The 144,179-nt window shown below is 40.6% G+C and overlaps 2 protein-coding genes across 2 annotated transcripts; one reads left to right on the top strand and one right to left on the bottom strand.

Annotated features, from left to right (window-relative positions):
• Positions 1 to 69,458: 69,458 nt before the first annotated feature.
• On the bottom strand, positions 69,459 to 94,224 carry LOC149146824 (uncharacterized). The gene is made up of 3 exons (XM_089441635.1): positions 93,020 to 94,224; positions 90,772 to 92,390; positions 69,459 to 69,958 (listed from the first exon to the last, which is right to left on the bottom strand). Exons 1-3 carry the CDS (start codon positions 94,222 to 94,224, stop codon positions 69,459 to 69,461), a joined length of 3,324 nt encoding a protein of 1,107 aa, XP_089297761.1.
• A 1,825-nt stretch (positions 94,225 to 96,049) lies between these two features.
• On the top strand, positions 96,050 to 129,138 carry LOC149146823 (putative ribosome biogenesis protein RLP24). The gene is made up of 4 exons (XM_089441634.1): positions 96,050 to 96,179; positions 127,688 to 127,770; positions 128,096 to 128,232; positions 128,651 to 129,138. Exons 1-4 carry the CDS (start codon positions 96,050 to 96,052, stop codon positions 128,835 to 128,837), a joined length of 537 nt encoding a protein of 178 aa, XP_089297760.1. The 3' UTR covers positions 128,838 to 129,138.
• The last annotated feature ends 15,041 nt before the right edge of the window (positions 129,139 to 144,179 follow it).

Genomic DNA, 144,179 nt, shown 5'->3' with positions numbered 1-144,179 from the left:
GTAGATCTTCAAAGGGAATGAGATGACCAACAAGTAAACACTGATATTAGGCTAGTAAAATGATTAGGAAGGTTGATTTGGGTTTTTTGGGGGTTTTGGTGGCAAATTGAGGAGCTGCAATTTAGGGTGCGGGGATTTGACACAGTTTCTGCAGGGGGATCTTTGGGGCAAGGTAGGAGCTTGTATTAATGTCTTTAGCTGAAATGGATGATCAGGAGGAAAGATAAGAAGGCTAAAGAGAGCAAACAATGGATTTGAATTCTCTTTAGACAGCAGAAAACATAAAAATTAAACAAATTTGAAAGCAGAGCATGGCAAGCATGGATTCTAACTTTATCACTTCATTTGTTTAACATGTAGCAGTATAGAAAGGAAATGAATCACATAACAAAGCTTACAATAACATGAAGAGACACACCATCAACACAATGAGTCCACAAGAATCCCAAAGATGACTGCAAAACCCTGGTCCTCCTTAGCCAAAATTGCAGAGATATAAGTCAAATAGCACAATGATATGCTTCTCCCTCAAGAGTCCAACCATGAAAATGAGTAAAAGAGTGCATAATATAGATGATCTAACCTCTTTCCCCACCTCTAGGGGTCGAGCTCCCCTTCCTAGGAGCTGTTTGAACAACCTCTAAACTAAGCACTACAAAATAGGCAGTCAAAACTACTTGCCTCTAAAAACTTGGAAACCAGTTCATATAGTCAATTTTACTCTTTTACATGAGGAAAACTTCTAGAAGAGTAAAACAATAGTAAAAATATCCAAAAAGTGTCACAAGTACAGTCAAAAGGACCACCATCGACCTCAGCAAGTCAAACTGGAGCTGAACTGCAAATTCTGGGCTGAACTGGTCAAATCTGGCAAAAATTTCCCAAGGGGTCGCGCACATCCATCTGAAAGGGTCGCGCACTTTGGAGCCCTGTTTGGAGGCCTTTCCGGTGTCAGAATGAGGTGCAGGATAGCTCGTTGGAAAGGTCTCTGAGTCTACTTTCCAACCCAACTAGAATTTTTGGATTTGGAGGTTATTTGTCTAGTCAAAAGTCAATTCTCCCAAGACTACTTCTGCAGCTCAAAAAAGGGGCAGAAAGTCAAAATTTGGCTGTATTTTGACCTTTTGGAGACCCAAAACTCCATGAAAACTCAAGATAATCCATAGGAATGTGTAAATTTGCAAGACAAATCCAGCAATGCTGAGTTTTCGCAAAACGGAGCTACGAGGACAAAGGGTCTCACCGAGGGTGAGACCCCTTGAGAAGCCAAAACCTGTAAATTTCCCAAAAATGTCAAAAATGAGCCAAAACTTCCAAAAATTTTTGTGCTTGGTGCTGTGATGAGGCTAATGGGTGCCATGATCTTTGAGTGAAGCCTCAGCCAAGATACGGAGTGGATTTGTCTTCTTTCTCCGTTTTTGTGCCTTGGCCAAACTCCTTGGATTCGGCGATTGTAATTTTGGCATTTCTATAAAACCATGACACATGTGCAAAAAGTGAAGGAGGTTTTTCTTCTTTGGCATGTTATGGACAAAAACCTCTCTCATTTTTCCAAAATTCATCTTTGATTGCTCTAAAACAGCTTTTGAGTGCGACTTGTCCCGATGTGTGAAACAAGGAATTTTGTCGAAATGGAGCGAAATGAAGGGGATAGGGGACTTCTAAATTCTTGGGGAAATTTTGGGGAGTAGGGAGGGATGTTAGGAAGCAGGGGAAAGTGGAATCTCAGAGATTGATTGAGGGGAAGGGGTCCAAAAGGGCAAAACACAGGCAAAACCTAGAAAATTGCCAGGTTGTAGCTAGAAACTAGGGTTTTTGCAAAAATGAGGATTTTGGGGGATCTGAGTGTTGGGAAGTACTTGATAAGGTACATTAAGGATAGGGGAAGGTGTATGAACATCAGGAAATGAGTTTTGTCGATGATTTGGCCGCCCAAGAGAAATTGCCATCAAAACCCTAGGAGAGGGAAATGACCTTGCCTAAGCACAACTGAAGCATGAACAAGATGTAAAATGACCCATTAGATACTGACATGATGATGACAACCCTCTGAATGATGATACACTCAGCTGAATGATGACATAGACTGACATTTGGGCAAACCCTAGGCCTAATGCCTAGTGACCAAATTTTTCTTGAAGACTCACTGAAATGACAAAATTTGACCTTGACACTTCAAAATCACTTTGTAAGAGCACATTTGATCACTGTAGGAAGGCTGGAAAGACTGACACTAACATTGGCTCCAATGGGGATGGTAGCTCCTTGGAGGTTCCAAGAACCTTAGACCTCTGGGAGAGCAGACCAGTGCCTTACAATCATTGGGCAATGGAGTCATTATTTACACATGTGACCCAAAACTTTGACACATTTATTGAATGAAAACTTGACTGAAAACTGACTGAAACTTAACTGAAGCTTGACTCAAACCGACTCGATGGCAAACTGAAATAACTTGAAAAAACTCACTCAACAGACCAAACACAAATGACTCATGACTGACTTAACTAAAACAAGAACTTACAAAGCTTATTGAAGGGCAGTAGTCCATCAAGATTTGGAATCATGATGACAACTACCTGCATACTAATGAAATATGTACAATCATGTATAATGATCTTTCCAATGTAACCAATCCAGCAGATGGCTACATACCAAATTTCTGCTCTCGCTTATCTCGAGCAGGCGAAACGATGAACCTGTAGGCAACTCAAAATAACCACTGAAACCAAAGCGTATGATAATGAACCAGGCAACATTTATCTTTTCTAATGTTTGCAGAAGAATGCCAAAGGGATCTTGATATTCCTGAAGCACTACCTTGTTTGGAGATCCAGCTGCAAAAATATAAGTACTCGCTTCATTCTGATCTGAAAGAACAGTGGATTGTTGATTGATAGGAAGGCACAGAGAGGTGTAAACTTCTGCCATATGAGTGTTGACTGTAAATTCCTTGACCGTATTGTCTCTCTCAACTTCATGCTCTAGGTCATTCTTAAAGAAAAAACAATCCTCCAGATCATCAAACATGACAGCCTCATCATCTTTATGAAAGAAAATATTATCTGTTTGCTGATCTATAAAACTAATTACAACACTGTCATCATTTTCAAAAGAGGAAGAAGTTTCACCAACACTTTCCTGACTATGTGTGCACTGCAAATCTGTTGTAGCTTGGGCTATAACATGACCTTTCAAGAGTTGATCTATCTCCTCTTCAGACAAAGGAGATAAGATTTTTTGTTTCCCTTTGCTCAAGCAAGTCTTGTCTTCTTGAAATAACATTTCAAAACATGAAAAATCTGAATGACAGTCCTGATCTTCTAAAACTTGGAAACATTGTTGATCATCTTCATATGACATGGCAATCAAACTATCCAAATTATGATTGAAAGAAGATTTTTCACTTACTTGAACAAAGATCTCATCTTGCTGTTCATGAACATCTGAATCCAAAACGCTGTCTATGATCTCAACAGTAGAGCTCTCTTTTTCAGGATTCGGCACAAGGTATTCTTGGTCACCATAATCTAAATGTTGTTCTGAAGTAGCTGTCCTAACATTATCACATTCTGCAATCTGGTTTTCTTCTGTGGGCAGATCTGAAACAACATTTTCTCTTTCCTCATTTTCAACCATATTGAAATCTTCAGCCTGCTGATCTTGGCAAGTATCCTCTAAGCTTTCGGTGTGCTGCTGAAACGGCTTTTCATACAGGGCTTCCATGATCTCTTCATCCATGAAATTATCATCTTCATAAAACTTCTCAAGGCTTTCAATAAAACTACATGCATGCTGGCAACAGTCTTGAACTAAATTTAATGATGGATAAGAGTCCTTATACTTTTCAAAGAACACGGTATGAAAATCCCTTAAACAATAAATACAAGCAGGCGGCAAACTTTCATACCATGATTGGGCCCTACCTTCCAAAGTGGCCAAGAATATTTTCATCAAGCAATCTTCAGGAAAATCCACCTTCAACTTGCGAATATGCATATGAAATCTAACTAGATGAAGAGCAGCATCCTTCTTACCATCATCATTAAATGTAGGCAAATTCCTTGACCAATCTACCTTCGGAATTTTATTTGGAAAACCGGGGATGTGATCTCGGCTCAAGGGAGCATATCTTCTTGCAATCTGATCCATCTTGAAAATCTCACAGCTACTGATCTCTCTGCAGCGAAGTCACCATGAAGCACTGATTGCTGGATTCTTCAGTGAAAGGAGTCGCCAGTGAATGATTTCAACCTTTCAAGTGTCTGATCGTTGTTCACCATCAACAATCAGATCTGAACTTGATACATGTACTGGGATAAATTGCAGATTGCCATGTTACATTCACTAGCTCACGGAGGTCGACTGAAGGAGCGTTTATCTACTAACGCTGATGTAAAACAAGAGCGTTTTCGAAGGCTTCCTGGCGTACCTTCAGACTCCGTCTAAGCTTATAATTAAACATACCAATAAGAAAACAATCAATTTGTTCTCCCCAGTATGGTCGCCAGTATGTTAGCGCTTGAAATTTCACCCTAGGCTGAAAAAGGCAAATCTCAAGGCAACATCAAACCATTCAGCCTCGTAGCTAGCCCTACGAGTCAGGAGAAGGCTCTCTCCGGTCAATCTCGGTAGATCTTCAAAGGGAATGAGATGACCAACAAGTAAACACTGATATTAGGCTAGTAAACTGATTAGGAAGGTTGATTTGGATTTTTTGGGGGTTTTGGTGGCAAATTGAGGAGCTGCAATTTAGGGTGCGGGGATTTGACACAGTTTCTGCAGGGGGATCTTTGGGGCAAGGTAGGAGCTTGTATTAATGTCTTTAGCTGAAATGGATGACCAAGAGGAAAGATAAGAAGACTAAAGAGAGCAAACAATGGATTTGAATTCTCTTTAGACAGCAAAAAACATAAAAATTAAACAAATTTGAAAGCAGAGCATGGCAAGCATGGATTCTAACTTTATCACTTCATTTGTTTAACATGCAGCAGTATAGAAAGGAAATGAATCACATAACAAAGCTTACAATAACATGAATAGACACACCATCAACACAATGAGTCCACAAGAATCCCAAAGATGACTGCAAAACCCTGGTCCTCCTTAGCCAAAATTGTAGAGATATAAGTCAAATAGTACAATGATATGCTTCTCCCTCAAGAGTCCAACCATGAAAATGAGTAAAAGAGTGCATAATATAGATGATATAACCTCTTTCCCCACCTCTAGGGGTCGAGCTCCCCTTCCTAGGAGCTGTTTGAACAACCTCTAAACTAAGCACTACAAAATAGGCAGTCAAAACTACTTGCCTCTAAAAACTTGGAAACCAGTTCATACAGTCAATTTTACCCTTTTACATGAGGAAAACTTCTAGAAGAGTAAAACAATAGTAAAAATATCCAAAAAGTGCCACAAGTATAGTCAAAAGGACCACCATCGACCTCAGCAAGTCAAACTAGAGCTGAACTGCAAATTCTGGGCTGAACTGGTCAAATCTGGCAAAAATTTCCCAAGGGGTCGCGCACATCCAGCTGAAAGGGTCGTGCACTTTGGAGCCCTGTTTGGAGGCCTTTCCGGTGTCCGAATGAGGTGCAGGATAGCTCTTTGGAAAGGTCTCTAAGTCTACTTTCCAACCCAACCGGAATTTTTGGATTTGGAGGTCATTTTCCTAGTCAAAAGTCAATTCTCCCAAGACTACTTCTGCAGCTCAAAAAAGGGGCAGAAAGTCAAAATTTGGCTGTATTTTGACCTTTTGGAGACCCAAAACTCCATGAAAACTCAAGATAATCCATAGGCATGTGTAAATTTGCAAGAAAAATCCAGAAATGCTGAGTTTTCGCAAAACGGAGCTACGAGGACAAAGGGTCTCATCGGGGGTGAGACCCCTTGAGAAGCCAAAACCTGTAAATTTCCCAAAAATGCCAAAAATGAGCCAAAACTTCCAAAAAATTTTGTGCTTGGTGCTGTGATGAGGCTAATGGGTGCCATGATCTTTGAGTGAAGCCTCAGCCAAGATACGGAGTGGATTTGTCTTCTTTCTCCGTTTTTGTGCCTTGGCCAAACTCCTTGGATTCGGCAATTGTAATTTTGGCATTTCTCTAAAACCATGACACCTGTGCAAAAAGTGAAGGAGGTGTTTCTTCTTTGGCATGTTATGGACAAAAACCTCTCTCAGTTTTCCAAAATTCATCTTTGATTGCTCTGAAACAGCTTTTGAGTGCGACTTGTCCCGATGTGTGAAACAAGGAATTTTGTCGAAATGGAGCGAAATGAAGGGGATAGGAGACTTCTAAATTCTTGGAGAAATTTTGGGGAGTAGGGAGGGATGTTAGGAAGCAGGGGAAAGTGGAATCTTAGAGATTGATTGAGGGGAAGGGGTCCAAAAGGGCAAAACACAGGCCAAACCTAGAAAATTGCCAGGTTGTAGCTAGAAACTAGGGTTTGTGCAAAAATGAGGATTTTGGGGGATCTGAGTGTTGGGAAGTACTTGATAAGGTACATTAAGGATAGGGGAAGGTGTATGAACATCAGGAAATGAGTTTTTTCGATGATTTGGCTGCCCAAGAGAAATTGCCATCAAAACCCTAGGAGAGGGAAATGACCTTGCCTAAGCACAACTGAAGCATGAACAAGATGTAAAATGACCCATTAGATACTGACATGATGATGACAACCCTCTGAATGATGATACACTCAGCTGAATGATGACATAGACTGACATTTGGGCAAACCCTAGGCCTAATGCCTAGTGACCAAATTTTGCTTGAAGACTCACTGAAATGACAAAATTTGACCTTGACACTTCAAAATCACTTTGTAAGAGCACATTTGATCACTGTAGGAAGGCTGGAAAGACTGACACTAACAGGTGGGCCATGATGAATGAAACTATTTGAGTTATGAATTGTTGATGGATCGAACACCTACCTACAATATGTAGACTAAGGCACGAGGTCAAGATCCAGCCTCAGGAATAGAACGCAGTGGATTCCAGGGACAAGGACGAGGACGAGGAGGAATGGGACCTGGACAAGGGCATGGAAAGTTAATCTACTACAACTGTGGAGGACCTAGGCACTACGCTCACGATTGTACCAACCCAACCAGAATATCTTGTCTGTACTATGAGCAGTTTGATCATGAGATGGTAGATTGTCCTACGCTGATCACTCAAATGCATGAAAAATGGGTACTACGGCCTACTCTGACTCAGAACATCCAAATGATGAGGGCTAAACCTCGCGAAGAAGACCCCAGCGTAAACATGGTACTCAAAAGCAGTGCGACTACAGGGGGAGATAAGAGGAAGTAGCCCGAAGAAGATTTGTGGGTTCGCAAGGCTCCTACAAAGGAACCTAATTTTGGTTTGGAACGCGCAAAGGAAACATTTAGGGAAGCTAAGAAGAGCTTCATGGAGACCTCTACTTCTGGTAGTAAGGATCAATCAGAGCACGAAATGGATCCATCCATGCTTAATACCTTTTTAGAGACATGCATGAAGCTTCTATGTGATAATAAGGTAGTTCAGGGACTACAAGAGCTAATAACTAGGTGCCCAGGGTCGGGTGAACCACGCTGGTCTGAAAACTAGGAAAACATGCTTTGCACACCGGGCGGGAAATGTGATTGATGGTGCAGATTGGCAAATTTGAGACGGATCAAGTCATGATGGACTTGGGTTCGGATTTGAATGTGCTACCTAAATAGACATGGAAATGCATGGGCAGGCCCGTGCTACAATAGTCTCCTATTCAATTACGGATGGTGAACCAACAAAAGATCTTACCCATGGGAAGTTTGCAAGGGGTAATAGTGGACATCGAAGGTGTAAGCATGTAGACGGACTTTGAGGTAATAGAAATTGTTGACAATAATAACCCTTACCCCGCATTGTTAGGAATAAACTGGGCCACGAACATGAATGGAGTCATCAACCTAATGAGACGAAAGATGATATTTGAGAAAAAGTCTCTCTATGTAATAGTTTCGCTGGATCCAGCCGAAGGAGCATGCTTTACTGAACCTGTGTGCAATGAGGACAGTGACGATGAACTAGACTGCATTTACTAGAAAATGGCACAAGACCAGGATCGGGTGAATCCAACATTGGATGGGAGAATCTCATGGGAGTGCAATAGTTCCTACACTTTGGATTTAGATGAAGAAATAGAGTGATGGTAGAATCGATTGCACGAAGTAACAACGTTGCATTGTAATATGATGGTTAGATCACTGCAACGCGTGACGACTAAAGCAAGGAAACTGCCAATAGATGATGGTGCAACAAATGTGGAGGAATCCGTAGACCACTGTGAAATTTCAATACCAGAACAGAAGCGGCACGGTGTGCAAAAAAGGGCGCTGCGCGCGACAATCACACAAGGGTGGGGTGGAACTGGCGCGAATGTAGAAGGCGGGTGCATGTACGGTTTGGAGGTCCCTAGCATCAAACGTGATCTAGGCAGCAAGGACGAAGCAGTTTGAGCATCCACCTACGGCGAGGGATGCAAACGTATGCCGTGCAACCACCTCCCCAACTAAGAATCAAAAATCAGAACCTAACGCGGTAGCAGGGATGGCAACGCATTCCGTCAACAGTTCGCGATGGAGCATTCAGAAAAAACATGGGGGATCCTGAACAGAGTTTGCCAGATAAAACAAACCAATTGGAATCTGCATGTACCAAGGGTTTGATGGGCCTATAGGACCATAAGAAAAAAGAGGTGTGTGAAGATGACCCTATCAGTGATCAGACAAGATGAAACCAGGAAGACAAAGAGAACTCCCCAGACCACAACCCCCGCAGTTCGGATAGGACGCGAGGACCTGGGTAAAGGAATGTGGCAGTTACAGTAAGCCATTTAGCGAGGGAGCTTGAAACTTTGTAGACTCGATGAAGAATAGGCATGGTTAAGGAGGAAAAGCATGATATTGGACAAAGAAATCAGCAAATTGGAAATCAAAGTTGCACAAGTGGGCCTCGTAAAACTAAGCATGAGGAGACTAGGCCTAGCTAGCCCTACTACTGCACTGAAATGAGCTGCGACCTTGCTATCATGGCTTCGACCACACCTTACTAAACAAGAGAGAGTACCATAAAAAGAAGAACGTGATGCGCTACTGGATACAAAGGTATTCGAAGGATGCCCGCAACCCGGGCTAGCAGGAAAATTGAAATCTCACACCAGGAGTGTGACCACTTGACTATCTATAGGAAGCCTAATCTCAGCACTCCAATCAATTGGAAGAGGGTGCGGGACTATAAAGGAGTCTGTATAGGAGTTGCGCGGCCCAGACGTGGCGTGCAAGATACATATAAAGCACAGATCGCGTCTGTGTATAAGGGACTGCGTTGCCACGTGGAAGGGATGGAAAGTGGTCATTGGAGACACTGTTCACGACAAGATGTCCAATTTAAGGCACTGAGGAGAGGAAAGCGGGCAATTAAGACATAGGGTCAGGACTAGGATATGCTACCAAAATCGCATTAATGAGCCAAGAAAGGGGGAAATGGTCGAATTTGAACTCAAAAAGGCCTATAAATCATAGGTGGCCTGTCACCAAACAACCCTTGGAATGTTTAATTTGTGGTGTTGTCAAACAAGCGGGAACCTGATGAACTTGGAGGCTGTAAAAGCAACTCTGTGGTTTGAAGCATTGCCAAAGGATACACAGGAGTCCCTGATCAGAATAATGACAACAACCAGGGGAGTCGCCGAGAAGTCTACACCACTGATAGGTGATACGCCAGAAATCCCTAAATCACCCTGGATGCCAAGGCCCAAAAAGGACCCATAGGCAACAGGACCAGTCTGTATGTCTCCATGAAATCCCTGATTCGTCAAACTATCAATGGAAGAGAAGGGCAAAATGGTTAATATTGAGAGTGATGATGAGGAAGAGGACCCCCCAACCTTTATCAAAGAGTTGGAACCAGAGGAAGATATAGAAGAAGACATCCAGCCAGTACGCACCACAACAAAGCTACCCAAATATGTCCCTTCGTGGAAGGGGAGGGTAAAAGTCCCTAAAGATTTGGATGTTGTGACGAGCACACTCAACACCCCGTTCCTCCCCGAAGGAGTTCGATTTGAAGTTACGGCTGTGGGTTGCGTGCCCACCATAAAGTTGGAATACTGGGACCTCGTGGATAGTGAGAAGTTCTCACATTTATAAACTCGCCAGCTAATGGAACAAAGCACGGAAGGGAGGTTACCACACTGCAACCACGGGCATGGCTGCACAGGGTGGAGGAGGCTGGGCTACTCCACCTCCTATCAATTCCCCATTCCCATCGGCCCCCAATCACGATATTTGTTATCAGACAACTACTTTTCTTGGTGCATGATGGGTACTTGTGGTTGGAAGAGCCCATTCCCATCATGGAAGAGCTCATTCATAGGATTTCTCGGCTTCCCTACTCAGGAAGGGACCCCACGGAAATTTCCAACACAAGTGGGGACTTGACACTTGCAAAGACTATGAAAAAGAAATATAAGTTGGAAAAGCAGAGGGGGTAAGTTATTACTAGTATTTAGGACAAATGAGTCTGCATAGCTACCCAGTTGTTGGCAGGAAAGGTGATGAGAAAATGCAGAAGCAATGAGGTACCAGCAACGGTCATTGTGTTGTCTAAGCAAAGCGCAGAAGGGGTACAGTTGTTATATACCTAGGGGGGATAATATGGGGTACCAAGGGAGGTACCCAAGGTAATAATGTAATAATGGGATGGGCCATAGTAATAAATAAGGTGGTTAATCCATGTCATGTAAGGGACCACAAGTAGTTAATAATAATGTAATGGGCCCATGGTATTCATTGATGGTATGAGGGAACCATGGTAATGACCCATGGTATTGTATGTATGAGGCCTATATAGAGGCTAGAGACTCCACATGGAGAGATATGAAGAGAAGTATTATTGTATGAACAAGCATATGGCTTGTGGAGTGCTCTCCTTCCTTAAGGAGTGAATGTATGGTGTTGCCCTACCATAAGGGTTTTGATAATAAAGAGAATCATTTCTATCTATTTTGATCTTGTTCTTTCTTGGGTTTATTTATGTTATCATATATCTTTTGGATCAGATTTACAACAATTGGTATCAGAGCACTTTCTTGGGCAAACCGTGGAGATTTTTTTTTTTCATTTTTGCAGGGTTTCTGGGGCGGCAAATTTTCAGATCAGATCTGTACGTTTTGGTACCAGATATATAGAATCTAATTGCAGATCTATATTTTTTGGGAAAAAACACCCGATTTCAAAAAAAAAATCGGTCGAATCGGAGTCCGGATGAAGGAAATATCACTGATTTAAAAATCAGTGGGGGTGTAGACAATTTTCAGGGCAGCGAGTTTGCGGCGCAGATCTAGAAGTCCTGGTGCAATATCTGCAAGATATAATTGTAGATCTGGAATATTTGTGAAAAAACACATGATTTCAAAAAAAAAATCAGTCGAATCGGAGTCCGGATGAGGGAGATATCGCTGATTTAAAATCAGCTCTTTTTGCAGAAATTTTGGGTGACGGCAGGAGAGTAGCAATGCAGATCTGAAATTCCAGTGTCTAAATCAGGATTTCTATCACATGGGCAGATGCAGAATGGTTGTTCCATTTCCAAAAACAGGTTATAATAGGGATTCTGAGCAATATTGACTGAATTGTGGCCATTTCAAATTTTCGCCAAAATTTTGTGATGGCGGCCCTAGATCAGAATTTGAGGGACTTGTATATATTTGATGGCTCTCATCCAGTTAAATGGCTAGCACAAATGGAGAAATATTTCAAATCGGAATACATCTATGATTATAAGAGACAGTTGAGCAGGGGAAAAATGTATTTGGACCTTGAAAGATGTAAATGGTGGCAAGAGCATCAACGTTCCAATGGAAGGTTTTTGACTTGGGATGCCTTCAAAAAAGCTCTTATAGAGCGCTTTGACCATAAATCTAATCTTGTGGATAAGCTCACACAGACAGACACACAGCCTAGCAAAGGTTTTATTTTTACAGGAAAGAAGGAAACCAAGGAACCAAAAGGGTTATTTTTGGCTGGTATCTCTGTATTGCAGGTTCATGGATTCATTCAAAAGGAGAAGATCGTTGTGTCTATAAATCCTAGTTGTAAACATAATTTTATCAGTGTTAATTTGGAATAAAAATTGCAAGTCCCAGCAAAACAAATTGAACATACACAGGTTGATGATAAGGATGTTCAAATCTATAAAGATTTGAAGCTTTCTATGGATAAGTATGTGTTTCATGGTGATTTTTATGCTTCAGAGATGGATAATATGGATGTTGTTTTAGGATATCCTTGGATGGAATCAGTGGGTACTATCAATATTAATGTGTAGAAGAAATTCCTGAAGCTCTGGTATAAAAAGAAGAAACTTACATTACAGGATATTTCCATCAATAAGCAAGTAGAGCACATGGAGGCTGAAGCAAAAGATGTTCCAGGGACTGACATATCAGATGATGAGCAGTTGATGGTCGACAATCAAACACAAACAGAGGCTGAAGAAGAAAAGGTTACAGGTGATGATACATCAAAGGAGGGATCAGTGGTTGAAGTCATTGAAAAAGAAGACACCACAACAGGCACCACAACAGGGTGAAGTAAAGAAACAGCCATCGTGGGTTAAAACTTCAACATATCATCACCCACATCACCCAGCGAGACAACCATCAATATGGAAACCAAGTCGTCACATGATGGATCGCGAGGAGAGAAGATCCACCCACTGCACATCAACACAGAAGAGTTGCCACGGTCAACTTCCATCTCAAGCGAGCGAGGCACCAGTGAGATCGAGGGATCACCTTTCTCTTGGATGGCTAGATGCACGTGCATGGTACCAGTGGACTACTCTTTTGAGTAGATCTTATTATTTGTGTTCTTCCCATGTTTCGGGGACGAAACATGCTTAGGGGGGTGGAATGTTATATACCTAGGGGGGATAATATGGGGTATCAAGGGAGGTACCCAAGGTAATAATGTAATAATGGGATGGGCCATAGTAATAAATAAGGTGGTTAACCCATGTCATGTAAGGGACCACAAGTAGTTAATAATAATGTAATGGGCCCATGGTATTAGTTGATGGTATGAGGGAACCATGGTAATGACCCATGGTATTGTATGTATGAGGCCTATATAGAGGCTAGAGACTCCACATGGAGAGATATGAAGAGAAGTATTATTGTATGAACAAGCATATGGCTTGTGGAGTGCTCTCCTTCCTTAAGGAGTGAATGTATGGTGTTGCCCTACCATAAGGGTTTTGATAATAAAGAGAATCATTTCTATCTATTTTGATCTTGTTCTTTCTTGGGTTTATTTCTGTTATCATATATCTTTTGGATCAGATCTACAACAACAGTTCAACTGGGCACAGTTCCTTTGCGATGAGTTTCTGATGAATTGCAGAGAGGCCCAAGAACAGAGTAAGAGCTTCCACTACGTGTGGTTTCTCTTACCCATCCTGTTAGTTACCGGCGAATTACCTGAGGATAGTCAGTTTCCTCCCTTTGACCAGGACTGACCAGAGGCAAAAAATACACGTCGCTATTGGCAATGAAGGATGCTACGTGAATCAGGGAAACCAAGATCTTTTGGGTGCTAATGGAAGCAAGCATATGACTATGGATCAACAAACAGCCACGTCTATCTGCCTCAGTATACGATAGTCTGAAGAACTTTGCAGACTTTAAAGTGGATATGCACAATGTGTATATCAAGGCTCGGAGGGATTTGGCATAGAAGTGGACCACACTCCCCTTCATCACCATAGATGATGCTATTTTCACAGTGGTCGATACATGGCCACTGAAATGGTGCATAGCAAGCATGGTAGTACGCGATGAAACAGAGATCCAGAAACAAAAGGCTACTTCCAAGCGACTAGCCCAACAGAAACAGAACGAAAAACTAGCTACGGAAGTACGGGTGTCTCGGGAGGCAGCGAAGGCTACCACGAAGAATACTGCAGTAGTTGGGGCCACTACGACACAGGAAGAAAGACACCCAGACATAAAAATAGAACAAGGGACAGATGTGACAATGGAAGGCACGGACCTAAGCAGCACCTCGACATAACTGAAACGCCTGCGCATGGTAGAATGCATTGGGCCATGGAAGAAGACCAAGGCTTCCAAGTTGTAGGGGGAGCCTATTACACTGACTGAGGGTGACCTATATGACATTGGCGAAACAGTTCATGAAGCCATTAGGGAAGTGCTCCAAGAAGCAATTACAAAGCAACAGAATGTGTTAGGGGTGCTCAGGATGCAAATCTAGGATCTTAAGGTGTAGGCCCCATAGAAGGGAATGGTCGCGGCCCATAGGACCATGGGTACATCAGCAACCGAGCAGTTGCTACGACCAAAAATGGCTAATCTCGTCGTGCTGCCAGAGGGGGCATTAACAGCGGACAACGCGGAGGATAAAGTCGTGGTAGGCCGGCTCAAGGGCCTTGAACTAAACTTGGCTGCCCTTCCACACGAGATATTATACCAGCTACAGGATGGAGAAACGACAGAACTACGCGCTAGGGAAGGACACGCAGTACAGATGCTCCGCGAATAGTGAATCAATATTGAGAAATTGAGCCTCCAACATGGCAAAGCGGTAGCTCAAACTCAGCAGTTGGAGTAGATCATCGAGGAAGCATGTTGTCATGTCCCTGAACGTGAGATTTCAGCAAACTTACCAACGGGTATACGAATCCACAAATTGGCCAGGGGATTCCGTGAGGTGAAGGAGGAAGCAACAAGGGTCTAGTTGGACCTCAACTTGCAGATCACAGAGCTAAAACTGAAAGCACAGCCCTCTACACCACCAGAGGTTAGAGAGCAGTGGCAATGTGCCATTCAATCAGGGCTGGAAGCAATAAGGTGCGCCATGCAGGAGTGCACCAGCTTGTTATATCAGTTACTCATCACGATCACTTCACTACAGGAAGACCCAACATTACATCAATTAGAGACAGAAGCATAAGAGTTGTAGCAGGCCTATGATAATGTCCGGGGGACCGCACAGATGGTTGCCCTTACTAACCGATTAGCCAAGATGAGGGAGGCCCAGGCTCTCAAGGCACAATTCGACACCGCTCGTCAAAAGGAAGAAGTGCTTAAAGAACGCATCCAACCTTGGCTTGATGAAGCAGTCACTGCTAAGATCAAGGGAAAGCTAGCACACATGCAGGCAGTATACGCACTTAGATAAGCAAGTGCACTTGATGATGAAGCATCGGAAACATGTGCATAATGGGTACAACAGACGGTGGAAGAATGTATTGTGAATGTAAGCAAAGCACAAAAATTATTGGATGACCTCCGCGCGAAGATCAACGCACCAGCCGAGTGACTCGGGGCGACTCACGATGATTATGTTGGGGGCCTGTTGGGTAGCGGATCTCTCGCGTAACAGTTTTGGGGCTTAAATCCCACGAATTTGGGTATTGGTATTGTAAAGGTTCCACGAAGTGAATGGAGTGCGAATTGTGATGAGTTATTGAAGGTATTTCCGCCCGAAAATAATGTAAGATAATAGAAAGTGAGTCAACCTGCCCATGGTCCATGGAACATGGGAATGTATAAATAGAGCAACTCTCTAGGTTGAGAAATCAGTTTTTTGGTAATTTTTTATCAGATCTGAAGTGTAATGGGTTGTTCGCTCTGAGTCTATAAGTCTGAGTCAGGGTTGGTAGTAGTAAGATTAGGCTCTGCAATTGTGTGTACAGAGGCCTGGTAGAGTCCGCAACTGTGTGCGTGAACCCCTACAAATGAGTGCGCAGGGCAGAATTGGATTGTACTGGAACAGAAGATTAATATAAGATAAGTGTTTTTGAATTATTGTGCATCTAGTCACAGATTTGTATGTTTGTTCTTATGTTATGGTTTTATTCATATATTTAAGATTTATGGTTGCGCATGCTGGTTATAACTATTAAATGCTTGATTAAGACCACAAGAATTAGATCTGATCTATAATAACCACAATAATAATAAGGAATCTAGGAAGTGCCTCGTTGCGGAGCTACGCGAAGGCGAGATAGCTATGCAGAGTACCGCTAGTGCGCAGATCAGTTTGCAACCCCTCCAGACCTCATCAATACATTCCTATGGTGTGGAAACCTGGTTCCAACACCCTCCCATACTACCTCGGGTGAGACTTTAGTCCACGCTCCGCGGATTGTTGCCAAAAGGGCTGGTAGTGCAGGATTTGTTTGGCTAAAACACTTTTGAACCTGGGTCAGGCCCCAATAAGCCAACATATATGTTGGTGATGATAGATCTCTTAGTGTTTTAGGTGTTAGTCCTTACAATCTCCTAGGTTGAAAAGGAAACCGACAAGGGTAACCTCAAACCACTTCATCTCAGTAGCTAGCCCTACTGATCATGAGAGGGATCTCTCTAAGTCTCTTATCAGTGATATGAATTTAAAGAAAATGGATTTTATACTAGATATGAGTATTTGTTTGTTTGTTTGTGAAATTTTGGTTTTTAAGGATTTGTTGAACTTAGGGTTTGGAGCCACAAGTAGGTCTAGGCTATGAGAATGTAGGAGCAAACATAAGAAGGAGCTAGATGTCAGAAGCCACGGTGTAATTTGAGAATTTTTTAGTGTAGTATAGAGGATATAGTGTGGAAGAAACTAATGAGCATAAATAAACATGAATTCATTAGCTTAGGAAGACAAAACACATAACTATGAAACCAGATAACAGAGCTTGAAAAACAAGAATTCTCAATATTTTATTACAAGGAATTCATAGAAAGAAGAGATATAATGTGTATATCTCTATTTATACCATGAGAAAAAAAGAATGAAGTACAAGCACCATGAACTCACTGGGCTAGATTTCTTTGAAAATAGCTGCAACATGTATCTGTATTAGCTTAAAGATGATTACAATGCAAGACTCCTTCACGAAAATTTCAACCTTTTTCTCTTGGGGAGAAATAATACATATAGACTCTCCTAGACCACTTTCCCACCTTCAGGAGTTGAATTCCTTGGTGGAGGAACTGACTCCAAGATTCTCTCAACCAACAAGTGAGAGTGAGAAGGTGAAACTCAAACAATTCATGAAGAGTTTGTTTAGGAGTTTGCTTCTTTTATGAGGCCTAATAAAGATAAAAAAAAAAACCTATGATGCACATTTATTCATGCCTACATCACCTAGCCTCATAACTAGTGCCATTACATAGAGAATCTTGACTTTGACCAAGTCAGACTAGAAACTAGAAATAGTGCAGAATTGCAGCACCAACGTTGAGCTGATTTTTAGGTGCCTTCCAAGGGTCAAAATGAAAAAATTAGAGAATGGTCAACTAGCCCTCCAAGTCTAGTTTCCATAACAGTTTGAAATTTTTAATTTGAATCATAGGAAGGCCTTCACATATTCATTCTCCCAAGGCCATTCCAAAAGTGCATCGCCTATCAAAAAATGGTCCAGAATGCTAGTTTTTTGCCACTTTTTTGGATTTTTCTCCAAAACTAAGCCAACTCTGAAAAATATGGGCAAATGGGTTTTTAGAGGATGGAAATACCTTTCCAAAAATGTAGAACTTTCTTCAAATTGGATGCTTGAGGAAAAAGCACAGAGCCAAGGCGCTGCACTTCTGGAGCAGCTAAATTTTTGAACTTAGACCAAAAATTCTCAAAAAACTCAAAATGCTCAAAATTTGAGGGAAGGTGTAAAAATAGGTTTGTTATAGCTTCATGGATGCTTCAGAAAGAATCTCCAAGTTTCCCCCGTCCTTTTGTTCTTTTTTGCCCTCCTTGAGCTTGTTTTCAAGTTGTTTTACCTTGACATTGGCGATCACGTTTTGAGCTTGGTAGTGGTGCACCATGTGTTTGAGCAACTGATTGTCTTTGTTTACCTTCTCAAGGAGCTTCTCCAAATGTTCATTCACTCTATTGAGCCAATATTCCTTATCTTGATGAACCTCTAGGGCGATCCTATCCTCTAGGTCTAGGTCTTTGTTCAATAGAATGTGTTCTTGATCCTCTTGCAAAGATTTCTTGAGGCCTCTTGTTCTTGTTCTTGTTCTTTTCCTTTTTCCTCTTACCTATGATGCTTCAGGCTCACTTGATTTCATGATCTCCTTTGCCGACTTGCTACATTAACTTGTCTTTTTCCTTTTCTAGGATCAACTCCTTTGCTTTGAGTTGATTGTTTTCTTGTTCAAGGAATGATATAACATACTTTTCCCTTTCCAAATTAATCACCAGCTTCTTGATTTGGTATTCCTTGCCCCTGATAGTCTGTCTCATGTTTGTGGTTTGATCCTCAGTCTCTGAATCAATTATTTCAAAATCATGTTCAACTGTGTCTTTATCCTTTGCTGTTGATTCCTGCTTTGTCAATGAAGAAGACTTGGCCTCTTTCTCTCCATGAGAAGAAAACACAAGCCTCTTCCATTTCTTATACACTTTAGTTACTTCAGGTTTGAATAGATGAGTCTTCTCCATTATTTTGGTAGATGACCCCACCTCTGTTTGTTGTTTTGGTGCACTTGGAGACTAAGATGTTGCATTTTCCTCATGCCATTTCAAGGTTGCTTCCAAAAAGGCTTCCCAAGCCATACCTCTTTGCCAACTGGTGAAGGATAATGGTTTTGATGAGAATGTGATGGAACAATCTTGGGGAGTGCTCTTTGTCCTTTAATTGTATCTTTTCAGACATTTTGGAAATGCTCCTGAATAGATAATTACACATGTTGAGTGGCTTTTGCAATGTGAAATGCACCAGGAGAATCTAGGTTCATTCCCTTAAACCAGTATTTGTTGTTGTCTGGTAAACCAGATTCTATTGAGATGGAGGCCACTAAGAAACTAAACTCAATACTAGCAATGATAGTAGTCTCTCCTTTGAGATGTGTTGCTACCCAATCTGTTAGTTGCTCATGAAATCCTGTCTCGCTCACCCTTTTGCGAAATTCCAAGCAGTGGACATCCTCAAAGCATTATTTGATGAAAGTATAGGAGTTGATTGTGTTGCAGTATGATGGTTCAATTCTGAGGATCCTCCCTCATTTGTGTTGTCTCTTTCCTTCTAGCGAAGATTCTACCTCCATGATGACACAAAGTCCTAGCAGCAAGAAGCAAAAATAAGATGTGAGGTGTGAATGGAAATGAAGTGATATGTAGGTGATTTTGAAAAAATGATGGAAGGGGCCTTGGAAAAGGTTAAATGAATTTGAGATCTGATTAAACTAAGTGGAGAAATAGTGAAAAATGCTTTCCTTGTAGGTGGAAACAAGAGGGTTTATGATGAAATTTGCCAAAAAAACCTCTAGGAATGAGCTAGGGTTTTTCTTTTTGAGTGTTTAAACTTTTATTTGAGGTTGGTGAAATGGTAAAAATGGCTCATTAAACTTGTCTTCAGGTGTAGTATGTCATTTCACATGTTTTTTAAATTAAAAATAATGATGGCCATTTTTACCCTAACATTTCCCATGCAAAATTTGCTATAAACCCTAACTTGAAGAATATTTGATATGAGATGAAATTGGGAAAGCAAAAGAAAGAGGGTGATGGTATACTTATTTGTTCCTTAGCTTAGAAGTTATTAAAACAAAGCTTGAGAGAGTTTTGGTGAGTTTCGGGGCACTCTGTCTTGCATGCAGCATGGTGTTCCTACGCACAATGCCAAAGCGCAGCGCAGTTCATAGAAGCACAACACCATTTTCCAAACCCCGTTTGGAGGCCTTAAACTAATCCAAATTGAGAGGTTGATATCTCTTTGGAAATATCATGAAGTATGATATACGATGGACACCTCAAGAATTTAATTTAGACACTCCATGAGGGAGAAAAAGTGATTTTCTCAATGTCACTCAAAAAACTCAGGGTTTCTCTAACAATACCTTCTGTACATTTATACTGTTTGGTTTATCGCGCGCACTTATATGATTGCCGCATATACTGTTAATTATCACTAGTCTTACACGTATAAGTTAAGTAATTGGGTAATAACAGGTTAAATAGTAAGGAAATTGGGTATAATACGGATCGTGCCCCGAGTAGGGATGCACAGAGGCAACATCACAAGTTGTGAAGGACTAATAGATGCATGTAGGGTCAAACCACGAACCGCCAAAAGCTCATCAGACATCCCCAGGGTGTGGAAACCTGGTTCTAGCACCCTCCCCTACTACTTTGGGTGAGACCTTAGTGTGCACTCCACGGACTATTGTCGAAAGGGCCAAGTAGTACCGGGATTTGTTTGGCTAAATCACGTTTGAACCTGGGTCAGGCCCATACAAGCCAACAAATGGTTCCATTGCTAGGACTGAGATTTGCATAAGGGATGTCTGATGTTGTGCCACTGGAATTCAACCAAGAAAGAAATTGAAGGGTGGTTGGATAAGAAGATTCAAAAGTTTGTGGCACAAGAAAACAGAAATCCGCAAGTATCTTAGGAACAATGGTTGGAGCTCTACTTCTCTATGGAAATCCACAAAATTTTCAATACATCCTTTCCTTTTGAGCTATATTAGTGGATCGCAAAGCTAGCAGACAGTTAGGGAAGGTGTAGGCTCTACAAACCAATTGTGTGGACTCTAGAATTAGTGCGCAAACTAGAAGCATTAGGAGATAAGATCGCGCGAGCGGTGTACCATTGGCTCAACCGAATCATAGGAGGATTTATCACTGAGTTCATGGTAGATATGACCATCAGCTATAGTGAGGTGGAGCGACATTTCCTCAAGTTACCACGAGGTAAGTAAATTAAATCTTTGAACACTTAGATTATGATGTTATTGTGTGAAAAGCGGGTTATGCAAATAAACTAATGTTTGGGACTACGTGAAGTGGGAAGATCTACAAAAGCAGAAGTAGTGAAGAATTAGAAACCAGTCCCTTAATTTCCCCCTCATGAGAAAGCGAGGAAGAGCTCGTGAAAGTTTCCCCGAGGGGCGCGATTAGTTTGATAAGGTAGCGAATTCCGCGCTTACCATCTCCACCTACACCGCCACCCGTCTCACCCTCTTCATCTCCATCTCCACCCACCCCACCTCTACCACCACCTCAGTTTAGTATGGTGAGTGTGCTCAAACTACTGGTATTCAGAGGAGTAGGAAATAAAGACCCAGACCAGTTTTGTTTCATGGTAAGAGTGGTATGGGAAGCACAAGGCGTCGTGGATGATAATATCAAGAAGGCTACGCTAGTAAGCGCATTGCAGGATCACACATTAACATGGTACATCAAGCATTCTAATGACCATCCAAATGTAGGGATCATAGAAATCCAGACCGCATTGAACAGGCAATTTAGCAGGCCAAAGTCGGAAACACAATCAATCATCGAGTTTAAGGAGATTGCGATGCTTCCGAGCGACCAAATACTGAAGGGTATGATTCACAAATCCAACATGACATTGATGGATGGAAAACCCCATGCATGTTTGGTAGCATCACTAACACCACACTTAAGGACAACATTGTCACAACAAAAAGTTTCCACCTAGGCCAAAGCTTTGGAGATGGTTGTTGGGCAGCGGATCCCCCCATAGTGGGTTTTTAGGGCTTGTAGCTTGAGTTTTGGTTAATGTAATGTAAATACCCCAAAAAATTAGGGCACGGAGCGCAAAAGTCTAGGGTTTTCCGCCCTAAAATAATGTAATTTAGTATAGAATGTGTCGGCCTACTCATGGTTCGTGGACCATAGGAATGTATAAATAGAGCAAGGCTCTAAGTGTAAAAGGTAGTTCTTATCTTTGAGAATTGATATGGGTTTTTGAATTCTAAATTAGCTTTGAGTCTGTAAGTCTGAGTCTTGGGTTGTAGTAGTAGGAAGAGGCTCTGTAGCTGAGTGCACAGAGGCCTGGTAGAGTCTGCAGCTATGTGCGCGGACCCCTGTAGCTGAGTGCGCAAGGAGGCGTTGGGATTTTAATGGAACAAAGGATTAATAAAATATAAGATGATTTTGAAATATTGTGCATATACTCATAGATCTCTGTGTTTATGCTTCTATTATATCTTTGCATCTCTTTACAATTTATGATTGCGCGAATTTGTTGAATGATTGATGAGAATATTGGGTCCACATAATTTAGTTAAGATCTATAATAATAACACCTTAAGGTTAAAGGATCTAGACAATGCCTCTTTGCGCTCAATGTAGAGCTGCGTGGAGCAGTTGCATAAGTTGCGAAGGACAGATGATTGCGCAAAGCAGTGCAAGCATGCAGGATCGGTTTGAGAACTTCCCAACCTTCATTAAGACATCCCTAGGGTGTGGAAACCTAGTTCCAGACTCCTCCCATAGTACCTTGGGTGAGACCTCAGTCCGCGCATTCCGGACTGTTGCCGAAAGGGCCGATAATTTTGGGATTTGTTCCGCTAAATCACTTCTGAACCTGGGTCAGGCCCCAACAAGACAACAAATGGTTCCGTTGTCAGGACCGGGATCTTCCTAAGGGATGTCTGATGTCGGAACACTGTGCTATGGGGTAAAATGCATAGGATGAAAACTACCCTCAAAGGTCTTCCCAGGAACTTTAACAGACTGTAAGATTATCTGCAAAAGCTACTTGTTACACACATGTTCATCTATCAAACATAAATCGATAGGGTATGGAAAGAGGATCACCTTTGGTTCCTTCTAGATTCGCTTGGGGATTTCCATGCGGCAAGAAGAACTCCTTCTAAGCTGGCTCCAAGACAATTCCTGCACAAAGGACAAGAAAAACCAATCACAACATACACTTCTGAAAATAAATGTAAGAATCCATAACAAACATGTATAAATGTATAACTTAACTACTCAACTTGACAAGCATCAGAATGAACAAATAAATGCACAATATCACTGACACTTTGGAGTAGGGAACACAACTGCAATTCTATATTTAGAATGGAAGAGTGATTACAACAATCCATTGTATCAGCCTTCCTTACCCCTTCTTCCTCTCTCCCTCTCTCCTTCTTTCAGCTAGCTCCTTGAAGAATATGATAGTTCACAACAGCTATATGGGCTATCCTTCCAAATGCTCTGATCCCCTTTTCAATGGCCCTCTCTTTGCTTATATAGCAATCAAATTAGGGCTGCCAAGCTCCATCTAGAGTTCATTAGGGAAAAAACCATGAACCTGCCTTGTTTACAAGCTTTTTCCCATTTTCCTTCATTCTCAGAATAGAATTTCTCCAAATATTTTGATTTTTGGAGTTTCCTTGCTTTTCTTGCACAAATTTAGGGATTTAATATCTAGATATTTATGGGGAGATTCGTTGGCATAAGCTTTTGAACATCACTTAAATTCACTAACACTCCCCCTGGTCTAACAACAAGAGTTAGTAGGGTGACTAACGCTCCTTTATGCTTGTTAACAAGCTTTATAAAGCGGGTTGTCAGTGTATAGAGAGCCTTAGTGTGGATTCTGGTCCTGTAATTATGGTCATTGCTTCAGTCATCTTGTCTTTCACCTCTGAGTTGATTAGGAGGTCAATTTGTCCTATAACAGATGCCCCCTAAAGTATGAGATCAGAGGCAGAGACGATGGCTGAAATACTTTATGAAAAAACACTGTAATTTGCTATCAAAATCTTTGTAGAGAGAGAGAGAAGTTTCGAGTGGCAAGGAAAACCTGATACAACAAAGATACATATATACAAACTACTAAAATCATGTCCTGAGTCGGGCATTCCCATGCTTAGTAGCTATGTCAGAGTAACTTTCTCCTCAAAGATATAACAATGATGGCCGCCAATATGGCACGAGGTGGATCCAGTGTCATAATAGATCATCCTAAAATAGTTGTCTCAAAAGAACAATATCGCAGCTTGGGAGAGGAAACAAGGCTGAATGACGCAAGCCTCTACCCAAGATCTTGATTTCTCTTCACCAAACAGCATAGATCAGTACATGTGATAATATGTGTTGACGTCGAACATGCATGAAATCATCTAATTACCAGCCAATAATGGAGACTGTTAACAGATGCAAGGAAGGCCACTAATAATGGTGATGGTCTCCAAGATGCACAATGCAAACTAACGAGTGTGAAAGATTTTTTGTCATCGACAACTTGTAGAATCACTTAACCAGGAGCCAATAATGAAAACCCGTGATCAAACACAAGGTAACCTGCCACTAATGTCTGCAAGCACCAAGGCACTGAATGTGTTTTTGGGTTATCTTCCTAGATAGAGTGTCGAAGTCGATAGGAAGAAACCTGTCGAAAGGTAGGCAATGACGTGTCCTACATCAGTCGACATGAAACCAGACAAGGATGATTTTGATTTTTAAAGAATCTTTTGAGCTTTTAGGTCTGAACAATGGAGGGCATGATGAAAGGATATGTAGGATTGGTTGATAGAGGAAACAAATGGGAACCCTTGAACAATAGAAGGCACGACGATGGTTTTAATCGGATAGCACTAGACTCATGAACACTACAGAGTGTTTAAGATACAGAGATGCAATTACATCAGAGTATATAGGCTAAAAAATCATAGGTTGGTAGGGTTCATATTGAGAGGCTATCAAAATGATGGTTTATCTAAGGGAGTGCCATGTTCAGGGGAACGAATGCTGCCAAACCACACTTTCGAATACAGGATACAATTGTATTGTCCACTTTTCCCCGTCTGATTTTTTAATGAGTCCAGACGGGTAAACTCACCAATCTTTTCATGTTTTAAAGAGTCTGAAAATGATCGCAAAAAGAATGACTCTTTGCCCTATCTGATTAGTTTAATGAGTCCAGAGAGGCAAACTCATCAATTTTTCAGCTTTTACAACTCTGAAAAGTATCGTAAAAAGAACGACTCTATATCTTGTCTATGTATTTAAAGAGTCCAGACTAGAAAACTCGGTGGTCTTTTCATATTTAGAGAGTCTAAAAAGATCATAAAGAAAGACTCCATGGTGGTCCCTTTGTCATAGTTGTTAACTGGGGGCAACAAAAGTTTAATAGTATACCCGGATCAGTTACTTTTCCATATTTTAATCTATTGAACCCAGATAAAGAGAAACCTTTTTCCAATAGATGTTGACCTCATTTTGTTACGAGTATGAGGTGACGAACTAAACCCATGTTTTTTCATGACATTTTAATGAGCTCAGTAACAAAAACTCGGGATTTTTCATTTTTTAACGAGTAAGAAAAAAGTACCTAAAAGAATGCTCAGGTCATCTTTAGCATGTTTAACGAGCAGCAAGACATAGCTCGAGATTTTTTCAGTTTAAAGAGTGAGAAAAAAGTACCTAAAAAGGATGCTCCATTGGTATTTTTCAGTTTATGAGCTAGAACAAGATCAAAAAAGAGGTGCTCAAAGCATCGTTTTCATATATTTAACGAGTGCAAATGATGAAAAACTTGGGGATGTTTATATTGTTTAAAGAGTGATAAAATATCCCTAAAACTGCTTTACTGATTGTGGTATGGATGTTTAACGAGCCCTACTACAAAAACTTGGAGATGTTTATATTTTTTAAAGAGCAATAAAATGTCTCCAAAAGTGCTCTGCCATTATTAGGTAGATTTTAATGAGCTTAATGATGAAAACCTGGGGATGTTTATATTTTTTAAAGAGCAATAAAATATCCCTAACAGTGCTTTATCTGTCTTTGTATTAGTTTAATGAGCCCAAAGAAGAAGACTCGAGGTTTTTTGGATTAAAGAGCAAGAATAATACCATAAAAAGAACGCTCGATATTTCTCGATCTCATGCTTGACATTAGAAGGGTTTATGCCATGCATTTCCTCATAAGGCCAAGGAAAAACATTGTGGAAGTCCCTAAACAGGTAGGTGAAGCTCATAATTTCCTTAGGATTATTATTGGTTCCACTCTTTATGTTTTCCACGATGCTTGTCATGACAGAAATATCGGGGAGAAATGTTTGTGAAATATTTCCCCTGTCTCCTTCAGAGTCCAAAAATTGGATAGTCATATATGGTGAGGAAACGATTTCATGTGCGTCAGGTGACAGGATTTGAAGAGGCATCATGTTCGAATCAAATATCAAAAGATGATGGTGAATCCTCCCAAGGTTGCTCTTCTAACTTCGTGATCTCTCTAATAGCTTTGTCCATCGGTAGGACTTGATTGAGTGGATCGAAAGAAAGAGCAGTTATGGAAGGGGTAGTGGTACTGTTGGCCGAAACCAAAGTGACCGAAGATTCAGATGCAAATTGAATGGCTTGGTAGGCCAAATTTAACTGGTGACAACGACATTTTCTCTTCATATGTGTCAATTTTTGAAGGAGACGGTAGGATCCATGGATCAGTATTTTCATGAGGAATAGATGAAAGCATATTGACCATCTTTGAAACTTGAGGCGGCTGAAGAGGGAAACAACCCATGAGGGAAGAAGCCTTCAGTAGATCGATACCTACACTGACGTAACTGTCAGTTCCACCTCCTACTAGGGGTACGAAGCCACTTGGTAATGGTGAATAATCAGGGGTGCAGAAAGACAACTGATCTACTGTAATAACCTTTCCATCCAATGGAAATTGGATGATGCGAAAGACAGTAGATACGACGACCATCATGGCATATGTCCAACTGTGACCTAGCAAGAGATTATAGTTGAGTTTTCTGTCTACGACTTCTACGTCCACCGTTACGTTTTCCCAGCCAAAGTGATGGGAAAACTGGTTAGGTATCCTTTTGGGATAAAGGTGTGGCCATCGAAATCTTTAAGGGAGTTCAACGGTGGGGATAGCATTGGGGAACCCAGGGCGAGCCAACATGAAGCCGACATGATGTAGGTTGAAGCACCTTCGTCGATGACAATTCTGTGTATACCTTTACCTTTTGAAGTGATATGCACCTGAAATGCAAGCTGGTGGGAAAGGGGAAGTTTACACTTGTCCATGTCTAAAATAGCAAGCATGGAATCCATAGGGTCAATACCTCCAATAGCCAAAAGGAATGCTTTCCGTTGGGTGGTGCATGTTTGTAATACTTCAAGCGCCAACATAGCCAATGGTGCTTGTGCCAAATCCTCTACAATATTGTAGTGTTGGGCGGCATGTGCAGATGTATCGTGCGTTGTGCGTCGAAGTGCCCCCTTGGGGGGTCGAATTACAAAGTCCTCAACCACCCTTTTGATATGAAGATCGTTGGGCGGTGATGGGTTTTGACCTAAGTGTTATCACAAAAATCCAACCCTGATAGGTTGCTGATCAGGTAGACCTTAAGTAACTATTTCAACCTTCTTTTGGCTGAGGCTTAGCCTCCTCAACCTGAGAGGGCTCTCTCAAAGGATTAATGATTTTTTATTATGAGTAAGATGGCTAACTCTTGTGAAACAAATGTAAAAATGTGAGTGGTGAAAACACAATTAGAAAGTGTCCATTGGGATTATGGAGTCAGATATGCTTCAGTATTGACAGTAAGGTTAGCTCTACATAGAAGTCAGGGCATTTAGAACTCAATGCATGTAGAAAAACACCAAAAACACAAAGGACCAACACAGTTTACAAATGCATGAAGAAAATTAGAGCACTGTTAGTGATTTCTAAGTAATCACACATTCATACCACTGTAGATAATAGGAAGAGAACAATACAAGACATTCAAAGCATCGAATTCCTTCTGATTCCTGAGAAGCAAAGCCAAAGTACTGTATTACTAAAAACAGAGCCTTTACATAAAGCCAAATATGAGAGCTTTTCTGAATAATTTTCCAACCTTTTGTACATCAGCTCTTCTGCTATATATAGAGATCTTTACATAAGTGAGATTCCTCCTCCAACATGAGGGGAACTCGAATTCTTCCTATGATGACACCTATTAACACTTAAAACTAACTAATAAATGCAACTGACTGCTAACTAGTAGTTTTAGAGACCTAAAACAATTAGGATTCTAACTCTTCATCATGTTGGTAGTAGCATTAAATACAATCCAAATTCGTTCTCTAACAGATGGCCTTCTTCAATTTAGCTTTGGTGGATGTTTGGAACTGCTTTTTGGCCCTTAATGTCTCACCTCTTAACTGCTCCTAGAAAGTAGGAAGCTGCCCCTGTTTTTCTGCTTTTGGTCTCCACAAGGATATTTGAAATCAATTATCCCTGATGTTCTTCTTTGATTACACAAAAATGTTTTGGACTATCATGTTTTTCATGCACTGTAGACCTTGCCCATGCACCTGTATGAAGATAAAACCTCTTTAATGATGCCCGAAGTATGATGAACAATACTAGCTGTGATCACTTTTATAACAAATGGCTTATGGTTCATATATGATTTTCCTTTGCTCGTTTTTCCCTTGCTGGATGCGTGTATTGTGTAAATGATCTTTCTTCAGAAACTCCTTTTCAAAAAGGTTTCCCTTTGTCCCTCAAAATTGGTCAACTTCATCAAAATATGCAGCTACAGCAGTTTCGTAGCGCGCTACAAAATTGTTGTGTATTAGGCATCATCTTCAGCAATTTCGTAGCACGCTACGAAACTGCTATGTAATCACAAAAACACAGTTTTTCATGCCAAAATTCAACTGTCTTGAGCTTCTTTATTTTGAAATGTCCTTTTCATCTGCCCTGAAACTATTCAAAACTTGAATGTAGAGGCACCATTCTTCAAGGAAAATTTCAAAAAAGGTAAATCATCAAAATTTACGACTTAACCTTACTTGTTGTGTGATTTTCCTTAGCTAAGGAAATCCTTCCCGCTGGCCTAGTTGTATCTTCAAATCCTCGATCTACCTCTTCATAATTTTGATCCCAACTCTCAGTCTCATATTAACCTTTCTGATGAATTTTTCTTCCTTTATTGCAGGGACTGACTAGGTATAGTATTGTGCATGACAGTCAACCACCTTAGGTATTGAAATTGTTTTTTCTTCCCACAGAGCCTTCATTTTATTAAAATGGGCTTCCTTGATTGCATGTTTCCTTGAGGCTTTCTTCAGTTTAGCAATTTCAAGGTTTGCTAATTCCAACTTCTTCTTCAACTCTTCAACACTATATTCCTCTTGAGGTTCTTCATGGGTTTTTGCTACCTCCTCTGTTTCACTTGACTCTAGTTGTACCTCTTTTGAATGCCTCATCATAGGTCTTCTTGGCTTAAAGACAAATTTGGAAACCTGATCATCAAATTTGAGCTTTTTAGAGGCTTTGGTCTTCTGGGTTTTGTCTTTACCTGATTCTATCAACTCTGCTCGAACCAGAGGAGACTCCTCAATATCAATAGCTTGAAGCAAGTCATTCAGACTTCCCTTTGAAACCGGGCTTTCCTCAGTCACCACTGTCTTGCCTTTTTCTTTAGCTAATTGGCTCCTGGTTATTCTTCTCTTAACTGTTTCACCTGAAGACTGGTCGTGTATGCCTTCTTTGCTTTGAGTTTTCTCTTTCTGTGAATTTAAAGGTGTGTCATGAATTACTAATGGTCCGGTGGACTCCTTTACCTGTCCCCTAGCTTTCAATTTTACGAATCTCCTCGATCTCATTTCTACACGATGATTAACTGCCGGTGGAGAACTATTCGTAGTCTGAGGGCTGAGGCCAGTTTCATTTTTGAAACCAGACATGAACATAAACACGGACCATTCCCTATCTATTTTCTGGAGCTCATGCAAAATGATCAATTTGACTAAGCCGAGATGAAACAATGAGGTCTCACAGGCTTCCTTCTTTAACTGAACTTTGTCACACATTTTTCCTAGGCTACGAAATAAGTAGAAAGGCAAATCAAGAGATATCTTTCGTGTGAAATGCAGCAGTAGCTTGAAGTGATATGAATACACCTTATGATACCTTCCCTCGCAGGTGAAGTACCTCTGTATGCAGGTATGTAAATTGGCATAAGAGTCTTTGACAAAACTCCTGGGCACAGACTTGTTTAAGTCTGAATCGATGAACTCCGGCTTTACAAATTCTTTGCAGGGGGTCATATCAAACTTGAAATTTTTAAACCACCTTTCCTGCCCCCTTGGAATCTCAGTAACTATAGATATAAATTCTAGAGAGACGGGCAATTCGAGCACCCCAACTTTCGAACTCAGTCCTATGAAATTTAAAGCGAATTCCTTGGTGACTTGCATATGGCCTCCTTGAAGTTTTTCGCAAAACCTCCAACAGCCAACCTGTTTGAAGCCTTGTTCGACTTCATCGTTCTTTAAGAGGATATCTAAACCCTCAGGTTTATTCCTCAAACATTTTCCTGACCTGTGATCCTTTCTTTCTACAAACCCCTCCATGAAACTTCAGCAAAATGAAAATTTGAAAGACTGGCACTGTCTCAACCTTTAATCACTGCCTTGCTTGATAGCTGCCTTGCTTGATAGCTGCCTTGCTTGAAAAATGCCTCGCTTGATGTTCAAGGAATTAAAATTGAATGCTTGCCAATTTGTTCCTCATGCAATGAACGCAATCATAATTATGACTATGAATATCTGGACTCTTTTTGAAACTTGCAATCTGAGCATACCAAGACATTTAACGACCTTAATGATGATGATAAGCGGTTGAATGTAATAGGCAAGGTGTGTGGAATGACAACTGATGATGTAACAATAACGTATTTTGATAGATATGACAGTTAGATGATATTTGTTACGAATCTGCACGAATCCCCGATTTCGTATCGCAGCCAGTGCAAAATCTAGATTTTGCGCTACGAAAGCACCTAGACTGGGTTTCTGCGCTACGAAAACTCCTAGATAGTTTTGTAGTGCATAAGAACCTAGAAACAAATTTGATACATGGGATCTATGTGAGTTGTGGGACTAGTGATGAATGAGAACAGATTTTTGACCTTTATTTAACCATGCCACCAAGACTCCTAGGACTTAGACACTAAAGTAAAGATGGAACAAAAAACTGAACTCCGACTAACACCTAACCTTTACAATCAAACTGATGTAAACAATTTAGAAATTATTTCTTAAGTGATAACACTAAGGATGGTTCCGCTGCATATGCGACAAGAGCTCCATAAGATTTGGCTCTTGTGGTGAGATCTACCATTCCAAATGTGTAAATGGCAGAAGATCCTTCTCCAGTTGAAGGATGTTGCGAACCATCGTTGGCCCCTGGCGTGGGTGGCTATTGGTTGGCAATAATATTTTGCTACTGTTGAGTGGGAAAAGGATTCCTAAGGATAGTGGGGGTCTTACCAGTATCCCTTTTGGCAAGGTAATTTGTGCATTCCTAAAGCCGTGGACAACGCCAGGTTTCGTGGTCTTCAACATAGAGTTTGCAAGTAAATCTAGCAAGTGTATCATTTTCATCAACAGTAGGCACAGCGACCTTCTGTTTTGGGTTGGGCTACTTTGTTGACTGCTCTTCAGAAGGAGTGGTCTTTTTCTTATTCTTCTTTTTCTTACCACTGTGATTTTGTGTAGACTGCATAGAGTTTATCGTAGTGGTAGGAATAGCAGTCGTTTTGGCGGTAGTGGAAGCAATGGGGATTATGTCATAAAGAGGGCTAGACTGTGAATATATCAAATCCAAGTGCTGGGCACGACATATGGATTGGTCTTCTGTGATCGCACCACCTAGAGTGACATCTCTAGCGATTTGCAGAAGTAACGACTTGTAGAACTAGTATGTTAAGAGAAAGTCTAGGAGGGGAGCTTTGACTAACCTCTGCCTATGTCTCCATTCATGTATATGATCAGAGATGTGGGTGGCGGTATCCTGACGAAATTAAGTGAGGAGCTCTGTCCCAATCTCATAGCGAATAGGTAGCTGGAAGTGCTTTAAGAATTCCATCACTAAATTATCGTAGGTATTTATTGATGCACGTGGTAACTCAATATAACACTTTGTGGCATTGCCAATAAGGGTGCGGGGAAAAAGATGTAACCAGACACTATCATCCACCATAGAGTTAGAAATGCTCCAAAGATGGTAGGTGGTGATATGGGTGCATGGATCCTCCCCTTGTTTTCCATCGAACTTTGGAATGTTCGTCGGTATTTAATGTGGGATCGGTGGCCATTGTAAGTTGTGGTAGATGGGGTCATTTATCAATTTTTATAAGTCGGGAATATCCGAAGCTGCCAAAAAAGGCAGATTTTTGGGTGCCCCCGACTCGGACCATGGTGGTGACGGATGACCTGAGGAGCTTTGTGCTAGTCCCATCATTTGGTTCCCCATAGTGTACATGGGTTGTGTGGTGTAGCAGTTGCTTTGCAATACAGTGTTGTAGAGTGGATTTCCATGAGGATTTTGATACTGGGGTATGAAATTGCCCCTAGTATAAGCGATGCCCCCTTGACTCATTTGAGTCTATGAGTAGGGTGCCCCCATGGATTGGTTGGGAACCCCTTGTGGATTCCCAACCGACACAGAACTAACCATATGGCTTTGATTGATAGAGGGAACACTCATTTCAATCAGCGATTGTCCATGCATGCCTAAGAATGGAGGGGGAACTGTGACATTCCCCACCGGCATGTGCATATTGGGAATTGCCCCAAATATCTAAATCTAGGGGTTGGAACTGTGCATTGGCAGCCGACCTTGTTGTTGGTAAACTAGAACCGTGCCCATAGTCCCACATTGAGTGTTATATGGAGCACTATATGTGGCACTAGTCTAAGGTATGCTTTGTGGCACCATAGGAGTGGAACCTGGCATCTACTGGGTTCCACTTATAGAGGGTGTTATGTGAGTTGTCGTACCTAGGACAAACGGGATAGCGAGATTCCACATTACCGGTGTTGTGATGACCATCGACTGGGGAAGTGGTAGAGGACCAACAGTGTCTCTATAATTCCACAACCCTTGAGGCGTCGACTGGATAGATGGGAAAGTTCCACCTACTGAAGAAGGAAGTACTGGTACTACGGGAGTAATGATAGGTTCCGACAGATCTGTAAGCGGAGTGTTAAAATGAGGAAGAAATCCTTCCGTAAATAAATCCTCTAGCAAATCAGAATCGTCGGTCGTCCACATAGACCCTGTGTGCGATTTAGGAGACTGATTCCTCGAAGATGAGGAATCTGAGTCAATGGAACTCGGAAGATCCTCCAGAGTGAGTGGAGGAAGTCCTAACAATTGTCTAGATTGACGACGAGGGTCGGATGTAGCCACAATGATTGTTAAGTTTTATCAAATAGATTTTAATGTGATATTATTTAAAGTCTTGAAAACGATAGCACTCAGGTACATAAAAAAAAGAAAAAAATACATTAAATATGTCAATCAGCAAACAAAGGGAAATTACCTCGTCTGATAAACACCGATTACTGGAGATGAAACCCAGTATCTCAATGAGTAACAAAGAAAGATGGCCAAATGTATGGTTGCAGTCACTTTTGAGCTTCGCCCGAACCTCAGGTTGAGTGGCCAAGTACTCTCATGAAGACGAGCACCCTCCAAAAAACTGAAGACAAAGTAGGTCCATCCATTTTAGGTACCAGGACAGCCCGTACCAGTCACCTTGTGTAAGTACCTAGAAGGTTTGGCCACTAGAGATACCTCAAATCATAGACATTACCAGGGGGGACGTAGTCATAGATAGCACGCTGTGTGGGCAGGATACTTGAGTCCCCGACTCAGTTCCGAAATCCCCGAAGGGACACCCAATACACAGAATGCCTAAAGGAGTTGTAAGAGAAGGTGAGCTACCTTCAATCATAGTCCGATGTTGTCTTTTATTTTGCTCTGTTGTGGGTGGAGTGGTCCTGGTAATATGAGTGCAGGAGGATTTTTCACTCGTTAACGACACTAGTTTTGATTTTCAACCTTGGGCAATTCACTCACATGCTTATCCCAAGGTCCTAATCTAGCTAATGTTGGTTTGCTCAAAAAAGAGTAACTGATTGATTTTAATGTCAATTTTAGTGTACTTGCTTATTTGTCTTCAGTAGGGGTGTTGACGTATGAATATGGTGAGACTCTTGACTAAATGAACCATGCAGAACAATGCTTTGAAAAAAAAAAATCAATTTCTTATGCAAACAAGTGTTATTCTACACATGTATCATTTCACATATTCATGGATTCACCAGTGCATCTAAAGCCATTCAACACTTGCATAACCGAAAGTTTCTTTTCTCAATATTCCCTAACAACTACTGAAAACCAAAATGAAGTAGCCTACAACTATTTTGACAGAAGGAGATATACAGTTTATCAGCTTTTCTTTAAAAAAAAAGACTTTTAAGAGAGAAAAACTAAAACATTTTCTTAAAATTAATTTTCTAAGACACCAAATTTGTTAGCATGATACTGTTGCAGATCTTGCTTTAGCCCCTGAGACAAGCCCCCCCCCAACTTTTGGTGCACAAAATCTCTTGAAAAACATGGAAATGGGTAACTAACGCTCTATCTCTTTGTAAACAGAGAGTTATTTTGGCCACTAACGCTCCCTGTGCACAGTCAAAGAGCTTTATAAAGCTCTGTGTAGACTAGCAGCCTGTGTTAGTGAGGGAAATAGCTCAAAAAGAGGGCTTTTAGGATCAGTTTCTGAGGAGAATGCAACTTTGCAAGATGCAACAAGATAGATGGTGGATCAGAAAAGGATTTGAAGAAGCGGGAAGCTCATAGAAGAAAGAGAAGATATGAGAGGAGTCCTGTTAACCGGGAACTAGATGTATAGTCCCCAGCCGAGTCGCCAATTCCGCTATGGGGTAAAATGCACGGGATGAAAACTACCCTCAAAGGTCTTCCCGGGACCTTCGACAGACTATAAGATTATCTGCAAAAGCTACCTGTTACACACATGTTCATTTATCAAACATAAATCAACAGGGTATGGAAAGAGGATCACCTTTGGTTCCTTCTAGATTCGCTTGGGGATCTCCGTGCAGAAAGAAGAACTCCTTCTAAGCTGGCACCAAGACAATGTTGATATTGCAACAAGATGATGGAGCTTAGTGAACAAAGTCGCCTTCACTAAGTGGGCCCGCAGGCAAATTATGGCACAAGTTCTATTTTTGGATCACAGCAGGGATGATCACAGCAGGAGTGATCATAGTAGGGATGATCACAGCAGGAGTGAACATAGCAGGGATGATCACAGCAGGAGTGATCACAGCAGGAGTGATCACAGTCTATTTTTAGACTGGCTGTCAAAAATAGAAAAGTCAAATATTATTGTCTCATAATAATATTTGGACTATAAACTTGATCTTATTCGCTTTGAGCACTTCAGTTTGAGCTACAAATGTGGCACATGAAGATGTCAGAAGGAAGTATGCTTTATTTGTGGGTCAGTTGAGTTGTTGCATGCATGACTTCAGTTAGAACTCAATCAGTTGAGTTTGGTGGAGTTGATTGTGGAGTTGATGGAGTTGTGTTCAATTTGACTTGGTTAAACTAGTTGTAATTAGTCTAACTGAAAATAGACTAATGATGAGTTTTTAAACTAATTATTAACTCATAATGCAACTATAGAAGACATCAGTTAACTCATTTTCATGTCAGTGCATGTTCAGTTCAGTAGGGACAGGTGTTAGAGGATCAGATTGCTATCAGTTGTGACTATAGTTGTGCATGAGGATTTGCACAATCAAGGGATTGAGTATGCCAATGAGTATTGCCCAATATATGCCCAGTATTATAGCCTTTGCTCACATCTTTCCTAGTGTGAGTGATTCTTTGGAGGTAAATACGAGTTTGGTTAATCCATTCTCATTCATTCTTGAGCAGGTATTGAGCAATGGAGGCAAGAAAGCAGTGGTATAGATTTGGAGATCAGATCTGATCTGTATTGTGTGTAACAGGCGGAGATAGTGCTGGATACTTGTGAGAAGTATCGACTATTGTAATGTTACATGTTCTCAATCATTAATATACAGATAGTGTGGGGTTTTCAGCTGTAAGCTTTCCCCGGGTTACATACTGTGTTAATGTGTGCATGCTCTTGATGTTTTATTGTTATTGATGCTGCTAAATTGATGATCAACGTAGAGGAGCTTATGTATTGTGTATGTATTCCGCAATAGTACATGATCAAGATAATCTCCATTGAATATGTGTTAAATTATTTAGAATTTCTACATGGTATCGTAGCTGTTGATCATCAGATCTACTATTCATGAAGTGTTTACATTCTATTTCTTCAGGCAGAGTCTGTAATCAGGCTAGGTAGCCTCTGGATTCATCCTTCCTTTGGAAGGTGAGATATCCGGTGAATGCCCATACAGTCAATCTCTTTACGAGAAATATTGTGTTCTCATGAATCTTAGATCCGAGGTGATTGAGTTTGGAGCTAGTGGAATTTTAATTTGCAGTAGTGTTTTCTTGGTGACAACGCAGCAATGTCTTTCAATGGATTGCGATTGGAGTATGCTCTTGAGGGCAGCTCAAACTATATTGCATGGAAGGACAAGATGGAGGCAATATTGGATGATAATGGGCTGAAGGAGTTCATAGAGACGGATGTCCCAAAGCCTACTGATGCCACTCAAGCTAATGCTTGGCAAAAGAAGACCACAAAATGTCGAAGGATTATGTTGGAGGGCGTGAAGGATCACATTATGTCCATCCTGCATGGAAATACTTCTCCATATCTGATGTGGAAGGCTTTAACATATCTATTCCAAAGCAAGAGCGATCAAAGGAAGCTGGTGCTCAAAGATAAACTCAGAAACATCAAATGTGAGAAGGGTGACAGTATGCCCAAGTATCTCACGAAGTTCACTCAGTGTCGAGATGAGCTGGGAAGTGTGGGGGTTACTGTCGATGATGAGGACTTGGTGAGCTTGGCTCTCCTTGGTCTTCCGAAGAGTTGGAATTCCTATCAGGACTCTGTCAATGGTCGGGAGAAATTTCCAAGATGGGAAAGGCTGTGGTCAGATCTTGTGCAGGAGGAGATCAGGCGAAGTACCAGGGACGGATCTTCGTCAAAGGGAGCTGATGAAGAAAATTGTGCTTTGGCTGCCAAAGAAAAGAAAGGGAAGAGAAAGAGAGCTTCTCAGTCTGGTGCGAAAGGCAAGAATCAGGACATGTCCAAGGTGAAGTGCTTTCACTGTCACCAGCACGTACACTATGCCACTAATTGTCTGCAAAAGAAGAAGAACAAGCAGGCTGCTAGATCTGCAGCAGGAGAGGCTCTAGCCTCAAAGTTTGAGCTTGATTTTTCATTGATCGCATGCTTGGTTTCAAGTGTGATGGGATCTGGAGGACAAAGATCTTGGAGTGCACATCAAGATGGGCGATGATGGTAGATACAGTGCGACCGGTATCGGTACCATTTCCTTTGAGAGGGAGTCTGGTAAACCCTTCGTATTGAAGGAAGTCATGCATGTTCCAGGATTGAAGAAGAATATTATCTCTGTGGAAATGTTAGAAGACAAGGGGTATGATGTTGTTTTCAGCAAGGGAAAAGCTTTCCTACGCAGCAAGACAACTGGTGAGACCCGGAAGATAGGGGTTCGAGTGAGGAACCTTTATCAGTTGCATGTAGATGGATGCGCAACAATGGCAGGCAAGGCAGAAGGATTGGTGAGCTGGGATGATGGCGAGTTGTGGCATAGGATATTGGGTCACCTTCACCATGGAGCCTTCAAGATACTGCAGTAGATCACTACAGGGCTTCCTAAAGGCACTCTTGCGCAGTCAGATCAATGCAATGGGTGTACTTTGGGGAAGTTTGTGAAAGCCACCTTTCACAAGAAGGATAGTCGCACCACGACGATCCTTGAGAGAATTCACACAGATGTGTGTGGACCTTTCTCAGTTGCTTCAACAACAAAACACAGGTGGTGGGTTCGAGATGGATCTACAAAGTTAAGCAAGCAGCTGACGGGAGTGTGGAGAAGTACAAGGCAAGATTTGTTGCCCGAGGCTTTTCACAGATAGAGGGGATCGATTATGAGGAGACCTTTGCACCTGTCGCAAGGTATTCTTCCATATGGACGATTCATTCTCTCTCAGCACAGATGGGATGGCACATTCATCAGATGGATGTGAAGACTGCATTCCTCAATGGAGTCCTTGAGGAGGAGGTGTACATTGAGCAGCCCGAAGGCTTTGAGGTCTTCAGCAGTGAGTTGCATGTGTGCAGGCTCAAGAGAGCACTGTATGGGTTGAAGCAAGCACCACATGCTTGGTACACATGGATAAACGGCTATTTCACAGGACTTGGATTCTCCAAGAGCGAGGCAGATCCTAACCTATACCAGATTGTGGTGGAGGGTAAGTTGCTTATCATTGTACTATATGTTGATGATTTGATTCTAATGGGTGATGAGTTGTTGATACTTTCATGCAAGGATGAGCTTGCTAAGGAGTTTGAGATGAAGGACTTGGGCCTCCTTCACTATTTCCTAGGATTCGAAATATGGCAGCGCAGTGGTGGACTGTTTGTTTCTCAGAGCAAGTATGCTAGGGAGATACTGGAGAAGTTCAACATGCATGGCTGCAAGCTTGTTGATACTCCTCTTCCGGGAGGTTGGAGGAAGGAGGATGCCACTTCAGGAGAAGAAGTGGATGCCACTGTTTATCGATAGTTGGTGGGGTCGCTAATGTATTTGGTCAATACACGACCCGATATATGCTATGCAGTTAACCAGCTTTCACAAGCTATGGTTAAGCCTACCAAGCTCTTCTGGAAGGCGGGCAAGCATGTATTGCGCTACTTGAGAGGCACATTGGGATATGGATCTTGGTACAGACAGGAGGATGCAGATTGGGCAGGGAGCTCAAGAGGCCGAGTATATGGTAGCAAGGACATCAGGTACCATCATATCAGAGATTGTGTGCAGCGGAGGATCATGTTGCTTTCATACATTCCAACGAAGGATCAAGACTCTGATATTCTGACGAAGGCTCTCACCAGGAGCAAATTCGAATACCACCGAGGCAGGATAGGGGTTGCTGATAATGCATATCTTGTCGAGAGTGAGTGTTGGTATTGCAACAAGATGATGTAGCTTTGTGAAAAGATTCGCCTTCACTAAGTGGGCCCGCAGGCAAATTATGGCGCAAGTTCTATTTTTGGATCACAGCAGGGATGATCACAGCAGCAGTGATCACAGCAGGGATGATCACAGTAGGAGTGACCACAGCAGGGATGATCACAGCAGGAGTGATCAAAGTAGGAGTGATTACAGTAGGAGTGATCAAATTCTATTTTTAGACTGGCTGTCAAAAATAGAAAAGTAAAAAATTATTGTCTCATAATAATATTTGGACTATAAACTTGATCTTATTCTCTTGGAGCACTTCAGTTTGAGCTACAGATGTGGCACATGTAGCTGTCAGAAGGAAGTAAGCTTTCTCTGTGGGTCAGTTGAGTTTTTGCATGCATGAATTCAGTTAGAACTCAATATGTTGAGTTTGGTGGAGTTGATTGTGGAGTTGATGGAGTTGTGTTCAGTTTGACTTGGTTAAACTAGTTGTAATTAGTCTAACTGCAAATAGACTAATGATGAGTTGTTAAAATAATTATTAACTCATAATCCAACTATAGAATACATCAGTTAACTCAGTTGCATGTCATTGCATGTTCAGTTCAGCGGGGACAGGTGTTAGAGGATCAGATTGCTATCAGTTGTGACTATAGTTGTGCATGAGGATTTGCACAATCAAGGGATTGAGTATGCCAATGAGTATTGGCCAGTATATGTCCAGTATTATAGCCTTTTCTCACGTCTTTCCCAGTGTGAGTGATTCTTTGGAGGTAAATACGAGTTTGGTTAATCCATTCTCATTCATTCTTGAGCAGGTATTGAGCAGTGGTATAGATTTGGAGATAAGATCTGAGTTGTATTGTGTGTAAAAGGTGGAGATAGTGTTGGATACTTGTGAGAAGTATCGACTATTGTAATGTTACATGTTCTCAATCATTAATATACAGATAGTGTGGGGTTTTCAGCTGTAAGCTTTCCCCGGGTTACATACTGTGTTAATGTGTGCATGCTCTTGATGTTTTATTGTTATTGATGCTGCTAAATTGATGATCAACGTAGAGGAGCTTATGTATTGTGTATGTGTTCCGAAATAGTACATGATCAGGATAATCTCCATTGAATATGTGTTAAATTATTCAAAATTTCTAAAGACAATTCCTGCACAAAGGATAGGACAAACCAATCATAGCATACACTTCTAAAAATAAATGTAAGAATCCATAACAAACATGTATAAACGTATAACTTAACTGCTCAACTCGACAAGCATCAAAATGAACAAATAAATGCACAATATCACCGACACTTTGGAGTAGGGAACACAACTGCATTTCTATATTTAGAATGGAAGAGTGATTACAACAATCCGTTGTATCAGTCTTCCTTACCCCTTCTTCCTCTCTCTCTCTCTCCTTCTTTTAGCTAGCTCCTTCAAGAATATAACATTTCACAACAGTTCTATGGGCTATCCTTCCAAATGCTCTGATCCCCTTTGTAATGGCCCTCTCGTTTCTTATATAGCAATCGAATTAGGGCTGCCAAGCTCCATCTAGAGTTCATTAGGGCAAAAACCATGAACTTTCCCTGTTTACAAGCTTTTTCCCATTTGCCTTCATTCTCAAAATAGAATTTCTCCAAATATCTTGATTTTTGGAGTTTCCTTGCTTTTCTTGCACAAATTTAGGGATTTAATATCTAGATATTTATGGGCAGATTAGTTGGAATAACCTTTTGAACATCACTTAAGTTCACTAATGCCTCCCTGGTCTAACAACAAGAGTTAGCAGGGTGATTAACGCTCCTTTATGCTTGTTAGCAAGCTTTATAAAGCAGGTTGTCAGTGTATAGAGAGCCTTAGTGTGGATTCTGGGCCTGCAATTGTGGTCATTGCTTCAGTCATCTTGTCTTTCACCTCTAATTTGATTAGGAGGTAAGTTTGTCCTATAACACACTGGAATCCCACGAAGAAGGAAATTAAAGAGTGGTTGGATTAGAATCTTCACGAGTACGTGACATAGGAAAATAGAACTCTGTAGATATCCAAGAAGAGGTGGCTGGATCACTATGTATATACAGAAATCCACGAGATCTTCTTCGTGTCCTTCTCTTCTAAACTATATGAGTGGATCGTGAGGTTAGCTGATAGCCAGGGAAAGTACAAGATCGATCAACCAATAGTGTGGACTATGGAGTTAGTGCATAGACTAGAGGCATCAAAAGATAAAATTATGCGAGCTATGGACCATTTCAGGACTGTCTCTAAAAACAGGTGTACTTTAGCGACTAGTATCTAATTGTCAATGTAGCACCTATGAAAATGTATCTAATTGTCAGTGTAACACCTGCAACAATGTCTCTAGTTGTCAGTGTAACACCTGCGACTATTCCTGTAAAGTTGTTTTTACAACTTTACCTCCTGAATCCACTAGTCTTGTTTATCCCCTGCTATTTCTTGTCTCTCATTAGCTTGTTTTGATTGCTTTTGGTTAAGGTACTGTCTCTTTGATTTCATTAAGTGAGCCTTGTGTTTTTTCTTTACCGTGTGACCTAGCTCTTTAGCGGTTTCATCGAGAAACAATTTTCTCGGGTTACTTGTCTGTCCAAGGTTCATCCACAACCGTCTTATTGATTTGCTTGAGGCTTTTTCGCTGCTTATTTTCTTTTTGGTTGATTTTTAGTGTTGATTATTAAACCAATTTTTTATGTTGATTTGATTTCTTCATTACCAAGCATAGATCACAATTGTTGGGATCGATCAGTTCACACTTGCTTGTTTTTCTCTTTAAATTCAAAACAAAAAAAATTAAGGGATTGCATTCATTTAATATACGAAAGTGAAAGTATATGTTCATTTCAAATTTTCATGTTTGAGAAATTGAAAAACGTACTCTAAATCTTTCATTAGTAGCATCGATGCATCGTGAGATTAGTGTATTGATGCATTGTGTTTCTTAGTGTTTTCATTCGCTTGTGTTTGCTTGGGAATGAGCTTTCTACCCTCTTTTAAGTAGGTGTTCATCGAAACAATTGATGCTTTACTCACTATAGCAACATCCTAGGAATTGTTGAGATACATTCGGTAGGGCCTAAAAATTGAAAATTAAACCAAGATCAACTCTAAAATTAATTGAATGAACTTAAAAACACATTGGAACTTAACACACATTATTTAGAGGTCTAGGCTAGAGACGTGCTCCGGCGTCGTTAAACCTAGTCACTATTGCTTTTTCTTAAGGTTGGGTGATTCCTCCTTCTGTGATTCAATAGCTGCCTAGTACGGACTTGTGCTCCCAGTACCATCGAGTATATATTGGGAGACACCACTAGGTTATCATCCTACATCCATAGGAATCCGTGTCTACTGCCTTGCGAACAGTAATGCACCAAACACAGCATTCGGGAAGATTGACTACCGTACGGAAAGTCCTTGGTCATTTCTCTTTCATTTGATCACTACTGTGTATATGCAGTTTTACAGTTTGTCTGGTGAACCTTTTGTCTAGTTCTCTAGAGTAATCACTTTCATTCCTTTTTGACTCATTAAAAGAAAAGTTCCATCTAAGCACTTATCCTTTAAGGCTCATTAAACCTCGAAAGAGATAGAGTCACCTTTTCGTCCTTTTCTCGACTCTTGAAACATGAAAAGGTCCAGTTTTGTTCCTGTTTCATAAAATTTACTGCCCATGAAATATTCCTGGTAACAGTTTGAGTTCTTGGTTACAGTACGAGTGTTTTTCAGGCTCGTTCTCGATGGCAACTTTCCCCGAGTTTACTGGCCAAGGTCTTCTCCCAGATGGAAATCCTGCTCCGTTTCCGCCTTTTGGAAATGTTGGTGCCCCATATATGGCAACATTGTCCTTGCCTGGGTTAACCATCAGTTTGCCCGTTTGGTTGTTTTCAACCTCAGTGGTCCCGAGTGTCATGACTCCTGTTCCATCATCTCCATTCTCTGAATCATGACACGATGATTCCAAGGTTGAACCTGCACCTTCTTCCCCTGTTCCTTCATCTTCATCTCCTACTTCACCTGGTGAAAGTTATGCATCTAGTAACAAGGAAACTAAGAAGAAGAAGACGAAGACGAAGAATAAGAAGAAGTCTGATAAGTGCGAGGCCACCTGTGCAACTATTGCTCTGAGTACATCTCAGGTCGGAACACCTTCTGCTCCTCCGCGAAAGGTTAAGTTTCCTTATAAATTGTGCAAGGGTGACCATCTTCTTCGTGATTTTCCTGGCATACCTAAGATCTTAGAAGTATGGTCTCACGATCTGGCTCGTCCCTCATCATCCTCTAAATCTCATGAGGATGCTACCCTATCAACTGGCTCGATTCCCTTGTAGACTGTGTGAAGGAAAACATCCCCTTCACCTTTGTTCGCTCATGGATAAAGCTTCCACCATTTTGGGAAGTCTTACAACTTTTTCACCTCAATTTCCTGTTGGTTATTAGAGGCTCTCTTCAGACCCTCTCCCTATTGACAAAGAGATTGACTTAGATTCTTCTCTTGTCCACCCTTCTCTTTTTGAACCTAGTTGTGCTTAGCCTGTTCCTGACCAACCATTGGTCGGAAAGAGTGTCGACTTCGATTCACCACCCGTTGATCACTCTGTTCCGGAAGAGCATCATGATTATACTAATGTTCTTCTCGTCTCATCAGATTCTCCTAAGTTTGAGAACGACCCTCCTATCCCAGCTGATTCAAAGGGTCCTTTTTCAGTTCCTGTTGAGCATGGGGGAAATCATATGATACCCCCACCAAGTAGTTCAGTCGTTTCCTTCGACTGGAGTCATTTGACTGCATTCTGCCTTCCATCCTATGCGCCTTTCTATATTACAGTACATGCCTATGATAAGGCAGTACCTAGCACTATCTTGGATGAAGGTGCGTCAGTTAGCCTCATGCCTTTCACTACTTGGCAAGCTTTGGGCTCCCCACAGCTTGTTCCTGTCACTCACAATCACTTAGCGTTTAACGGAGGGACTAGTCAACCTTTGGGTATCCTTCCAAAGTTCTCGCTTACTTTGGGAGGAAAAACCGTCTATATAGACATGATGGTTGTCCAAGGTGCTTTAGATTTTAGTCTTCTCCTTGGCTGTGATTATATTTATGCCCTGGGGGCTCTTGTTTCTTCGCTTTTCCGTGAGGTTTGTTTTCCACATGATGGAAGAATTGTGAAAATAGATCAATTGTCGTTCTTTAGTCACTTGGTGCCTCCTGTACAACCATCATCCCCTATTGGCTCTTGCTCGCATGCAGTGCCTTCCTTGCCACAGGTTAATTATGTGGCTACCCGTTCCATCTCCGCGTCTGTTGATGATCATGCAGATGGTCTCGTACATCATGTACCGGGGCATTAGAACCCAATCTGTCATTCGTGCCTCATGACATGTATTCCTCCCAGAGTGCGTTTCTTCCTTCCCGCGATGACCTCTTGGGAGCCATGTTCTCATATGGCCCATGAACAAGGAGTCTCGAGGATAGTTTGATATTGTGCCAACCTCGTTAAAAAATGAAACAAGGATCATGGAGCATATTTCCTTGTCTTGTGTCAAGCTCGTTAAAAAATGAAACAAGGAGTCTCGAGGATAGTTTGTCCCTATGTCAACCTCGTTAAAAAATGAAACAACTCCCTTTCCAAATCAAGTCTTTGATTAAGATCTCGTAAAATCCAAGTCAAGTATTTCCAAGATCTCGAAAGTGAACCTTCATTCCATCCACTTCGTTGAATGCAATGAAGCTTGGTGGGCACGCAACTCAATTTGCATCATTATGCTGGGGGAATGTGAACTTATAACAAGCATAGTTTTTCGTTTCAAGCTTGTGTAAACATGAAACCGAATCCAAGCAGAGTTCTCCATGGTTCAAGCTTGTGTAAACATGAACCCATACCCGATTTACATCTTGTGATTACCATTTTTATCCGCTAAATTCTGCTATACGAGACTTGGTTGTTTTGTTCCATCATCGCCATCTCTTTGGCCGATCATATGTTTTCACTTGGTTTTTTTTTTCCTTTCATGAGGGGCCACAACACTGAGTGGTTTCATTAGCCAACCTCTTGATCATTACATGTTTTGAGCAGTTCCACCATTGCCGAAACCAGTTGCTACCCTTTATACCACTCATTCCTCTAGTACAAGTCTTCTTTAAGCCCTTTTCCGACTTACAAAAGATGAAAAGATTGTTGAATTTTCCCTTTTAACTCATTAAACGGAATATAAACAAGAAAATATCGCTGAAATTTTGTCGTTTCGAGTTTGATATTGGTTATGAAATGATGTGTCTTCGATCGCTTTTTTACTTTTTCGGATTAGAGCCACTAATTATGAAAAGTACTCCTTGGTCGTAACAGGTCAAGCAGTTCTCTCGAGTATTATTTTATACTTTTTCGGGCTCGAGGGACACAAATTTATGAAAAAGGACCTTTTTTGTGTCTTTTTCAAACTCTATAAACATGAAAAAGACTCTAAGTTTTACATGTGTCGGACTCGTTAAACCTTGACAACATTGGACTCGTCACCATGACTATACTCGAGCTTCTCCTCCCTAGGGCTCATTAAACTATTACTAGGTTGGATTCATCTGAAGGTCAAACTTACATTACAAGCATATGCTATCCCCTTCAAGCTTGTTTTTCAAAAAATAATTGGGGTGGGGAAATTCGGAACTCGTCATTGCTTACCTACGGCAGCTAGTCACTCTTGAACATCGACACTTTTTCTTCTCGTCGGGTTGGGATATCCTCATATCGTCATTGGCCTTCAGGTATTTTGGGTTGCCATTTTGCCTCGTTCCATCTAATCCATGTTGTCACTGCTAGACCTCCAATCCCTTGGTACCAAAATGCTACCGCATTCTTGATTCATGTCGCCGATATGTTCAAGAGTATAATCCTTCTACAGTTCACACCCTTACCTCCTCCTCTGATACTTTGTTTCACCATCTACCACTTTCTCCTTATCTCATGTCATTCATGGGGGAAACATTATGGCCCTCTTGCGACGGATCATCTCCTGTCGACACCAGCTCATTATCCAGGAGATTGGTCTAGAGATCCTCTTTGGCACCTTGGAGCTTACATGCCTCAATGGCAAGTTCTTCGCGCATGATGATAGACTTTCATCATTGGTCTTCGATTGGGTGATTCCACGAGTGTTCGACTTCAGCTCATTTTTTACACTTAGTGGATTGTACTAGACAGTACCTTGAGAGCCGTTGGCATTATTGGTGGTTTCTCTTGCACTTGTTAACAATTTTCATCATTGACTAGTAATCAAGTGACTTTCTATCATGCTCGACTTCAGCGAATTTTTTCGCATGCTAGAATTTGTACTAAGATCGGTTAGGATTTCAAGACCCCGGACTAAGATTACATATATTCGAACTACGTGGATTGGTCCATGATTACATACATGACTCTTTGATTAGATGGTTGCGACCATACTTGAGTCTTCATGGATGGCTGTGACCATACTTTTATCATTATATATGGTCTTATCAACTGGGTGGCCGCGTCCATACCACAGACCAAGTTTTCATACGTCTTTTGGATGGTTGTGCCCATACCTAGACTGCATGTATTTCACTATCAGAGATATCAGTTGTAATTGCACCTGCAGGTTCTTCAAGGTGGTGTTCCAGTTCGGTCATGGTTTCGTAAAGCATTTCACCCCTCCCACTCTCTTGGGCTTCATGCTCTAGGGGGCATCTGTTACACAGTAATTCGTCACTGTCCTCATCTCAGTCCCTCTGTTGTGTCATGTATCAAATAAACATGTTCATATCTTCCCACTCATGTAAGAAGATTAAGCAAATGCTCCCTGATGCTAAAATTTGATCCTTATTCCCTAAGTTTCTGCCTTGTCACAAGTAAGCCCTTAATATACGCAACGATCTCCTGTCATAAACAGTCTCATCGTGACGCCATCGCAGGTGTGCACCTGTTTCCTGTGACAGTTGGCTTTTAGGGCCCAGCGCAAGGCTGTCAGCTATTTATCATGATGATTGGTCTGCATGCATTGCCTCCTTGCGATGTCATCGCCGAGACTTGGTTCACGGCTAGAGATGATCCAGATTGGGTGAATTTGTTCAAACAGTCAGCCTTTTGGATGTCTCTAGAGCTGGTTGTTGGGTCAGTTTGGGTCGCCATTCCTCGTCTGGGATGGTGGTTTCGTCTTTTGTGCAACCTCCCTTGAGGATAAGCTCCCTCTCCCTCATTTAATGGAGACTCCTTCTCCTATAAAATCACTCACCATTGCTATGATCTTCTAATTCTTTTAGTTGGGTAGTGCTGCTAGTTATTTTGAATTTATTAGATAGCTTTGGTGTGAGTGTGAAAATTTTGGGATTGCTAATAGTTTGGTAAGAGGTTATGGAGTGCCTTAACATTGTATTAGAGCTTGTGAGTGAGAGAGAGATATCATCTATTTGGGAGACCCAATCTTGAGAGTGAATACTTGAAGAAACATACTGGCTGGACCCTCTGAGAAGGCTTGCGACATCAAGACTTGGTTGTAAGCTTTGCTCTTGATTCATTTTAATACAATCAATGATGATTTCCTATATCTTGTGTACAATTTACTTGATAGCTTATGATTTCTTGACTTTATAAGTAAATAGATCATTGTTGTTCTTAGTTTTGTGCTCTGTTGTTCTCTTGTGGTGTTTCAGGTTGACTTTTCATTAAGGAGAAAGAAACGGAAGATGGAGTAGCGCAACGGAAATTAATCAACCACTGATTTGAGGTAGGCCTCCAACGATGACTACTTAAGGGAATTGATTGTTGTTTTGTCTTCGCTATGACTAGACCCACTCTAGAGCTAGAGGGGTTGCCTCTGTCCACAGAGGGAACACTTTCCTGCTTCACAATGGGTAACAATTGATATCAAAGGTGCGAGCACACAAAGGAACTTTGAAGTAATAGAGATTGTTGATGACAACATGTATCCCATGTTGTTTGTAATAGATTGGGCCACCGATATGAATGGAGTCATCAACCTGAAGAAGCAAAAGATGATATTGGAGAAAAAGTCCCTACGCGTAGTAGTCCTGCTAGATCCAGCCAAAGGAGCACGCTACACTAAATTGGTGTGCAGCGATGACAACAACGATGAGCTAGATTGCATTTACTAGATAACAGAGCAGGACCATGATTGGGTGAACCCTACTGTGAATGGGATAATATCATGGGAGCATGACAGTTCCTGTACTTTTGATTAGATGAAGAAGTATAACACTGGAAGAACCAATTGCATGAAGTAACAATGCTAAATTGCAACATGATGATTAGATCACTGCGGTGCATGACGACAGAAGCAAGGGAATTGCCGATATATGATGGGGTAATAGAGGTGGATGAATTCTTAGATGAATTCTAAAAGTGCAGTACCAAAACAGCAATGGTACAGTGCACTAGAATGGGCATTGTGCGTGAGACTTGCACAATGGTGGAGTACACATTATAAGACTATTGGAAACTAGCACGAATGTAGAAGGTGGATGCGCTAGCAGTTTGGAAGTCTCCAGCATCAAACAAGAGCTGGGTAGCTAGGACGAAGCAGTTTGCACACCCACCAGTGTCGATGGGTGCAGACATGTTCTGTACGAACAATCCCAAACTAAGTATTGAACATCAGAACCAGATGCGGCGATGCACACCACAAATATTTCGTGACAGAGCATTCAAAAAGCATTGCGGAACCATGAAAAAAGTTCATCAAGTGAGATGAATTGATTGGGACCTACGCATACTAACAGTTCGATGGGCCTATAGGGTAGTAAGCAAAAAAAAGAGCACGGAAATGACCCCAACACTGATGAGAAGAGATGAAACCAGGAGAGCAGAAAAGAATCCCCACACCACAGATCCCGCAGTTGGGACAGGACGCGAGGACCTGGGTAATGGAATTAGTGTTTCTGAGAAAACTAGTGTCGATTTAGAGCTGCTAGTCCCACTAAGATGGGTAGCTATCTTAGAAACAAACAATTCAAAGTTACTTGTGCTTTCCTTTATGAGAGATAGATGAGAGAGAAGCAGAGAGTACCAACCTTAGTCTTTCTCTTGGCTCCTTGCTTGTTTCCTCCCTCCCTTGATAGAGCTTTCGCCACTCCTTTCTCACTTGTCCCGCTTCAAAGAACACATGTAGAGTCAAAGTAGCAAAATACCATCAAAGCATAGAGATTTATAACCATAAATAATAGAGGATCAGATGTACATTAACCATACAAATGCATACACAAATACAAGATTCAGAGATATACAAGTAAATGGAGGAAAACTCAAATAGCCTTATTGATAGAAGTAGTAGAAGAGAGGATTACAACCTAGCTGTTTGATCCAGTGCCATCCTCCCAGCATGAAAGCCCTCTTCACCTCATGAAAAGACTAGATCACCCAACAATACAATGTTTCACTGAGAAACCAACAGCACTTCCTTACAAAATACAAAATTCCAACCTCTGGATCTCTAGGATGAGGATCCATATATAGATATTTTTAGGGGGGTGAGTTAGCTTCTAGGATTTTGATTAGTGTCATTTCATTGATAGTTCTTGGTTCCACTTGGAGATTTCATGATCTCTTACTCATCCCTTGGGTGAATTTATAGAGGCAAGTGTCATATGAGCAGTTTCTAGAAGATTCTCTGGGTTTCCACCTAGCAAACCGACTCTGCCATTTGTCTGATCTCACTCTACCTCTGTGTAGCAGGTGAGATGCATCACACCCTCAACATGGAGTAGTCTGTATGGTCCAATTTTGACCAGTTCTGAGTAGTTTTTTAGGGAGAACTTTTTGGAAATGATGTAATTAGTTGACTGTTATAGACATTTTTGTGCCTTACAGCTCTGAGCATGAAATGTCCATAAACCAAGGGATCCAAAGTCCCTAAAAGTGTTGTTCCTGCCCCTAGAGGAACAAGGCCAGCAAACCACAGCTTTTCTCAGAAGTTCTCCACCAGAAACTGCTCAGAAACAGTCAAATCAGGATCATTTCAGTGGCTCCACTAGCCACCTGCATTGCAAAGCACCCCAGTACACTAGCTAGGTGCGTTGCAACGCACCCAAATGCACTACCAGGGTGCGCTGAGCAGTAAATGACAAATGGCAGCGCCATTCCGCGAGGTGTAAAGACTATGGAAGCTTCCAAAATCTTCCTCCATGACACTTGCCTCACTGAGTTCGACCAAGTGATGAGTAAGAGGCTCTCAGCCTCCAAGTGGAAGCAAGAACTGACAGAGGGAGAGGACACTAGTCAGATGACAAGCTAACTCATCCTCTCTCCAAACATTTATATATGGATCCCTCATCCAAGAGATCCGGAGGCTGGAATTTTGATATTGCAAAGAATTGTTGTTGGTTTGAGATTGAGATCATTGGGTGCTTTATGCTTTGAAGGGAGGTGAAGAAGGGATTCCTTTGCTGGGAGGTAGATGCTGGATTGGAACTCACTTGGTTGTATCTCTTCCGGAACCTTGTTATTTCATCAATAAAACTATTTGAGTTTCTCCTACATATTGATGTGTCTTTGATGTATGATTGCATTAATATGTTTAGCTTATTTCTAATCCTGAGCTAGTTATGAATATGAATCTACGTCTTTGTGTAGTTTCCCCTTTTGTGATCTTGCAGGAACTTGGTGAAGCTGGGCGAGCGAGAAGGCAAGTAGCTGGGAGCTCTCAAAGAGAAGAGAAACCGGATCAAAGGACAAACGGAAGACACCGGTTAGTCCATCCCATCTCTCTTCATTCTTAATTCATAAAGGAAGAATACTAGAATAGTTGTTTCTGTTTGTTGCTAAGGCACTATCACACCTTATGTTATCACTTAGAACTAATAAAAAAAAAATTGTATATAGTTGTTTGTCCTAGTCCAAGTACGAAGGTCTGTGTCAAGTTGATTTCGTTTTATATGTCTTACTTAGGATTTGAGTGTTAAAGTTCTTAATTTAAAATCATACTCAATTCCTATTGGCCCTAATTCATCCATCATCGTTCCATAGTCATGTCCTATCCATGTCCAAGTCATCATGTCTTTTAGTGATTTCGCAGCGTAATCCTATTGGCCCGTTTTGCAGCGCAATTATGGTTTAGCAGTTTCGCAGCGCGTCATCATTAGGCCGTTTCGCAGCGCATTATTAGAATTTCAAACTAACAGCGCTGCGAAATCATGGATTCGGGCTTTTTGCAGCGAATCTTTCCTGAAAGGTCAAGTCTGTTATCCGAGTCATTAGTTGTGTCCACTCATGTCAGGTTTTGTACCTTTCGTATCATGTTTAAACACTCATTTGCCACTATCCCACTAATAGCTCTGTTAACATGCTCGGAAATATCATTCCCAAGGGATTTTACCGTGCATGTACTTAATGATAGTCGTAAATGCTGCATGAGTGACAAAGAATTTGGATTTCAAGCGAATTTGGTTTTCAAGCGAGGCTGTTTTCAAGCGAGCCAGAATTCAAGCGAGGCTGAATAAAAAGGAATTGAACCACCATTGCTGCTGAAGCTGTTAAACTCTGTGTGTGAAGATTTTGAAAGGAAAATGGAGAGAAAAGAACACAGATCCGGTAAGTGCCAGAGGACTGAACCTGAGGGCTTGGATATAGCGTTGAGGGATGAAGGCGTGAAGAAAGCGTTCAAAGATGCCGGCTGCTGGAACTTTTGCAAGAAGCTGCAAGGAGGACATGCGCAGGTAACCAAAGAATTTGCGCTTAATTTCACTGGGTTAAATTCGAAGGTAGCCATGTTAGAGGTTCAGGTGTCTCCAGAAGCAATAGCTGCTGTAACAGAGATTCCAAGAGGACGGGAAGAATGGTTTAAAAATTTTAAGTTTGATATGAATCCCTGTAAGGAGTTTTTAAAGGAGGCATATATAAATGAAGACTTAACAAAAGCAGTGCCCAGAAATTATGTCAAGGAACATTATGCTCTTCTTCTCACCTGCATTCAGAAATACTTGACCTGTGAAGGGAGGTACAATAAGGTCTATTCTTATCATTTCAAACTGCTCTTGCATTTCACGGGAAAAATCTCCATAGACATTCCCTTTTATTTGTTTCGCAGTCTGAGTAAAATGTGTGATAAAGTGCAATTAAGGAAAGAGGACTGTGAAACCTCTCTGTTTCATCATGGTTTGATTAAGTTGCTAGTTTTAGATGGCCTCCAAAAGATAGGCAGAGACTGGAATTCGTTTATTTTCATGGCCGGATTTCAAAGCAAGACTGGCCTTACTCCACAACCAGTCAGAGAACTCACCATAGCTGAACTTCAAAAAGAGGCAAGAGCTAAAAAGCAAAACAAGTCAGAGCCAAGAAGACCAGTGAAGCCATTGATCATTCAAGAACCACCTCAGCAGTCAACAAAAGAAAAATCTCAGGATAAGAAGACTGTACCTGAAACAAGTAGAGCTGAAGCAGTTTCAAGAGTAAGGACAAGAAGCCAAATAAACAAAGAAAAGGGTAAAGCCATAGCTGTTGATGAGAGCCCAGTGTCTAAGGCAAGTTTGAGTGATTTATTACAGGCCATTGAATTTGAACAGTGTGAACCAGTTCATATTGATTTGACACAGTCACCGCAAGAAGGTACCAAGAAGTCTAAAGCCTCAAAAAGGCTTAAATTCGATGAGCCAGGTGAAGGATATATGTTCAAACCCAGAAGACCTATTACAAGGAAGCAAGTAAAAGAAGCGCTGTCAAAAACAGAGGAAACTAGGAAAGTTAAGCAAAGTGACACAAGCAGAACAGCCATCACATCTCAAGGAGATAACATAGCAGTCATAAAGAACCAGTTAGAGGCAGCTAAATATGAGATTGCCAAACTGAAGCAAGCAGTTAGAAAACATGCAGATGTGTATACACATTATCGTAAAGCTATATGGGGAGGGACTGAAACCTATCAAAATCAATTGAATTCAGTAGTTGATGGCCATGCACAGTTTCATACATGGACAGTACCAGCCATCCAGGAGGCCAAGTACATAAGAAAGATAAATATGCACCTAAGAGCTGAGAATAAAGCTCTGAAGAAGAAGATTGAAGGCCTGAAGGTACAGTTGTATCAGTTATCTACTAAATGAATTTTCTCTTCAAGAGAGGTTTTGTTCCAAATTTTTGTCGTATCTGCTTAGTCTTATTGTTTTTGAAGACATGTAAATCTCTGCTATATATGTGAAAGATCGAAGGAAGTTTTGGCAAACAAACGTTTTGGTGATAAGGGTCTCGGGTCAAAGGTAAGTTGTTTCAAATAAAACAGCAGTTTCGTAGCGCGCTACGAAACTGCTGAAGGTGTGGATTTTAACGCAGAACAGGCAAGTTTGCATTTTGAGCGGAAATTTTGGAAAGGGAACGCCAAAAGAACATGCAAGATATCAGGTGGAGCTAAAATAGCCGTTCAGATCAAGACAGGTGTACCTTGAAAAGGGTGGAATATTTTAACCCAAATTAAATGTCTGCTATAAAGCCACTTTATCACCGTTCAAAGGGTAAATGCATGGTATACAAAGAACTGTTGCCCGCATACATATCTATTAATGCAGCCTCCAACACATCAGGAACGTGGCAACGTTCCATATTTTGAGTCATTAAAAGCTAGAAGACATGCTGCTGTGCATTTGAGAAAGTTGAGGAAAATTGGGGCCGAGAAGCAAGGGACATCTCCCAGCATGACTGAGCAGTTAAAGGATTTAGCGTTCAAGGTCAATATGGAGTACTAAACATCCAGCTCAGCCATATCAAAAAAGGACCAGGTGTCAAAGAACAAGGAGAGGTCATTATGCGTGGAAGATAGAGTTAGAGTTATAGTTAGTTTAGAACTCTTAAACACTACGGTCAGTTCCTTATTGTATTTATGAGTTAGTTCAATAGCTAATAGGTGTCATTAGAGGCAGTTATCGAGCTCCCCTCATGCTGGAGGAGGAAGCTCGAAGTAGTTAGAATAATGATTCTATATATAGCTGAAACATCTATGTAATGGGGGTTGGAGATTTTATAAAACAGAGTGCTGTTTTGGCTTATGTAAAGAACTGAATTCAGTAATATGAGTTATCTGCTTTTCTTCTTAGGATTCATAAAGCATTTTCATGTTCAAGATGTGTGATTTTATTTTTTCTTTCATGTCTTTTTCAGTTGCTTAGATGAGTAATCACTCAGAATTCACTTATGCTGCTCTGACTTCATGTACCCATCTTTGAACTGAGGTTTATAAGAGTTTTGTTTTGAACATTTAAATGTCACATGCCCTGACTTCTATGTAAAGGCAGTATCATCATTTGCTGAGGTTTGGTAGACTCCATAAGCCCAATGGAAACTTATGTAATGTTTGTCCAGCCTTCATATTTGTTAATTTTACTTCACAAGAGTTAGCCATCTTACTAATAGTCAAAATCAATAACCTTTTGAGAGAGCCCTCTCAGGCTAAGGAGGCTAAGCCTTAGTCAAAAGATTGGTCTGAAATAGTTACACAAGGTCTACCTGATTAGCAGCCTTTCAGGGCCTGATTTTGTGATAACACCTTAGGTGGATAGGGTCGTCCTCCATAGGCACTTTTCCCCACAACAAATTGGCAACTCCGCTGGGGAGATATGTCTAATCATTTTATTTGTGCTTCTATTATTGTTTGTTTCATAGACTTAAGAGCAGCAATCGAACTGCATCTGCCATTTTCAGATGCAAAGTAGACAGCTGCTGCTTTGATCCAATCACTGGATTTGTCTATGATTTGAACAATGTATTCACAAATGATTTGATGACCCTTTGTGATAGCTCTTAGCCCTCCTTCAAATCATCCCTTTGATTGTACCTTGCTTGTTGCTTTTATTTGACCTGAAATCGTAGATTAAACTGCAAACCGTGACCCAGAACCCGGAGAGAACTCTCGTTTCTGCTCCAGCGCGGGCTCTGTGAAGAGACTCTGCATTTCAACGTAGGTCCCGAGAGGGCTACCTGCGCTGCAATTCAGTTTCTCTGTTATACAGGTGCGCTGATCAGCTTATGCCTTGTGCAGCTGAGGTTCTTTGCTCGGTTTTGCCCAGTTTTGATCTCTGATTTTTGGCAGCCTGTAACCAGCATAGGTACCTGTCTGAAAACCCCTTTTCTCTGCCTTAACTCCGCCTCCTTTGTGCAAAAAGACTGTGAGTGTTTTTATGTGTTTGTGGCATCATTTACAGTTTTCCATTGCGAAAGTGAAATAGTCATACTGTAGCCCTTGATTTAGATCTGTCGATTTTGATCTTAGGAGAAAGTTCATTGGCTATTTACAGTTTATTATACATTTACTTTGCTTTTGGTTTGAGTTTGTCTCTTTTAAGTGTCGAAACAAGTATTTATTTCGAGAATCGTAAAGTGTCGTAATCTCCTCTATCTTTTTGATTTCGAAAAAGTAAGCTTGTTTGTATCTGTCGTTTAAAAGCAAACTCAAAGTTGTACAAAAACTTTCTTTTTAGGCATCAATATTAAGAAAGCGAAAAACAAACACTTGCATTTGTGCATTTTCATATTGATAGTTTGTATGGTTTGATTTAGGAAAAGTTCATTTATAGTGTGCTGCTTGCTCTTTGAGAAAAGATGGTGTCTTTCTTTTCCCTTTGTAGCTAGGATTTTCATTGTTGGAAAAAGAGATAAAGATTTGCTTATCATCTTTTAGATTTCATTTAGGAATTATATCTACATCTCGTGGTGAACCTCAAAAGGCAAACTTCTAATAAAGATCAACTTAAAATAAACTGAATGAACCTAACAACGCTTTGTAACTTAACGCACAACATAGAGGTCTAGGCTAGAGATGTGTTCTAGCGTCGTAAAACCTGGTATCTATTGGCCTCACTGATGGTTGGGTGATTCCTCCTGAGAGACCAAAAGTGCCAGTACGGATTGTGCTCCCACGTACCGTCGAGTATATATTGGGAGACCCCTATAGGCTTAAACCCTTTTATCCATAGGAAGCCGTGTCGGCCGCCCTACTGATCGCAATGCACCGAACACAGCATTCGGGAAGATTGACTGCCATACCGTAAAACGTATTCTGCAGTTTTGTGATTGGTTTGGCACACCCTCTACCTAGATCTCTAGAGCAGTTCCTTTTGACCTTTTTTAGACTCTATAACGGAAAAAGTCCATCCGAGCATTTGTCACTTCGGGCTCGTTAAAACATCGAAGGTGACTAGAGTCATCTTTTGTTTTTTCTCGACTCTTTAAAACTGAAAAAACAAGTTGTGTCTAAAGCGTCGTTAAAATTTATTTTAAATGGAATACTCATCACCCTTATTCCCGTGTTGATCTTTCAGTTGAGAAAATGGAGCCTTCCAACCAAGGAATTCCACTTGGCGGAAATCCTAGTCCCTTCTCCTCTTGGGGAGATGTTGGAGCGCCCCATATGGCCACATTGTCGCTTCCAGGACTGATAATCGGCTTGCCTATCTGGCTCTTCTCAACCAATGTTGTTCAAAACACCACTATTCCTGAACAATCGAATCAACAGTTAGGCCAGTCCAGAGTTACCCACCAGCCTTCCACTTCCTCTAATTCTTCGTCTCCTCCTTCCTCTTCGCTTGATGGAACTGGCAAAGCCAAAAGCCAAGTTCCTAAGGAGAAGAAGGAAAAGAAGAAGAAAGAGAAGAAGAAGAAGGAGCCAAAGGCGAATGGGGGCAAACGAATGGCGTCTAATGAAAATCCACACACTGCACTGACCAGGCCTAAATCACCATGTGTCATATGCAAGGGAGACCACTTTCACAGAGATTGTCCCTGCATCCCTCGGATACTAAGGGACTGGTCTCCCCGCTTGCACAATCCGGTGGCATCAACCTCTGATAACCATGTTGATAGCACACCGTCAACTAGTGAAAGTGAAGCCCCAGGACAAAGAGGGAAAGTTAGATTTCCCTGCAAACTGTGTGAAGGCGACCATGCCATCCACCGTTGTCCCTTCTTAGACGAGGCTAAAAGAGTTTTTGAAGATCTCCCGGTTCTACCAGTGCGACTTCCTCCTGGATATCAAAAACTCCTGCCAAGTCCTTCACCAGTTGAAAACCCGGCTGGCCCGCTCAGGTGGTCAGCCGAAGCACCTATCATTGAAGATGAGCCATCTGAATCCACACCAGACAAAAGTCAAAAGGTCGAGGTGGCAGTTGACCCGGTCTTGCCTTCAGAGGTTCTATCTTCGAATGATACCATCACAAAAGAGAATAAAGACGACACCGTCCAAATTCTCTTCATCAACACAGACTCTGACGAACAAGGGGGTAGTTTACCCATTCCTTTATCGCAGGAAGGAACTTCGTCAGAGCCATACCCGGCCGTCTACTCGGTCCCACCTCCAAGCAACCTAGTTGTTTCCTTCGACTGGAATCAACTAGGCAGACCCCGCTTACCAGCAAGCATACCATTCAGAATTATCGTTCAAATATATAGAATGGTCATGGCTGGTACCATCATTGATGAAGGGGCTTCTGTGAGTATCCTTTCCTCTACTGCTTGGAAAGCGCTTGGTTCGCCATCACTTTTGCCTGAAATGAGAAATCTGACAGGCTTTGATAAAGGAACCAATCGACCTTTAGGGATTCTTCCCAATGTGCCCATAACATTGAAAAGGAAGACCGTTCAAATGAACGTGATGGTCGTTCAAGGACCCTTGGATTATAACCTAATCCTTGGACGAGACTATATTTATTGCATGGAAGCCATCGTCTCCTCACTCTTTAGAGTAATGTGTTTTCCGCACGAAGGAAGAATGGTCAAGCTCGTGGACCAGCTTTCATTTCCCGGATCACGCATCGCAAATAGTCATATACCATCCCTAAATGGTCTCTTCACTTAATAAATGTCTCAACCCACGGTCCGTCCTCCCGATGAGCGCGAGTAGTCCGGAAGGATATGACTGGAACCCAGGGGGCATGCGTCCTGGTCTGCTTCGGCAGGAAAACTTTGGGTATAGGGTAGGTTTCCGCGGGAGAATATGACTAGTCTGTACCCCGTCCGTGGATGGAAGAGGGGTTATTCTAGAATAAGATTCTTTTGTCAAAGTTATGTGAGTTGGCGGGCATCGTCACTCACCTTTGTTTGTTTCGAGAAACATCGCCAAAGAAGTGTTTTGTTTACATCGTAAATAGAACAATCTTTGGGTAACCTGTAAGAGGTAGGCCTCTCTCGGTAAAACGAATGTTTTGACGGAAAGAAGTAGAGGTAACCTTGAAACTCTGTTTTATACCTGGGGGCATGCAAACCTTTTGGAGTGCAAGCAAAGGGCGACTATTTATTTTTTAAATTTTTAGGTCCTCCCTTTAAACCTGTAGGCTAACCCTTTAAACTCGTAGGATTAGTCGTTTCCGAGCTTGCATAAAGGAAGGATGTGGGGCAACGCTCGAAAGATTGCCAAGTTTTTTAAATGAGACATTCTTATCATATGATTGGATTATCGAGCAGTTTTAGCACATAGTTCATGCTCGTTAAAAAATAAACGCAATATCCGAGTAGTTTTAGCACATAGTTCATGCTCATTAAAAAATAAACATAAGATCGAGCAAATGTTTCAATCCGCGTTTAAGCTCATTAAAAAATGAACTATCCTCTGGTAAATAACCACTGTGAATGCACCATTATCAGCCATTAAAGCCTTGGTCGTGTTTTCCCGTCACCTCCACTTTTCCATTGGTCGATCATTCACCTCCATTTGATTGTTTACCCATTTTGAGGAACAGCTGCGAAGAGTGATTTCACTAGCCATCCTTGTGACACTACCGTGATTGGAAAATTCCAAACCTTACCTGGAATCAGCTGCTACCCATTTTATCACTCGTTCCTCAAAAGACGAGTCTTCTTTAATCTCTTTTCATCTGACTCGTAAAATATGAAAAGATTGCTGAGTTTTGGCCTTCCAGCTCGTTAAAGCGACTGGAAGTGCTATCCCTCCTCTAGATTTTAATCTTTTTGGACCTGAGGGATTATTGCACAAAAAGATCAAGCGCTTGTTTTGTTCGGCTCATTAAAGATATCGAAATTTCATCCCTTCTGTATTGTTTTATACTTTTTCGGACTTAAGGGATTAGATGACGAAAAAGGACTTCCGGAGTTAACTTTATGTACCTTTTCAGACTCTCTAAAAATGAAAAGGACCGAGTTATCCTTGTCGTTAGACTCGTTAAAAGCATTAAATAGCGACAAACTTGTCTTTAGACGAGAACGAGTTTCACTATCGCTAGGCTCGTTAAAACATAGCGATGGGTTTTCCCGAAGGGCAAATTATAGAACAAGCATATGTTATCCTCCTCAAGCTTGACAAAAATAAAGAGGTACTGGTCAGCAATGACTGGGGAAAAATTGGGAGAAACTCAAAGAAACTTTATTGGTAGCAAGTCGCTCTTGAACATGACACTTCTCCTCCATACCACAATCGGGTTGGGTTGTTTCATTCACCGGTCACATCACCATGGTCTCGCCATACCATCCATATTTGGGGTAAATGCTACCAATCCATCGCATAAGTGTTGCCACATGTTCAAGAGAAGTCATTCAGAGAAGTCACATGTGTCCCATCCACTACCATACATTATACTCTTTCATGACCGCCACCCTGAATCATATATCATCAGATCGTTTTCACCTCCATCAAAATCATTTGCTCCGTTCCGTGTCATTGATGTGGGATTCATTAAGGCCCTCCTTTGACGGATCGCTTCTTGTCGACATCAGCTCACTATCCAAGAAGTTGGTCTAGGAACACCCCCTTTCAGTACTTTGAAGCTTGCATGCCTCAATGGCAAGTTTCTCACTTCCGGCGACAGGTATATATCAATGACCTTCGACCGAAAGATTTTGCGTGGTGTTCGACGCCAAGTCCTCTATTCACACCACATGAATTGTACTGCAGTACCTTGAGGGTCATCATCATTATCGGTGATTCCTCTCGTGCTTGTTAATAGTTTACATCATTGACTGGTAATCAAGCGATGTCTTTCCATGTTCGACTTCAAAGCATTTCTCACATGGATCGACTTGTACTTAGAGTGAAGATCAGACGAGATTGAAGACCCCAGATCTAGTTTCATCCATCCGGGCTGCGATATATATTCAGGAAAATAAAGACATGGAAATGTACAGCTTTGCAGCACAGATAATCATCCTACCAAAAGGATGATGGCTCTAGCAGAATCATCAGTCTACCATCAGACGATTTTCTATTCTATGTACATGAAAATGAATTTATAAAGCTGAGCATGGGAAACAATCAAATCAGGATCATTTCAATGGCTCCACTAGCCACCTGCATTGCAAAGCACCCCAGTACACTAGATAGGTGCGTTGCAACGCACCCAAATGCACTACCAGGGTGCGCTGAGCGGGAAATGACAAATGGCAGTGCCATTACGCGAGGTGTAAAGACTATGGAAGCTTCCAGAATCTTCCTCCATGACACTTGCCTCACTGAGTTCGACCAAGTGATGAGTAAGAGGCTCTCAGCCTCCAAGTGGAAGCAAGAACTGACAGAGGGAGAGGACACTAGTCAGATGACAAGCTGACTCATCCTCTCTCCAAACATCTATATATGGATCCCTCATCCAAGAGATCCGGAGGCTGGAATTTTGATATTGCAAAGAATTGATGTTGGTTTGAGATTGAGATCATTGGGTGCTTTATGCTTTGAAGGGAGGTGAAGAAGGGATTCCTTTGCTGGGAGGTAGATGCTGGATTGGAACTCACTTGGTTGTATCTCTTCCGGAACCTTGTTATTTCATCAATAAAACTATTTGAGTTTCTCCTACATATTGATGTGTCTTTGATGTATGATTGCATTAATATGTTTAGCTTATTTCTAATCCTGAGCTAGTTATGAATATGAATCTATGTCTTTGTGTAGTTTTCCCCTTTTGTGATCTTGCAGGAACTTGGTGAAGCTGGGCGAGCGAGACGGCAAGTAGCTGGGAGCTCTCAAAGAGAAGAGAAACCGGATCAAAGGAAAAACGGAAGACACCGGTTAGTCCATCCCATCTCTCTTCATTCTTAATTCATAAAGGAAGAATACTAGAATAGTTGTTTCTGTTTGTTGCTAAGGAACTATCACACCTTAGGTGGATAGGGTCGTCCTTCATAGGCACTTTTCCCCACAACATTGACCTTGATCCTTTAGGGTATGAAACAACACTTTTAGGGGTTTAGAAGCCCTTGGTTTATGGACATATGTGATTGGGGTTGCAGTGCTCAAATATGTCTATAACAGTTGCCCCCTAAAGCATGAGGTCGTAAATCTTCTGATGTTGGGTGAAATGCTTTATCATGAGCATCCGAGGTTTTTCGAACTGGAAGGTGACCTGTAATAAGATATAATACAATACATTATCTTCATAATATTTTCATTATCTAGCTGAGGCGGGCATTCCCATGGTCAGCTTTATAAAGTCATTTTCATGTACATAGGACAGACAATCGTCTGTGTGGCAGACTAATGATTTTGGTAGAGCCATCATCCTTTAGCTTGGATGATTATCTGTACATCTACGGAGTACATTTGATGTCTTTATTTTCCTGAATATATCGTAGCCCGGATGGATGAAACTAGATCCGGGGTCTTCAAACTCGTTCAATCTTTGCAGAAAGTACAAGTTGATCCATGTGAAAAGATATTCTGGTGTCGAACATGGAAAGACATTGCCTAATTACCAGCCAATGATGTAAGCTGTTAACAGGCGTGAGAGGAATCACCAATAATGATAACGACCCTCAAGTTATTGTAGTACAATTCACGTGGTGTGAATACATGAGTCGATGTCGAACACCACGCAAAATCTTTCGGTCGAAGGCCATTGATGTCAACCTTTCGTTGGAAGTGAGAAACTTGCCATTAAGGCATGTAAGCTTCAAAGTATTGAAAGGGTTGTTCCTAAGTCAACTTCTTGGATAATGAGCTGATGGGTCGTAGGAGGGCCTTGATGAATCCCACATCTATGACATGAAATGGAGCAAATGATTTTGTGGAGGTGAAAACGATTTGATGATACAAGGTTCAGGGTGGCAGTCATGAAAGAATGGAGCATGAAGGTATTGCAGTGGATGAGGTGTTAGCTGGGTCGGTGAATACTCTAAGCGACTTCTCTTAAACATATCAACAACACTGAAATGGTTTGGTAGCATTAACCCCAAAAATGGATGGTACAGAGGACCAATAGTGATATGACTGCTGAATGGAATAGCCCAACCTGACTCAATCATGGTGATGGAGTGAAAGTGTCATGTTCAAGAGCGACCTGCTACGAATGAAGTTCTTCAAGTTTTCTTCCGAATTTTTCCCTAGTCATTGCTGACCCAGTACCTCTTTATTTTTGTCAAGCTTGAGGAGGATAACATATGCTTGCTCCATAATTTTCCCTTCGGGCAAACCTATCACTATGGTTTAGTGAGCCTAGTGACAGTGAAACTCCCTCTTGTCCGTATGGAAAAGTTTTTCGCTATTGTTTTAATGAGTTTAACGACAAAGATAAATCGGTCATTTTCAGTTTTAGAGAGTCTGAAAAGAGATGGAAACGAAACTCCAATAGTCCTTTTTCGTAGTATAATCCCTTAAGTCCGAAAAAGTATAAAATAATACGAAAGGGATGACTTTTCTGATCACTTTAGCGAGCTGAAAAAGACAAGTGCTCGATCTTTTTGTGTAATGATCCCTTAGGTCCAAAAAGATTAAAATCTAGAGGAGGGATGACACTTCCAATCACTTTAATGAGCTGGAGAGGCCAATTTCTTGGAAATCTTTTCATATTTTATGTGTCTAAAAAGAGCTTAAAAGAGACTTGTTTTTGAGGAACGAGTGATGTTTTCGGGTAGTAGCTGGTTCTAGGTAAGGTTTGGAACTTTCCAATCACGACAATGTAAAGAAGGTGGCTATCAGAATCACTCATCATAGCTGTTCCTCAAAAGGGTAAACAATCAAGTGCAGGCGTATGATTGGCTAAGAAGTGGAGGTGATGGTAAGAACACGACCAAGGCTCAAACGTTGATAGCAATGCGATGACAAAGGTTCTTTACCGAAGGTGGGTTCATTTTTTAATGAGCTTGAACTCTGGGGGAACATATGCTCATTGCTAGGTTTATTTTTTAACGAGCTTGAACTTCGCGTAAACCTGCTCGTGCCAGTTGTATAATAAGGATGTCTCTCATTGGTAGGTTCATTTTTTAGGGAGCTTGCCCCATGCGAAACTTTGCTCTAGAGCCTTTTGTATGCAAGCTAGGAACGACCAACTACTGTCCTAAGGGTTAATGAACTACTGAGGTTAGGTAGGATAGTTTCATAGAAACATCTCCTTTACTTTGCCATCGACATCGGTCCCGCTAAAGGTGAATGGTTGACCAGACCAATCACCTAACCTAAGCAGTTGAAGTTAGTAAAAACTACGGGGTTAGAGTTACGCTGGTCACTTTTCACTTGCGTAAAAAAAGTTTGCATGCACCCAGGTATAAAGAAAAGTAGAGTTTCTAGGTTACCATATGAAAGTCCTTGCATTAGCAAAATTGTTTCGTCCGCGTAGCAGCCAAAACACTTCCTTGGATTTGTCCATCGAAATAGACAAAGGTGAATGGTGTGAGCTTCCAATCACATAACCTTTGACAAGGAAATCCTATTCCAGACTGATCCCATTTTCCTAAACGGATGGGTGTGTCAGATTGGTCATATATCCTATGAGGAAACATATCTTATATCTGGGGTTTTCCTGCTGAAGCAGGCCAGGGCGCGCGCTCCCTGGGTTTCGTCACATTCACCGAATCACTCGCGATCATCAGGTGGACAGACTGGAGGTTGATGAGACATTCCTTGTGAAAAAGGACCAGTTAGGGATGGCATTTGACTAGTAACCACGTTTGAACCGGGGAATGAAAGCTGGTCAACGATCTGGACCATTTTGCCTTCATAAGGGAAACACATCACTCGAAAGAGTGAGGAAACAATAGATCCCATGCTATAAATGTAGTCACGCCCAAGGATTAGATTGTAATATAGAGGCCCTTGGACTACCATCACGTTTAGATGAATGGTTTTCCTTCTCAAAGTTATAGGCAAATTTGGAAGGATCCCTAACGGTCAACTGGTTCCTTTATCGAAGCCTGACAGATTTCGTATCTCATGCAGAAGCGATAGTGAAGCAAGCGCTTTCAAAGTAGTTGAGGAAAGGATACTCACGGAAGCTCCTTCATCTATGATAGTGCCAGCCATGATCATTCTGTAAGCTTGTATTATGATCTGGAATGGCACATTAGAGGGTAGGCGGGGTCTCGCTAGTAGATTCCAATCAAAGGAAACGACTAGATTGCTTGGAGGAGGGACTGAATGAATGGCCGGATGAATCTCTTGAACTGAGGAACTTATTTCCTGCGGTAAAGGAACGGGTAGATTTCCCCCATGTTCATTGGATTCTGTGTTAACAAAAGGAATTTGAATGGTGTCATTCTCATTCTCTTTGGAGACTGTATCATTTGAAGGTGGATCTTCTAAAGACAAGATTGGGTCGATTGCCATCTCAACCTATTGACTTTGGTCCGATGTGGACTCAGAGGGTTTATCTTCAATGATAGGTGTTTCAACCGAAAACAGAGGTGTGTCAGTCAGATTTTCAACTAGCGATGGACTTGGCAAGAGTTTCTTGTATCTAGGTGAAAGTCGCTGCGGTGAAGCAGGACAGTTATCCAAGACTCTTTTAGCTTCGTCTAGGAAAGGACAATGGTGGAGGGCATGATTGCCTTCACACAACCTACAAGGAAATTTATATCTTCCTTTTTTTCCATTGACTTCATTTTCACTAGTTGACAGTGTACTCTCAGCATGATCGACAGAGGTTGACGACACCGGATTGTGCAAGCAGGGAGACCAATCTCTCAAGATCCGCGGGATGCAAGGACAATATCAATGATAGTGGTCTCCTTTGCAAATGACACATGGAGATTTAGGTTTGGAAGATGCAGTGTGTGGATTCTCACCAGATGATGCATGGTTGCCCCCTTTCACCGTTGGCTTCTTCTTCTTCTTCTCCTTCCCTTTCTTCTTCTTCTCAGCTACTTGTTTTTTAGTGTTACTAGTTTCACCAAGCGAAGAGGAAGAAGGAGAGGGAAAAACAAACGAAGTAGAAGGTGGGGGAACCACTCCAGTATCATCTAGTTGCTGATTTGATTGCTCAGGAATTACGGTGCTTTGAATGACAGAGGTCGAGAATAGCCATACTAGCAGGCCAAATGTGAGTCCTAGAAGGGACAATGTAGCCATGAATGATCTCCCCAAGAAGAGAAAGGACTAGGATTTCTCCCAAGGGGAGATCCTTGATTGGTGGACTCCATTTTCTCAACCTAAGACCAATGAGGGAACGATGATATTCTGATTAAAATAAATTTTATGACGCTTTGACACAACTTGCTTTTTCAATTTTTAAGAGTCGAGAAAAAGCTAAAGATGACTCTAGTTGCCTTCGATTTTTAATGAGCCTGAAGTGACAAGTACTCAGATGGACCTTTTCTTTTAAGGAGGCTGAAAAGGAACAAAAGTGACTACTTTGGAAGTCTAGACAGAGGGATTACCAAATCAATCGCAAAACTACAATATACTTTTATGTACGGCAGTCAATCTTCCCGAGTGATGTGTTCAGTGCATTGCGATCGATAGGGCGACAAACACGGCTTGCTAAGGATAAAGGATATAGCCTATTGTGGTCTCCCAATATATACTCGATGGTACGTGGGAGCACAATTTTGTACTGGCACTTTTCATATCAAAGAGGAGGAATCACCCAACCTACGATGAAAACGATAGTTACCAGGCTTTACGACGCCGGAATACGTCTCTAGCCTAGACTTCTAGATGTTGTGCGTTAGGTTCCAAAGCGTTTTTATGTTCATTGAGGTTTATTTTACAGTTGATATTTCTTAAGAATTTTGCCTTTCAAGGTTCACCGCGTGATGTAGATATACAATTCCTAAAGATGCAATCTAAGATGATAAACAATCGTTTATTTTCTTTTAGCAATAAAAATCCTAGCTACTAAGGAAAAAAGAGTAAAATTCTTTCAACATAGAGCCGAGAGCACACACTAAATGCACTTTTCCTAAATCAATTTCCGCATGCAGTCTAAATGCAAAAGCACATGAATGTATTTGTTTTCCCATTTCCTTAATGTGAGAATGACAAAAAGAAAACTAAGTACAAATTTGAACTACTTTTCTTCAAAGCGACACTTTAGCGATTTCTTTTCAAAAACGAAAGGAAGACTAGGACAACACTTTCAATTTTGAATGGAAAACTGCTTTTGACACTTCAAATCAAATACAATGGAAAAAGTGTAATCGACTATCTAAAAGAGGAAGACTTTACAACACTCTTTCTCTTGACTGAAAACGACAGTTGCGACACTTTCAAATCAAAAGACGACAGTTCGATTAAGCTACTATTTGCAAAGGAAGATTGTAAATGATGAAAAATACACAAATAATATTCACAATTCCTTATCAATGGAGGCTAAATAATGTAAAGAAAAAAGGTTTGAACAGTGATATACTGATCATAGACAACAAAACTACTGAATAAAGATGAAAACAATGAAGAAAAAAACAAAATATGGAAGCAGAAACAGTGTAGGGTTTAGGGTTTAGGGGTTTAGGGGTTGGGGTTTGGGGTTTATGGTTCAGGGTTTAGGGTTTGGGGGTTGGGGTTTGGGGTTTTGGGGTTTGGGGGTTGGGGGTTTGGGGTTGGGGGTTTTAGGGTTTAGGGTTTGGGGTTTGGGGGTTAGGGTTTAGGGGTTGGGGGTTGGGGTTTAGGGGTTGGGGGTTGGGGTTTAGGATTTGGGGTTTCTAGAGCTCAGGCGTGCATTCTACAGCAGACTTCGGTCGAGAGGTTATCCACCGGATTTTCTCCAGGCTTGTTTTGCCAAAGTTCATTGGGATCAAAGGGATGCTCTAATGCAGCAGGTCTATGCGCGAGGTCCTCTTCACTCTTCCGGCCTCAAAAGGGCCCCCTTGGTGTTGAAGCTGGACTTCTGCGAAGCCACTAGAGCTTTAAACCTTGGGGGTTCCCTAAACCCTAAACTGCATGGAGAATTCCAGCGCTACCCTTTGCTACAACATATTCCCAAGCCTTTGATCTGTTGGAGAAATCCGCGAAAGATTGGGTCATTCTACATGAGCAGTTCAGATCCTCGGCCATGATTCTTTCAGGAGCAGTGCATATTTTTCTACAGATATTTCTAGAAGACTCTATTCATAATGTTTCTAGAAGTCTCTAGAAGTTTCTAGAAGTCTCTCAAGATGTTTCTAGAAGTCTCTATTCATGATGTTTCTAGAAGATTCTAGAAGTCTCTATTCAAGATGTTTCTAGAAGTCTCTATTCATGATGTTTCTAGAAGACTCTATTCTAGAAGTCTCTATTCAAGATGTTTCTAGAAGTCTCTATTCATGATGTTTCTAGAAGACTCTATTCTAGAAGTCTCTATTCTAGAAGTTTCTATCATAGCACTTGCTCTGTCCACTTTTGCTATATAAGGACAACTTGTATCTCATTTCTTTTGTCTCACTGATGAGTCCATAAAGGATGAAACTAGTTTGATAATAATATAAGAGATTTGTTTTACATATTATGTGTTTTGCATAATCTTGTGTCCTTAAGCATTTTTATTTATCGGTTTTATTTATCGGTTGTGTTTCAGTATTGTTCTCGCCTTAATCTCTTTTATTCTTAGACTCTATTCTAGAAGTTTCTATTCTAGAAGTTTCTATCATAGCACTTGCTCTGTCCACTATTGCTATATAAGGACAGCTTGTATCTCATTTCTTTTGTATCACTGATGAGTCCATAAAGGACGAATATATTGACCCTTGTTTTTCTGAAATTCGGTGGCAATGCAAATTTCCGCAAAAATTCCCTATTATAATTCTGTACATCTGCAATCTCCAAATCAGTGTCCAAATTTCTTCTTAAAGCATCATTTTGAAGAAGGGGAAGAATAATTGGTGGAAAGGTGTTGCTTTCTGCTTGGACCTGCTTAGCTTTCACATTCTTTATATGATATTGGTGTGCATTCATGAGTAAGACAACATTATTCTGGGCATATCTGACGTTCTTTTAATTTTTGACTCCATTCTCTAATGTAGTAGGCAGATTTTCTCCAAGAACAGTGACTTGGCTGTCTGCGAGAGCCTCGCTAACCTTTGTACCCGCTTTTCTTTTATGATTCTGTCCATCTGCGATCTCTAGACCAATGTTCAGATTTTGGCTCAAACCATCAGTTTCAATAAGAGTACGAGTAATTGGCAGAAAGATGTTGTTGCCTTTCTGGACCTCCTTAGCTTCCATATTCTTCATCTGATGTCGAACTGTGTTCACTGGCAAGACATCATTATTCTGGTCATATTCAACTTGCTTTTCGTTTGTAACCCTACTTTCCAAAGTAGCATGCAAATTTTCACCAAGAACAGTAACTTGGTTGTCTGTGGGAGGCTGGCTAGCCTCTGTATCCTGTTTCCTTTTACAAATATGTCCATCTGCATACTCCAGACCAGTTTTCATATTTTGGCTCAAACCATCAGTTTGTTTAGCATTCATAAAAAAGATAGCATTATTTTGGCCATATCTGACTTGATTTTTGTCTCTAACACAGTTTTTAGAGTCCATAACATCAACTGGGTTCTAATTTGCTGACTAGGACTCTTTAATCTCAGAGTCTTTCACTGCCTCATTAGTTGAACTTTTAGAAGCTGGTTGGGATAATTAATTTTAATTCTTCTCTGAATGTATGACATAATGTAATAAAGGATAACCACAAAAACCTGTGTTTTATTATTATATCTTATAAGCCTTGGAAAATCAAAGTCATCAACTTCAGTTGTGAATATCTCGCCCTATGATCCAAATTGGCCAGGCACCTAAATAGGCACTACTTAAACCCCTGCATAGTCTAAACTTTATAGTAAAGATCAGGCCGTTTGAATGTGGACTGAACTAGGGATGATTTACCTAGCCAAATGTGTCGCAGTTAAGGAATGCCCCCTGTTGTCCCATTTGAATTAACTAGTAGAGAGAAAACCCATCAACTTCAGCTATGAATATTTCGCCGTAGGATCCAAATTGGCTAAGAACCACAATAGGCCCTAATTAAACCCCTGCATAGTCTAAAACTTCATACTAAAGATCAAACCTTTTGAATTTGGACTGAATCAGGGATGGTTTATCTTGCCAAATATGCTGTTGTTAAGGAATCTCCATGTTATCCCATTTCAATGAACTAGGTAGAGAGAAAGGTTGCCTCTTCCGTGGTGATGTCCACAATGTTGCAAGTCTTACTAGTACAGTGGTATCTCCCAATTGGGATTTGGTTCCCCATTAATATTCTCCTTAATTCTATCAGACGAGAATGCATCCAAGTTCCATGAGGGGGATATGATGGCAGTGCAAGATTCTTCTGTTAGCCTCTAGAGGCCTATTTTTTCACCTCAGCCCAAATCCACATTTTTTTGTACCTTGATTGATCAGACCTATGAAGAAAAAATCTTCCATCTGAAGGAGAGGAAAAGGAATTGTTTCAATAATCTGGGTAACTAATTTTTTTAGATGGCAGATTTCAGAATATTTTGGACTCAACCATAATTTCTATTTATCTTATTCCGAGAATATTTCAGGATTTATCTGATTTCCAGAATATTTTAGAATCTATAATCAAATTAAATTTAATTTAATTTGTGAATAATCTTTTTAGTCAACGAGGTAAAGTGAGAAAAATGGTTTGTGATATCATAGTCACAAGATTCAGCTATATTAACACTTGTTGTACTTAAATTCGGTGGCAATGCAATATTCCGCAAAAATTCCCTATTATAATTTTGTACATCTGCGATCTCTAGATCAATGTCCAGATTTCTTCTTAAAGCATCATTTGGAAGAAGGGGAAGATTAATTGGTGGAAAGGTGTTTCTTTCTACTTGGACCTGCTTAGATTTCACATTCTTTATATGATGTTGGTGTGCATTCATGAGCAAGACAACATTATTCTGGGCATATCTAACATGCTTTTTATTTTTCACTCCATTATCCAATGTAGTAGGCAGATTTTCTCCAAGAATAGTGACTTGGTTGTCTGCGAGAGCTTGGCTAGCCTCTGTACCTGCTTTTCTTTTATGATTCTGTTCATCTGCGATCTCCAGAGCAGTGTTCAGATTTTGGCTCAAACCTTCATTTTAAATAAGAGGGCGAGTAATTGGCGGAAAGATGTTGCTGCCTTTCTGGACCTCCTTAGCTTCCATATTCTTCATCTGACGTTGAATTGTGTTTATTGGAAAGACAACATTATTCTGGTCATATCCGACTTGATTTCCATTTGTAACCCTACTTTCTAAAGTGGCATGCACATTTTCACCAAGAACAGTAACTTGGTTGTCTGTGGGAGACTGGCTAGCCTTTGTACCTTTTTTGTTTACAACTCTTACCATCTGCATACTCCAGACCAATGACACCCTAAATAGCTCAGATGCTTTATTATCAAAGCCCAATATATTCATCATGTCAAAAAAATTGCCAGCATCATCAACAGTATGAGGAAACACAAAAAAACGTTAACCATCTCTGCATCTTATTTAGATTTTCACATTTTTCCCATTCCTGTGTCATGATTGTTCCTCAATTTATGCCTTACGGCGTTTCCTTTGCAACATCTGGTGCAAATGCTAGTTTAAGAAATTTCCCATAATGAAAATTAATTACATAAACACTTAATATTTTACCAAATCTTTAATTTTACATAAGCCAGTGTAAAATTTATTTTAAAAAATTTCCAATAATTTAAGAAATTTCCCATAATGAAAATTCCATTCGAAGGGTTCTTCCACTTTATGAATGAGTGGGTTTGTAGTGACGGATTCAACAAGGCAACGGACGGAAGTTGGAATCACATGTTGGAAGAGTGGATTGCATCTCAGGTTTTACAAAAGGAGGTCCTCTCGAGTGAAGAAGGTTTAATAACTCAGAAAGCTTCCAGTATTATTGTATCGAGGAAGGGTTCGGACTAGTAGAAGGAGCGCAGCCGAGCAATGAGGCTCAAGAAGTGCTGGTTTTGCTCTTCCACAATTTATCCGGGTCATGGGATCCAATTCGTGCGTAATGATTGCAAGGTACTACCCGTTTTCATTTCAACTCTCATTGTTTATTTGCACTTTCTGTCTCTAAACTTGGGTCCCCGTTGAGACTCTGCACATAAGCTGTAATTCTCTGAATCTGAGAAATTGACCATTAGTGATTCATGTATTTCACGATTACAAAGATTTTGTAGCCTGCCGAGATTCTGACGATTCCCTAGAGACGGCACCTACGATTGTAGCCTGCTCAAAAATTTCAGCCCTGTTCAGGGCATCAAGAAATATAATAAAGCTTTTAAAACGTACTTTACAGCCTTTCAATCTTGCTTGTTCACAACCGATGTATGCTTCCATTGCTCTGTTTGCACTGCTGAGCCCCAGTTATAAGAGCATTATAATAAGCGAAATGAGGCTTAAGTCTTCTAGTATCTCATTTCTTAAATAAATCAATAGGCCTCAGTTACATTCCCAGGCTTAGCCAAACCAGAAATCGTAGTAGTATATGTAACATCATCAGGGGTTGGTCAAGCTTTTGCTTTTCGTGCCAAAAGAAAAAAGCTTTGTTAAAAATTCCCACTCTACAAAGTTTTTTAAGAGCACTGATCATCACAGTACCATGGCTTGAATCTGTCATAGCTGTTTTACATTATCTCATCAAAATAATGTCTGCTTCAACTCTTGAGAAGAAAGGGTAATTAGTAAGTCAAGCTCAGGATTTTTCAAACATCAAATGGCTTCCCAAGGCATTGTTTCGAAATAGATCTTGAAGATATATCTAACACTGCTAATAAACAACCCAGGAAGGATCTTGTGTTAAGGAGCTAGAACGATAATGGTAAATTGAGGTTTCCATCTACTATGACGTCAAAACTAAATCACACTCTATGGAATAATGCAAAATAGTCCAAAGACTCGGATGAATATATGAAGGGGAATGAAGAAAACTTCAACTCTTCAGAAGAAAGCGTAACTAGTAAGTCAAAGACTCGGATGAATATAGGAAGGGGGAATGAAGAAAACTTCAACTCTTCAGAAGAAAGCGTAACTAGTAAGTCAAGCTTAGGGTTTTCAGCCATCAAATGGCTTCCCAAGGCATTGTTTCAAAATAGATATATTTAAGACTGCTAATAAGCCACCCAGGAAGGATATTGTGTTAAGGAGCTAGAACGACAATGGGAAACTGAGGTTTATGTCTACCACGATGTCAACATTGAACTGCACTCGATGAAATAATGCAAAATAATCCGAAAAGTCGGTTGAATATAGGAAGGGTGGACACAAGAAATCTTCAATGTTCCACTCAGTAAATAATGCAAAATAATCCAAAAAGTCAGCTGAATATAGGAAGGGGGACACAAGAAATCTTCAATGTTCCACCAAGTTTCTGGGATGTGGGAGCGGCATATGTGTAAAAGTACCCCCGAATTTTAGCGAGTACCCCCAAATTTTAGGGAACATTGAAGGGGATGTTGGGTCTTCAATGTAGAGGACCCAGTTCAAAAACTGAACTTTAAATTAGAATACATGAAAATGAAAATTGAAATATAAATCATTTTTTTTTAATAGTAATGAGTACATTTTACTAGGCACAATCAGTAATTTCGTAGAAATGGCTGCCACTATTTTACTATTAGTAGAGCTATTTCATAAATGTCACAATGATTCTACCATTAGTAGAACTATTTCATAAATGCCACAATGAGACAACATGTCTCGAGAAACTTGAATCCACGCTACTTGGGACACAAATCATGAACCATACCACTTAAGCTAAATTCCTTTTACATAAATAATTTTAATTTTATAATCCAATACATGGCAATATAATATAATATAATAATTAATAAATCATAAATCCTCATTCATAACTCATCTATACACTATCAACATTGTACTTTCATCCTATTTTAGAAAATAAAAAATTCAGAAGATATTTGATATAGATCATCTACGTCTCAAGATAAGATGATAAGTTATTACTATTACAAAATTCTAACACAATTTTATAACATACATTAAGTGAAAAAATGGAATACAACCATATTTTAAGTGAAAAGTCAATACTGAACTCTCAATCTTATACGTTAAGATTCAAAATTTTAAATGTCTTAGGACTTAAAAGTTTTAAGTTTACGATTGATTCTAGGTTTACGATTGATGGGTTGTTGTAGAGTACAGGGATAGGGTTGTTAGATTCTCATATATAGAGGGAATCAACCATGATTTTTCTCTTGCTTCAAGATTCTTTTAGGATGAGGGAGTTGACCTAATTTAGGTTGTTTCAGTTGCTAGAGGTTTTGAGTAACAAGTTGTATGAGAGGGATTCTTCTATTCATATGTTGTTAATAGCCTTACATGGGTTGTAACCTATACTCCAAGCTTGTATTTTTAAGATTGACAAGTGGACTTATTTTAGAATCACAGATGGTCAACGTTCTTTGGAGGTTCAAGAAACTATGATAGCATCCTGTGATGAATGGGTGATAATTTATTTTTCAATAAACAACAATTGATTTCAAGGCTATAGTAGGTGCAAATTTGCAAGTGATAGGTTTAGTGGAGTTGCACAGGGAGTTGATAGCTGTTGGCGAAAACAATTTCGTTGGAAAGAGGGGTGTTAACTTTGAGGGTTACTCCAAAAGTGTTTATACCATGTTTAAGGGCACTTCATGATATATGGGGTACATCGTGTACGATTAACCCTTGGATGGTTTGTGATGGATTTTCACATTAGAGATGGCATAATTATTGATTGCTTGACCTTTGTTCGCTACTTGCATGATATTTTTCCTTAGAGCATTAGATATCTTCAAACACCTTGGTGACATTTTACCTGTTGACCACACGAGGGAGCTTGCTTGTTTGGAGAACACCCTACATTGAAAGAGGATTGTTTGGCATTTAAAAGGAGGGCATTTATCTCTAAATAGAACGTGATAGCTTGGTTGCTTCCATGGAGGCATGGAATTGACTTAAGGATGTTCAGGTTTTGATAATCTTCATGCAGGGGAAGTGGGCCCTGTTACCCACCAAAATATGGGTAACCCCATAGGGGAATTTTTTTCTCCCTCATTGGACAGCCAGCCTTTCAGTGGCCCTACATTGTTTGGTACATGAAATTATCTTAGGATCCTCCACCATTTGCACTGGTCAAACACCTCTCACCATCCAACATTCCTCTTGACGGAAGGTGGGTCATTGTTTAATAGGTACTTTAACCATCTTGTTATCATGTGCTTTTACTCAATGTTTTGGGCATTCTAACACGAATTAAGGGTTCATTTGGATGATTGATCGATCTTGACTATAAACATGTTCTCTCACTTTACTAGGGAGGTTAGTTTTTTACCCTAGTCAAGTGGGACCTCCTCTAAGGCCTTAGGGTTGCAGGAGGGACACTACTTGGGAGACTTGGATTGAAGTGGCGGGTCCATGATATTTCATACTTACCACTTTCCATCATTCCCCAAGTTTCATCTCCATTCTTTGGGCTTGTGGTGATTGGTTCATTGGTATTGACACTCTCTTATCTTCATCCTTCAGTTTGGGGCAGAAACTTTGCCCTAGAAGTTGATGCAACAAAAGAATGTTAAAACAATAAAATGGCCACAATGAAAGTAAAAGAAAGTTAAAATGCAATAGATGCCTAGGACATCAATTTGTGCATGGGCAAAAGCCTAGGATGACCTTGACTCTCCTCATTAGTTATCACCTAGTTCCTTGAGCACTTGATGCTTCATCACATGATAAAGGAAATCTTGCATGTCCCAACCTTGATGAGTGAAAAACTGATTCATCATTAAGGGGTAAATAAATGTTAAATCATTAAAATCAAGCTTGGGCTCCTAAGCTATGCTCCTAGTTCAAGCATTATCAAAAATAGGTAAAAGGTGCACGATAGGGGTGGAAAAGGCAGGATAGGGAAAGGGGTAACTCATACCTCCACGATTGCCCACTCCTGACATCTATACAGTTAGGATGATGGACCTCCATCAACTGGTTCCATGGGCATCTTGTCTGGAAGTCTTTCCCCTCCATTGCCACTATTATCGCAAGCACCTATGGATTGAAGGGTTGACCTAGGACATGTCAGCTCCCCTTAGGGTCTGGAACACCTAATAGGGTTGGCCATCTAACCATCCTTAGTACAAGTAGGGAATATTTTTAGGGCATTTGGTCTAGTTAGATATTTGAAGGTGATCTTAGTAGTTAAATATTTGAAGGTGATCTTACTTTGAAGTGTTATTATGCCCTTAACAATTAAGTGTGGTCCACTATGATGCATCTATGGTCATTACACTAATGATTGGTGGCTTTCACTCAATCTTGAGATAGTTTTACCAAGTGGCTTTAAGGCCACATTACATCACTCCACTACACAACATGCCCAACCTGTAGTGATGACCTTATAGATGCAGTTACCTCTCCAGAGTAGAGCATTGGGCACTTTGATGATTCCAGATGATGATTGAAACCCTAGAGCACTCCCAAATGTTGAAATGCTAAGCTCCTCTGGCTTGGTGTTGGATTGAATTGATGTTGTACATAGCAAACCTAGGATGCCCCTAGGCTGGCCTTGACACTGTTTGATGGACGTTGCTTGATCTGAAGTCCAGATGGTGATAGTCATCCCTAGGATGATGAGGGAGGAATTGCTCCCACTCTTGGAGCCCCAATGCTGGAGAGGGATAATGCGACATCACCCATTTAGCCCTTGAGAGGGTGATATAGGGCACCCAGAGCATGGTTTCTAGACATGGAGGCACTTTGAGGCACTTCTTGAGGTCTCTCCTGAAGAGTTGGAGTTGATTATGATGGTGGGACATCTCATTACCCCATCCCACACTTTTTGTAGCATTTATGGCCCAAAAAGTGCATGAATCCATGCATTTGGAGGAGATTGACCCACACGTGTGGGTATTTATGGCATTATTTTATTGTTTTGAGCTATGGTGTTGGATTGTAACCCCTTGTTTTGTAAAACACCCACACGTGTGGGTATTTATGGCATTATTTTATTGTTTTGAGCTATGGTGTTGGATTGTAACCCCTTGTTTTGTAACCTAGAGGAACTTGGCAGCTCGCGTGACATGGGGCTACCAATAGACCTTTGGGGGTCTATAACCCGCCCTCCTATCCGTAAACCGGGTCACAATTGAGGGGATTTGTGTTGGAAAATGTAACTATGTTTGGTCTTCATTAATGTACTTGAGTCATCAAGACAAAAACTTGTCAAAAGAATAAAGAAAAGAATTTTTATTATTGTAACAATGTCTTATTAAAGCATGGGTTTCACGCTTGGGTAATCATTATACTAGTCAAAGTCCCCATTGTGGACCCCTAGGATTAATATTGAGTTTATGGAGTCATTGTACATCCAAAGAGACCCTTCTTGGGCTTTTGAATCATGTAAAAAGGTTTAGTATTAAGTCAAATATGATTTATGTGTCCTCCACACCAAGTCATCCTATAAGAGAGATCAAGTTGGCCTAAGGACCCTAATTCGACCCACAAGAAGCCTATAAATACAAGCTAGTCAAAGTCATTTGGAGCATCACATCTCAAACTAGTTTGATATCTCAAGAGTAACTGGAGAAGTGCGAAGTCTGTTGCTGGGAAGTCAAATGTAGTGCGAGTTTGGGGAATTCTAAGGAGAAGAAGAAAATCAAACTTTTGGTGCCTCTCTCTCTTTGTTTCGTGCCCTAGTTTGGGAGATCAAAGTCTTCCAAGTTTCGTTGTTGTCGAAAGCTGCTTGTTGCTAGAAGCTGCTGCCTAGTCGAAGTTGCTGAAAGGGGTAGAAGATCTAGGAGGCTGACTTGGTGTGGAGGGGAGGTCTGGTCTTGGTCTAGGGTGAAGAGTCTCAAAGAATACTATTGAAAGGAAGAATTACCTTGACTGGGTTTTCCCCTTGAAGGGGGCTTTTCCCCGGCATAGTGCCTATATCTTGTGTCTCTTGTTTTGTGATCTTTATACACACATAATATGGTAATTGCTTGATGAAAGAATAGACAATAAAGAAGTAAAAGAAGCCAACACACTCACAAGTAATTATCAAGAAAGGAGAATCAAACCCTAATATATCTACTTTGATTTTCCAACATGGTATCAGAGCTAAGGTCAGGAAGAGTCGTAGATCACTTTGTTGCCATGGATTCTCCCTTGTTGATGAACTATATAAGAATGGGTATCAACACTGTTGGATCAAGAAGGTCATCTACTATTTGTTCAACAAGGTCAAAAGTCAAGGATTTTTGGCTGCTCTTACAGGTTCTCTTACTGATGACAATGCATGGATCATTGATAGTGGAGCATCGAGACACATGACTGGTGAAAGTAAACAACTTCATACACTATCAAAGGAGCCATCTTCTCATGCAGTGGAATTGGGTGACAACAAAAGCTATGCTATTAGAGGCCTGGGATCAACATCGTTGAAGTTGGATAATGGATTGAAGCAACATCTCAACAATATTTTATATGTTCCAGGTTTGAAAAAGAACTTGCTTTCTATTTCTTGCTTAAAAGATAAAAGGGAAATAATTGCTTTTGTTGATAGAAAAGTATTGGTTTGGGGAAAGACTCTAGCATTGATAAAGCTAGGGTTATTGGAATTCGTGAAGGAAGTCTTCATAGGGTCATTACACCACCTCAAGCTTTGGTTCATATGGAAATAAGTCCCATTGAGCAATGGCATAGGAGGTATGATCATCTACATTATAAGGTCATCCCGACTCTTAGTCAACTAGTTCATGTATTCCTAATATGAAGTTGGATCACGAAGGTGTGTGCAAGGGATGCTCTTTGGGAAAACATACAAGAAAGCCATTTCATAATAGAGAAACGAGGTCTAAAGAGATATCAGACCTCATCCATTCCGATATGTATGGGCCCATGTTTGACAAATCACTTGGAGGTCATCTCTATTATGTGACATTCATTGATGACCATTCTATAAAGACATGGCTCTACCTCCTCAAAACAAAAAGATGAAGTATTTGATAAGTTCAAGGAGTTTAGGGTTGAAGTGGAAACCCTAACCGAAAGAAAGATAAAAACTCTGAGGTTTGACAATGGTGGGGAATACACTTCTAAGGAACTGATTGCATATTGTAAGGAAGCAGGCATTAAGAGGGAGCTCATTGTTCCCTATTATCCCGAACAAAATGGATTGACCGAAAGGAAGAATAGGTCAATTGAAGAAGGCATTCGAATTATGCTCCTTGATCAAGATCTACCAAAGTTCTTATGGGGAGAAGCAATGATGACAACCGTATACATTCAAAATAGAAGTCCTCATAAGAGTCTTGATAATACAACACCTGAAGAAGTATCACAGGAAAGAAGCTGAGTGTGGATCACCTCCGAATCTTTGGAAGTCCAACATATATCCATGTTCCGAAAGACAAACGAAAGAAGTTGGACTCTATAAGTATCAAGGGAATATTCGTTGGTTATAGTCTCTCTTCAAAAGCATATAAAATCTACATCAAGGAAGGAAGACATATTGAAGTAAGCAGGGATGTCATATTTGATGAGAATCAAGCATACAAGGAATCAAGGGATATTCCTATTGATTATGATGACGAGGAAGTTTCCATACTTGAAGAAGAAAAAGTTCATCATGACAACTCTACTACAAATCTCGAAGAAGAAGGACCAAGTGAACCTATTCAATCAGTGGTCATCCCAACCACAAGGAAGAGGCCAAATTGGTTGAAAGCAACATTGGAAGATGTTGAAGGACATGAAGCTGCGAAAGGTTCCTTTAGGGAAAGTAAGAGACCAGAGATATTCTGGCTACGCTGCATATATGACAAAGTTAATTGAAGTCGAACCAGGGAAAGAGACCAACGAGATATTTTGGCTATGCTGCATATATGAAAAAGTTAATTGAAGCTAAACCATCTTCATTCAAGGAAGTTGAAGAGGTTTGGAAGAAAGCAATGCAGGAAGAATATCAATCCATCATGAAGAATGGGGTTTGGGAGATCGTTCCTAAACCTAGTGACAAATGGTTGTCACATCTAAGTGGATCTATAAGATCAAACATGCTATTGATGGAAGCATATACAAGTACAAAGCAAGATTCGTTGCAAGGGGTTTCTCTCAAAAGGAAGGCATCAATTATGAAGAAACCTTTGCACCCATAGCAAGGTACACTACTATTAGATCATTGGTTTCATTGATTGCTATAATGGGGTGGAATATCCATCAAATGGATGTTAAGACCACATTTTTGAATGGGAACATTGATGTGGAAGTGTACATTGAACAACCTGAGGGCTTTGAAGTTAATAGTAGGGACTCTCATGTTTGCAAACTTAAGAAGACCTTATATGGTTTGAAGCAAGCACCTAGGGCATGGTATGCAAGGATGGATGCATATCTACTTAGAATTGGGTTCGTGAAGAGTTCTGCAGATTTGAATCTCTACATCAAGGTCATGAATAATGAGCCCGTCATTATTCTACTATATGTGGATGATCTCTTCATCATGGGTGTAGAGCGAAGAATTCAAGAATGCAAGAAGATGTTGGTAATTGAATTTGAAATGAAGGATCTAGGATTGATGCACTATTACCTAGGTCTAGAAGTATGGCAGAGACCTAGAGAGATATATTTGGGGCAAGGAAAATACATCATCAAGTTATTGCAGAAATTCGGGATGATCGATTTCAGCCAATGACTACTCTTATGATCACCAACCTCAAGAAGTTGAGGGGCTCTAACTCTAGTCTCGTGGATCATACCTCATATCGATAGTTGGTGGGTTCCCTAACGTATCTGGTAAATACTAGGCCAGATATATGTTTTGCAGTGAACATTCTTGCTCAGTTTCAGTTGGAGCCTAACCTTAAGGGGGTATCCACTTCTATATCATTCACATCATGCTCTCATTCCCTGGAGCACCGAGCAATTATAAAAGAAAACTTAGTAAAAGGCAAAATGCATATAAAGAAGGGTAGAAAAACAAAGGCAGTGGTAACTCATGTACCAAAATTGCTCCCTCCTTCATCTACATACCCATGTGTGGGCTTCCCTCATTTTTGCTACCCTTGTATCATGGTATGTGGCTTAGAGCCTCCCATGATGCCCGCAACGCATCCCATCATTATATCACATGACACCTGTGATTTGAGGGATGTACCATGGACCTGTCACTCCCTTGGAGGTTGAAACCACCTAATAAGGTTCTTGATTAACCTCTTTCTTGTACATGGGAACAACTGTACATTCTAAAGCCCATTATGGAAGGGCATGTGACTATGAAGTGTCCACTTGGTAACATGATGTGTAAGCTCATTTGCTCAATTACACTGATAATTTGATGTACTAGAAGGTGAGGAGACATATTGAATCTTATACAAGGATTGTAGGTGGGTCTTCATCTTGGGGCTTGGTCTCCCTATACGGGGTCCAAGCCCTCTAGAGGATCATATTGGCATTTATAGGTACATGGACCTGTCACTCCCTTGGAGGTTGAAACCACCTAATAAGGTTCTTGATTAACCTCTTTCTTGTACATGGGAACAACTGTACATTATAAAGACCATTATGGAAGGGCATCTGACTATGAAGTGTCCACTTGGTAACATGATGTGTAAGCTCATTTGCTCAATTACACCGATAATTTGATGTACTAGAAGGTGAGGAGACATATTGAATCTTATACAAGGATTGTAGGTGGGTCTTCATATTGGGGCTTGGTCTCCCTATACGGGGTCCAAGCCCTCTAGAGGATCATATTGGCATTTATAGGGTGTGTGTTGAGAGCCATGAGCCTCGACTATAGTAGAGAGCGGATTGCCATGCCATGGGCCTCCACTATAACAGAGAGCGGATTGCCATGCCATGGGCCTCCACTATAGCAGAGAGAAGATGGGATCCTTTTGCACCATTCATTGCCTACTCGTGTTCCATTTATTTGATGATGATGATGCACCTAGATCACCTTTCCCAACAAACTACGCACTTGCACCATACACTTGGCAGCTGATCTAGAGCCTAGATGGGGTTGTGTCTCACCATGGGAGAGAGAGGTAGGGCTTGCGTCTTTGTTCCAACCCTTGCAGATGGGACACATGCTTCAGTTGGAGACCCATGAGGATGTTTTTTGTGCTCCCACAGCCATTTGAGAGCACCTTAGGTCATTTGCTTGGAAATCATGGGGCCATCCCCTTTATCACTCTTTTGGAGCCCTTTTATTAATTGTTGGGCATGAAGGACTTCACTAAGCCTTTTAATGGCCCTCCTAGCTATTGTATCACCATTTCGACTCTCTTGAGAGGCTTATTTTTCATATTATGGAGCTATTAGGTGGGCTTGTTGCCAAAAGGATGTTATTTTGCACATTATTTTACTATTAGGGGCATCATTAGGCCTAATTTGGCATTTTGAATCCCTTAGAGGATCATATAAATTGATGAGAGGTTCATTTCATTCCTCATCATCACTTGGATTTGTATCTCTTGGAAAAGGAACTCAGACCTGCTATTGTTGGACGAATTGAAGATTATTTGATGCGTTTTGATGTTTGGATAATTGCTATCTTGTCTTGGAGCTTCATTCTTGTGATTCTAATGGATGAATATGATCATCTTGTCTTGTAAGTGCTCTTTATATGCAAAATTTTTCATGTTTTATTGTCTAATGTATGGAACACTATGCTTGATTAGTGTTGTGTCCTAACTAGTGATGCAAAATTCATGAACACTTGGTAATATTGGCTCGCTGCATATGTTATTCATCTTTGCAAGAAGATTGAACTATTCCTAGGGGTGGGTTAACTTTTTACACTTTGAAAATCCATTAATTGGCAAGTTGAAGTATAAATCCTACTTGTGACCTTGTAGCTGCTTCTCTAGGGCATGTCAAGTTGCAGTTAGGCTCCTCGGAAGAGAAAAAATCCTAAATTAAATCACTTTGACTCTATTCTCCCCAATTGGCAAGGCACTGGTCTACAAGTCCTTGGTGATCACCACAATTTTTTTTCCTTTCTTGAATTTTCATTCCCTAAACCTAGACGAACTACCTAGAGCATCCAACGATTCTCATTATAGCCATTGGTATGCTCAACAAGATGGTAAGGAGCTGCGCTGGGGTGTCGTCGATGTGCCCTCCAAATTTGAAGTCAATCCCACAGTCAGTTTGTGAGATACACAAAACCCTAGCTCCCAAAAGTTTAGCCCTTGGTCCTTCTATGTTAGTGGCCTTCAAAGGAATCTATTTCGCCAGAAAACTCAAAAGAAGTTCACTTATTTTTGATCCCTTTTTTTCCCTTGCTTGGTCTAAATCTTTTCTTTGAAGTTTTACTTGAAACCCTAGGATTTGGTCGGGTCCTCTTGGGCTTCTTTGTGGTCCCATACCTTCATCATTCCTTACCTCACAAGGCCACTTATAAACCTTCTTCCTTTAGGAATCTTAGGTCTAGGACATCCCTCATCAAGGAATACTCATAATCCCTAGGTCTAAGCCTCCTTGCGCCTTTCTTAGAGAGTCCCTCACCTTGCTTCTAAAGCAAGCAAACCCTATCATTTGAGTCTCTCTTGTGAATGGGATCTAGAAATCATTACCTAGTCTATCATTGATTCATCATTCCTAGTGATTTCCTTATACCGAGACTCCTCCCATCAGTAAAAGTCTGTAAAGAGAAGGGGACATCGGTTGAGGTGACAGTGAGTCCTTGCCCCATTGTTGCCACTTGATCTAGTAGTAGTCCCTTTGGAACCCCTCCTAGTACACCTACTAAATTGAGCGGTAACATTTTTGGCGTCGTTGTCGGGGAGGAAGCATGTCTACCTCCCTAGTAAATCATTGAGGAATTGATTCATTAATGACATTACAAACATTCATTTGGTGACTCCACGATACTCTCATTGACATGGATAACCCTGAAATTCTAACTTATCAATGAAGAGGTGATGAACCTCCTCATATTCCTTTCTATGATAGGGTGGCTAATAAAAGAAAGCATAAACAATAATTTTTCATTCTTGTAAACTTTTCAAATATTCTTGGGGCCCTTCTTCATCGTATTCCAGAAAAGTCAGATTTGCCACTATTTTATGGAAAAGGAGACCCTCAAAAACACCTTATCCAATTTGAGTTCCTTGTGTGTAACTCAACATATAGTGAAGATGTCCATATCATTTTATTTGCCATGTCACTGCGAGGTGATGCTTGAATATGGTATAAAACCTTAAGCCCCCTCTCTATCTCATCTCGGGATGACTTTTCCCTTGCATTAAAAAAGAAATGGTTTTGTGAAAGGGATGTGGTTGAGCTATGTAAAGGTTTCCTTTCTAGTCAAAGGAAAGAGGAAGAACCATTTGGAGAGTTCAAACAGAGATTCAACACTATGGCACATCTGATCCTTGAGGACCTAAGACCCCCTAAAGAGGTGATCTTCGCTGCTTCTTTCAACGCCTTCACTGGAAAATTGGCTTTTGATGCTAGAAATAAGAAAGCCATTGACCTTTTTCAAGCCCAAAACATCACCTTTGATCTTGATTAAGCTATGAGGGAAACATTAGTGAACATTGTGCAAATTAGTGACCCTGATATCCCTATAGAAGGGAGAAACTCGTCTCCATGTGAAGACATGATACTACCAAAAGAAAAAAAGAAGGAAAAAGCACAAGCAAGACCCTCCCAAGGACTTCCAATTAGAATCAATCTTGATATGAGTGACCCCTTCTATGTCTCCTTCAACATCAATAGCCACATCTTAAGAAATTGTATCATAAATTCTGGGAGCCCATTCCACATCATGCCTTTAAGGGTAATGCAAAACCAAAATTTTAATATCTCCAATGAATGCACTAATAAATTAATTATGAATTTTGAGGGAGTCAAAATCCATGGAGTTATAAAAGGGGGAAAGGTGTCTTTCCTTGGTTCTTCGGAAAAGGAAATAATCGTAGATATAATTGTGGTACAAACTCATCCCTCGTGGGGAATGATCCTGTCAAAGAAATTAATAGAGGATTTAAAGATTGCTACCAATGATGAAAGATCTAGTATATATCTACATATGGGTGAAAATTCTTATGCTCTTGTGCCTAGGGAAACCTTTTTTGCCCCTATGATTGCCTCTTCAAAAGATTTTGATGAAGAGCTAATTGAAGAAAATGTTGAGCCTTGTGAAAGGAGGATATTTAAAAACGAGACTGTTGAAACCCCGCCTTCTACTGAAATGTGGATCATGTACTTTGATGGCGCTAAATCCCAAGCTAGCTTTGGAGCTAGAGCTGGTATAGTTCTCATATCCCCATTTGAATAATATACCATGTTTGCTCTCAAAGTCCAATTTAAATGCACCAATAATATTGCAAAATATGAAGCTCTCCTATTACGACTTGACACTGCTAGATCACGACAAGTCCAATGATTAATGGTGATAGGGGATTCAAATTTGATTGTGCTAGAGGTAAGGGGAAATTTTAGCACTAAGCATGGAAGATTAAAACCATATAGAGAAAGGGCTATCCATATTGTTAAGAGCTTCCAAGAGGTTTCATTCCGAGCTATTCCCTGAACTTTTAATTCTATTGCTGATGCCCTAGTTGTGGTTGCATCAAGATCCAAATGCATTGATGAAAACATCACTAAATTTGGAAGGTGTATCATTGATACCATACACCGATCCTCTATTCTTGACTATGATGACCACTGGTCAGTCTTTGAAATGACAAAGAAATAGAAGGTTTTCTCCAAAACCAAGGTGAATCAACTATCAAAGAGAAAGATATCATCAATGAGCAACACTTCAATAGAGATGATCATAATATAACTAAAATTGAGAATAATGATTCACCTAACACTGTGGACCTCAACCTAAGGTCCGAATCATCCCTTCAAATAATTAAGATTGCAAAAAGGTTGACCAAAGAAGAAAGGAATGAACTTGAGAGATTGCTAAGAGAATTCAAGAACATTTTTGCATGGTCTTATGGTGATTCAAAGCATATAGTCCTAAAATCATTCAACATGCCCTCCCTCTCAAAGGAGGTGCTAAACTTGTAAGGAAAAAGTTGAGGCGAATGAATCCTAAGCTTTCTCCCTTGGTCAAAGAAGAACTTTAGAAGATGGTGGATGCCATATTTATTGCTCCTTTTCGTCATTCCTCATGGGTCTCTAATCCTGTGATCATCTGTAAGAAAACTGACAATATTAGGATGTGCATTGAATTTAGAGACCTCAACTAAGTATGCCTAAAAGATAATTCACTGCTGGAAAACATAGAGAACTTATTACAAAGAATAACTAGATCTCAAATGATTTCATTTCTTGATGGTTTCTCTGGATACAACCAAGTTGTGGTAAAAGAAGAAGATCGTTTAAAAACTGCATTACCACCCCATGGGGAACTTATATGTTTCTTAGGATGCCCTTTGGCTTACTCAATGTAGGTTCAACCTTCCAAAGGGTCGTGGATTTCACTTTTAGAGACCTTATAGGGAAAATAATGAAAGTATATCAAGATGATTTAAGCGTAGCTTCCAAAGAAAGAGGAGATCATTGCAAACACCTAAGAAAGGTATTTGAGAAATGCAGATAATACAACATATCCCTCAATCCTAAGAAATCTATCTTTGGGGTTGATAGAGACAAACTGCTAGGGCAGGTGGTATTTAAAGATGGGATTAGTATTGATCTAGAGAGAATTGAAGCAATCAAGAAAATACCTCCCTTAAAGGATAAGGGCTCCTTAAGATCATTCTTTGGCAAGATTAACATTGTAAGAAGATTTGTGCCAAACTTTGCTGAAATTATTAAACCCTTGAACAACCTTTTGAAGAAAGATGTTCCTTACACATGGGATGTTACAAAGAATAGTTCTTTTGAAGAAATTAAAGAAAGGATTGCTTCTGTCTCTGTCCTTGCTTGTCCTGATTATACTAAAGACTTCATCATCTATTCATTTGCTTCTAAGGATAATATTGCTGGTATTCTTATGCAAAAGTATGATCAGGGGAGGGACTGACCAGTGGCCTTCATGAGTAAACCATTTAGAGATGCTGAGGCAAAATACACCCTTACTGAAAAACAAGCATATGCCCTGGTTAAGTCTCTCAAGCACTTCAGAGCATATGTGGGGTACAATAAAATATATGCTTATGTCCCTTACCCTGCAGTGAAAGATATATTATCACAAACTAATTGTCTTGGATCTAGGGGAAATGGATGGCAAAAATACGGGAATATGATTTAGATATAAGTCCTAAGAAGATTGTCAAGGGTCAAAGTTTAGTAGAAATGTTGACGGAAAGTAATAATTAGGCCATTCTGGAAGGTGAAAAGGAGCAAGCATGTGCTACCTCTATTGAACTTGAAAACGATGAATGGTATGCAACCATTGTCTATTACTCGCGTCACTTGTTTCTCCCCCACACATCTTTGATCACAAAAGGAGAGCCTTGAGATTAAAGGCAACTAAATATTGTTTCGCCCAAGATGGCCTTGGTTGGATGAGCCCTGATGGGGGTGATCCTCCGGTGTGTGAACAAAGAAGAATCTGAGAATCTAATAACGGAATTCCATGCAAGATTATGTGGTGGACATTATGCTACCAAGACTACCGCACATAAGATCCTAAGGGCATGATATTATTGGCCATCTATCTTTGCTAACACATTGAATTTTGTCAAGAAATGCCAACCATGCCAACTATTTGTTGAATACAAAATCTCATTGCTATGACCCTCAAAAATGTCATTGTGGATGCACCTTTTCAAAAATGGGGTTTGGATTTTATTGGTGAATTCAAGGACAACTCAAGCAATGGGCACAAATGGATTCTACTGCCATTGATTACTTCACCAAATGGGTAGAGGTAATTCCTACCAAGAAAGCAACCGATCAAGTGGTCATGGATTTCCTTGAGGAGAAGATCATTACTAGGTTTGGTGTTCCCGCCATGATTGTGACAGAGAATGCAAAAACATTTGATTCTATGGCTTTAACATCCCTATGTAATATGGAATAATTTTGTCGCATTCATCTAGCTATTATCCTCAAGGAAATGGTCAAGTTGAGTCAAGCAACAAAAACCTAATAAAGATAATAAAAAAGAATAGTTCGTCAGACCAAACGAAACTGGGATAGCAAGATAAAATATGTGTTATGGGCCGACTATACCACTGTAAAGGCATCGACAGGACATAGCCCATTTTAACTTGTTTATGGTGTTGCAACTAAATTGCCTATCCAACTCTAGTTGCTTGTCGTTGAATGCCTAAAAGCATTTCCTGATCAACAATATGCCATTCAAGCCCGAACCGACCAACTCATTAAGGCTAATGAGATTAAGAGGAAAGCTCTTGACCAACTTGGCCGCAATCATGACAAAATGAAAGCTATTTTCAATAAGCATGTTAAAAGCAAAAACTTTGAACTAGGAAGCCTTGTGCTCTTATGGGATAAAAGGAAAGAAAAACCCGGTATGCATAGAAAATTGGACAACTTATGGGTAGGTCCCTACAAGATATTTGATATGGCCGGTATAAATTCCTATCATTACAAACTCTTGATGGAGAATCCGTTTGCCTCCCTGTGAATGGCAACTCCTTAAAGAATATTACCCTGAGGGCACTTGATATTATATTATATGCATGTTAGAGTAGGATGTATTGCATGCTGATTTTTGCATTAGAACTAATGTCATAGTCTTTATCATGCTAGAATAACTGCATTTAGATTAAAGTTGCATCTAAAGTCAAATTTTATTTCCGGTTGTTTTTTGTGGCCTAACACAAGCATGGGCGATCATGAGGTCCCTACAAGATATTTGATATGGCCGGTATAAATTCCTATCATTACAAACTCTTGATGGAGAATCCGTTTGCCTCCCTGTGAATGGCAACTCCTTAAAGAATATTATCCCGAGGGCACTTGACATTATATTATATGCATGTTAGAGTAGGATGTATTGCATGCTGATTTTTGCATTAGAACTAATGTCATAGTCTTTATCATGCTAGAATAACTGCATTTAGATTAAAGTTGCATCTAAAGTCAAATTTTATTTCCGGTTGTTTTTTGTGGCCTAACACAAGCATGGGCGATCATGAGAGACCACAAAAACATGCTACCCCATGTGCTTAGTCTTTGATGTGCAAATAACATGTCTACGGTCCCAAGAGATTGTTGGTGTTCTCATGACCTCCCCATTTGAGTACGTTTGTGCACTTTATTGAGACATCATGTCCTAGTTGGAGTCAGATGTTTCCCACCCTCTTGTTGGTGACACCCATAGGAGAAGTTTTCTCCTAGATCGTCTTCAGCCGACAGCCAACAACCCTTTGCACCCACTGGATAGCTCGATGTGCCACTATCTCTGCCACTTGAGGCAACCATTATGTGCCCTCGCCCTTTCTGTATGATCGTGTGTTTGAAGGCGGGCTTTCCAAACTTGAAGGTATGGCTTTTCATTATGTAATTGGGTATTCTTGCTTACTTATTACAGACACATTTGAACATAGATTAGTGGGGGGATTCAACGGAAAGAATGGGTGTGGTCTGTACTCTTGCCCCCTTGTCCAATTTGACAGTTAATATTGTATCCTAGTCTGGTGGGATCTCTTTTATTGGCTACTAGATTTAGGAGGGCACTACATGGGAAGCCTTGATTTTGGTTGTGTGGTCCCGCTTCCCGACATCACATACATCACTCTCCTTCACTCATTATAGCCCCTTTTCATATATTTCCCATCTGGGTCCACATTTGTCCTTTGGGTCCATAGGGAGTTAGCCTCACCCTCCCCTTTGTCCACACTTTGGGTCGGGCCTGGAATGATGCCCCAGAGGTTGATGCAGCGAAAAGAAAAGTTAAAAGCATAATTTGGCCACTATCAATAGGAAATGTACCACAAAATGCACAAGATGGACGCGACATACAAATTTAGCACATGGGCAAAAGCCAACATGAGCTCTACCCCTATCATTATGGCCATCACCTTGGTTCCTAGGGCCTCTCATATGAGCCACTTGCATCATTCAAAAACCCATGATTGTGCCAACCGCTGATGGGTGATGAACTACCCAACCTTAAGGGGGTATCCACTTCTATATCATTCACATCATGCTCTCATTCCCTAGAGCCCCGAGCGGTTATAAAAGAAAAATCATTAAAAGACAAAAGACATATGAAGAACGGTAGAATAACAAAGGTCGGGGTAACTCATGTACCACGATTGCTCTCTCCTTCATCTACATACCCATGTGTGGCCTTCCCTCATTTTTTCTACCCTTGTACCATGGCATGTGGCTTGGAGTCTCCCTTGATGCCCCCAATCCATTCCATCATTATATCACATGACACCTGCCATTTGAGGGATGTACCATGGACCTGTCACTCCCTTGGACGCTGAAAACACCTAATAGGGTCCTTGATTAACCTCTTTATTGTACCTGGGAACACTTGTACATTCTAAATCCCATTATGGAAGGGCGTGCGGCTATGAAGTGTTCACTTGGTTCCATGATTTGTAAGATCATTTGCTCAATTACACTAATGATTTGAGGTACTGGAAGGTGAGGAGACACATTGGATCTTATACAGGATTACAGGTGGGTCTTCATCTTGGGGGTTGGTCTCCCTATACAGGGTCCAAGCCTTCCAGAGGATCATATTGACATTTATAGAGTGTGCATTGAAAGCCATGGGTTTCTACTATAGCAGAGGGTGGATTTCCATGCCATGGGATCTTTTAGCACCATTCATTTCCCGCTAGTGTTCAATTTATTCGATGATGATGATGCACCTGGACCACCTTGCCCAACCAACTACACACTTGCACCATCCACTTAGCAGTTGATCCAAGGCCCAAATGGGGTTGTGTCTCACGATGGGAGACAGAGGGAGGGCTTGCATCATTGTTCCAACCCTTGCAGTTGGGATACATACTTTAGTTGGAGAGCCATGAGGATGCTTTTGTGCCCCCACAACGATTTGGGAGCACCACAAGTCATTTGCTTGGAAATTAAGGGGCCCATCCCCTTCATCACTATTTTGGAGCCCTTTTACTCATTTTGGCGCATGAAGGACTTCATTAGGCCTTTCAATGGCCCTCTTGGCGATTGTATCACCATTTCGGCCCTTGTGAGAGGCTTATTTTTCATATTATGGAGCTATTTGGTGGGCTTGTCACCAAAAGGATGCTTTTTTTCCGGGGAAAATAGAGTTCGTAATTTCTATTAAGAAGTAGATAATAGAGATTACATGCTGTTGATGCCAAGGCATATGCTGTAGTGTGGCGATGCCACTGTTCAGTAATATTTACATAAAGTTGTCCTGTAGGTGTCTCTATGGATACGATGGGGCTGTATCCATAACAAAAAAATAACAGTATTACATAAAAGTTCAAAAATATGCAGAGTTTTGAGGTGTATATACCTCGATCCAAGTACTAACAAAATAGCGTCGATCAGAGCCATGCAGATATATACAAAAATTGACAAGTGGATCAAAATTTTCAGATGGGGAGGATGTCCCCTTGTTGTAGACCATCTATATAGGGACGGTGGAAGAACCTGTGCGTCCCCTCTGGACTGTATTCTTCGATCATCCAATCGCCTAGAGGCCGATCCGCCGCTTCTTTCGAGAGCCGGTTAGCAGTTGTATTTCTTTCCCTGTAGATATGAGAAACAGTGATCCGGTCAAAATGTGTTTTGAAAAAAACAATTTCTTCCAAGACGTGTTTCAATGAATATGTGTGACAGATAGATTTATTATTTGCCCAATCAATCACTATCTTTGAGTCCCCAAAAATTTGTACTTGTCGACAATTTTTAGATAGTGCAAAATATAGAAGATGTCTCAGTGTAATAAGCTCAGCATGATTGTTGGTACCCAGACCGAGACCCAATCTCAGGTGGAAATAATGTGTATCTGTTAAATGAAAAAGAATACCCCCTCCACAACCATGATCCGATGCGGCCCCATCGAAGTAGGCCCAAGGCATATCCCTGTTTATAATTTCGGGCGTGATACGCCTGGGAGGATTAGATTTGTTTTCAAATGGAATTTCTGTGTAGGCTGCACAAATGGAAGGCGGAAGGAGCTGCCAGTTAGCCCTGCCCTCCTCAAATATGATGTCGTTGCGCTTGTTCCAAATGTACCAGGACACCACTAACGGTAGATTTCTTGCCTTTTCCGAAGTCACAGCAGTCCACCAATGCGCCCAGGCCGTGGGAATATCATCTGCGTGCCAGGCGGTGGTGATATTGAGGGACTGTTTAACCTGCTGCCAGATGTCTATAGTGACTTCGCAAGTGAGGAATAGGTGAGGAGTAGATTCCTCCTCCTTTCTGCAGAGTACACACCAGGTAGGTCCAGCAAAAGCCCGGTTTTTGAGGTTGTCCCCGGTTGGTATTTTATTCGCCAAAATGTTCCACATTAGAAGTCTGGCCCTAGGCTGAGCTTGAAGCTGCCAGATATTCGACCACCAGTTTTTGTGTAATTCCGGCTTCTTGGCCTCAATGATCTTTAAGTAGCCAAGCTTTGGTGCATATATTCCAGATTTAGCAGGTGCCCAAATGAGTTCATCTTCCTGCTCTTGTAGCTTGATATGTGTTTCAGTGAGTGCCTGTATGTATCTTTGCCAATGTTCAGTCCATTCATCTGTCAAGTGCCACTGTTGATCCGTTACCCATGCCTGAGTGAAAATGGTAGTTCGATGTGGGTCACCAACCTGTGCTAGATGTTTGATGCCCCTATTGTTGAAGTGTCGGATCAGGTCTTCCGGCAGAAGGTGAGCGTTCCCTGACCCAGGCCAAGGGTCTAATCCTATACGGACTTGTGCTCCATTACCTATTTTCCATAACAGGTTATCCTTGATGAGAGGCAAGGCTTTTAGAGTAGCTCTCCAGATCGCAGATACGCCCTGGTAATTCCAAGATGGTCTGCGAAGCCAATCTGTGATATTGGAAGGCCAAATGTATTTTTTATGTATAACTTCGGCCCATAAGCTGTCCATCTTGAGTAGTGACCAGCCCTGTTTTGCTGTTAAAGCTTGTGCAAATTCTGAGAGGGATTTAAGCCCCCACCCACCCCATTTCTTTGGCATGGAGACGAGGGACCATCTTGTCCAAGCAAATATCTTTCCCTTTTTATTTCCATTCCACAGGAATCTGTTACAAATTTGTTGTATTTTTTGTAAAATGCCTTTCGGAATCCATGTGAGGGACATCCAATAAACTGGTGTGGCCTCAAGAACTGATTTGATCAGCTGTAACCTGCCAGCTTTTGACAGTAAGCGGTGGTGCCAGCAGGTGATCCTTTTTTCAATTTTGTTTATAAGCCACACCCAGTGTTCAGTTTTATATCCATCCGGCCTTAATCTGAATCCTAGATATTTGATACCTTCCAGTAGATTATTTTCCAGGAAGGGAAAGAACTGCAAAGCCAACTGAGTTTCCTGTTGTGTACATCTCATCAATGATCTGGTGGATTTGTCCCTGTTGATTTCCATGCCCGTAGCTTTACAGAAAAGAAGGAGGATATTATATAATGCAGTGCTATCTCGGACGCTACCATTGAGAAAGATAAGTATGTCATCTACGAACAATAAGTGGGTAAGGGAGAATTGTTCAGTAATTTTGAGACCACTTAGCTCCAATTCCTTTTTGCATCCTCTATAAGCCTACTCAAACCCTCCATAACAATAAGAAAAAGTAGTGGGGAGAGTGGGCAGCCTTGCCTGATACCCCTGTTGATGTAAAAACGATCTGAGGTTGCGCCATTTATGAGGATGGCAAAGGAGACAGAAGATACACACCCCATAATCCAATTTATGAGCAGATGAGGAAAGCCCAGATGGATAAGAATCATTTTAAGGTATAGCCAGTTAACCTTGTCAAAAGCCTTAGCAAGGTCAATCTTTAAGGATACCCCTTTGAGGTTTTTCAACTTGATGGAATGTAAAGCTTCCTGGGCGGTGCCAATGGCTTCTTGGATGTGGCGATTTTGGAGGAAAGCAAATTGTTCAGCAGATATATGAGAGGATAGGATCGGTTTAATACGGTTGGCTATGATCTTGGCAATGATTTTGTAGAGACAATTACAGAGGGAGATAGGGCGAAAATCATTGAAGGATGAGGGGTCATCGGATTTGGGGATCAAGGCAATGAAGGTCTGATTCATAGGCGGATGGATGTGCCCCGAGATCCTGCTTTCCTCGACAACAGCTAAAAGGTCCTCGCCCAGCAGATCATAAAAAGCCAGGTAGAATTCCACAGGCCAGCCATCTGGTCCCAGGCTCTTGTCTTTCTTAAACCATTTAAGTGTACTTTCCAGCCCCTGTATGGTGACCGGATTTGTAAGGTCTTCAATGTCATCCTGTCCGACAAATCGAGGGAACTTTTCTGCTATTCTAATGATATCTGGTAGGTTTACATCATTTGGTGCTGTGAAGAGACTCTTGAAATGTGTTACCCCCAGGCTAGCCAGTTGCTGATGAGTAGTAGCCCATCCGTCTGGTTCCCTTGGTAGCCTCCAAATGGTGTTTGATGCCTTTCTGCCATTGGCGAGGTTATGGAAGTATTTAGTATTACAGTCCCCCGCTTTGAGCCAAATGGCTCTGCTTTTAAGTCTCCAATGCTCCTCCTTTTCTTGTAAGATTTTTGCTTTTTGCCCAAGCAGATGGTTTAGTAGTGCTTTGGAAGCGTCGGAATGATAACCAGTCCCTTTCTCATCAGTCAATGAAGCTATCTGAGCTTCAGTATCTTTCAGAGTCTGCTCATCTCTGTGCCTCTTGGAATTCGCCCAGTTCTCGGTCAATACTTTGAGCCTTTTGAGTCTCTCACAGAAATCAAGCGCTTTCCTCTGATCCCGCAGTGGGGGCAGTGATGCCCAGAAGTCCGTGACCATCTTGATATATTCCGGTTCTTGGAGAAAGCCGGCAAAAAATTTAAAGGGAGACCGCGGCTTAGAATTGTTGTCACTAATCTGAAGAAGAATCGGTTGGTGGTCAGATAGCCCCCCTGAACCAACCCATTGTCTGTATAAGGGGCAATTTTGTATTAGTTCCTCATGCATCATAAACCTGTCCAGTCGCCTCCCCAGAGCAGCCTCACCAGTGCGCTGATTGTGCCAAGTAGGTAGCTTCTTATTCATGGGAATATCCACAAGATGATGTGAGTCTAGGAGCATTTGCATTTGATCCGCAATAGGATCACACTGGGCATTGTGTCCCCAGGATTCTCCAACTCCCAATGAGAAGTTGAAATCCCCCCCTATCACAGTATTCTGTGTGATATGGTCACCAATGAGGAAATCTTGCCAGTAAGGTAGCCGATTCTGGTTTGGCCCATAAATATTGATAATTCTGATCGGAATACCCAGGTCACCTAATATTATATCCATACCGAGGAAACCTCTGCCCCCCCAGGCAGAGAGAGACCTACATTTCCTTGGATTGATACCAATGAGTAATCCTCCAGATCGACCACACGCATCCAGACCATGTAAAATCCATCCAGGAAGCAGAGCTTGCAAACATCTCACCGCCACCTCAGAAGTGCACAGAGTTTCTTGAAGAAAAATGATATCACATCTAGATTCATGAAGGAGTCTTTTCAGAGCCAATCGTTTTTTGGGGTTGGCTAGTCCCCTGCAATTGAAGGAGAGCCAGATCATGGGTCACCACAGGTCATGGGCTCAATAGCTCTAAGTGCCCGTTCAATAGTAACCTGTCGCCCCATGGCGACATCAGCAACAGCATTTAGCTTTGCTGAGGAAATTTGTGAGGGTCTGCCACGCTTTTGTTTACGGAGGCGTCCAAGGGATGAACCCAGACCTAAAATACGAGGTCGTGCACGAGGTCTTAGGTGATAATGGTGTGAGCCGGATTCACACGGAGAGGATGGAGTGTCAGTACCACCCAGGGTCAGATTGTGTGAGGGAGGGGTGGTAGATATGGTGGGTGGGGGTGGGGCGATGGTGCAGAGTATGGAGGGGAGGGACACAATCTCAGAAAGGGGTGCATGCGTAGTAGAATTTACAATTGATTGCATATCAATAGAGAAAGATTGAGAGAAGATGGGGGTGAAATCATTACCCGGTCGAGAAGGTGCAGCCTCCGCCGGTTTAGTAGCAGCCACAACGGTCTTTGAGCGAGTCCGCGGCGGTCCTGGAGCAGCCGAGGCCTTCCGACGAGCATTTATTGAAGCGCTGTCCCCCTTCTTCTTGGTTGGGGTCTCCTGATGTAGCTGTGCACCCTCCATAGGAATATCTCCGGCATTTTGATCCACAGTGGTCTGTTGACGAGGTCCTTTGGTGTCCTCAGAAGTCACCCCCGAATTCAGTGGACAATCCTTGTAGAGGTTCCCAATTTTGTGGCACCTACGGCAACGGAATGGTACGCCTTCATAATCTAGAGGCTGTTTGCGGGAGACATGGCTGTGGTGCAGGGTGATCTTTTCCACCAATCCAGGCCTGGTATCCAAATGGACTAGAATTCGAGCCATTGTCCTGAAACCCGATTTCTCATACGACCTGTCGTGCTCCAGGTAAGTACCTAGAGTGTCCCCAATTTTTTTAAATGTATACTGATTCCAGAATTGCCATGGCAACCCAGGAAGACGAACCTAAATGGGACCTACCCCCAGCTGTTCTCGTTCCGGGTCAAAAAGGGGATCCCACCGTTTGAGCAAGACCGGGGCGAGCTCGATGTGCCAATATTGGGTAAGGACCCACTGAGTGTATTCGGGCCGTTGAAAATGCAGGGCAAACCAGCCTCTTGTAAGTACCATAATCTCTGGAAGTTCTTTAATGAAGGATCCCCAAATCTCTTCCACCCAAAGCTTGAGATGCTCCGCAGAGTATGTGCGACCCCGAACTCTGCCCACCAGGACCTTACGAGCGGCGTCCATTACATCCGGAAGTGGTGCTTCAGGCCCAAAGTTGATGTTGAAGTCAGGATCAATGGCCCGGAGGCAGCGACCTTTAGTCACCTTCTCAGAGTGCTTTCCAAATGGGGGCCCCTTCAGTAAATTGCGACACGGGTTAGTGGAGCTGTGCTGGGCGGATGCAGCGGAGCACACCGGAAGTGGCGGGGTAGTGAAACACCCAGAGCGAATCGGTGTGCGAGGGGTTGAATAGCTGGTGCCAGGGATAAGGGATACAGTGGGGTGGATGGAGGGCTGATGTGCCTGCGGCATAAATGAAACTGATGGTGAGTGAGAGCACGATGGGGGCGGAGGCGGAGGGGGCGGAGGTAATACAGGGCGAATATGGTACTGAAGCGGGGCGTCAAGAAAAGGCGAGCTTAGAAAACATGAGCCCAAGAGCTGTGCCGTCGCCGGGGATAGGGGAGGACAGTCAAGGGGCGAGGAGTCCGCGGGAGTGAGAACCAGAGATTTGTTTTTACCTGTAGAGGACAAATGTGGTTGCTGTGACGGAGCACCTGTCACTAAACCCAGCGTAATGCTTCGCGGTATCATTTGAGGCCGCCTAGTATGAGCCCATATATCCTGATGCGGCATGGGGTCCGCCTCATAGTCGACCAACTCCTCATCACCCATTTATCTTGTCGGTAGGAAGGCGTAAACGGGGATCGATCGGGGGGCCAGACAGCGGGTTGAGTGGGAGAGTCAGTACGGCAGAGAGAACCCAGGGGGGACCGCAGATGAGAACAAAACTCCGAGTAAACCGATGTAGATGCCGCGGTTCAAGCCGACAGTTCGCCCATATACCGATAGCCAAACCTGCAAACCGCCATGGACAGAGGTTTTGTAACAAACCCTAGTTAGGGTTCCACCATTGTCACCGCGCTCCTCTACTAAATTTAGATATGTTCTCTTACATCCCAAAAGGATGCTGTTTAGCACATTATTTTATTATTAGGGGCATTATTAGGCCCAATTAGGCATTTCAAATCCCTCAGAGGATCATATAAATTGATGAGAGGTTCATTTCATTCCTTATCATCACTTGGACTTGTATCTCTTGGAAAAGGAACTCGGACCTGCTATTGTTCGACGAATTGGAGATTATTTGATGCATTTTGATGTTTGGATAATTGCTATCTTGTCTTGGAGCTTCATTCTTGCAATTCTAATGGATGGATATAATGTTCTTGTCTTGTAATTGCTCTTTATACGCAAGTTTTTTCATGTTTTATTGTCTAATGTATGGAACATTGTGCTTGATTACTACTATGCCCTAACTAGTGATGCGAAATTCATTAACACTTGGTAATTTTGGCTCATTGCATATGTTATTCATCTTTGCAAGAAGATCGAACTATTTCTAGGGGTGGGTTAACTTTTTACACCTTGAAACTCCATTACTTGGCAAGTCGAAATATAAATCTTCCTTGTGACCTTGTCACTACTTCTCTAGGGCATGCAAAGTTGCAATTAGGCTCCTTAGAAGAGCAAAAATCCTAAATCAAATCACTTTGACTCCATTCTCCACAATTGGCAAGGCATTGGTCCACAAGTCCTTGGTGATCACCACAATTTTTTTTTTCCTTTCTTGAATTTTCATGCCCTAACCCTAGACAACCTACCCAGGGCATCCAACGATTTCCATTCTAGCCATTGGTTTTCCCAACAATTTGGTAAGGAGCTGCATTCGGGTGTCCTCTACATGCCCTTCAAATTGGAAGTCAATCCCACAGTCGGTTTGTGAGATACACAAAGCCCTAGATCCTAAAAGTTTAGCCCTTGGTCCTTCTAGGTTAGCGACCTTCAATGGGATCTATTTCACTAGAAAACTCAAAAGAAGTTCACTTATTTTTTATCCCTTCTTTTCCCTTGCTTGGTCTAGATCTTTTGTTTGAAGTTTCACCTGAAACCGTAGGCTTGGATCGGGTCTCGTTGGGCTTTTTTGTGGTCCCATCTCTTCATCATTCCTTATCTCACAAGGCCACTTAGAAACCTTCTTCGTTTAGGAATCTTAGGTCTAGGGGATCCCTCATCAAGGAATATTCATAATCCCTAGGTCTAAGCCTCCTTGAGCATTTCTTAGAGAGCCCCTCACCTTGCTTCTAAAGCAAGCAAACCCGATCATTTGAGTCTCTCTTGTGAATGGGCTCTTGCAATCACTACCTAGCCTATCATTGACTCATCATTCCTAGTGATTTCCTTATACTAAAACTCTTCCCATCAGTAAAACACTGTAAAGAGTAGGGGACATCCACTAAGGTGATAGTGGGTCCTTGTCCCATTGTTGCCACTTGATCTAGTAGTAGTCCCTTAGCAACCCCTCCTCGAACCTCTGCTAAATTGAGCAGTAACACACCTTAGTATGCACAACTTGAGGGGTTCTCTTTTGCAAAAAAAGGTTTTGTTTATAGATGAATATTTGAAGGAGTTTAAATAGTCACAGGCTAACACAAATTGTACCATCTTACTATCATAAATTTTCTTATCTCTTGTGCTCAAGGAACCATGTATTTGTAATTCATTGATGTGCCTTATAGGGTGCAAATTTGTTATTTGAGCTTCTGGATGAGATGGTTGGGACGATGGGGGTGCAAAATGTTGTTCAAATCATCACGAATAATCCCTCAAACTATGTTCTTGTTGGTAAGGTGCTAGAGTCCAAATATAGGGTCATATTTCGGACTCCATGTGCTATACACATTACAAATACCACATGCTTGAGGACCAGGTAAAGTGGATTGGATAAATAACACTACAAAGCATACCAAGTGTATCACAAAATACATCTATAACCACTCATGGGTATTGAGTCTAATGAGGAAAAACACCTTGGGCAAGGAACGTGTTAGGCCTGCCATCACGAGATTTGCAGCTCACTTCCTCACGTTGCTGCCATCACGAGATTTGCAGCTCACTTCCTCACGTTGCTGCCATCACGAGATTTGCAACTCACTTCCTCACGTGGCTGCCATCACAAGATTTGCAACTCACTTCCTCACGTTGCTGCCATCACGAGATTTGCAACTCACTTCCTCACGTTGCTGCCATCACGAGATTTGCAACTCACTTCCTCACGTTGCAATCTATCCTTTCCCAAGCACAAAACTTGTAGAAAATGTTTTCCAGTGATGATTGGAATGTATCTCAATCGACTCGTAAACAAGATGGAAAAGACACCAAAAATAAAGTTATTTACAACACTTTTGAAAAATGTAGAAGAGTGAAAATTTGGTGGGCCTCTTGTTAAGGTGTTGCAGTTGGTGGATGAGGAAAATTTGGCCATGGGTTACAACTATGAGGCTATGAATCAAGCAAAGAGATAAGGGTAGCCTACTATAGGCTATGAATCAAGCAAAGAGATAAGGGTAGCCTACTATAGGCAATGAATCAAGCAAAGAAATAAGGATAGCCTACTATAAGGATAGAGTAGGTAAGGATGGGCCTATTTGGGTATTTGCTAAACCCAAGGTATCATTACAAAGCTTGGTTAGGAGAAGATCATACTAGGGAGGTCAAAGATGGTTGTGTGAGTGCTTGGAGTGCATGGTTTGTGATGAGTTTGAGCAATTGCAAATGCATCAACAAATCAATGCTTTCGCTAGGGCCTCATGTACCTTTGGCAAAAACTTAGCAACGATTGCAAAAGATGTGGACTCGACTAGACAAGCAATTCCAATTTTTTTTTTTTAAGTTCAATTGTTTAAAATTCAAATTGTAAATACTTGAGTCAAACTCATAATCTTAATTGTTGGCTAGTGAACTAACTTTATACTTTATCTTTGTGGCACATTGGTGGGAGTCATTTCGTAGCCAATGCCCTCAATTGCAACAGCTTGTAGTTAGAGTCTTCAACCAAATTTGTAATACTTTTGGATGTGAGGGCAATTGGTTTGTTTTTGAGTAGATTCACGCGAAGAAGATAAATCAGTGGGAACAAAAATGATCAAATGATTTCGTTTTGTACAATACAACCTCCGACTAAGAAACCACCAATTGCATAACAAAAGATCTAATATAGATCAAATTGTGTTGGATGATATTCGCCCGATTTCAATATGGGTAGATGAATCTCAACCAAAAGAGTTTGATGCTTATTTTGATATTGATGCCATGTAGTTGCGAGGGTAGATACCAATGCAGATCCAATAGTTGGACTAAGCGCTGAAGGAAGCGAAGCACCAATCAGGGCACACGCAACCACTATTTGTGCAACTTAGCCAACTCATGCTTTTGCCAGACCTACTACTACTACTATTGAGGTTGCAGATGTCCTTAAGGAAACTAAAGACTCTAAGCTAGATGATATTTTTGTAGCTCACGCTGATGACTCCATTTCTAGTAGTGGTGAATTTGGTGACGAGTTTGACGAGTGATCATGTTGATCAATGATTTGTAGTAGGCCAGTGTTTTTGGATTCTAGAGACTATTTAGAGCCTCATTGATTATGTATTTTATTGTTGATATGTATTGCACTCGATGCAATTTTCATATGTTCATCCTTACATGGTATATAGATGAGCAAAAATTACATATTTTTGTCTCTAATGGTTTGGAATCTTAAAAATATTTTTTTCATTAAATTTTAATTATTTCATGCATTTTTTTGAAAACCATGTCATTGAGTCTAAAGTCAAAACCCGAGTTGACATGTTGCTAAGTTGAAGTCCAAGTTTGAGTTTTAGAATTGTGTTACAAATTTGATTTTCAACCATCTTTTGCTTCATGGTTTGATAATCTTCAACGCTTGTATGCCTCGCTGATTTGACATAAATTAAGGCTTAAATTGTTAAGTTCTTTCAATTAACATTGAAGAAGATATGACAGATTTGTTGTTGTATATATAAATGTTATAAAGTTAATTTCAAGTATGCTTTTTGCATGATAAGATTGATATAGGGGCTTAAATTTGTTGGCACTTGGGTATCTTTTCGCTTGGATTGCCTCGTCGATTGTGGTTATTAGGAGGTGAAATATTGTCCATTGTTATCACTGTTTTATTTGTTTTTCATACCAGCCTTGAAGTTGAAAATTCACAAGTTTTCCTTAGTGCAAATTTGCAAAAAGTTGCTACCTGATATCACCCTAGGTGTATAAGAGGGAGTTGGAATTGTAGTCGTGGTTTACCCATAATAGTTGTTTGACCTTGTTAAGGTTGTTGGTGTGAAACCCTAGGTTGCTTAGGAGAAATGATTGAACTCTTGAAAGGGGTTTTGTCTATTTTATATATTGCTCATTTGTGCACTCAAGGATTGTTTCAAGGTGTGTAATAACTCTTGTTCATAGCAAGCTTGACAGGTTGGATGGAGCTTCCAGTTTTGTTCTTGGGATGTTGAGAAATATATCTCGAGCAAGAGCTTCTTGCATGGGTTAGGCGTGAATGTGTGAGAAGTAGTCTGAGACAACTTGCAGTGATCACTTTGAAAAGTGAGAAATAATACCAATCTTGTAATTTCACTTAAATAAATACAAGTAAAAGTCAAATTTCCTATTTTCGTCTAGTCTTAGAAATCTAAATGAAATATTCTAGAGATTATAAAAATTTAGTGAATTATATTTGTTCTAATTTTAGCCATACAATTCATTGTTAAGATAAATTAGTTGCTAGGATGAAGGGAATTAGTTGCTAGGATTGAGGAGATTAATTATCTTTCTCAAAGTATAAGTAGGACAAGATGGGAGAAGTTGAAACACACATGAGGCCATTTTAGAGAGTCAGAGACCAAGAGAAAAAGAAGAGTGCATCTGAGAGAAGGGAAGTGTAGTTGTAGCAAACAATGAGAAGAAATTTATACAACATCATCTTACAGTGGTACAGTAGTAGTTGCTACCTTCTTTACTAGAGCCATACTTTTATTTTGGCAAGTTATACTTATCTGTATTGTAGCATTTTTTTAACTATACATATTCTAAGTTACAACAAACTGTGGAGTTACCTTGTAAGCTTTGATCATTGGAATGATAAGCTGATTTGAATGGGAAAATCACTATGCATGCCTTGTAGAAAATCCATGAAATTCTGCAACTGCTTCTATGAACAATCTGAAATCTAATTTCTTTTCATAAAGATGTAGAATTTCCCTAATAATTTTGCAATGGAATAAGAACAAAAATAACACAGTCACACAATAAAAAACACAATTTTTCTAGGGGACTCGACGAGGAAAACCCTCTGCTTGCTTGAGAATATTATTGAAGAAGAATGGGCAATAGATCTCTTACAATACAATATAGTTTCAATAGAAACCAATTTGATTTCTCTCTGCCTGAACTAGGCTTGAAACACCTGCAAGACCCTGATATCCTTTCCTTTTCCTTTGCGCAGTCTTGGAGGCCTATTTCCTAGCGCAAATCCTCCTTAATTTTAGCGCATAGGCTGCTCCTATAAAATAAGAATTTCCTTCTATTTCTTAGCACAATTCCCAAGGAGAATTTCTCTCTACTAACCCTCACACAGGCTCTTTCTTGCACACATTCTCTCACAAGTTCACAGACAAACTAATGGTCAAGATAATGATTACAATGAGTGCCTTCGTCCTCCTTATAAGCAATTCAAATGGCTATATCTGGAAAATTATATTTTAGGAATGGAACTAGTGATGGAGTTGATAATTGAGTTGAAGTGGCTCATGCAATTTTTCCTAAGTCTTGTTCCAAGTTAAATCGCAGCAGAAGACAATGAACTTGGTCTTCGACTTTTGTACATTAGTTAACTTCTTCATAACTCGTCCTAACTTTTAAAAACTGATCCTAAATTATAGGAACTCGTCCTAATTTGTAGGGACTCATCCTAAATATTAGGAATTCATCCTAGCTTATAGGAATTAGATCCTAACTTATAGGAATTGGTTCCTATCTTATAGGAACTCGAGCATGCTAAAGAAGAATTCGTTGAGGCCTCTTTGACTAAGGCACAAGTCAAAGAAACCTTTCTTGCTATCATTTTCAACACTCCATCTTAGCGAGGGAGGTGCTTCTGGAAGAACCTCCTCCACCTGGATCTGTCTCCAATACTACCACGTTCTCTGTTGCTGCAACTGCTCCCTCTGAACTAGAAGAGTTGCTTTCTTTTGTGGAACCTAATTTGAAGATTTGTTCTTTCCCACCATGCTCTGCGAGTCCATCATTTTAGTCATAAGTGCCATGTACCCTGTGTACCTCTGTGGCTACTTCCTCTGGCTAAAAGTGATACTGGAAGACCCAACTCTATCGTGATCTCCCGTAACCAAATACTTTGCCCACTTGGCTTGAACTCTCCCTATACTGGAAGTCTCTGACTGAGTGGCTGCCTCCACTCGCCCTGGGCTATGCTCCCTCTCATCCTGCTGGTCAGGGCAACTTCCAACTAGCTTAGACTAAAACTGAGATACTCGCTGAGGCTCCATCTTGAGAGCTCTCTCATGCTCTTGCTCAACCACCACATCTCTACTCCGAGAACTCCTTGCCCTGCTGCTCAAGGCTGCATTTGTCTCTACCTACAAGTTATAGAGATTCTTCAACTCTCACACCTATTTGCTTCTTACATCCAACAGCTAAGTGCTGGAGGTAAGCCTTACCTCTACTGAAGATTATATCATAACCCTTGTCCTCAAGGGTAGCTACTGAAACAAGATTCTTCCTCAATCCTAGAACATGGAGAATATCTCTGAGATGAAGAGGATTACTTGACTCCCTCTGAAAACTGATAGTACTAACTCCTCTAACTGCATACTGACCGTCATCTCTTAGCTCAATCTAAACCTGCATGTCCTTCTCCTTCAGGTTGTTGAAACTCTTTTTGTTCCCGGTTATGTGGAAGGATGCTCCTTGAACATATTTGTCAGGTACTTTGCCTCCTCTTCTGCTGATCACTGCAACTTCTGCTATTGCAGAATGTTTGCATCCCCAACCATCAAATCTGCGACTATCAATGATCCCAATCACAACTCCTTTGTGTCACTGAAATTTGGCTCAATAATTTGTCCCACTAGTAGGCCTCTAGCTCCACTAATAAGTCTACTCATTGGCTCTTCTAGATCTTCCCTCTTATCAGTGGTTTGGCCATTTGCAACCCACTAAACTAGGGCTCCACAACTCTGCCTCCTAACAACTCATTAGTCCTTTAATGATCACTGTACATGATGACTTCAAGGATTGCCGACTTGTCTAGATTCTAGCTGCTCCAGAACGCTGCTGCTAGGGCACACAAATATGCCCTGTCATTGTGACACATCAGCCCTATTGTCAGCTCCTTAGGGCCTCCAATACTGCCCACAGATTCAACTCTTTAACTGATCTAAGGCTTGCAAATTAGCTACTAACAGTCCATACACTTACTGTTCTTAGGCTACTACCTACTCAATCCCAATCCTAGACTCTGACCAACCTGACATCAACACCATACTTGAAAGAACACGAACATACCTTGGGTTTGGACGATCACTTCTGTCTCCAAATCAACTCGGCTTGTGCATCTAAGTCTGAAGTTTAGACCATTTGGTTAGGGCTAGTGACTGTCCACGTCAGCTCCCTAAACCTGGTCCAAAAACTCCTTAAAAACTGTGGTCCTCCTCCTCCTCCAAGCCTCCTCCATGCGTTTGTCTCTAGGATTGTTCTAGCCAAGCCTTTCGGCCCCTTCAAACCTGAAGCTACAGGGCTCGACCCTCCTTCTAGAATAGAAAAAAATTGATCGTCAGAGAATTTAGCTCCTCAAACATGCACAAAAAACTACCTTTAGACCTCAGTCACCATTTTCCCTAACTCCGACCTCCAAAGACACAAGAAGACTAGCAAACTCGACCTCCTTTCATTTCATAAAATCTCCTAAGGGACTACGACTGCCTCATAGATATTCTTGCTCTGTGACATCTTGCTCTTGTGGTGATCTTAAATTTTATTCCAAGAGCTTTGATACCATGTAGAAAATCCCCAAAATTATGTAACTGCTTATATGAACAATCTGAAATCAAATTTCCTTTCATAAAGACACATAATTTCCCTACTAAGTTTGTAGCAAAATAGGAACATAACTAACACAATCACACAATAAAAAACACAATTCTTCTAGGGAACCTAAATGGGAAAACCCTATGCTTGCTTGAGAATATTATTGAAGAAGAATGAGCAGTAGACCTCTTACAATACAATATAGTTTCAATAGAAACCAATCTGATTTCTCCCTCCCTGAACTAGGATTGAAACACCTGCAAGACCCTAATCTTGTTTCCTTTTCCTTTGCGCACTCCTGGAGGCCTATTTCCTATCGTATATCCCTCCCAAATCTTAGCACATAGGCTGCTCCTATAAAATAAGAATTTCCTCATATTTCTTAGCAATTCCCAAGGAAAATTGCTCTCTACCAACTCACACAAGCTCCTTCCTGCACACGCTTTCTCACAAACTCATAGACAAACTCGTGCTTAAGAATAATGATTACAATTTAAAATGAGTGCCTCCGTCCTCCTCGTAAACAATTCGAATGGCCAAATCTAGCAAATTATATTTAAGGAGTCGAATTGGTGATTGAGTTGTTAACTGAGTTGAAGTGGCTTGTGCAAGTCGTCCTAAGTCTCAATCTAGAATTAGAGACTTGTCACTCGTCCTTTTCCAAGTTAACTTGCACTAGAAGACAATGAACTCAGTCTTCCACTTTTGTACATTAGTTAACTGCTTCATAACTCGTCCTAACTTTTAGGAACTCATCCTAAATTATAGGAACTCATCCTAATTTGTAGGGACTCATCCCTAAATCTTAGGAATTCCACATAACCTATAGGAGTTAGCTCATAACTTATAGGAATTGGTTCCTAACTTATATGAACTCGAGCATGCTTAAATAAGAACTCGTTGAAGCCTTCTTGATTAAGGCACAAGTCAAAGAAACCTTTCTCACTATCATTTTCAACATACCTGTTATTCATTTATTACTTCCATTCGTTTTTTAGCCATGTGTGTGATTGTTGCATGTTCAAAAATATTAATTTATATGACTAAATAAATTGAAATTTGGTTTATTTAATTAAAAGAAACATAGGACAACAGTCATCTAGGGTTTAAGATTTTACATTGGAAGCTTAGAATGTATGGAGGAAGTTGATCTTTGGTTGCATGTGATTCTAGAACCTACAAATCTAGCACAATTAGCTATTCACCGGAAGAAGGAACCCAAGGCAAAAAGAACCTTTTTGATTTAGTGAAGGATCATTTCATCTCTCGCATTGCAAATAAAAAGACACGTGACAACATGTTTGGAGTTTTGGTTGAGTTGTTTCAAAGCTTTTGTGTTTCTTGATAGATGCTTTTTCAAAGCCAAGGTTCAACAATTTGTATGGGCAAAAAAAATGCTACAATTGATCGAGACTTATGTAGAAACACAACAATATATATATACACACATAAACGTAGAGATGCAGCAGAAATAAAACTTCACTTCGTTAATATTAAAGAACTGAAATATACTTACATACAAAAATGGAAATAAACTAGCTCGGATGATGATAGCTTATCTCTGAGAAGAGATGTGGTAGCTACATGCCTCAGAACTATGTTAGAATGAGGCTCAAGGGCCTTTTTATTATTGGATAGCAAGAGAAAACCCTAAACAACCAAAACCCTAACCCCAGGAGATGGAACGACAAGAGTTTGTGGGCCCTGTTGGGGTTAGTTGGGCAACCAACTTCCTGGGGTCGTAACTTGGTCATATTATCTTCGTTTGGCGCATATGAAAGCTCATTGGAAAGATCTCTCCAAGCATCACAGGATTTGTTGCAGGCGCATGCCTAGGGCTACGGGCTTACTGTGGACCTAAAAAAAACGCCATTTAGGGAGTCAAAATTGCTTCGGAAGTTCAAGACCCAGAAAATTGCTAAAAATAGTAAATACCGCTGTAAATAAGGAAATTGATGAAACCAATTGGAGTTTTAGGTGGAATAGGTTAGTGATCACCATTATCCACCTGGACCAGTCCTCCCTCTTTAGGAAGCAAGTGTCCCCATTGCGTGCAAAGCCTCCATAAGGTGAGGAAATTTCTGTTGAACTTGGTCCTTGGTGAACCACTTGCCCAAGTGAAGGAGTTGGCCCGCTTTGACAACTCGATATAGTTGGATCCTTTGTTGGCGAGTGTTCTTGATCTGTGTGTCCATGATCCGATCAGTTGTGGCTTGTTCCATGCAATCTGGGTTTGACTCCGTTGGTGTGAGTTGTTCTGCAATGTTGGATGTGTCCAACAATGGTGGAAAGTATGGCCGAAGGTGGTCCACATTGAATACTGGGTGCAAGCCAAGGAACAGTGGAATGCTGAGTTCAAAGACATTGCTCGCTACAACCTTGGTGATGGTGTATGGCCCATATCGGAGCGGCTAAGCTTGTGGTCAGGCTTAGCGAGGTGTTCCTTCTGCAAATGTAGCCAAACTTTGTCGCCCAATTAGAACTTGTGCGACAGTGGACGCTGATCATGTCATTGCTTGTACTTAGCATTGGCTCTGTTCAATATATCTGTGTCATTGACCTGTTGGCGGATGTGCTGAATGCGCTCAATGAAGCTGATAGCCCTGTCAACTTCGGACTGGACATGAGTTGAATCTGCCTGAGTAGCTGCAAATGGTATGGCCATATCTATGGGACATATTGGTTGGAATCCCAATCCCACTTGAAAGGGGCTTTGGCTCGCTGAGCTATGGAGAGATTTGTTGTATCTGTGTTGGACATAAGGGAGGCTTTGATCCCATGTGTGTGGATGCTTTGAGTTGTATATGCGCAAAATGTGTACGATCATCCTATTGATGACTTCTGTTTGGCCAGGAGTTTGGGGGTGGAAAGCCATGGATTTAGTGAGCTTGGTATCCAAAATCGACTTGAGACTTGACCAAAATGTGCTTAGGAACCTGCTGTCTTGATCTTAGATAATAGACTATGGAATCCCAAAGTGTACCCACATTCGTTCAAAGAAGAGCTTAGCAATGGCTTCTGATGTGATACTCTTCCTGCAGGCCGCCATAATGGCCATCTTAGAGAACCTGTCGACGACCATGAAAAATGCAGGCCTGACATGTAATCCATGGAGATGGATTCCCAAGGTCGACTAGGAGTAGGGAGAGGAGTATATAGGCCTTGCTTCTTGATTGTCAGTTTGGCAATGTCGTAGGCAGTGCAGGATCTGATGTACTTCCCAACATCCTATCCAAGGTTTGGCCAATAAAATTACTTCCGCAACACTACCACTATTTTCTCTACCCTGAAATGTCCAACGATTCGACTATAGTGCGCCTCCCAAATCATCTTGGCATGTTCTCTTGAAGGAACATAGAGGTGGTGAAAATTTGGAACTTGCTTGCCTTCCAGGGCATCTGGTATGTGTTTTCGAATTTTGGATCACTCTTGTAAAGATGCGGCCACTCCGCAGTCTCGTGTTCACAAAGAGTCGAGCACAGTGGTTAGCACCATGACTGACGGTCGGCTGATGTAGTTTGCAACATTGTTGGTGCTGCCCTTCTTGTACTTAATGTTCAAATGGAACTATTGCAAGTATGTGGACCATTTCTGATGACGATCGTTCTACAGCTTCCCTTGTGTCTGTATGAACTGCAGGGGTCGATGGTATGTGTGGATGACCATGTCCTTCCCCACAATATGATGCTTCCATTGTCGGCAGACCTGCACAATGGAATACATCTCTTTGTCATAGGTGTGATACTTTCAGACTATGTCTGAAAGCATCTCATTGTGATATGTCAAGAACTACACCAATAGCATAGTCGTAGGCATTTGTCTCGATCTCAAATGGTTCCTGTAGGTCTGGTAATGTGAGTATTGGTGCAAAGTAGAGGTGATGCTTCAACTCGACAAATGCTTTCTATTGGGATTCAAACCAAAAGAACTTTGCTTTCGCTCCTCTTTTGGTGACTTGACTCAAAGGGCAAGTGATATGAGAGAAACCCAACACAAACCTGTGGTAGAAGTTGGCAAGACCCAGAAAGCTGTGGAGCTCTGTTAGAGTGATTGGGGCTGGCCAATCCTGAATGACTTGTATTTTGGCTGGGTCCACATGCACACCCCGCTAATCAATGATGTACCCCAGTTATTGAACCCGGGTCATACCAAAAGTGCATTTCTCCAAATTGGCACACAACTTGTGTTGCTGCAGGGTTTGGAGGATCTGTCGAATATGGTGGAGATGCTCTTACCAACTCTGGCTGAAGATCAGAATGTCATCCAAATACACCACCAAAAATGAGTTGGCGAAGGGTCGCAAGATGTCATCCATCAGCCTCGTGAAGGTTGCGGGGGCATTCGTCAACCCGAAAGGCATGACCAACCATCCGAAAAGGCCCTTCTTGGTTTTGAAGGCAGTCTTCCACACATCAGAGGGTTTGATCGATACCTGGTGATTAACTGACTTCAAGTCAATCTTGTTGAAATATTTGTCTCCCTTGAGCTAGTCCAAAAGGTCATCAATCCGTGAGATTGGATACCTATTTCGGATAGTGATTTTGTTTAGTGTCGAATAGTCAATAGAGTCTCTAGGTCTCGTCTTTATTCTGTACTAACACAATCGAGCTCCCACAGGATGATGAACTTGGCCTAATGTGCCTTTTTTGCAACAGTTCCTGAATTTGCCTCTTGATTTCATCGTTCTCTAGAACCGAGCATCGATATATGGGTCCATTGGATAGCGGGGCGCCCGGGGTTAGATCAATGGACTGCTTGACCTGACAGTGTAGAGGTACTCCTGTGGGTGAGGTGAAGATGTTACTTTACTCCACAACGTTGTCCACCTGCTACTGCCATGCGGAGAACCCTATCTGGAGGCTGTGGCCACAATCTTCTTCTTGCCCTGAGGGCAAATCATAAGGAAAACAAATTTCCTGGTCTGGGAAATGATCTTACTTCATTGCTTCGCAGTGATCAAAGAAATTGCAGTAGGCAGAGCTACTTCCAATATCCTGTACAACTTATTGGCCAAAGTAATAATAACAGTGCGAGGCCTAGACTCATATACAACATGCCGCTTCCACAAGTATGGTTGGCCTAATAATATATCACAAACTTCAAGAGGAGCAACATCACACAGTACCTCATCCGTGAAGGGCTTGATGTTGTAGGGAAGGCGACATTGTTGGCTGACGCAGAGATCTCGCCCTTGGTGAAGCTACCTGATGGTGTACGACTGCTGGTGTGGTGTGGTCGGTAGGCCCAATCACTTCATGACCCTTTGCTGAAATGAGGTTCTTTTGGCTCTCGCTATTGACAATGAATTGCAATGGAGAAGCCTTCACCCACATCTGTGAGTAGAAGAGTTGCTCCCCCTCCTCTGGATCTTCGGGCTCATCCTTCTGGATCTTGGTGCTGGCAACGGTGGCACTAGGCTTCGCATTGATAACTTGCTTCCCTTTGTCATTCCCCTTGTCGATTTCTGACTCAGAGTTGGAACATGCATTTGTTTCGGAAGCCTTCAGCTTGACCACTAGTGATTGTTGGCTCGACACTGTGTCCTTCTTTGCCTTCGTGGTGTTGTTCTTTGCTTGCGGCTTCAGCGGGTTGTATTGGGTCGCCCTGCCTTTGCTTTGTCCTTTGTTTTGCGGTTTGGGGTCGCCTTTCCATTTCTTTAGATTTGCAGAACTAAAGTCTTGCTTCTTCGGTTTAAATTTCTACTCGATCTTGACAACGTATCGATAGGGAGCGCCAAGCGAGGAGATGTCCAGGACTCCATCTCATCCTGGATGTACTTGTGTAGAAAACTGCTGTACTTGAGCACCAAATGCCGCTCAGAATCCTTGATACCCAACTTCGTGCGAAGGGTGTGGAAAACACTTGTGAACTCCAACACATCTTGGTCCCTTCCATGTCGTAGCGTGGTCCACTTTATGTATTTATCTTCATAGCTCCCGACAAGGTAATATTGTTCCCTGATGGCGGCTCAGAAAGAATTCCAAGTGGGTGCGTGATCCGGATATAAACAAAAACGCAACAAATTACAGAGATAACCATAGATACAGATATGCAGCGGAAATAATACTTCACTTCATTAATGTAAAATACTGAAATATGCCTACAAACAGAAATGGAAATAAACCAGCTAGGGCGATGGTAGCTTATCTCTGAGAAGAGATGTGGCAGCTACATGCTTCTGAACTGTGTTACAATGAGGCTCGAAGGGCTATTTATTGTTGAGAAATAACGGAAAACCCTTCACATCCCAAAACCTAATCCTAGAGGATGAAACACCAAATTGTGGGCCTCGTCTTGGGTAAGTTGGTGCATCAACTTCCTGGGGTCGTAACTTTGGCACCCAATCTTTGTTTGACGCGTACAATAGCTCGTTAGAAAGATCTATACGAGCACTACAACTTTGGGAAGAGCAACATCGGTCCATGGACTCATGTTGCTCCCAAATTTCCCAAAAAACATCGTTTAGGGCCTCAAAACGGCTCCGAAAGTTCAGGACCCGAAAAATTGCTAAAAATAGTAAATTGTGCTACAATTACGGAAACTGAAAAACTAAAAGAGACAATTGTGGGGGTCAAAGTGGGTAGGTGGGTGGTCACCAACATCCACCTAGATCATTCCTCCCCCCTTAGGAAGCAATGGTCCCCATTGCGTTGAGTTCCTCCATCTGTTGAACTTGGTCCCTGGTGCGTTGTTCTGCAATCTCTGATGTGTCCAGTAATGGTGGGAAGCATGGTCGACAACGGTCCACATTGAACACTTGGTGCAAGTGAAGGAATGGGGGAATGTTGTGCTCCAAAGCATTATTTCCCACAACCTTGGTAATGGTATAAGGACCATGTCGGCATGGTCGAAGCTTCTGATGGGCTCTTGTAAGGCGTTCTTTCTGCAGATGAAACCAGACTTTGTTTCCCACCTTAAGTTTGTGTGGTACCCCTATGGGTGAGGAGAAATTGTTCCTGTGTTCTTTCATGACCGTATCCCTCTACTGCTGTTGCTGCGTGGAGGAACCCTTCGCGTGGGTTATGGATGTGGTGATGATCTTCCCCTTACTTTGGGAGCGAACCAGACAGGAAATGATTCCCTGGTTTGGGAGATGATCTTGCTGCATTTCTTAGTAGTGATCAAAGAGGTGGTGGTAGGTGGGGCTACCTTTGGTATACTGTATAATGAATTACACAAAGAAATAATGACACTGTGAGGCCTTGACTCATACACAACATGTCGCCTCCACAAGTATGGCTGGCCTAATAATACATCACAAACATCAAGAGGTGCAACATCACACAATACTTCATTTGTAAAGGGCTTGACGTTGTAGGGAAGGCGACACTGCTAGCAAACTCGGAGATCTCGTCCTTGGTGAAGCCACTCGATACTGTATGGTTGAAGTGTGGTGTAGTTGGTAGGCCCAACCGCTTCATGATCTCTGCTGAAATGAGGTTCTTCTGGCTCCCACTGTCAACAATGAATTGCAACGGTGAACCCTTCACCCACTTTTGTGAGTGGAAAAGACGCTCCCCCTCCTCTGGGTCTTCGGGCTCATTCTTCTGGATCTTGGCGGTACAACAATGACACTGGGCTCTGCATCAATGATCTGCTTCCCTTTTCCATTCCCCTTGTCGGGTTTTGACTCAGGGTCGGAACATGCATCTGATTCTGAAGCCTTCAACTCGGCCACCAGCCACTGCTTGGTCCGACACTCACTTGTGTTGTGAGTGGGGCTCTTATGGAACTCACAACACTTTCCTGTGTCCTTTGACTTTGTGGTGTTGTTCTTGTATTGTGGCTTTGACGGGTTGTCTTGGGTCACCCCACCTTGGCTTTGTCCTTTGGTCTTCAGATTCACAGACCCAAAGTCTCACTTCTTCTGTTTAAACTTCTGCTCGATTTTGATAGCGTATCAGTACGTTGTGCCGAGCGAGGAGATGTTCAGGAACTCCATCTCTTCCTGGATGTATCTTTGTAGGCAGCCGTGGTATTTGAGTACCAAATGTAGCTCATAGTCCTTGATACCCAACTGTGTGCGAACGGTATGAAAAATGTTTGTGAACTCCAGCACATCTTGGTCCCTTCCTTGCCGCAGCGTGGTCCACTTTATGTATTTGTCCTCATAGCGTTTGACAAGGTAGTACTGCTCCTTGATGGCATCCAGGAATGAATTCCAAGTGGGTGCAGTTGAGAACAGTGAGCCCGTACTTTCATCCTTATACTCGCAGTAGGTTTCCCACCAGTCCTTGACGTGGGGGGCTGCTTTGAGAAGAGCGAAAACAATCTTTAATCGACTTGAAAATTCATGAGCAGAAAAATACCCTTCTAGCAAATTTAACCATTTATCTACGACATCTGTGTCCATTTGACCCTCGAAGAGGGGGATTTCAAAATTAACTTATACCTTAAAGGGTGTGGCGTTTCCAGAGCAGCTATTGGAAGCTGATGTGTCGCCTTTGGATAGTCGCTGAAGGATCTGGGCAAAGCTGTCCATCATCGCGTTCCTTGTCGCTCGAGGGCTTCTTCGAGCAAGATTTGATAGGATCTCCTGCCCCCTAGTCTTTCTATCATCTTCCATGGGAGGCCGTCGGGATTTGCGAGGCTGGTCCTGCAAAGGTTCGACTAGTTCAAACCCTAACTCCTTATATCTCGACCTCATTGGGGATATGCAAAGAAAAACAAAGAAAAAGCAGACCGCTCTGATACCACTGATCCGAATTTAAACAGGAACACAACAAATTACAGAGATAACCATAAATACAGAGATGCAATGGAAATAATACTTCACTTCATTAATGCAAAATACTGAAATATGCTTACAAACAGAAATGGAAATAAACCAGCTAGGGCGATGGTAGCTTATCTCTGAGAAGAGATGTGGCGGCTACATGCCTTTGAACTATGTTACAATGAGGCTCGAAGGCCTATTTATGGTTGAGAAACAATGGAAAACCCTTCACATCCCAAAACCTAACCCTAGAAGATGAAACGCCAAATTGTGGGCCTTGTCTTGGGTAAGTTGGTACATCAACTTCCTGGGGTTGTAACTTTGACACCCGATCTTCGTTTGACGCATAGAATAGCTCATTAGAAAGATCTATTCGAGCACTACAACTTTGGGAAGAGCGGCATTGGTCAATGGACCCATGATGCTTCTATATTTTCCAAAAAACGTTGTTTAGGGCCTCAAAATGGATCCAGAAGTTCAGGACCTGAAAAACTGCTAAAAATAGTAAATTGTGCTACAATTACAGAAACTGAAAAACTAAAAGAGATAGTTGTGGGGGTCCAAGTGGGATAGGTGGGTGGCCACCAACATCCACCTGGATCAGTGCGGCTGAAAATAGTGAGGATTCCCTCTCATCCTTTTGTTCACAGTAGGTTTCCCACTAGTCCTTGACATGTGGGGCGTCTTTGAGGAGTGCAAAAGTAATATTTTCCCGATTGGAAAATTTTTTAATTGAAAATATCCTTCCAACCGATTTAACCATCTATCTACGGCGTCTGCATCTATCTGGCCTTCAAATATGGGAATGTCAAAGTTAACTTGTACCTTAAAAGGAGTGGTGCCTCCATAGTGGTTGCTGGATGAAGATGCATTTCCTGTGGGTAGCCGCCGAAGGATCTGGGCAAAGTTATCCATCATCACTTTTCTTTGTCGCTTGAGGGCTTCTTCGAGCAATATTTTGAAAGGATCTTCTGCCCCTGCGTTTTTCTTTTTTCTTCTGGCATGGGAGGTCCTTGGGGTTTGCGAGGCTAGTCTTGCTAATGTTCAACCAGTTCGAGCCCTAACTCCTTATACCCTGACCTCATTGGGGACATGCAAAGAAAAACAGAGAAAGCGCAAACCACTGATCTGGACTTATGCAGGAATGCAACAAAATACAGAGATACACATAAATAAAGAGATGTAGCAGAAATAAAACTTCATTTCATTAATATCAAAGAACTGAAATATGCTTACATACAGAAATGGAAATAAACTAGCTCGGGCAATGGTAGCTTAATTCTGAGAAGAGATGTGGCAGCTACATACCTTAGAACTGTGTTGCATTGAGGCTCAAGGACCTTTTTATTATTAAACAACAAGGGAAAACCCTAAACAGCCAAACCCCTAACCCCAATAGATGGAACGACAAGAGTTTGTGGGTCCCGTTGGGGTTAGTTCGGCATCCAACTTCTCGGGGTCGTAACTTGGTCATATTATCTCTGTTTGGCGCGTACGATACCTCGTTGGAAATATCTCTCCAATTACTATAAGATTTGCGGCAAGCCCTTGTCTACTGCTATGGGCCTATTGTGGACCTCAAAACAATGTCATTTAGGGGGTCAAAATTGCTCTGGAAGTTCAGGACCCGAAAAACTGCTAAAAATAGTAAATGCTGCTATAAACAAGGAAACTGATGAAACTAACTAGAGGTCTAGGTGGAATAGGTGGGTGGCCACCAATATCCACCTGGATCAACAATGAGCTACTTAACTGGGATCATTGAGTTGAAAGATTAGCTAGTTGTCGTTGGAACATAGATTGATTAGGAGTTAGTGTCCATTTCTTTCAATAAACTTGTTCCTTCCTAGTTGCCTTTTGTTTAAGGTGTTTGTACTCTTGAGAACTTGCTAAAGTTCACAAAGCTTTGGATTGATATTGTGCATGGAAAAGTTAGATTGTAGTCTTGTTTAGGGCAACAATGGGAAGTAAATGTAATTAATCTCATTAGGAAGACGAAGAAGGGTAGCGAGAAAGGCTATAAGCAGTAGGAAGGTACAGATACAAGAAAGGTGGACTTCAGTAAGGTGATGTGTTTTCGATGTCATGGGGTGGAGATACCAACACATCTATTAAATGAGGGAAAGACAATGAAATAAGTTGCAACTGGGATTATATTGGGTGTAGATAAGATAAATGTATTAATGTCAAAAGGATGACCACAAAAGTAGATTAATGGGACTGTTTTAGGTACAATGTTGTAAGTGAGAGTGCTAAAGTGAAACCTATATAAGACAAAACTAGGAAATGAAAGAGCATTCTAATCTCAAACCCTAGAAGACCATCTCCAAAGAATGCAGCGCCAGTCTAGGAGAAAGATGTATAAGATGAGTGGCTTAATTAGCCTATGGTACCAAGTGTAAGTGGCAATATTGGACCACTCGAGCTCTCACAACCTTCGAGGCTGAATGGCGAAAACTTAGCATATATGTTTTGCTATAAGAATAGTAGGGTGAGGAGCTCAAGAGCAAACTATTTGGTTGCTTAGAAGGAAAGGTCCATTGTTGAGGTTTGGAAGATTCAATGGGCCAATGTATTGTTTGTTGGAATGAGGATTTTGGTTTGGTGTTATTGCTAGGATCTCATTGAGATGGTAATAGAGCCCTATGTCCTCAATGATCTGGAATCATCTATCTCCATCTGCCACTAGGTGCCTAGATTTGGGAGCACCGTTAAAAAGGAAGTAATTTGTCAAGTAGGTGTTGATCTCTAGAGTGGATGTGACTGAAGGATGGAAGCGGAGAGACGAAGAGTGTCTTGCATATATAAGGCCAAACATTTTGGATCGAGGTACCTAAAGAATTGGCCAAGTGTTTGTATATTGTGGAGAAGAGAGTGGAATTGTCCTCATATCTCATAATAAACTAGTTAATGGAAGATGAAATGCTCCTCTATCTCTACTTCATGGAGATAGCACAACTGGTAGATCCTGTTCGAGCAACTAATTTGGTGCTTAGTCTCGATTTGTAATATATGAGACCATTCTAAAGTCGCCCAGGGGTGTCCAAACAACGTGCCTCTAATGGGGAGATGTACAAGGGGTTGAATAATAAGTCCATCTCTCATAGCCATGAAGTGCTTTGCATAGAAGTCCATATTTGGATGTAACCCACCTTGAGGGTTGATCCAAGTGACCCTCACGTTGCTTGTGGATGCCCCCTCTAGTGATCATGTCCAACTCTTATTTGCTAGGTAGACGGTGACTAGGTGTGTTCAAGGCATATCTAAAAGAGAGGAGACATTCAATCGTATTGCCAAAAGATGCTAAGAGATCGAAGACACTAGCATACTAGCATAGAGAATGGGCCATATAAGGATAAGATAAGATTATTTGATTAATGTCATCGAGTGACCACAAGAGTAGGTCAATGGGACTAGAAGATACATCTGGTGTAAATACAAAACATGTTGGAGTGCAAATGCAACTCCATTGTAACTCCAAAGCTAAAAAGACTAGAAATATGACTAAAGATAAGACTAGAATGAAATAAAGTTACAATAAGAGAATGTAAAAAATCACATGAAATGACCAAAAAATGAGAAATATAGACTATGTTTGCTACTGGATTGTGTAACTCTAAAGAAGTAAAGGGGAGCTAAAAATGAGCTCAATGAGGGCAGCATCTCTCGGATCCGATGATTGATGGTGAGGGGGGTGAGCCTCTCCTTGTTCGGGTCCTTTGGAACCATAGGGAAATCCAATTGTATGGCCTTGAGTGGGAGTAGAGGAGTGAAAGTTACCCCTAACATCTAGGTTGAAAGGAAGAAGCTACTGATGATTCTTTGTCTGTTATGCTGTGGCTAGGAGGAGGTTTGGTGGGCGGGAGGCACCCTGTGCTGTCTATGTCTCAAACCATTCCCTTTGACTCTTGGAGGATAGGTCGACTAAGGCATGGTACTGCATCTCCAAGTTGGTTTCTGTTAATTTTAGACAACAATGGTATGTTCTATGCTTTAGAGCAATTTTACTTAAATTTCGTTACTAGCCCAATACCAATATCCAGATCAGAAATCACATCAACATGATAGTAAAATGCAGATTGAACATAAAAATAAACAGTAGAAGACAAGCCAAGACAAGAGGACACAAGATGTGGCACCAGCTCATCAGTCCTAATGTGCTGGAGCCTTATTGCTCCTTGTTGTACCATATCTCAGATAAAGTGGCACCTGATATCTATATGCTTAGAGCGATCATGAAATATAGGATTCTCTGATAATCAGATCCCACTCTGGTTGTCGTAGAGGGTCACGATGGTATCCAACACATGTCCAAACAGCGCACTGAAGAGCTTCCTCAACCAGACAGCTTCACAGGAGGCCATACTAGCAGCTATGTATTCGACTTCAATGGTGCTCAAGGCAACCAATTTCTGCTTCTTGCTCATCCAGGATATCGAAGTAGAACCCAAAGAAAAATAGCATCCAGAAGTGTTGTTGCGATCCACCAAACTACCAGCCCAATCAACATCAGAATAACCATGCAGCCTCACATCTGCGACAATATCTCTCAGTCCATGAGTGGTTGTGCCCCAAATATATCTCAGAAGATTCTTGGCACCAATCCAATGCATTTGATGAGGCTCAACCATATATTGGCTCAATGTGTTAACTGTAAAACATAAGTCCGGACAGGAGTTCACCAAGAACATTAGTGCTCCAATAATCATAAGCATTTCCTTATTCAGGTTTGATGCCACTACCACATAACTTCTTAAAGTTAAGTTCCATCGGGGTAGTCACAGGCTTGCAGTCTACCGTCCCAAATCTTTCCAATATCTTCACAACATATTTTCCTTGTGATAGGATAATTCCACCTAGCTTTTGCCAAACCTCCAACCCTATGAAGTAGTGCATCGATCCTAGGTCCTTCATCTCAAATTTAGAAGCCAACTCCGTCTTACATTTGTGAATGAGAGGGTCTGCACCAGTCAGAAAGAGGTCGTCCACATAAAGTACCAGAATGAGAGGTTTATCATTTTCAACCTGAAGTAAAGGTTCGGATCGACTTCACTTCTAGTGAATCTCAACTTCATCAGATAGCTATCAATCCTCTCATACCAAGCTCGGGGTGCTTGCTTCAAACCATAAAGAGATTTCTTCAACTTGCATACATGAGATTCTCGGTCATGAACCTCAAACCCCTCGGGTTCTTCCACATAGACTTCCTCTTTGATCAAACCATGCAAGAAAGTAGTCTTGACATCCATTTGATGTAAGTTCCATCCTTGCGAGGCAACAATGGCTATGATCGAGTGGATGGTGGTGTATCGGGCAACAGGTACAAATATATCATCATAATCTACACCTTCCTTTTGAGAGAAGCCTCGAGCAACAAAGTGAGCCTTGAACTTTTCTGCACTTTCATCGGTTCCATGCTTGATTTTGTAGAGCCACTTAGAGGTGACAACCAATTTGTCCTGGGGTCTAGGGACCACATCCCAGACATCATTCTTCATAATTGACTCGTATTCTTCATTCATAGCAACTTTCCATACGTGTTGCTTCACGACTTTTTCAAATGATGAAGGCTCATTTTGAATGATAGTGCTCATGATGGTCAAGTATCCTCGATACCTGTTCAACTTCTTGCTTTCATAGAAAGTCCCCCTTGGTGCAATATGTCTCTCGGCATCTTCGAGAGTCTCCCTAAGCCATGAGGGTCTCCTCTTGGAGGAGGAGGGCTTTTGAGGAGGAGGATCAATAGGATCCATAGGTTCATCAATATCAGAGATTGTTTCATCTTCTTTTGCACCCTGTTTTCTGGTGTCAACTTCTTTGCCCTTCCTTGGGATAGAAAGGTTGTTGACCTTTCTGAGGGCTATATCTTCGTCGAAGGTGACATCATGACTTATCTCAACTTTCCTTTGACCAGCCACATAAATTCTATATCCCTTAGAATTTTCACTATACCCCACAAAGACTCCTTTCTTCCCAAATGCACCCAATTTGCTTCTTTTATCTTTCGGCACATGAAAATATACGGGGCTTCTGAAAATTCTAAAATTAGAGACATCGGGTTTCTTACCAGTGAACATTTCTTCAGGAGCCTTGGAGTTCGATGCTTGATGAGGGCATCGGTTTTGAACATACACGACAGTATTTTCAGCTTCAACCCATAGGAACTTCGGAAGCCCTTGATCATGAAGCATGGCACGAACAACTTCTACAATAGTGCAATTATTCCTTTCAGCCACGCCATTTTTCTCGGGAGTGTATGGCATTGTAGTCTCTCTCTTAATGCTAGCTTCTCTGCAATAATCTTGGAATTCATTGGATTCGAACTCGATCTCATTATCAGTTCTCAATATCTTGATTTTCGATCAAGGCTTTGAAGTGTTGGAACCAGGTGAACACTTCATCCTTCTTTTTCAAAAAGTAGATCCAGGTCTTGCGAGAATAATCATCTGTAAAGGTGAAATAATATAAGTATCCTCCCAAAGCGTTTACGGGCATCATACCAGATATGTCAAAGTGGATCAATTGCAATATATCTGTGGTCTTGCTATTACTTGAAGGGAATGGTCCCCTTGTAAGCTTTCCTTCGGCACATCTCAAACATACACCTTCATGCTCTACTTTGAATTTGGGCATACTTGTCACCATCTGTCTCACACCGGGTAGGGCCTTATAATGAAAATGGGCAAACCTCCGGTGCCATAGTTCAGATTGTAGAGATGTGTCACGAGACATGGCTCCCAATGGACTTCCTCCAACTTGATACAAAGTGTCAACCTTGAACCCAAGAGTAAAAGCATCTTTAAAATTTCTTTTCCAAACACGTACCTTTCCATCGATGAATGCCACCTTGAATCCTTTGTCTTCCATTGCAGAAATGGACAACAGGTTCTTCTCGAGATCAAGTACATATAGTACTTCTTGTAAATGAATAGTGTTACCTTGATTCAATTGAAGGGTAACATTCCCTACTCCCTTCACGGGATAGGTGGCATTGTCTCCAAGGATGATATCCAAGTTTGTCTCCTTTTCTATCAGATTAGAGAGAGCTTCCTTGTACCCGGTGAAGTGCCTTGAGGCACCACTATCAATTAGCCAATTCCCCAAAGTGTCCATTGGAGGGGTAGTGGAGAGGGCTGGTATAAGATAGTACTCCTTTTGCTTATTGTTAACAACATTTGATTCTTTTCCTGGAGTTCCTTGCTTTCTTGGAGGGTCGACCATTTCTTTGATATCCCACATTCCTTTTTCCCTTGCCATTGAACCTGCCATTCCTTTGATCGTTGTTGTTGAAGTTGCCCCTGGAATGATTGTGATCATCATCATGCGATGTGTCCCTTCTATTTGGACACTCCCTTGCATACTGGCCAAACATATTGCAAACAAAGCACTCGCCCTTCCTTCCTCCCTTAGAAAGCGGAGAATGTAGTGGGGTTGCTTTTATTAGAAGGCATTTCTTGTTCCGCCATTCTTGTTTCATCTTGAATGCATATCGACGTCAATTCTTCAAACCCTAGAATTTGATCATTGTTGAGTATGGTGGTTTTAAATACATACCACTCAGGTGGGAGTCCTCCAAGGGTGGTGAGAGTAAGTTCCTTGTCAGGAATGACTTCTCCAATCGAAAGTAGATCATTCTTGATCTTAGTGATCCTTAAGAAGTAGGATTGAATATCCTCGTCCTTGCCCTTCATAATATCCTTTAACTTATTTTTGAGAAATAAAATTTGATTAGCATTACAAACTTGAACATGCTAATCAACTCGTCGTAGATTTCCTTGGAGGTCTTCAATTCGGAGATGTAGGCCACTAGATGCTTGTCAATGGAATCTCTGATAATATTCTTTGCTTTGACTTCACCCCTATTGTAATTGGTCTTCGCAGCAGTTGGTGCATTTGGAGGAGGCTCAAGGATTTTACCCTTCACATAATCCATCACTTCTTGTTCTTCCAAGGTCAAATCGAGAAACATCTTCCATCCATGATAGTCAGATTTATCATGGAGCTTGTCTTCAGCCGAGAAGTGGGATGGGGAACCCATAGAGCCTTTTGTCCTTGTCCAACTGTCTTTGGTGATCGCTCTTTCACTCTTGCTTGGGCTTTGTCTTCACCTTAGCTCTGTTACCATGTTAATTTTAGACAATAATGATATGTTTTATGCTTTAGAGCAATTTTACTTCAATTTCTTTATTAGCCCAATATCAATATCTAGATTGGCAATCACATCAACATGATTGTAAAATGCAGATAGAACATAAACATAAATAGTAGAAGACAAGCCAAGACAAGAGGACACAAGATGTGGCACCAGCCAGGAACAAACCACAATGTAGGGAAACCCTTGATCAATTTTTCTTATATTCTTCAATAGTTCAGCAGAGAGAGAGATAGTACAATTTACAAATCTGATAATTTATGACAACAGCAAAAGAGCCCTAACCAGAAAAGTCAACGCTGGTCAACAGGACAGATTTGACCCTCAATTTAGCTTGGTCAAACCCAGTCAACTTCAGCCTGCAACAGCAAGTCTAATCAACCTAAAATAGTCCGAAAAAGTCTAGTAAAAACTGGTCAATGAAAGTCAACCCTGTGGCCAGCCCTAGTACAGCCAACGTTGGTCAAAACAGAGGTCCCAGATCTGCGGCCTGCTAGGACAGAGATTCCTCACCCAAACTGAAGTCAAAACAGGTCAATGCATCAAGTCAACGCAGTCAAATAGCCTCCCAGCAGTTCTGTCAACGTAGCAAACAGAGTTCTGTCCTTTCCTTCGCATGTGTGAGACAGAAGACTGTCTAGAAATGCATACCCAGTCAGACGAGGAGAGAGAATGTGAGTGAATGAGTGATGTCCAAATGAGGATGAGGCATCATGAATTTATAGGGAAGTGTTGAGGATAAATAGACATGACTGTTGGGCTTCTGAGCCTACATGAGATCGCTGGCCAACCTTGACAATTTGTCCATAATATAAATAAATTCATATCTTCATTTGTACATGTCAGAATCGGATGATCTTTAGATCAATCCTATACCTCTCGGAGAGAGGAATCCAAGAAAAATATCAGCTGTCATAAATAAGATGACCCATGTGAAGTTTGGACCTAGTTGCCAATTTTAACAGTTTCAAAAATACATGTATGTCTCGTAAAAGGTGGGGGGGGGGGGGGGGTTGTGGTGAACCTTGAGGTCTCACCCTTCTCCCAATTGCCAGAGAACTCACGGATGCAATGGATTCTAATGATCAATAAGCCAAGTAAGAGTATCACTCCTGTCCCTTTGCCATATCAGCGAAACTCGGAATGTAGTGTAATAGTGAGATGATGCCAAATATTATCCCAAATTAAAAGGTATGAGCTCTAAACTTTGCAAGGATGATGGGTTGGGGGATTGACTATGAAGCAGAGAACTTTAATATACGCAGATATATATATATATATATATATATATATATATATATTTTATTAAAGAGATGAAATTACAGATGATGTCTTTTACAATGGGGTTTCCTGGCTTAAATACTGCCACGGGCACCCTTTGGGGAAAGGGCATGATCTTCTTACCATTAGCTACCATTAGCTACCATCACTTTCATGTTTGGTAAGGGAAACGAAAAGATATTGAGTCTCTTTGCCACGGTTGCATCTAAAAAATTGTGTGTGCTTCCAGAGTCGACGACAACCACTACGTTGTTCTTCTTTATGTGTCCTTTTAACTTTAAGGTCTGAGGTTGTGATATACCTGTCATAGCTGATAATGATACTTGTGGAATACTTCCATCATCTAGTTCTGGTGAGAATTCTGGGGCGTCTTCTGTGTCTTCTACGTCATAATCTTCACTGTTTGAATCATTGGTTGCTTCACAATTATATAGGTTCTTTGGTTCTTTTCCTTTAGCACATCTATGTTTGGGGTCCCACTTCTCACCACAGCGTTTACATTTACCCTCTTTTATCCTTTGCATTTCCACATTAGATTTTCCATCTTCACGACGATATGGTGGAACATATCTTGTATTATTTGAGTCCACATACTGAGTTATCCTTCGTCTTGCATAAGCTTTTTCCGCTGTTGACCAAAATATTGGTTCGGATTTCTTTTCGGTTGTTTTTGCTTTTCGTCTTGCTACTTCTATAGATGTAATGTCATGCATCTCAAGTTCTGCTTGTAAATGGGTTTTGAGTCCCGAGATGTATGACTGAATTAGACGAGATTCTGATAACCCAGGTACTCGTGTTACTAAGGTCTCCCATTCTTGAGTGTATTCATCAACACTTCCTTTTTGTCGTAGTTTGATGAGTTTTGAAAAGAACTCTTCTTCCTTTACACCTTGGAATCTTTTGAAGAATGCATCTTTAAATTTCCTCCAGCTAATGACATGTGTTGTCTTTTTCCACCATATATACCAGTTATATGCTTCTCCCTCCATTTTCATGGATGCATGTCTGAGCTTTTCGTCATCGTCAGTGATGTCATATATCTCAAAGTATTCTTCTGCTTTATTTATCCATGCAACATTGTTTTTTTCGTTTCCATCGAATTTAGGCATCTCGACTTTTGCCCGTCGCTGGTATGTTGCTACTGGTTGAGCAAAAAAAGGGTGTTGATTGGTAAAGTTATCCCAGAGTTGCTTGTTTGTAAAGGCTGTGTTACTCGCTTCTTGGTGGGGTGTCACTGATTTTTTTGGGGATTCAACTTTGTCATGAGAGTCTGTGGACTTAGTTGAATCTGACGAAATGTGTTCTTGATTCTCTTCACCTTCTTTTAGTAGTTGTTCGGGTGTACAATTCGACCTTTTACACAGACTTTTCAGCATTGATAAGACCTCTCTGATCCCTGCTTCTGTCTGGACATGGTAATTTTCCATCTTTATTTCTATTCGATTCGTCGTATCTTGAAGATTTTTTATTTTGTCTGCTTGCTCCCCAAGCTTGCTCTCGACGTCATTTAATCTTTTACTAACTTCGTCGTGGTTGTTATTTATCTTATGCTCTGCGTCAACCAATTTTTTCTGGAAATCCGCCATTGTCATTGTCGACATTGAGCGGGTTTGCGGGGGCGTGTATTTATTTGCCAGCTAAAATATTTTTCCTCCCCCTTTTTTTTATCTAAAATAAATTTTATACATATAACTTTTAATTAATTAAAATAAATTTAATTAATTAAATTCTATATATATATAACTTTTTAATTAATTAAAATAATTTTAATTAATTAAATTAACTTATATATATATATATATATATAACTTATAACTAAATTAAAGTTATATGTTATAAAATTTATAATATATATTATATATAATTTATATATATTTATATTATATATATATATATATATATATATATAAATTAACCGTTATATATATAATTTGCCAATATAAATATATATTATATATATTATATATTTCTACGCTGAACAGTCACGTTGACTGACAGAACCTTTGACCTTTCAAAAAAATTACAATTTAGGGAATATCACCGCAGCTTTTAACCTTGCCTACGGATCAAATTGCGGATCGATGGAATGGCGGTAGCCAACAAGAGTGCAACGACCCACGCAGTAGTCAGAACGACCCACGCGGAAGTTTAACCAGAATACGTAGGGTCGGTTGGAAAGGGACGATGAACAACGCGACGGACGTGACACAGTTCAACGGCACTCAAAAAATCGGCGACGGTTATAGCGGATTATAGTGGAACAGCGGCTAGGGGGTCTGGCATATGGTCGACGAATGGCATATGGTGAACGATACAGCGTAACACAGCAGAGAATTGACCGTGGAGGATAAGGCGAACAGCAATGGAACCAAATTCCTGAAATGTCGAACTTGGCTCTGATACCAATGAAGCAGAGAACTTTAAGATACGCAGAAATTATATATATATATATATATATATATATATATTATTAAAGAGATGAAATTACAGATGATGTCTTTTACAATGGGGTTTCCTGGCTTAAACACTGCCACGGGCACCCTTTGGGGAAAGGGCATGATCTTATGATCGTGCCCTTTCGTCTAATTAATCCTAAAATTAAATGATAAATCTAAAATTAAAGACTAACTAATTTTTTACATAACAGACTACTTGCGGCAAAGGAGGATGATTTGTGCTCTCTGTTGAAAACCAATTTGACCCTAGTAACTCGGGACCCCACACCTTAGAACTATATAGGACAATGAGTCAAACTAGAGTATTTAGGAGACAACTTGGATGATATGTTGTAGAAGTGGTTCTAGAAACAGTGTCTTTGAGGAAGGGCAATAGAACCATAACCTTTGTTGATTCGAGGTTGGAGTGCACGACATGGGCTGAAATGAGGTCCTATGAAGAGTACACCCTGTTGGAAACACTGAGAGGGGGGGTGAATCAGTATTTCCTTCAATAGTTAATTTTTTAACTTTACAGAGCATTAATTAAGATTAGCATTATATCAAACATAAATCAATATTACATCTCATGAACAATAAACAACACCATTCAAGTTTCAACAATGCATGACAATGAAGACTGTAGACACAAGATTTTTAGGTGGAAACCCTTCCTTGAGAAAAACCACCGACGCTTCTTGAATCTTAATATTTGTCTTCAATAAAATCACATCAATATTTTTAGCTCCAACTGAAAGAGGCTCTAAAGCCCTAGTTTACAGGCTCCAATTTGAAGGACACCCCAATGCCCTAGTTCACCAGCTGTAACTGGAAGTTCTGAAATTTCTTTAAATGCACCAACTAGAAATTATTCTCCTAACTGATTAGCAATTTATTTGATTACGACAAATACCAAATAATTCACTGATGCATTTTTCACAAATAAAATAAGCTTCAGAAGTAAAATCAGGAACTGAAAGATAGATGCACAGATAAAAATTTGACACAATTATTTTGGATTGAAAAGTCTGCGGGAAAACCCCAAAGGGAAAACCGGTGAAAATTATACCCAGCAACATACTTATAAATTGTTGGCACTGACATACCTGAATTCTCAAAAGAAACAAAAATCATAAAAACAGAAAATAAAATCTGATTTATCTTGTTGAAATCTGTTCTCTATATTTTTTATTTTCTTATTATAACTTTACTTCAAAATCAAGGTGCATGGATGCTTAGATTTGAGAATATTCATGAACATACTTAAGAGAACTAAAATAAAACTTTGGTACTTTTATACACAGATTTTCTAGCAAGAAATAAAACTGAAAACAACAAAATTAAAAATCGGTTTTAGATGTTCCCAGGCTTTGCATTATAGCACAGCGTAGTGTGACTCTGGGGACCCAATGCAGAATCTGAGCCTGATGAAAATTCAAGTGCAATAGCGACTATCACTAATTTCTGAACATGATAATTACTTCTGATGTTTTATGTGTCTTCTTATAGCATTAACAACTTCTTCGTCAAACAAATATACTTCAGAAATTCAACCATACAAGAATAAGAAAAGTAGAGATCGCAATGCGTAGAATGGACACAATGTTTACACTGGGAAAACCCACTTGGGGTAAAAACCCAGCAATTTTTTCCTTAGATAATCAATTCAACAAGAGAGATCGAAATCATAGACAAACTGGCCAAGATGGTCCAACAAGTTCCAAGTCAATGCTCCACAAAATTCCAAGTCAAAACATCCACAAACTGTCCACAAATGCTCTTGGTCAAGGTCTGCTACAAGTCTGTACTAGGGTTGAATTTTGACCTCTTTAGCTGCCACAGAAAAACTCGCACTTCACCTCAGAAACTTCGAATTCCACCTCTCAAAATCAACACAGAAACTCGGACTGATCTTGGCTTTCTGTAGTCACTTGAGCGAGGGCAGATAGATGACTTGTTCTTCTTTTTAGCCTCCTTATCTTCTTGTCTTCCTTCGCTAGAGAACAGAGATATACGTGTAACACTTTTGATCTGAACTGCCTTTTGGATGGAGGACGAATGAGCTACCTATAGGCTTTTTGAAGGAGGAATGGGTGTCTCCTTGGGCAGGTCGACATGATCATACGAGGGCTGACTTGGACAACTTGTGGAGCCATAAATCAACAATAAATTCAGTTTTTCTTTTCATAAAGTCACGATGAACATGCCTTTTTACATTTGACAAATACATGAGCATGACGAACATGCTAGACAAATAATAATTTTATTGTTTCAAGGAAACCAATGATAAAAATATAATTTATGAAGATTGACCATAGCTACAAAAATTCAACAGAGTCGTCAAAAAAGGCCATATCGTTTAATATTTCCAGTTTCTTCCTAGCTTGTTACAATTCAATCAATGTTTATCTCTTTACTTCTCTCTTTGCAGATATTCCGGTTTTGCCGTTCCACCCGCGAAAGGTGAAGTGGACCAAAGCATACAGAAAGCTACATGGAAAAGAGCTTACTAAGGTATCTTTCAGGTTTCTTTTGAGCATTTGACAAGTTTGCCCATGTTGTGCCACAATTCTCATCCTAAATTGTAAAACAGATCACTAGTTCATCAGTGGTTGGCCTCTTTGGACTAAGATAACTACTAGACAATAAAGTTTGAGATTGGTCAATTTTGTGACAATAGTAGTTTTCTTATCAATTTTGAAGAACAAAAGTAAAACCATTTCATTTGTCAGGCCATACCAAATGCTCAAGACCATATTTGGATATGGATGGAGCTAGTTTGATGAGATGATTGGACATGGGAAATTTTCAATTAATGGTGTTGTTTTGAAACAAACAGGACACAACGTTTGAGTTTGAGAGAAGAAGAAACAGGCCTGAGAGATATGATAGAAATGTTTTTCAAAATACCTTGAAGGCCATCAAGAAGATTGAGGAAGTTCATATTAGCAGGGAGGCCAAATTATGGGAGAACAGGTTTGTCTCTTCTCAATAACTTCCCTTATAGAGGAGTTAAAGGTTAATAACTGAAATTAGCTATTTGGTTATGTCTGATTGTTTTGCTTATAATTTCTTTGTCCAAATACATTAGAACTGGTATATACCATTGGTCCATTCTCAAATCTTACCTTCTTTTGGGTGATACTTTTTCCCATCTCTAACTATGCCTGTGGTGCTCTTCTGTGATGTCCTTCGTTCTAATATTTCTTAATATCAGTCTACTTGTGGCTATATCTAAGCTAGGGTGGATAGAAATAAACTCAAAAACATGATCGAATGTTTGACATTAGCTGCAATATTAAATGAGTCAACTAGAATGTTGGGCATGCTTTTATTTTTTTCTTCTTCTGATCGTTTCAAAATGATGTGTTGCTTTTCTTTTTCTTGGTTATAGGATGAAGGGCAATAAAGCTAAACAAATTAAAGAGGATGCTAGAGAATTGGAGCAGGGTATTCATTTGGTCAAAGCTCCGCTTGCTATGCAAGAAGAGCCTGGGCTTACATTGCCAACAAAGGCAGAGAAGATGAAAGTTGAAGTTTCCATCTCTAAGCAGCAAAAAGAACATTCCATGGAGGGGTAAAATGTACATGTGAAGCAGACTCAAAGCATCTATCTATTTTGTAACAGTACCTTGAAAATGTAACTAGGCTACAATATAAGTTGTTTCCTTGTCGTGCTCTGTTATTCTGGTTTTTCTATCAGTAGTCTGGGGATAGAAGCTGCGGCTACCCCTCAAAACAGTCTATACCATGCTTATGAATTCTATTTGAATTCAGGGCAACAATTTTAATATGCTGTGACAATTCTGTAGTCGTTTAAACATTGAAGTATTTGACTATCACTGAACTTCTTAATAATCACAATTTTGACTATCCATCTCATATTTGCTGCTTAGTTCTTTGTTCTTTTGGATGAGGACACGTTTATAACAGGAAATAGAAATAGAATAATCTGCTGCGTGGAAAAAAGTGGAAACTTTTATTAACACATTAAAATACTATACAAAATTCTTCCCCATGGTTGATAATTTAAACTATCGCAAAGCTATCTATCAGTACATACAAACTCAGTCTTTATAACACAAACTGTACTAAGCCAATTTAAAGCACGAAGTTCAAACTAATTCAACCAAAACAAGTTAAACAGGAAGTGGACGACTGAACTTAGACTCAATAAGTCTTTGTAAGGGAAGGAAGATTGGTAGGCATAGATTGGTAGGCATAATCATCCAAGTGAGCACTGGATAAATTACAGATGTTAGGATTTCTTTTCATCCACTCCATATTCTTCAGAATATTCATTCGGGAAGTGCTCATAATTTTATTGGCCACTTACTCTTCCTTTATTTTCCGCTCAACTTTAAACATGTGTGCTTGCCTGGCCTACAGTCCATTTTGTCTCCATTGCCTTGATCTTCAACTTAAGTGTCCGGGTTACTACAAGAATGCCCTCCTTAGTACCTTACGTTGGATATAACATCCATAGATATCCTCTGTAGCCTCCTGGCATCCAAGTCATTGGGCAATTGTTAACATTATTTATTCCGCTTCTACTCGGTGTCTTGAACTCCCTTTCACAGTATCAATGCTTGTATATGGTTCATTTCCCTGTTTTCAAATTCTTTCTGTTCCTAAGAATCATCGGATTTTATCAGCTAAAGAGCTTTTGGAGAAAGTTTGTAGAGCTTCACTGTCTGATCTTTTTGGTTTGTGGTTCTGGTGTTTTAACTCCCCTCCGCTGCAATCATCCTCCATGATTATTAATGATTATCATTTTTATAATTTAATTATTGCCCTTTTTCCAATCACTAAATGATTATTTCTCAATTCAGGGGACTATTGTTTGGCAGAAACTGTGCTGCGGTGCCATTACTTTATACTATTGCTTTTAATTCTACTGAGCCGTGAACTGAAATTTTCTACCATCGACATAGAGTTAGTCTTCTCCTTCCCCCTCTCCCAAGAGGGTTTAATTAATTAATGACCAATAAATCCATTCATCTGCCTGTTTTTCTGTTAGCATTCCACTGACATAAGAGCTAATCTTCTCCTTTCCCCTCTCCCAAGTGTGGGTTTAACCTAATTTAGGGCCAATAAATCCATTCATTTGCTTGTTTTTCTGTGAGCATTCCATTATCTTGAGACATTTCAAACTGATTTGTTGTAAAATCTTTGAGTGCTTTGCTTATGCCAGTGTTTATTCTCCTTTATTCTCATATTTCTTTGCCCTCTTATTAGCTCTCTTGCTGACTGACTTTCAATTCCCTTTGGACTCGTGGATTCATAAATCCCCTTTATGGGCAGATTTCCAATCCTAAGACGGTTTGTAATTCTGCTCTCTTTAGGCTTTCTCAAATCCTATGCAAGGGTTAACGGTCGCTGGCTTCTTTCTATTATAGATGGCCCCTCCAGCAACTACTGTTTTTTAATTTTGTTACGAGGTTCCATCAGAGCTTACCGTATTCATCATCCTCCTCCCTCGTCTCTGGCCCCATTACGAGCTTCTATGATAGCTTACCATATTTATCATCCTCCGTCATCTCTAGTCCCACCGTATGTAGGGAGGGTATATATTTTCGGTTATCTAATGGGATCATCATTGAAAGAGCAAGTCGGGTATGCTAAGAATTTTCATTCGCTGAGATTTGAAATAGAGAATAGGAACAAATATGAACATGAATACATAGTATAAAATGACCTGTAAATACTAAAATTGCACTAGTCCAAAGTCCCATAATCTTTGTAATAAAGTAGGAATCAGGATGACTTTGGATTAATATCTAGTTTTATTGAATAGAACATCCACATCATAGATTTTTTTTTGTGCCAAAAAGTAGGGTAGAGTTCAATGAGTTTGCAAAATATTTATTCATTTTGTGCCAAAAAGGAGGGTAGAGTTCAATGAGTTTGCAAAATATTTATTCAGACAACTACCATTTTTTTTGACAAGAAAATTAGGTGAAGCTAGTGTCGACAACCCACAAGTTAATACTAGCAGGAACTTGTGATTTGGTAAGGACCAAAACTTCCAGATACACTCCCGTCATTGATCATTTGGCGTCCCATGCAAGGGGGATGCCTTCCCCTTGAGTCTCATCACAATGATCCAATATTAATCAATCAACAAACTCTACCTCCCTGGTTTTGAACTTGTGACCTGCAACGAGGAAATACATTCCTAACCATGAGGCCCATTCAAGTTGCTTGCACTTTTTTAGAAGACATGGGGTTGGGCTTTGGTCCACTTATGTGTGCATGGGTCGAGAGACTATTTTTAATATAGATCGTTTGGGTGCAATCACACGTTCGACCACTACCACAAGGTGCCCCTATGACTTCAGGGCTAGTTCCTCATGGGAACAATATACATGTTGCCACATTTTTAATACATTTCTGTTGAGTGTTATTGTCATTGATGTTAATGTTAGTCATTGAATGCTCTTAATACTAGTCTAGTTTGCGTTGATTGCATTGAAAAATTAGTAACTAGGTTTGGTCTTCATAAATATGAAATGTACTTTTGATTCTTGTAAATTGTAAAATGGACGAACATTATTATATATATATTTTTGGAAGCATGGCTTTCATGCTCAAGGTCTTTTATTTTATAGGTCAAGCACCCATTGAGTGCTTCTAGGGTTTGTCCTAGGTCAAGAAGTCAAAAGAGTCATTGTCATAAGTTGAATACCTCTTCGGGCACATTGTAACTTGTAAAGAAAATTATTTTTGTCCTTAAAAGTGTCAAAATACCCTCCAAGATCTGGTCGCTGACAGGGCGGCCTAAAATGAGGAGCACATCCACCTTGAAGAGCCTATATAAAAGAGGAAACTTGATCTCCTTGAAGCACATTCATCTCTCTCTCATTCAAACGAAGATAGAAGAGGAAGGCAACGAAGAAGGAAGAGGAAGAAGAAGACTTTGTTTTTGGGTTATCTCTCACTCACACGTGTGAAGGAAGAGTAGGGTTTCTGCAACAGATCTAGGGTTTTCATCCACAAGTTCGATCTTGAAGGTAAAAAGGCAAGAAGGTCAAGCGAAGGTCACTAGAAGTCATTCGCAAGCTCTAGAAGTCAGATAACTCCAAGTGAAGGTCTAAGGAAGCCTTGGGAGGCTAAACAAAGCTCACACGTGGCAACAACCACTGTAGGAGGGCTGAAAATTTCAAGTTTGTAGTGAAGGCCGAAATTCTGCAGCAGAAGGTCAAAGTTGTGCTACTGGAAGAGATTTCACTGGGTTTGACTTGAACATGGATAACACATCATCCGGAAAGGTTGGACTTGGTCTTGGGGGGTATTGGTCTTAGTCTGAAGGTCTTGGAATTTGTCAATTGAAGAATCTATAAGGAAGAGAAGCGACTTGCGGGTTTTCCTCTCAAGTGGAGAGGTTTTGGCTTTGGCTTGCAGCCTATATTTTGTGTTGTTCTTCTTGTTTTGGTCGCTATTTGATGATATACAAACACAATAATAAGTAATGAAGCTAATAAGGAACCTAGAGTAAAAAGACATCACAAGCACGTATCAAAGTAAAGAGAAATCCCCTAAGCTTTGCCTTATAGATTTCTCAACATGGTATTAGAGCTAAGGTTGGCTAAGGGCATTATGAAGATCTCTTCTACATTGAAGAAGTTTCTCAAGAAGTGTTCAAAGGTAGCAAGCCATCTCAAGAAAGGTATCAAGGGAGCATGTAATCTTCTATTTACTACAAAGAAGGAAGAGACCAAATCAAAGGATGAAGGACTTTTCTCGACACTTACTGGCACATTTCAAGATGAGAAGATTTGGGTGATCGATAGTGGTGCATCAAGATACATGACAGGTCATCACAAGCAACTAAAGACATTATCAAAAGGAAAATGTTCTTACTCAGTAGAACTTGAAGATAATAAGAGTTATCCCGTAAGAGGAATTGGATCAACCTCAATAGCGCTGGAGAATGGAAGCAATATTCATCTCAACAACATCCAATTTGTTCCAAGTTTGCATAAGAACTTACACTCCATTTCAAGTATAGAAGATAAATGTGATATAATAGCTTTTACTGATGGAAAAGTTGTAGTATGGAGTAAGAACTTAAGCATAGAAAATGCTAGAGTAATTGGCATTGGCGAAGGAAGACTTTACAGGTTGATATCTCCTCTTGCTCAAGCTTTGGTTCACATTGAAATGAACCCGTGTGAACTTTGGCATAGAAGATTTGGTCATCTCCATTTCAAAATCCTTCCAACTCTAAGTTCTATCGTAGATGGAATCCCTAAACTAAAAGAAGATCACGAAGGAGTATGTAAGGGATGTGCCTTGGGTAAGAATACCAAGAAACCATTTGGAAGCAGTGCTTCAGAGTCAAAAGAAATCTTGGATCTTATTCATTCCGATGTCTGTGGCCCTATTACTCCTAAATCACTTGGAGGTTATCTATATTATTTCACATTTATAGATGATCATTCAAGAAAAACTTGGGTTTACTTGATGAAATCCAAGGACGAAGTACTTACCAAATTTCAAGAATACAAAGCTCAAGTAGAGAACCTTACAGAAAGAAGAATCAAGATACTAAGATCTGATAATGGAGAAGACTATGCATCCAATGAAATCATAGCTTTTTGCAAGGAGTCTGGGATTAAGAGGGAGCTAATAGTTCCATATAATCCTGAACAAAATGGAGTTGCAGAATGAAAGAACCAATCCATTGAAGAAAGTGTAAAAGCAATTTTGCATGATCAATATATACCGAATTTTCTATGGGGTGAAGCCACGAAGACAACTGTATCATACAAAATCGAAGTCCCCACAGGTCACTAGATAACAAAACTCCTGAAGAGGTATTCATTGGGAAGAATCCAACTATGAATCATCTCTGAATCTTTGGTTGTCTTGCATGTATTCATATACCTAAGGACGAGAGAAAGAAGTTGGATCCTTCAGGCATGAGAGGAACAGTTGTTGGCTACAATAACTCTTCTAAGGTCTATATGATCTACATAAAGGAAGGATACCGTATATAAGTAGGTCGAGATGTTATATTTGACGAAAATATTGCATTCAAGAAATCAAAGGAACTCCCCATGGACTCTAATGATGAAGAACTTCCAGTATTTGAAGAAGAAGTTACCAAGGAAGACGAAGAACCAAACCATGAAGATGGTGGTCCCAATGAACATATATAGCTTGTGGTCATCCCTGAATCAAGAAAGAGACCTAACTGGTTGAAGTCTACAGTGTACACTACTTGATGCAGAGGGTCATGGAGCAACTCAAGGCACATTCAGAGAAAGCAAAAAGCCCAAACGATATTCTAGATATGCAACCAACATGACAAACTAATAGAAGCAAAGCCATCCACGTTTGAAAAAGTTGTCAATCACCAAGAATGGAAGGATGCCATAAATGAAGAATATCAATCTATAATGAAGAATGGAGTTTGGGAGATTGTACCTAAGCCCAAAAACAAATATGTGGTAACTTCCAAATGGATCTATAAGATCAAACATGCAGTATATGGAAGTGCTGACGAGTAAAAGGAAAGATTTGTGGCTAGGAGCTTCTCCCAACAAGAAGGTATCGACTATGAAGAGACAATTTCTTCGACAACAAGGTATACAAGTATTCGTTCGTTTGCCTCTTTGGCAACATCGATGGGATGAAACATCCACCAAATGGATGTCAAGACTACATCCCTGAATGGTACAATTGATGAGGAAGTCTATATAGAGAAACCCTTGGGATTTTAAGTTAAAGACAAGAAGGCATCTGTTCGCAGATTGAAAAAGGCATTATATGGCCTCAAGCAGGCACCTAGGGCATGGTATGCTAGTATGGGTGCATACCTATAGAGATTAGGCTTCACAAAGAGTTCTGTTGATCCGAACCTTTATATTATGGTTGTGAAGGGAGAGCCGGTAGTCATTCTTCTGTATGTAGATGATCTTCTCTTAACAAGTGTAGAACGACGAATTGAAGAATGCAAGAAGCAACTAGAAGCAGAATTTGACATGAAGGATCTAGGGCTAATGCACTACTCTTTGGGACTGGAAGTATGACAAGGACATAATGAGATTTGTCTGGGTCAAGGAAAGTATGTGATAAAGATGCTGAAGATATTTGACATGATGGATTGCAAACCAATGACAACTCCAATGATCACAAGCTTGAAAAGACTAAGGAGTTCCGAATCGAGCCCTGTGGACCCTTCCAAGTATAGACAATTGATTGGCTCTTATGTACTTGATGAATACTCGACCAAACATGTTTTGCAATAAATGTTCTCAGTCAATTCCAAGTGGAGCCGAAGCATGATCATTGGATAGCAACATAACATATACTGAGATATCTACACGGAACCATCTGCTACTGCCCAAAATATGATAAGAAGAATGACGTCCATTTGATTGGATATAGAAATTCCGACTTGGGAGTCAGTGAGTAGGATGGAAGGAGCACTATAGGAGGATGTTTCAATTTGGGATCCTCCATGATCTCATGGATGCGTAGAAAGAAAGATACAGTTGCTTTGAGTAGTGCTGATGCTCAGTATATTGCAGCTTGTGAGTTTCTTGTATACACCTATACACGATTCTGAAGCTAACTCCCTTGAATATCAACTCCTACGACAAACTCACACTGAATGACGAGTCATCATAAAAATTATGCTTGCATACAAGGGCTTCACTCATTTACATGTTATAACACTGATAGATCCATCAAATTAAAACATCAGGGACAAAATAATTATTTATTAATACAAAAATGATTACAAAGTCATAGAGGCCTCCCTCTCCTGGTCAAATTTACAATAAGTTGGCCATACTTGGCATTAAAATCAAACCTTGGTTTCCATAGCATCTCGTTGTTCTATCCTGTGCACACACATTTCTCTTTACAAAACTGATTACATTATTATACAAATGATTTCTGAGTTTAGATCCACAATTTTATCAACAAAATTCTATCTTAGACTGTTAATTTTTCTTAGGGCTATATTGTTCTTTGTTTTGATAATTGCATTTTGTTATTTACATATTGAATTCACCCCAAAACTCGTAACATTACTCAGATTTACCACATTATTCATCAACACATGCAATTATATAGAAATATCAATAACATCATCAATGCATCATAACATAAAGGAACAATAGAAGAAACACATTTGTAATATCCCAAACGAGAAGTTTTTGACTAATTTTGCAGATATCCAACTCAACCAAATTTTTCCATAAAATTATCGTTCATTCAACTAAAAATTGTCATGTAAAATATCATCAATAAAATATGGCAAAATAACAGAAACAATCTCAACTTTTATTATAATAGATAAAATGGGGTTACACGCGTATACAACCAAAATAGCTAAGATGAAAATTTGGCCTCCAAGATAAATCTGTTGCACTGCGCCGACTCTCCAAATTGACATGCACTGCACTGCTAAGATCTCCTGTGAATTCTGGACGAATTCACCAAAGGAAGGTGGAGTAATTTTCAAAAGACTTGGAATATGTAAATATCCATAGTAGGACAAGTAATTGTATGTTAAATATTATATAAAGACTTGATATGAGATATTTACAATGAAGGTGAGAGCTTGCTTATATACCCTAGGAAGATACCTCTTCACCAATGACTATGTCTTTATGGACATACCTTTTCATTAACTAGTTACTAAATAATCATTATCTATTATCATTATTGTTTTACATTATTTGTATTATTTTATATGTATTTTTATTTATAAGATTGCCTTCCTCTTCAAAAAGCTTTGTCCTCAAAGCTTATTGATGAAAATGCTTGATATCTTTGCTTGTTTCGAATATCTTCTTGTCTCAATACTTTCATATTCGTTCATACAAGACGATATGATGCTCTGAGTGATGGAAAAAATTGTCGGACTGAAAATGGATCAGACCATCCTAGATTAACCTTTTGTGGAATCTTCCAATCACTGGAATTTTGTAATGAATTGTTATCATAGAATTGGGTTATGCAAACTTCAGTATTCCTAGGAACATAAATCTGTTGTTTTCGTTTTGAATGGTTCAAATATATAGACTGACTTAGCTGTTTTCTCTTGTGAGTCAAATGTCGATAAGGAACTCTTATGGTTTGATCTTTCCCTAATATGTTTGTGGAGATTTCCCGACTTACGTCAGGTACTGTTGTTGTTGAATTGGTGACGAAATCATCACTTGGAATTTCCATTGTTTCAACTGTCATATCTAAATTTGTTTTAACTGATATAGATTTCTCTTCTTCTTGAGTTGTGATATTGACTAGATTGATATTTATTCCTTTATTTTCAACTTCAACTGAAATGACTAGGGACTTCAATGCTTCTCCTTGAAGTTGTTTTAACTTTTCATTTAGTGACTTTTTGTCATAGTTTCTTTGTTTGTGTAAGACAGGATTGGTTATGATTCCTTAAGCATAAAATCTTTTCGTTTTCTGAAGTGTTGACTTTGTCTTTGATATCCTTCTCTTTATCTTTTATACTTTTGATTTGCTCTAACATTTTATTATTAAGGTTTTTTAAATTTGGCAACTAGGGCCAAACTCAACCTTGGACAACTCATATGATGGAGATGATATTTTTATGGGATTCCTCTTTCCGAGAGGTGCAAGATTGATCTAAAGATCATCTCATTCTGACAAGTAGAAATGGAATTATGAATTTATTTATTCCATAGACAAATTGTCAAGGTTGGCCAAAAGTCTAATGTAGGTTCATGAAGCCCAACAGTCGTGTCTCTTCACCCTCAATATTGTGTGTAAATAGACGAGGTCCCTTCCTCATTTGCACACCATCAACACTCATATTTCTCTCTTTTCTTCTCATTGGTTCACACAAGAATCAAGAGCATCTTCTTCTTCATGCATTGAATTGGGTTGATTGAAATTACACGCTAAAAATTTCAGATCTGTTTTGGGCAAATTAGAGGGACGTTGTCCAGCGTTGATTGAGGGTCAAACCTCCTCCTGTAACTATGTTTTTCAGGCAGGAAATTTGATTTATTTAGGTCGCATCTCCTGGCATAGAAATTGAGGAATTTGCAGCTATTTGACCAATGTTGACTTTGCATTGACCAGGTTTGACTGAGAATTTCATGATTGTTTTGGGCTGATTCAAACTATCTTTGGAGGCCGAGTTGACTTGGTTTGACCAAGCATATTTGGAGGAAAATTTCTACTGGTTTGACCAGCGTTGACTTTCTGGTTAGGGCAACCTTTTGACTGTAGTTTGATTGCATCGTTTTGACAGTATTTGGGCAAGTAAATTTTGTATGATGTAATCTCTTTCTCTGCTGAACTTTTGAAGAATAATAAGAATATTTGATCAAAGGGTTTCCCCACATTGGGGTTTTTCCCTGGCTTCTACCAAATATTGGGTCCTCTTGTCTTGGCTTGTCTTCTGCTTATTGTTTATGTTCTATCTTCATTTACTATCAATGTTAATGTGATTGCTAATTTGGAAATTGATATTGGGCTAATAAGAAAAATTGAAGTAAATTGCTCTAAAACATATAACATACCATTGTTATCTAAAATTAACATGGTATCAGAGATGAGGTGAAGACAGCGCCAAAGAAAGAGTGAGAAGATAAATCATTGAGATTTATTGGACAATGACAAGATTCAATGGCCTCCTCATCTTACTTAAAATATGATGACAAACTCAATGATAAGTATGATTATCATGCATGGAAGATGTCTCTTGACTTGACTTTGGAAGACCCTGATGCCATGGACTATCTGCAGGGAAAAATTGTTGAACTTCCTTCAAATGCACTACCTTCCGATAAGACAAAGTACAAGAAAGGTGAGGTCAAAGTCAAGAAGATCATCAAATATTCTATTCACAAGAATTTAGTTTCTTACATCTCCGATTTGGGCACATCTAAGGAGATGTATGACAAGTTGGTTAACATGTTTAAAGCTAGCAATGAAAACCAAGTCCTCTTTCTCAAGAACAAGTTGAAGGACATGAAGAAGGGAAGAGGAGAAGATATCCAATCCTACTTCATCAGGATTACCGAAATAAAAAATGATCTTCTATCTATTGGAGAAGTTATAGCTGACAGGGAGCTTGCTCTCATTGCCCTTGGAGGACTACCTTCTATATGGGATGTGTTCATTACTATTATCCTAAAAAATGACCAGATTCGAGGTTTTGATGAATTGTTGACTAGCTGTACTCAAGAAGGGACAAGGATGAATGAGAGAGACATGCCTTCAAATACGAATGATCCTATTGTATTCTCTGCTGATGCTAAAAAAAATAACAATGTTGTTTCAAAGAAACAAGGACAAGGAAGACAGGGATTCAAAGATGGAAGAAAGGGAAGAAGCTTCATTTGTAATAGGGTTGGCCATTATGCTAGGGAGTGTCCTAATAAAAGGGATTCACCTTGGGATGATGATAAAAGGAACAACCACAACAATTTCAGGGGCAACAACAATAAAAAAAATGGTAGGTTCAACAACAAAGGACAAATGAATACTCCCGCTACTCAATATGGAAATGGTTGACCTCCCAAAAGATCAAGAAAATCCAGGTATGATGAATCTAATGTTGCAGATAACAAGCAAAAATAATTTTATCTTATGTTTGTCCTCTCTACTACTCTCTGCCTCTCCGTCAGATACCTTGGGTAATTGGTTGATTGATAGTGGTGCCTCAAGGCACTTCACTGGGCATAAATAAGCTCTTTCAAATTTGATAGAAAATGATACTGTCAGGCCAGGGTAACTCCAGAATGAATGAGCGGAAGAAAAAACTGATTGCAATATTCATTAGCTAACTATCATTTATATACATAAATATGACGAATCAGTTCATCTTCTTGATGACTGTCCAGTTCACCCATCCGTTGAGGATTAGGTGTCAACATTCCCCCCCTTAATCTGAAGGGATGTTGGTGAGTCCAAGCATCGTTCTGAATCTTTCAAGCTTTTCTCTTCCAAGCGCTTTGGTGAAGATGTCTACAATTTGCTCGTTTGTGGAACAATGACGGAGATGGATTGTTTTGGCCTCAACATGATGTCGGATCAGATGATATTTAGTATTGATGTGCTTAGTACGATCATGGAACTTTGGGTTCTTGGCCAACTTTATTGCAGAGGTGTTATCAATCATGAGTGGAGTTGATTGTATTTGTTTTACCTGCAAATCTTCAAGAATTTTCCTGAGCCACACAATTTCTTTCGTTGCTTCAGCTGCTGCCACATATTCTGCTTCTGTTGTGGAATCTGCTGGTACTAATTGTTTGCGTGATCTCCAGGAGACAGCTCCTGATCCAAGACTCATAGCATATCCTGAAGTAGATACCCCAGTTTCTTTGTCTCCATCGAAGTCTGAATCAGAGTATCCAATCAAGTTGAAGTCGTCCACCTGTGTATACTTGATTCCAAGGTCTTGAGTTCCCTTCAAGTACCTTAGAACTCTTTTTGCAGCAGACCAATGTCCCTCACAAGGCTTTTGCATAAACCTGGAGAGGATTCCAACAGCAAATGAAATGTCTGGTCTGGTAGTAGTGAGGTAGATGAGACTTCCTACAAGCTGTCTATACTTTGTTGCATCCTCAAATTCCTTTCCTTCAATAGATGTGAGCTTCAAGTTTTGTTCCATTGGAGTAGAAAGAGGATTGCACTCTGTCATGCCAAATATGTTTAACAAATCTCCAATGTATTTCTTTTCAGAAAGAAATATGGACTTTGGATGTTGGGTTACTTCAATGCCAAGATAGTAATGAACATAGCCCAAATCAGCCATTTCAAAAAACTTTCCTAATTCTTTCTTTATGGATGCAATATAGCTTTCATTGTTCCCTGTCATTAAAAGATCATCTACATATACCACAAGATATACAACTGTTTTGCCAACTTTCTTGACAAATAAAGTTGCATCATCAAGATCAAAATGATTGAAGTTGAGTTTCAGAAGATGCTCAGTTAGTTTTTCATACCAGGCTCGTGGTGCTTGTTTGAGGCCATACAAGGACTTCACAAGTTTGCATACTTTATGTTCATGTCCTTTCACAGCAAATCCTTCAGGCTGGGACATAAAAACATTCTCTTTTAGATCTCCATTCAAGAATGCAGTTTTTACATCCACTTGATGGACTTTCCAACCGTTCTGAGAAGCTAGTGCAAAGAGTGTCCGGATGGTGGCCCATTTTGCTGTGGGGGCAAAAGTTTCCTCATAATCGACCCCTTCCTTCTGTGCAAAACCTTTTGCCACAAGCCTAGCTTTGTGCTTGTCAAGTGAGCCATCAGCTTTGTATTTGTTCTTGTAGACCCACTTGCAGCCAATTGGTTTGGTTCCAAATGGAGGATCAACCAGCTTCCAAGTGCCATTCTTTATGAGGGCATCATACTCCTTCTGCATCGCTTCTTTCCATTCATCATGAGAAGCAGCTTCTTTGAAGGAAGTTGGTTCAAAATCTGTAGACAAGTTCAATTCACAATCATAAGTAACATCCATATCAACAGGTGAATTAGAGTTATCTACATCACCTCCATCTTGTCGGTTTGTATTTCTGGTTCCTATTTTTCCAATTTCATCAGGATGAACACTTTCAAGTGTCTTTGTCAGCCACTTTGGGGGACCTTTCTGAGATGGTCCAGGCTGCTCAGTTGATTGAGTTGGGTCTGAATCAAGATTGAGTCTCCCAATTCTATCAATTACATCACTTAAAGCATCATCCGTTGTTGGAGTGTCATGCAGGGGAGATTGTTCTTCAGAAGAAGATTCCACATGTTGATCTAGTATAGGAATCCCCCCTTCAAGATGTGGAATCTGATTATCAAACTCTTGGAATGATTTTTGTTTTGTGAATCTATCCAAACGATCAAGTTGCCGCTCAACAACACTGTCAGATTTGGATGATTCAAGAAAAATGACATCTCTAGATACAACAAACTTTTTATTTACTTCATCATAGAGACGGTATGCTTTAGATGTGTTTGAATACCCCAGGAATATACACTTACGACTTCTAGCACCAAGTTTGTTTCTATGTACCTTTGGTATTAAAGCATAACAGGTGGAACCAAAGATCCTGAGATGTTTTACCGAAGGAACATGGCCATACCACAATTCATAAGGAGTTTTGTTTCTTATAGCACTAGATGGACATCTATTCTTTATATATGCAACACATAGAACATCATCAGCCCAAAACATTATCTTTACATTTTTGAAGAAAAGCATGGATCGTACCATATTCAAAATTGTTCTGTTCATTCTTTCAGCTACACCATTCTGTTGAGGATTATAAGGCACAGTTGTTTGATGTTTGATCCCATGTTGGCGAAGATAGTTTTCAAATTCATTTGATGTATATTCTTTTCCATTATCAGTGCGAATAGACCCAATATGAGATTGTGCATCATTTTCAATCCACTTATGGAAATTCTTGAATGTTTGAAAAGCATCAGATTTGTTCTTCAATAGATAAACCCAACACATTCTGGTGTAATCATCAATAAATGTCATGATATATTTATTTCCATTTGCAGAAGGAACAGGCATTGGACCACATAAATCTGAATGAATGAGTTCAAGCTTCCTATGTGCTCTTGAATGTGAATCATGAAAAGACTGTTTGCTATGCTTTCCTAGAATGCAAGCATCACATTGCTTATGTTTTCTAGGAATTGTAGGCAAACCAGCAACACCATTTTTCTTCAACAAGCGGAGACTATCATAGTTTAAATGTCCAAATCTAGCATGCCATAATAAACTTGATGGAAGTGTACCTTCTTCATGATGAGAAATATATGAGAAATGTTGTGCATAAGCAGAAGTTCCTTGCAGTTTAAGAAGTCTTTCTTCTTCTATACCCCTCATGACAAGTGAGTGGTCAGATGCCTTTCTTACCTCAAGCTTGCCATCAAACATATGAATGGAGTGACCTTGCTGGCGGATGTGGACTAGGGACAACAAGTTTCTCTTGAGTTGTGGGAGATATAGAACATGATCCAGAAGAAAGTCTGGAAGACCAGGCAGTTTAAGCCTGATTGTGCCAAGCCCTGATGGCTTGATTTTTGACTGATCTGCAAAGTATACTGCTCCATCAACATTGTCAGTGAAATCTTCAAAAAAATATTTCCTATGAGTCATATGACAGGTTGCTCCTGAGTCAAGCAACCAATCATTTATCGAAGAAGCAAGTGAAGCATTAAACAAATCTTCATTTACTCCAATGTTACATTGTGCCTCAATATAGTGAGCGGATTCAGGTGCTTTACCTTTGTCTGTGTCATCAGTTTTACCTTTCTGCTGGTTTCTTCTCTGCTCAATTTTGTCCCATGGTAGCTTGCATGTAGAAGCATCATGTGATCCATTTCGTTTGCAGCGAATGCAATGCAGATCTGCCTTTTCTGCTTGAGGATGTCTGCCCCCCCTGCCTCTGAAGTATCTTCCTCTTCCTCTTCGTCCACCTCTTCCTCTTGTAGAATCTTGAGCAAGATGCTTTTCTTTATGAGTAAGGCAAACAGTCTCTTCAGAAGATTCAGGGACTGTTTTCTTTCCAAAGGCTTTCTCTCTTTCAACAAACTTTTTCACAAGAGACTCAAAGGTTATGTCTTTAAGATTTCCATTTGCTTGTAAAGACTCAAGATAATTAGAGTAGGTAGGATAGAGTGCTTTGAGAAAGGCAATAAGAGAGATATCCAGCTCAACCTTAGTGGATTTAATATCATGCATTATAGACTTTATTTCAGATGCAAGAGCAAGGGGATCATTATTTTTCAGTTCAAGAGTGAAGAGTTTAATCATGAGCTGAACAACTTCAAGTGCAGAATGTGAATCATAGAGTTCTTTCAGCTTTTGTAAAGCTTCAAAGGCAGTGGAATAGGATGAAATATGACGACTTACTTCTTCATTTACAGATGCTGCGATCAATGCATAGGCTTTGTTGTTCTTGTTTTCC

Source organism: Pinus tabuliformis, chromosome 9 (assembly GCF_031772625.1).
Source record: "Pinus tabuliformis cultivar Carrire ecotype Pingquan chromosome 9, CPIR1, whole genome shotgun sequence".
NCBI lineage: Eukaryota > Viridiplantae > Streptophyta > Pinopsida > Pinales > Pinaceae > Pinus > Pinus tabuliformis.
Note: the sequence above shows the minus strand (reverse complement) of the source record. Positions and strands in the feature narration are given on the sequence as shown.

Excerpts from the sequence above, each read along its gene's own strand:
- LOC149146824 (XM_089441635.1), bottom strand. The coding sequence starts at position 94,224 with ATGGATATAATATTAGGTGACCTGGGTATTCCGATCAGAATTATCAAT. Across the intron at positions 92,391-93,019 it reads GAGGAAAGCAGGATCTCGGG|CGTCCGAGATAGCACTGCAT; the intron begins GCACATCCATCC and ends TCTCAATGGTAG. Across the intron at positions 69,959-90,771 it reads GGATCATGGTTGTGGAGGGG|GTTTGAGCCAAAATCTGAAC; the intron begins GTATTCTTTTTC and ends TTTAAAATGAAG.
- LOC149146823 (XM_089441634.1), top strand. The coding sequence starts at position 96,050 with ATGGGGGCGGAGGCGGAGGGGGCGGAGGTAATACAGGGCGAATATGGT. Across the intron at positions 96,180-127,687 it reads GCCGGGGATAGGGGAGGACA|ATATTCCGGTTTTGCCGTTC; the intron begins GTCAAGGGGCGA and ends CTCTCTTTGCAG. Across the intron at positions 128,233-128,650 it reads GCCAAATTATGGGAGAACAG|GATGAAGGGCAATAAAGCTA; the intron begins GTTTGTCTCTTC and ends TCTTGGTTATAG.